Genomic DNA, 144,179 nt, shown 5'->3' on the forward strand with positions numbered 1-144,179 from the left:
ATTTGCAACAAGTTGGTTCAGATCTGGAGACAGGTGGCCTCTTGCTGTGCTCTATACCTGGTCTTGTGAGCACTGCATGGTGGGAAGGACATCTGGGAAATGTCTGTGATGACCTGCTGAGGGGGTGATATACCCACCTAGTCCAGCTTTCTCAGGCTGAGGGTAGAGAAGCCCAGTTACTGCTTTCCATGGGCTGATCTGCATTCACTGGGCTACCATGTGCAAGGCAAACACTTCTCATGTGTCCCTGAAAGAGTGAGCATTTGGTTCTTGCCTGCTGGGACCAGTCCAGGCGTAGAGAAGAGGAGCTCCAGTGTTAAGAGAGGAGTGAGGTGTCCTAGCTCCACTTGGGTCTCTACATTATCACATTCTTTGATTAGGCAGTCCCTGAACCACTGTCCTTACCACATTCTTGCTGTCACAGAAATCAAAGGTCCTGAGCCCCACCTGACCACCCCTTAATCTCTTTTATTTTAGCTAGGAACACCTACAGCATGCCTTTCTTTTGTGGTATTGTCTCACTTCATGCCTTGCAGATTGTTCCCTCTCCTTCCCTGACTTTCTACTTCTTTCTGGTCTTTGTCCCCCTTTCAGATAGAGGACAACAGCACCTCGTTTTTCTGCAAATAACAAGAATATTTCAATCATTAAAACATTACCTGGACTGTGAATCTACTAGGGCTGATTTAAGAAATGAATGAGAGGAAAAGGGGCTCTAAAAGTGAGATTTCTTTCATTCTGCAAACTGTTGTGTGATTATGCAAAGCTCTTCCCTTCTGTTTTCTGCCAGACAAAATATGTAGATGCTTTTTTTTGCCTTTGAGAGGGGAAATGCTGTGCATGTGCATAAATGCTTTGTCTCTTCCTTGAATTTAAATGAGACCTTACATAGCTGGTAAATTGCACATTGCCGGGGTGAGCAGCTCAGAACTGAGCCTGATTTCACAGCACATTGCTTGTCTCAGCAACGAGGTATCCCGGAACGGGCTTGCTCTGGTTTTCGGTCTGCAATGCATTGTGTAAATGCCAGCCAAATTAAAGCAAAGCAGATGGGACAAGCCATTTGAAGATTAATGAAGCTAAAAAGTAACTTCAGATATGTATTTTAATGAAGAGGCTCCTGTCTACTTCATAATAGCTGGTCAAAAGAAAAGGATCAAGCAGTGAAAATGGCTGAAGCTTAGGTGAATACACCTACAAAGAATTATTAGACTGATTATCTTTTAACAGACTTAATTCCTGTTAAACTGGATTACTGAGTCAAAGACTTAATTTCTTTCTCAGGGACCTTCAGTGCTTTGTGAATGCTACCATTTTTCCTAAAATGTAGAAGTAAAGCAAGCAGCCTGGGAAATTCTTTATGAGTAATTCACAGTGCAGTCTAACATGCTGAAGAGTTTTCATTCTGCTGTGGCATCTTCTGTTGTCATCAAAACTTTCAAAAGTTCTGCTGAACAGTGAAATTTTCCTTTGTACAACTAGCTATAATTCACTTGAAAGGGACATTATTATAAGGAATCAGAAATTCTTTTGGTTTAGCACTGCAAAAATGCAGCTGAACGTTAAAGATGCTCTGAAAGATGCCCCCCTTGTTCCAAAGAATCTCCAAAACTTTATTCAAAAGCCATGCCAATCACAAAGTATAATTGTAAAATATTTCCAGTACTGCCTTTAGCTCTGAGCTCATCAAGTCTGTCAGACTGCATAACTCATCCACAGGAGGAAAGCCAGGCTTGTCTCTCACATGCTACTGGACTGGTTCCTGAAGCTGCTCCTGCTCTTGCAAGACCTCAGCAATGATTAGATACTAAGCCTGTTGACAGCCTTTGAAATGTAGAGAATGGAATAAACTTTGCATTTGGTTCATGAGTTGGAGGTACTTAAGGTGTGAGGGAATCACAAAAACATGAAAAAGAAAATCTTGCTGGAATATTTGGAAACCAGTCCTGTAAGAAGCATACGACCTTCTGCCAGATAAAGACATTTCTGAACTGTTGAAGTACCCCACCCTCTTCATCTATGTGCAGATGGTTCTTGTCATACTCTTCCTCAGAAGTAAGACTTGGCATTTCAGGGGAGATGCATACAACTCCTCAAGTTGTGAAGCAACTAAAGATAAATGTTTAGAGGTCGATAGAGTTATCTGTGCTGGTTTTTTATATACTGAGTTCTTCCATGAAGAAAAGTAAAGGCTTTGTACATGACAAACTGTGCAGACTTTCTTAGGGATGATTTTCTGTAACACGTCAGAAGGAAACTGTTCAACCCCTGTTCCCACTCCCCCAGATCCAAACCTTGTCTTCTGTGATTTGAAGCAACTAAATACCTGGTAAAGGATGCCTTGATGTAGCCATTTCTCTACTGCATCTCCAGCAGGACTGCCATCTTACAAGATCAAGCAATCATGTTGTGATTCAGAAAAGCCTTCCCTTTCTACTCTGTTCTGTAAAGGGTTCGACCCCAGGTTTCAGTTCTTTGCCAAAGTCCTTTACTGAATCAGAAAGCACAAAATTTTATGCCCCTGCTGAATCTGGCTCTGAATGGCCAAGCTGAGCATAAGCAGGAATGATGATTATCCAAATCCCTGAGCTTTTATTACGTGAAACCTTAAGAAAATATGAATGGTAGGCGCAATATGGCATATTTCTGAAATGTACAATCTGTAAGACCAAAATTGTAACAGTTTCTTCCACTGAATATAGGCGGTAAATTCCTTTGATAAAAAGGCTGTTTAAGTGTGATGTAAAATGATGATGCTAAAAGCCATCTTACTCCTAAAGGGTGAAAGAATAGAAGTACTTTATCTATGTGAATGCACAATTTCACTATTGGACAACTTGGTCTAAAAACTGGAGGCAACTTTCTCATCAGTTAAAACACAACACATAGTTTTGCCTGTTTGCTTTTCTTAAATTGCTAAACATTATGGCATCTTAAATATTGCAAGGGGCTGTTTTGAAACAGTTACATTTTGGTTTAGTTTTTGAAACATTTCCCCACTAACTTAGCCTGTACAGTACCGCACCATGTAAAAGCTGTTGCGTTGATGTAAAATTGATACATATGACATTTAATCTTTCACCCCTTTCCAGGTCAATGCATGTAATTTCTTTGACACAATAAAAAATAAAAGGCTTTTTCTCTCCTAGGCTTCATTATGGGGTAAGTGCATGTTTTCCTTTTCTGGAATATGCACAGGGATTTAATAAAACTGCTGCTGAGCTTCTCTTAAAACATTACATACTCCAAAGTACATATAGTTAAACAGTGTGACTCCTTCATCATATCTGTGCTGTTGAAATGACAAATGAGCCAACAGAGACATTCACAAAGCACAGAGCAGATTCTGATGATGCCACATTACTCTGTAAATTAAGGAAATTACGAAACTGAAAATTGTGTATAAAATTAGAACCGGATTTGATAATGTAGATTTGAGTACACTGTGTATGAGTTTAAATCGGTTTACAGCTCATTACATGTGAGGATGGGTTGTGATCATGAAGCTTATTAGTTGAATTTTTGACATTTAGATGTCAATGATGCTGACTTGGGGAACTGGATTGAGTTTTACAACAGAATGTCATTGCAGCACTTGCAGGGACACCAAGAACAGAACTTCAGCTTGATCTTCCTCTACAGAAGCTCATTAGAGATTCACATAAGAAGACAACCAACACGTGCTATTGCCATGGAAACAAGATGGAATATTATGAAGCAGAATAGCCCATATTCCAAAACAGAGGACAAAGAGCAATTATAGCACAAGACCGACAGGCTTTTTATTTGCAGCCTGTATGGGTCAAAGCAAATCTTAGCTTGTGCTCTTTGAAAATAAAATCACCGGTTCAGTTTAAGGACTCTAGTTTATATTCCCCCTTCCCTCCCTCCCAAAGATGAAAACTCAAGGCAGCTACTTTAGTCTACGTTGTATGGGAGGATGGAGGCTGAATGGAGGCAGAGGCGCCACAGCAGGTGAGTAGGTGTGATGATGTACAAAGAACAGACATTAGAGAACTGATAGATGAGTGAGTCAAGTTCAGGGCAAGTAGCAAGGTACTGATAAAACAGGTGAGTAAAACCAGAAGAAGCTGCATACCTGGTATGTCATTAGGATCCAGAAGAAAGGCCAGTTTGAAATGCAACTGCTAGCCAGCACTAGTGGCCAGAATGCAAAGAATAACATTTCTTGTTATTTGTATCAAAGTGGAAAGGCTCATGTTTTTTCATGCTGCCTAGATAATGAAATGCTTTTGGACATCCTGGACATCCTGTATGTATGGAATACGAACGTAAACAATATGTGGCAGTCCAACTTCCCGAGCTCCTGCTTGCGACTACACACACAGAAAGTTCTGTAAACTATTTACAACTGCTCTCTCTGATCTAGAGAGTTCTCACCATTGCAAGAGCTTTGACCATCATCTCTGAGTACAGTGATAGCCAGTGAGTATGAATGCAGAATTTTTTTGCATATGATGACAATTCCAAACGTATTAGGAATTCTGTGCAAATGGAAGCAAGAGCTTAGAGGAAACATTTTACCCTTCCTGGAGAAAGCCTGTAATTGCCAGTTCATTCACACACCGATTCTTCCTTCAAGGAACATTTAAAAATTCCAGCCAAAAGTTTAAGAAGAAAATGTTTATAGTAATCACTATAAGCAATGCCAACGTGGGCAAAAACACAGCTTCGGAAAGATAAAGAGAGTAATGGGGTTTCAAGGAGTATTCAGCAAGACTTGGAATGTTGTGCCACGGATTTGCTACTAGAGAGAATTTCTGTGAGCTTCAAAACCACCGAAGAGAATGATGAAAAAGAAAAAATACTACAGCACACGGAAAACCTGTGAGTGCCTATTGAAGCAGACTTTGGGAAGCTTTCCAAAGCTTGCATATAAGAAGTGCAGTGTGCCACTATTTCATTGTTATGAACTCCACAAACTGTCATCCACGTAAGGAACTCATGTTTCTGCCAAGTTAAATGACTTCAAAACTGATAGGTTACATTCACTGTTTCAACTCTGATTCATTCTTGACTGCTTCTGTTTTGACTGGAAAAAGAGAACAAAAGACATTGTGACACTGTGAGAGAAGAATCTAAATGGAAAATGAATTTTTCTTGCAAAATTTGGTTCTAGTAAAACATACAAACTTTAATAGTAGAGAGTACCTTTATAAGAAACAAAATAGCAAACAGGTTAACAAGAAGAATATCAGATCAATTTTTCAGGCAGAGATAAAATGTGATATGGTTGACCAAAATACTGAAAAATAAAATTCTTTCTTTTCCCTGCATAAAAGCTTTATTTCCCAAAGTGTTAAATGCAGTAGTGTTGAAGTGCTAAATACAGGAGTGCTAGTAACTACTATTTTTTCCCTTTTCCGTTCTTTTTTTTTAGTGCATTTGAGTTTTTCTTCTCTTGCTCTCCTTGCAAACTTGCTTCAAGAGCTGCCAGCTCTTCTTCTTTCCTGCTCTCAGCCTCTAGCAGCTCATTTCTGTACGCTTCCCGCATGCTGTGAACTCTGCCTCGTTTTTCATCTAAGGATGCCTGGGCAAAAAGAAACAGCAATAACCCCCAGCACATGAATCTTGATTTCATCACAAGCAGCTGCATACTTCCTGTTATGTTTCACTTCATGACTCTGCAAGTAGAGTGTATAGTATTTCTCCTTTTCTTTTTACATGCATTTTTATTGATTTGTCACTGTGATACATCTATATGTCAGTCTTTTCACCATGAAGAAGAAGAGAAAGTTCAAGAAAATACCTTTAAAATTTGTTGCATAGAAGGAGGACAGGCTTATATACAAGAAATCCATCTGTGTCTAATTCCTACTCAGTTGCTTTGTTGTCTTAACTGAGTCCCCTAAAACCTACTTTTCAGTAGTGCTGAAATGCCTTACTAAGTTTTCATCTTTTTAGAGACTAACAGAGCCTCAATCACATTCACTTTCTGTGAGCCTTACAGCAAGCAGGACTTAGACACTTCCAAAAACTTTGTCCTTTACATTTCCATCCTGGGAAATGGGGACACCTGGATACTTTTATATAGTTCTCTGTGCTCTACAGATGAAAAAAAAAATGTAGACGTGCTTATCAGCACAGTATGAATATTCTTAAGTAAATCTCATTTTAAATTATTACTGTGAACACCTTTAATGGATATACTTTCTAGAAAATAAAAAAAATTGCCTTTCTAATATATACTAGGCACCCAAAACCATAGCAACATCTCAAAACATGAGGATGGATTCTTATTGGGGATCAATCAGTCACTGGTAGGGAACTATGGCTCCTTTCAGACTTGTAGCTAAGTAATATAAATCAGGCTGTCTGGAAACCTGTTAAGGAGATGTTTTCAAGTGCTTTCTGTAAATAGGTTGGCTTCAGAGCTCTGAATAGCCACCGGCTGATACAAGTAGTTATTTTATCACCACCATGTAACAAAACATTTTGTTCCCAATGACCCTTGGGAACATTTAACTCAAGGGTTAAACCCATTTTGTTAAGGTATTTGTACCAATTTTATGTGCAATGCATTGGCTGGGCTAATCCCAACAACGGATCCTACGCTAATCCTAACAAATTTATTACTTATATATTATATATTATATATTTTTTTTAAGATTAATGATTAATATTTTGTGTTTGTTGACATAATGCATATTCCAGGAAAACTGTGTTCTCCAACTCTGCTGTAAGACTCAGAAGCAATTCACCTTTCTACATAAATAACCTTGTTTTTTTATTACTAGTCAAAAAGCCCTTCACTATTCTATAACAAAAAAAATTGGTCAAACCAGAAATGTTTTATCTAATATGCATCTGGTCACAGATATCAATGTAACATTTATTTTCACTTTTAACTATCCTTTTATGGTGATATTCCTAAAACAGTGTTTTTCACAGAATCATAGAATGTCAGATTGGAAGGAACCTCAAAGGATCATATGGTTCAACCTTTCTAATATTATTCTTTATATAATGTCTCAGCAACTGAGACTTAAAAGCTGAGACAAGCTTAACAAAAGCTTAACAAGCTGAGACTTAAAACTATTCAAAGTGAGGGACTCCACCACTTCCCCTGGCAGAACATTCCGATGTCTGACTGTCCACTTTTTGCAAAATGTTGCATCAAGAAAGTCCAAAGAATATCAAGTTAAGGATGTTGTGTAGTAATATTTTTCCCCTAAAATCCTCAGTTTTAACCTTTGCCCAAGTCAAATTTTAGGCCTGATGACTTCTTCAAGATATTTGTTCTGAATACAAAAACCTTGGTAGTGGTTGATCAAGATGTTCACATTAGTGGTGGGTATCACAGTAGCAGTTACTGAAAAGTAATACTGAAAACCTACCTGCAGATTCTCATACATTTCAAGTATATTTTCCTTCAATAAAGCTCTGGCATTTTTTTCTTTTTCCCTTTCTTTCAAGGCCAGCTCTCGAAGTTCCCTAAATTGGTTGATTTTTGCTTCTTTACTTATAGCTTGCTCTTGAATGATAGACTCACTTCTTATCATAGACTCAGGCATCGTTTTTCTAAAGGTAACAAAAAGATATTTCTCTCATTTCAAATACAGTTTTGTGTGGTTTATATTTTGCTGAACACCCAGATGCATATATTTTCCTTACATACTGCTATGTCACCATCATATGGTCAGACATGATTAGATATGGCAAAGGAGTCCTGTTCCCTCTGCTTACATATCAACTTGATGAAAAAGTACATTTCTCACAGCAGGTCTTCTTATATATGAGTGTCTACTTTAAAGTGTTTTGTAAAATCATGCTAATCTTTGAGCATATGAAAAACTCCTACATATAACACTTACTTGTAACTGCAAGAAATATCACATTTCTTTAAGTTTTTGATATTATAATTCAGCATTGAGACAAATGTAATTTTTTTTTCTTTTTTGCAATTAGCATAATGTTTAAGTACATGATATATTTTTATAATTTGACTTCAATGACTAGTGTAAAACTCAAGGAATTGAAGACAAATTAAATGCTTACAAGATTCAAGCCTGTAAAAGACATTTTACTTTATTTTCTACTCTTTTGATGTTACTCACTTCAATGTAACACCAGTTTCCCTTTCAATTTAAAATTAAATTTCAGGATTTTTGCAGCAAGTTCTAGGGTCCTTTGAAAATCAGTAAGCTGCTTGCACAGCAAATATGCAGGTGCATGAATATTAGCTAGATAGGTTCATTTCAACACATGAATGTAGCTCTTTTGAATAAAAAGCATCATAATATAACTATTTCAGCTGTTAACTGCTATTATTAACCAAACTGCATTTTTAAAGCATATTACCTGAATCTAACATCACATACATCCAGACACACTTCAAATACACTTCTTTCAAGATGACCACTGAATTAAATATATTTTCCTGCATATGCATTTTCTTCAGGTTTTTATGTCACATTCTCTTTGCATTCAGTGCAGGGGTTCTGCTCCTTTGACGTATTGTAGTAGGGTAAGGACAGAAATGAGAAATGGATGTAGGAAAGCACAGATTTTAAAACAAATCCACGCTAAGAAAATCAAAGATGAAAACTGTATCTTGATGCCATATACACTTCTGTGTTCCCAACTGAGTGATTTTATGTACACAATATAAAGCACAGATAAAACATTGCCCAGGATTCTCATGGACTCTTTAACATGCATGTGGCAGAATTGTAGCTTACTTCACTGACATATGAAGGATAAAGTCTAAATTCACATATACTGCATCCATGTACAGATAGGCATAAAAATAGGCATTAAAATATATGTGAAAATCATTAACCAGCCTTTCATTGTGGTTCTTCACTGGGACTTAATTGTTCTTGCTGCAGTTTACCTCATGTAAGGAGTAAGGTCGATAGGCTCCCATTTTTTATTTTGCATTTGTAAGCTTGTATCAATAGCTGTTTGTGATTCTTTCTTTTCTGCGGTAAGAGAATCTGGGAAAGAACAGATTAAACTGGTTATCATAACTTCTGTAGTGGTTAAGCTACATTCTTATATAGTTTCTTTCCTCTTTTGGCTCAGCAACAGACATTATTAAATGAGAATATGTGTTGTCCCAAACCAGGATAGAGAGGACATAGTATTTCTGCCCTTTTGTTTCCAACACTCATGGTAGAAACAAAAATGCTGCAAAATCTCCAGATAGAGTGAAATTAATATATGTATTTTAGCTAAACCCTCAGTACTCAAGAAGCTTTGTAAATCTAAGCAAGAGCATTCAATTTAAGGTGCATAAATAATATAAGAACAACATCTAATAAGCAAGGAACGGCATTCTATTATTTTTTTTCCTTAAAAAAAATCACCAAACAATATAAATCTGATCGTTCAGTTGTGGCTGTAATAACTTTAAAAAAAATTATCCACTTTTAGGAAAAGATTTAGTGTGGGATATACAAGTTCAAAGAAAAAGAACTCCCATGACAGCTTAAAATTTTGATTTTGAAGCCTTACATATATTTTTTTAACCATGTAGATAGTAACAATGTTATGCTTTGATGTAGCATCCTCACAATACAATTACACATCTGATATTAAGCATGACACTAGGCTGAGTTTATGTGATTATTACAGCACTTCCTTCTTTCTTTTCATCTGGGTGTGTGGGAAATGCCTGTGAATTTTGAAGACCTTGAACAATAACTGCCACAGTTTACTTCCATAACAACTTTCTTATTGAGTTACTTATTGTAATAATGAATTAAATATTTTTTTTAAATATTACTGGAATTTTCTCAACAAAAATAGGAAAGAAGGTTGAGCATAAAAAAAAAAAAATTACTGTCTATATATTTACTGTCTATACATAAATATTTAGCATTCTCTTTTGGTCTAGAAGGGTGACCTGGACTGTAGAAGTGCCTCAGACACTGCCCACTAGAAAAGTACTCTCCAGAACATAAAAAATCTCATTAACATACCAAACACCACAGAAATGTTCAAGCACATTATTCCCTACTGCAGCACTCTATGGAATCAACCCAGAACAGCTTAAAGTCAGTGGCATAACACCTCTTCATGAGACCATCTATGTATTAGACTCCAGATGCTTAGTTTAGAACAAAGCTCTTGGAAGACAACCATTATTTTTAAGTCCTTATCCAATAACTGAAAGGAAATAATGTGTTTTCAAGCTCCTTTGGAATGCAAGAAGTAACTAATGATGTCTTTGTTTACAGCATAAGATGAGGACTACTTCTGCTTGAAGTTCTGAAACATTCCCATGAAGATTACTTACGTGAATGGAAAAATATTTTTCTTCACAAGTTATGTACCAGTCACAGGTTCTAGTTTCATGCACATGAGCCATAAAGAAATAATGTCATGATAAGACTGGGTATTATTTTTCTGTTTTGGCCCAATTTCATCATTATTCTCAAAAAAAAAAAAAAAAAGCAAAACAACAAAACAAACAAACAAAAAAAACCCCGAAACAACAAACACCCTCACAGCTTTGCCCCCAGTTCAAGTTTTCAAACTCATGTTAACTGTCAGGGAATACAAATGAGGACTCCATTGAATCTGCAACCACACTAAATACAATTAGGCAACTCCTATGGAAGCTGCCAGGAAGCTGATGCTATTCACCATGCTCATTTTGACACCTCACTCCCAGACCACTGTCCGTGAACAGTTTACATGAACGTTAGCATAAAGAAAATGCACAGTAGATGTATGAGTGTCTTAATGACATGCTGTGTCAGGTGATGAACAATTTGCCAATATTTCTATGCTAATGACCTCTGCTACTCGACCTGGAATTTGAGGGAGCTAGCATTTTCTACTGAACTTCCAAATAATTCAAGTTAATTAAGTGTAAGAATTCTAGTACAGGAGGCCTGTTTAAAGTTGGCTTAAGGGTAGCTTGGCAGCCTCCAAGAGCCATGAGGCTCTATCTGTGTCTGAAAATAGAGTAATATCACAATTAAAACAAAAGAAGATAGAGAATTTAGTGGCTAAACATGTCATTGTGTGCTTGGAAACCCTTATTGTGGCTGTTCTATCCATTTACTACCAGTATTTAATGCAGCAATCTTTTCTAAGGAGCTGAACACGATGAATATGATAAATAGATTATATGCTTGACAGAAAGCTATACCCTTACCTCTTTCTCCTGAGCTAGGTGTTAAAACATCAGTCTCACTCCCAGATCTGGACTCCTCTGAATCGCACACCGCATACTTATTAATAAACCGCACGCGTTCCTGAAAAGCCTAGAGATCAAAGTTTCAACCCAAGTAAGGAAACTTCTACTGCATATTTTAAATCCCAAAGAACTTTCAAAACCAGGAATCTGTAAGTGGTCAATAAGACAATCAATTTTCAAATCCAGTGCATGTGAGGTATGATGCTACTTTATATTACCGGTGAGTATATTTCACTGGTTTGATGAAAACATCACTTCTGACAACATGAATACCATTAGTGAGCCACTGGGGAGAAAAAAAGAGAATCATAAGAGGACCACATTTCATGTCAGTCATATTCAAGCCATCTCTCCAATAGATTTTTTTCCCCAAAGTAATAACCAGTCAATACTAAATAGCCATTTAATTTTATCCATCAATTATTTTGGAACCTTTATATGTGTAGTTTTAATGGGCTGTGGAGAGGAGAAATATATTACCAGTAGTACTTAGATTTAATCTCCAATTTATATCAAGTGTGCTTTTGGTATATGAATAAGAACCCCTAAATAAACCTCTGTGAGGTGGTAGTTCAGTAAAATGAAAAGCAGGGAGTACATTCTGAAGGGTTTCTCTCCACTCCATGCAAGCTGGCTATATTTAGTACATATCCTAAATGAGAGAATGATGCTCTCAATAAGAAACTTAGCACCAGTGTACTCTGCAACTCTGCCAAGGCAGAATCAGAAAGGTTGCTAGGGTTCTCATTGTATTGTCCTGAGATGCTGAATCCTTACACTAAAAATCATCATGCAATGAAATACTCAAAAATCACTGATCTCTGGGCAGCTAAAAATAGTATTTGGATTTTAAAACAATAAACAACCCCCTGTAAAGCAAGGTCTGTTGCCTCATAGCTGAACGTGTGGTCAGAACACATCTAGCTACTGCAGCTAATTAGGGAAATCATTCTTCCTCCTCCTAGGAGCTCCTATAGCCTGGTGATTTGACTTCCTCCTAAGAAGCTATGGGTGCTGTGGGTGCAAAATTTTTCAGACTCTGATGCCAAAACCAGGTATCTGCTTCTGCTTGTCTTTTCAGAAGGTGACTTGGGCTAACTGGACTTTCTCTTAAGAGGTCCCAATAGACTGAGAAGCCAAAAGTGAAGCCTGGAATCAGGCATCCAATTCCTGATGTCATAGGACATGTGACTTCTGGAAAAGGCAGATGTTGGGGCAGGATGATCAAGAAGAAAGGAGAAGGGAAGCTACTCAGTCTGGGTATCAGACCCTTCCAAATTAGACCTTTTTTTTAGTGTATTACATATATTTGCTGCAATTTTCTTAAAGATGACTGTTTTAAAAAAATGTCACAGACCCAAGGGGCTATTAAAATAGAACATTTAGCTGCAATTCTGTTGACTTTCTGATAAAAATAGGTAACAGTGAGAGAACCAGCATTCTGAAAAGACTCTTTACAAAGGGGATACATTTCCAGCTATTCTTTAGAACATTGTACTTGCATTTTTAGTCTCAGTAGAGCAAATCAAAGCTGCAGTGAAATGCATCACTCCTTACATCAAAATTTAATAAAGTAGTTTCAGAAAAATTTTTAAGCTTTTGATATACGAAACAGAACAGAATAGGAAAAATCTGAAAGTGTAACTGGGCAGACCTCTGTCTGAGGTTCATTTTGAAAAGGCAACAAAAAAAAAAAGCAAAATGCTTCTGAGCTGGGGTTTCTGGCTGAATATCCCTCAAAAGTGGTGGTGGAGAGCGAAGTATGACTGTTGGATAAATTTTAAGACTGCATTTTGTTCTTTTTTGCTTTGTTTTGTTTTTTGTTTTTATTTTTCTATTTTTATGCCTCCAATTGCTATTTAGCAATTTATGTTTTTGCTTTGCTAGAAAGAACTTGTATTATTTTTCCATCTTTAACAGACATTGTGTCAAAAGAGCCCATCTGCACCTGATGTGTGAATTAGTATTGCTTCTCCAAAACAGTGAATTCATAGAGCAGCATATGCAGGCTCATGGGTAATCTGCAACTCAGAATGAAGTTGAGAATCCTGGCTGCAGGGACAACTTGAGTGATGATACACACAGCCAGGTGCCAGTTCTTCAAGAGAAATCCTTTTGTCATGTTTATAACAGTGTATTTCTCACTAGGATATGTTCACAATAAACATTAAACTTACCACAAGTAGCAGCTTTGCAACTGTGCAGACTTAGTTGGATTTCTAAGGAGAAACTTTTCTCTTTTGAAATGTCATATCTAAAGTCTCACTGATCTACAGAAGTCTAAAGAAATGCTTTGGATTCCTGCCCAGAATTCATGAACATAATCACTTTGATTCTTTAATGTGTAAAATTTCCTGTCTTCCACAGAATGGTGATGAGAACAGCCATATGAAATCAACTCTCTGTTGTGGCAACTGCCCTACCATCACAGAAGCTCCTGGAACATGTGAAATAACATTACTGCAAAGATTTCACTTTGGTGTCACCTTGATAGCTCTGCCGGGCTCTGCAGACTCCCATGCTTGTTTCATGGCTTTGATCTCATCTGCTCGCTGGGTGTCTTTCTTCACCTCCAGGGTGTCTGCCTCTCTCTGCTCACTGATGAGGCGTAAAATCCAGTATGGTTGGTCTGAAGCAGCTTGCTGGAAGTGAAATATCATAAACATGATATATCCATTGGTATACACCTACTACCACTACCTAGGATAAAGTGATGTTTGTGTACCCTGGTAATTCTGGCTAACGTACAATATTCACTGATAGACTTAGACTTGCACTACTGCAGAGTGGCTGCCAAAGGAAAAAAAAATGACTTTGCAATGTCTTGAAGGTCTCTGAGGTACCTGATGTGCTTCCTCTACCTCCCATAAGAGCTCCACACTCCCAGTTCTTCTCAGCAGTCTGTCTGAACAGGATCGAATATTTGGTGTCTTATATTCCTGTCAATCTCCTTGCCTTTCCTTCCTTTCACAAGCTTTATTACTACAAGTCTTCTGACATTTAACTAGGCTTTTTGTGTAGAAATACTATGTCTTATGAAGCATCTGGTTCTTTCCAATAGTTTTCCAAATTCTCTAAATCACCTTAAGACATGGATTCTCAGAACCATAGAATACACGTGGTATCTTTTAGGTCACTATTCTGCTGTCTGATTGATGAATGAGATTATTGTATTGCATATATTTCCGGAAACCATACCATCTAGAGAACCTTTAAGCACAAGGTTTAGGAGTAAAGATACAAGTTCATATTTTATTGGAAACTAAAGGCAGACTTCTTCTTTATCTGCAGGCAGTTCCACCTTGAAACTTGCATTGGTTTTAGTGGCAGACCAAAGAAATCTCAGGAGCTATCACCCCAGCAGCCCCAGCATAGGAGCTGAAGGCATATATCTGACAGCTGGGAGCTGCATTGCATCTCTGTGACCAATAATTTCAATTGCAGCCACTCAGACTGCTCTGAAAGAAGGGTTAAGGCACTATTCTGGAACTTAAGTGTGGATGTGAATCATAGGAACAACATTCTAGTCAACAACAAAATTCAGTAGAGATTTCTTTAATGAAAAAATCTGTGGAGCTGCCTTCCCCTTGAACCACCCTGCCATGGGACAGCTAAATCCCAAGCAAAAGCAATACTATTAAAGAAGGAGATGTCAGTTTCTTCTTTTTCTTCCATTAATCTCTTTGGAATCTATAAAGACCATAGCCTTTTGGTCAACCTCAGACACTCAGATTATCCCACAAAAGATGAGAAGAATTTGCAAGCAGACAACTAGGTACCAATTCTATGATTCTATAGCAGAAAGACCTTTTCCTTCTCCCTGGGAACCCATGAAAACTAGTCCAATAAGGGACTAATAGGACACAAGTATGGAGAATTTATGAAATTTAATAAGCCTTCAGAAGAGACAGAAACTAGACCTCCAAAAAGAACAGCCAGTAGTTGCTTTATGTATAAACAAAGAAATGAGCACATGACATCTCTAAATGCAGGATGCATGTCTGTTGCATGTGTTATTCAATCTCAAGTGTAAAGCTAAAAAGGTGGCAAAGCAGAGCATAGAGAAGTGCAAGGGATATGCTAGAAGTGCTACTCATACTGATCTGTGACCTGAAAATACCTTTATACTTGGTAAAATTATGGCACATTCAACAAAACCAGTTTCTAAGATTTGTACTCACCTGAGATTCAAAAGATGCAAGAGATATAAGTGATTCTCTTCTTCTAGTGGATTTCTCTTTTTCTGACTTCTCAGATGCTTTATCTTTTGGTTTTTTGTTTGTTTAGGAATATTTGCAGACTTTTGCCCTTCATAATTTACTGAGCCCTGAGGAAAGGCGTCGCTCCTCAAGCTTCTGCTCATTTTCTATTGGGATGTATGTTACCATACATGATGAATTAGAAGATACCATTGTCATCCATAAATACATTCCCCATGTAATATCCAGGGTGGAATAACAGCACAAAATAGCACATAGAAAGATAAGAAACTCAGTTAACTAGTTGACACTTTCTGGTATTACACTAACATTTAATGTTGAACAAAGAAAGAATTAGGGGGACAAAGCAACCTTTAAAAAAAAGACTTAACAAGGTGGACATACTGTTACAGCCTTATATGGCCTAAAGGAGTACTTTACTCAGGACTTAACTTTGGGATTGATCATGATCTGACTCTCATCTCTCTACATAGTCTCAATACAGTCTCATCAGTGTGTATGCACCAGGCAGGTAACAAGCTCAGAATAGGTAAAGTCAATTTTCTCCCGGCTCATGTTCTTGGAAGCTTGAAAGTGTTAAAAGCAGAAGGGAAGATATGCCCACGAAAATTGCAAGGATATTAAGGCAAAGAAACATATGCAAGATTTGATGCATGTTAAAGAAATTCAAAATTATTATTCTCAGAAATATCTCAAGACATTTTGGGTTAATTATTTTATCAGAACATGTGTGTGCTATATGTATGCTATATTTTAAATCAAAGATGTGTAACATGTTCTGATCTGGTTTTGGTAGGATCTCTTAACACGAATTTTGCTTGTCTATTTCTCATCAAAGTAAATAATTAAATAAATAAATTGAAGCCTGTAATAGTATAGAGCTTTAAGACCATAAGGAACATGTCAATTGAAACAACTTAGAATGGACTCACAATACTATAAGAAAGATTAAAAATATAAGGTATGAACTCCCTGTTTCTCTCCACCTTCATACTGCTAGAAATGTAACAAATGCTGAAAACCTAGTCAGTACAATAAATGGGATTTCTCTTAAAAAAAAAAAAAAAAAAAAAAAAAGGAAAGTAATGACTGTTATACAACCTGACAATAATAACAAGGTACCTTTCACTGATTGTTATGAGGACAAATGACTGTGCTGCATGATTTGATCCAAAGTCCACTGAAGATATTTCTTTGCCTTTAAGGACGCTTTGGATCAGACATGCAATGAGGTGGTTGAGGTTATATGAATGTATAAAACTGTAAATATTAAATATATGGAAACATAATGCACATATAACTACACATACAAATATATATGTGTATTACATCATACAGTATACTTGTGTTTATGTATAATATCTCCTCATGCTACTTAAAATAATGCTCAATAGCACCAAAGTGGTAATCATAAATTGATTCAGTGCTACCAAAGCACACATTACAGAATGAAAGCAAACCTGAAGTGTTCTCCACATATTTTGAAGATACCAAAACAATTCCAGAGGAAATGCAAAACTCAAAATAAATAGTGATGACGGCATTTGAAGTTAACAGTACCATTATATAAATGGCTTTCCATTTCATTGCACATTATTATGACATATTATCACCATAAATCAGGCTGGTGTACATGCATTATAAGTGAATTATTAATTTGAAAGATCAATTATTTATTGTTTATACAAACACCAAGAGACACTCAGAGTAATTAGATAAATAATACCAGACAAAGACTTTCTCTGTCATGGACACCACAAGCTATGTCTGGCTTCTATAAATTACACATATGAATTTTAAGATTTTGTTGCTCTGGATGTACTGCATACACAGGGAGAAAAACAGGCATATGAAACACTGGGTTAAAACGAGGTCTTGTGCTTTAATTCCTGATACAGAAGCTCAGTAGAGGATTCAGTTGTATTCTCCTAGCTAGAGTTTCACTGCAGTGCCCAGTTCCCTAACCCTCCTCCTTCCCTCTACGGTGTGGGCAGTCGCCCCAATTTCAGGATCACGCACAGGGGCACTGTAGGGCACTGGCTGCAGTTTGGCAATGCAGGATGCAGCCCACTCTGACTCTAAGGTATATGTGAGGGGTTCTTTGGGGCTTTTCCTAAGGCCAAAGCCAAAAAATGCTTCTCCACATGTAAAATACAGAAGAATGAAGAAATATTTGTAATATAAAACTAACTCTAGATGGCACTGTTGTCTTACATGAAAAAGTGATACCTGAAATGGTGAAAATCTGCTGCAGAAATTTTCCACCTGGCTTACTTGCAGTTTCTTAAAAATCATATGGTGAGAGACGCCTTTTGGTTTACGTGCCAAAACTGCTAATATTTAAACTGTATGTTTGACAGCTGGTGTTGGCAGCTTTAAACCACAAAGCCCAGCTTTCAAATTGCTTTAAGACTGGTTCACAATCAGAAAAGATTCAAAGATTAAATGTTTTTTTCAAAATTTGTCCTTATAGTAAGGCCTCCAGATAAATACTGCTGTTAATAAATAAATGCTAAGTAAAAAATATAGAAATTGTTGGTGTTTCAAATGTATAATATATGCTGGTTTTACACTGTTGCTGTCCTCGGCAATCTGTTGGTATTCCTGTATAAACAGAAACACTCAGCTAATATGAACTGTGAAATGGATTTGGGTTACTTTGACAGGCACAAATGATTAAAGGACATAGAAATCAAACATTTGAAAAGAATCCTAAAAGAAAAGCACTCATTATCACTGACTGTAGCTTGAGACTGGTAGGCTGGAAATGAGCCACAGCATTTGGTTAATAAGGAGAGGTGAAGCTATGAACTGGAATATTGCAATCTTGAACTAAACATGAGACTACTCATGATGTAGACAAGCTTCAGTAGTTACAGCTGAGAATTAGTGAAGAAATTTAGAGATCAAGTGACCTCCTTTGACCTGCAGTTTTACAGACCATGGCTATAGCCATAGAATGAAACATTACACACCAGGAGCATGACTGGTGTGCTAAATGCACACTGTTACTATGTAGATGACCCATAAGGAAGGATAAGACAATCTAATATGATGTCTATGGAGAGTAGTAGTCTTTCATTAAAGAGAAAATGAGAAGAATAAATCGAGTCAGCTGGGAAGAAGAGATGATTTTGTGAAGAATGCAACAAACTAAGTGGACTAATCAAAAAACAGTGTACAGACCTTTACAGCTAAATGGCATAGTTCCTCAAATATTACTAAAAGTGACTAAGGACTATAGTAAGCCAACAAGTTTTATCTTTGTAAAGTTCTGTAACAGTTGCTGAAAAAGGCTACAAAAATCTCAAATGTTGCACTCATCTTAAAAACAAGAAATGTTCAGTTGAGGGTAATAGAAATGAAAAAAAGAAAATCAAACAACCAATCATTTAAAAAGAAAATATGTAACCAGAGTAAGTGAGATACACTGCTGGATAATTTAAAGATAAAATATTCTAAAAAAATTTAAGGGTATTCAGTAAATGTATCTATCTGAGGAAGGATAACACAAAAAGTCCCTTGTCTCATTTTAAAAAATTGAGTTATAGAACTTCAATATTAATGATATGCATAATTTACTGAATGGTGGAAGCAATATTTTATGTTCTGCAGAAATCTAGAGGCAAAGAGCACAAGAGAATCAGCTGCATCTGTGGTGTGTGTGATAGACTGCACCAGCAGCTGGTGTAGGTCTTGCAGCCTCAGGAGCTCATATGGGATCCATGGGTCAGTACTGGGCATATGTGGTGTCCACATTCAGCTGCTGGAAGGATCCATCCTGTATCTATTTATCTATCTATCTATCTATCTATCTATCTATCTATCTATCTATCTATCTATCTATTTTACATATACAGTCTCCTTAGTGAGCTTCCATTCTGTCCAGCCAGAGAAAAGGGGAAAAGATGAGGTGCTGTTTGTGTGGAGTGCACTGAGTGTCTGCCTGTGATCTGTGTGGATGGCAATGTGTATATGTATATGAGTTCTGTGGACATGTGTTCTGTGTACATGTGCCTGCTAAGGCTACACTCCAGCCTTGCCAGTGGCTGGACCTGGGGAAGTGGAGTGGCAGCAGCCTTGCTTCTCAGGCTGTTGGATCGAGCATGGTAATTTTCCTTCAACATCTTTAATAATCTGTGTCATTCTGTGTCAGCCACAGTGGTAAATGAAGAAGCAATACAAGACTTTTCTCTAAGATACTGACTAGTATTCTAACTGCTCTTAGTAGGAGTTGGTTTGTGGTTTGGTTTTTTTTTCATTAACAAGGAATGCTAAAAGAATCTGTAAAAAACAACAAGTTTCTGCAATTTCTCTGTCCTCTTCCTGGCTAGAATACACAGGCTGTCCTTGGGGCCCTTCCCAGCCTTGCCTCCTTCTTAAATTCTTCTCCCAGCAGTATAGAATTAATACATACCCCAGAACAGGCCTTTTTCCATGTCTTGGCACTGAATTTTCTTAATTATAAGCAGGCATATTTCTCTAGTTTCACAAGAAACTTCAATGTTTGGACATAATTTGTCAGGCACTGTGCCTCTGTATTGCACTTCATTGGTCTCAGCCTGCAGAAGTACTCATAATTCTACAACTGTTTCAGATCCTACCTAATTAGAGTTGAGCTCTACAAAGCTCAGGTGAGTTTTGCAGAGTATTCTATGATTTCTTTATAATTTGTGAACTGATCATGCAATCAAACTTTAGTTCTGTGAACCACAGAAGAATGAGTGGTTAATAATTTCACCTAGGCAGGTTGCTTAATAATTTCACTCAGGCAGTGACTAAAAGAAAAATGTCATATTGTCTTGGCTTGTAGCACTGTAACATTTTGTTAAAAATCAGTAATATTAGCATTTGACTAAATACATATTTAAATCAAACCTACCTTTGATTTTAATTTTTCTCCATTTCTTCCAGGTGCCTGAACAAACAGAGACTGACTCTCAGTAAGTGGCCAACTATCAAATAGCACCAAAGCTTGTATGATATACTTGTGAGACTGTGAAAGAAAATGCAATACATTAACACATTAACATGCTGAAAATACAGGCAATTATATCAACATTCAAAAGTTTTGTAGGTAAGTAAACTGCTTACTGAACTCAGCACACAAAGCATATAATTAACTTACAAGCTTGCACATTACAGTATGCACAAGAAGCTTAAATTAGTGTTAATCCCATAGAATTTAATTCCTGTGAAATTAAACAATTGCTCATGTTCATCAAGTGGCACTAAACTGAGATACAATAAGGAGCTACATGCCTTTAAGATTCCATGTAAACTTTCCTGTGTATGCCATGTGCTAAAACACTTTTTTTTTTATTGTAAGGCCTACAACAGGGCCTTTAGCACTAATACTAGCACTTGATACTGACTCACTTTCAGATGAAGGTGACAGGATGAGATAATTGTAAATTTTCTACACTGAACAGGAAATTATTCCAAAACACTTTGAAAAAATTTTCTAAATTCTAAAGCCAGTTATTAGTTAAGGAACAATGCTGGAATTTATTTTTTCTGGTTTATTTACTGTTTTTATCCTTCGGAGTATTTTGTTGGCAAACTGAACTCAATTATCAGGAAAGATCACAGCAGTGAGGCATCCGGAGACAGAGAAACATGCACTGCTTTAGAAAGTAATATAAAACAAATAATACTAGGTGAAGTTAAGAAAAATTTATGATTTTGACATTTCTGAGAAACTCAGCTAAAGTAGCAGCTGCAATGTGTGTGATTTAGTGAAGCTTTCAGCTGACTGGCAGAGGTGTTTATAAAATTATTAAAGATGACCTTCTCTAACATTATATTTCAAAGACAACTCACATTGAAGCATCTGAAGTTTACTTTCATTACCAGTAACTTTTGGCCCTAAGCTGAAAGTTACATTTTTAATTGGACATGGAAAATACATGCACATTTATTTTTTCTCCATAGCCTCATTCAGAAGCTAACAACAATCTCAATTTTGGAACTTTGGATTCCATGTTCAATTATCAATAACCATTTGTTCTGGGTTTTATTTTTTTTTCTATTCCCCACTCCTCTCCTTCCCCCCCCCTCCTTCCCTAAGTCCCACTGATTTGGAATCTCTTACTTCTTGTGGACTTTTGATCATTATTTTGAGAGTTTTCCAGGAGAAAGATTCATCTAATATAGGTGGACTTCTTCTAAAAGTACTGGCTTCAAAGAAACTTTGTTATCCTTTGAAAAACTAACAACACTTTTTTTCTGGATCCTCCAGGCTCTGAATCCTTCTTTGTGCTACGTTGATTAATTTGGGTTTTGCTTGCTGGCAAGATTGATAAGAAATGTCAGTATTAATTTCCAGAAATGCTATGAGTTATTGGTATGAGCTAAACAGATGCCCCCAGAAACTACAGAAAGAAGAAATTAGCATAGTCAGTTTATCATGCTGTATTATGCCCACAAGTACCAATTAAAATTAAGCTTATTCCAAGTATTATCCTAATTTCATTCTGCATCCAAATCACAAATCCCCTCAAAGTAAATAATGAGAAATTTGAAACACTGTATATATAACTGTTGTTGTGTCTATAAAGTGCATAATTTTTCCCCCTAAACCTCACATCTCTCTTGCACTGACCACCACAGCAACATGCTATACAGTACATAACACAGACAGCCTTGCAGTCAGGGTGATGGGATCACTATGGAGCAAGCCTCACTCAATAAATTGTATGCACTTTGGAAGGGGAGAGAGGTGTGCTGGCCACAGTTCTGGCATCTCCTACCCTTACAGAAGTCTCTTATGTCAACCTGACACAAAGATCATAGTTGACTGAAGTTTAAAGAAATTAAAAGTTTGAAGAAATCTTGCAAAGAGCTATAAAGGCATACTTCATTTCTGTCATTTACAACATCATTTCATTGTTTTCAAGGAAGGAATTAATGTGAAACCAGGCATGTACTAAAGAAGAGCTGTAGCAGAAGTAATTAACCCAGAAAACTTGCATTAGTTTCTAAGTGCCATCAACACCTATGATATTATCTTGCCTGAACATCTACAGAGAAAGGAAAGTGTTCTAAAAAGGAGTATGTCCTACAAGATTGAATTAAGGGCAGAAATGATGCCTCTGAAGAGGCAGCTTCACCTGTGTTACACTAACAGCACTTGTACTTATCAGTCTGGGAAAGAGATCTTTTAGACTTCACTGAGGACAGAACACTTTAATCTTCCCAAGGCTCATTGTAGAAGCAAAGGATGACACTATCATTGAAACACTTTCAAAATAAAAATGTACAGTTTCATGTGTGATGATGACAAAATATCCAGGGAAGTTTAGAAGAGCTGACAGAACTATTAGACCAGATATAGCAAATCTTAGAGCTGATGTGTCTGTGTATAAAAGCCAAATAAAAGGTTAAGTGTCCCACTAGAAACTCAAAGGGAGCCAGGAATACTGTTTCTTATGGAAGTCAAAGGCCAAGGAACACTCACTATCCCATCTTTCCTCTTCATTAGAGAGTGTATTCCTTTTTCCTAAGAAAATCAGTAAAAGTCAGGAAATTAAACCAAGACATTGCAGAGCTGGTTTCTTCAAGCATGTCTCAAACTCCTAGTGACAAGCTCTTCTGCATGGCATTCAGAATCTTTAGCACCTGAGCTATCCCTGTTGCTGTCTCTGTGACAAGGAAGAGTCGTGAAAGAGATTAGAAACGAAGATAATACTTGGCTTCTTCTAACACTTTTTTTTTTTTTTTTTTTGAGTGATGCAAGTCCGTGTTGATTTTTATAAGATTACCCTAGACAAGCATTTATCTGTGGAATAGTTTCTCAACTCAAACAGAGGCTGCTGAGCTTTCCAGGTATCAATTAAGCTGTGAAGGTGAAAGACATAACTCACAGCAGTTACATTATGTCTTTTCATCAGAAGGAACCAAAATCATGAGGCTTTTACTCAGCCATTTGGAAAAAACATTACCCAGAGATCAGAGTCTGGCATGCTCTTTACATCTTGTGGTGTAAACCTGCTGCGGAGAAACAATTTAGAGTTTCAAACAGAATAATGCATACAGATATTTCCAATTGGGTAACTTACATTTAGGGAAGTATTTGCAATATTTCCATGAGAGTTTCTAGTCAAGATCATCTTCTATGCCTGTCTGAACACTGTAGTTCAACTAATTTCAAAAAGAAATTTTGTATCAGTGAGACCAACCAAATGTGCTCCTTCCTGTAGTTCTCAAACAGGTGATCTCCTCTCCAGGAGGTCTGGTTTCTGAGCTCTAGGAGCTGGGCACTGCCCTTGAAGGAATTCACCTCTGCCTATCAAGGTAGGTATGTTTTAAATGCAGGTTGTGGAGTTTTAGGCTATAATAAGCTTTCATGAATGCCTCATTATCCTCCTCTTATTTCTCTCCTAAATCTGAGAGGATAAATATGAAAGAATTCTACAAAGGACCAGAGGGATGATCATGACATGAAGATAACTCAGAACAGAATGGTGGAATCCTCCAGAAGACTCATTCTGGCTCTGTCCAGAATGATGACTTGGAAAACGTCACAAAATAGACACACAACCAAAATAATAGTTCTAGAAATAGACACCAGGTGGAGCTGTGACACCAATTCTCACTGCAGATACAAACAGAGCAAAGACTGAAGGAACTTGTACCTATTTTGGCTCCAGATTGAAACAAAAATCTAAATTATTATTTTGGTACTGTGAGACTGGATGTATCGACCACTACTACAAAAGATAAAAGGATTATGGGCATTCAGTTGTCCATCTCTACTACAGGACGCTGTGCTTGTATAAACAAAAGAATTTGTGCTTGCACCATGGCAATATATAACTCCTTTATTGGGGAGTGTTCAAGGTCCAAGTCATTGCTACATCTCAGAATAGGTAAATATGTTTTAAAAAAAAAATTTCATATAGCTTGTGAGCTATAAAATACATCTATAAAAACAGCTCGACTGGATATAAATTAACAGATTGTGAGTGGGAACAGGGCATAATGTTTTTATTGGTGATGCTCGCACAACAAGTTCATTTAAGAACACTTCTGTCAACACAGGGGATCAATTCTATGTGAGGCAGAACTTGCACGATACTTAATAAGTCTCAAATGTGAAGACTGCATCCTGCTTAAACAACAAGTTTGGTGGGGATGTTATATCATTGGTTGTCTGATTATTCCTACTCTGTGAAAACAGAATTTTTCAGAGAACAACTAGATGCTGACAGTATGAATCTTGTCTTGAATGTTGAACAAATCCCTACCTGAGCTTGTCATCAGTCTTCATGGGTGTTCCTATATTGTTATTGTACACGCCACAATTCTCTAATAGTTTTGACAGCAGGAAAAAAACCATGCTTTGACAATGCTATAAATTGCACCTAGACACTCAGAAGGTTGGGTCGTAAGATATTCTCATATTGGTTACACTGAGTACATTTCATAGTCTTTCATTAATTTGATACTCTTAAAGATTGGAATACTTTCACAAAATGTCTGTGATATACAGGATGAATACAAAGAGAAAAAGAACTTCAATGCTAAGGCCACCTAGCCTAGTATTGTAAAAATAATAGTTAAAAACAAAAAAAAGTGACAGCTTCAGAGTCATTCCTTCCAAATGAGAGCTCTATACAATTGGACACACTTAAATGGCATTAGAGTAGCCATTTCACCTTGGAATATGGTCTAAAATCGTAACACATCTTTTACAGTCAGTTTGCCACTTCTAGAAACTTTTTTTAATTCCTTTTGAAAGGAAGTGCCTTTCATGACTGCTTTTTTTCAGATAGAATTCCTTGGCTCCACCACTCAGTAAAGATCTAGGAGGACAGCCCTCCTATTTTCTGTCATGCTAATATAACAGATACTTCATTGAATGATTCACAATGGATCAAAATAATTTTGAAGTAGTAAAATGTATCACAGCACATAAGAGTCAAGAGTCTAATGTGTGTGTGTGAGAGACTTCTGGGGATATTTTGAAAAGTTCTCATCTGTGCCCACTGTTACTTTGGTGAAGACAAAATGTTTCAGCCATTCTGCCCCATCCCCTCCCTTCCAGCTGCTGCTGGAACCCATTTCATTTCTCTTTCACCTGACTGTTCTGTTTCATTTATTTCAGTCTTCAGACTATGATCTTTGCCAACAAGACAGTTTCCTGAAAGAAAGTTTCTTCTTCACTTTTCTGAGGGTAACATGGCAACTTATTTCAAGGATTTGTGACACTTGCTCTAATCTGAGCTATCCTATAGCTGTTCTACTATTTCCTCCAGTTTACTGTATTTACTAATCCATTCCCACATTCCAAAAAGAGTAGCCAAAAATAACTACTGATTATGTTGGCAACTCAGAGAATCATGACAGCTTCTCCGTTGCCTCCTTTAAAATCATAACATTGTCAACTGATGAATTACACTTGAAGAGCACGCTCTCTGTACTCATTTTACATTTATGGTAATAACAAGGTGCAGCTGAGACAAAAATCAAAATGTTTCATAAACATGATTAAATTAGCTGTTTTTCCTACACAGCATTGGAAGTTTAGATAAAACATTTTTCTACAGGATCATGCTAGAAAAATACACAGTAAAATAAAGTGCAGGTGAGCCCATGAAGTAAGATGCCATTTTGGGCCTTACCAACGTCATAATCCAGTATCTGGACAATTTGTCTTTTTCTCAGGTCCTGAATATGCTCAATAGGAAAAGGTTGATTGACTGAATTACAGAAGATTTATTGTTTTAAAGTCTCCATAAAAGGACCAAAGACTTAAATATCTTACAATATTGATCTATAGCAGTGTCCATGGAAAGCAAAGTAGCTTGACTTATTTGCTTTATAACAGCTGTTTTATTTATGCAAAATTGGTAATGCCTATGAAAAATATACATTTTCAAAATGAAACCCACATATATAATGAAAAATCCAAAATGGCATATAATCTTACAAAATAAAACACAAATAGTTCAATTAAAACTGAAGTGTATAGAAAAAAGGAGGACAATTTAAAGATTGTGGAAGAAGATGGCACCGCAGCATCATGTAAAACATATTACATGTAAGAAGTGCAATGGAAGTAATTAAAGGTACTTCATTTTTATTAAAAATGACCTGACCACTACAGTGACAAACTGTGAAAAATACGCCTTAGACTTATGTACTTCATTATACTGTAGTTATTTCTTCTGAACAGTAAATCAGCACCACTTCAAAGTCAAATATCAATAAACTGGCTGAGAGTAATTTTCAGATGACAAATTTCTCAATTTCTTTTTTTCTTTCAGCTTCTTTAGCAGCCTATCTGTAGTATTTTCAGAAAAACAAACAAAAAAAGGCCTGTAGGCAAACAGCTGACGTCCTGACAGCAGCTCTGAGAACTGAGTTTGGCAGAACTCTTAACTTTTTGAGAAGCCTGGAAGTAAAGCCAGAAGAGGATGCCTGGGATAACCTAACTCTGCCCTCCAGAAGGTGCAGGGAGTATCTCACTACAGCAGCAGGGGGATGATCACAGAGCTTTGGCCACAATCCCAAGCTGAAGGCTATTAAGTCTGGTTTTTAAATGAATACTTTTAGTTGGACAGCACATCGAAGGCAAACTGGAATATTCATGTATCATTAAGAAAAAACCTCCCAACAACAAGTTTTAACTAACTGATTTCACAGGATGACAGGAGGCTGAGTGTCCTGGCAGAAGCTGGAACAGCTGCAGAAGAAATCACCTCTGGAGATTCATTTTAGTTCAGCCCCACTGCTGAAAGGAGGGTTAGTTAGGACAGGTTGCTCATAGTCATGGCCAGTTGGGTTTTGATTTATGTCCAAGGTGAAAACTTCAAAACCTCTCTGGGCAGCCTGTTCTGATGTTTGATGCTCATAAGAGTAAATATTAAAAAAGCCCAAACCAAATCAAACACAAAGTTTACAATCACCAAATCCAAATCACCCTTTTACTAAGGCTTATATTTATTTCTTTGCTTGAGTTTGTGCCCATTGCCATTGTGTCTTGTAAACTGGGGCACCACTGAGAAGAGTTTTGGCTTCATTTCCCTTTCCTCCCTTGCCCTTCCCCACATCATTTATATGCTTCCAGCTTGGGTAGACAGTTGATTCAGAAACAGAGAGACAGTTTTAACTGATGCCAGCTGGATAGGTACAATCACTAGTTTCAAAGTAATTTGACAAAAAAACCCACATTAATTTTACCATACTTACAAAAGGTGACTTTTCAACACACCCTGTAATTCACCTTTAAAAAGAGCTGAGCTGACAAGACTGAAAGTAATGCATGGCAATAAGACTTACAAAAGAAAAAAAAAAGAATTTACAGCAAATAAGCTCAGATTCCACGTTCAGCCAAAAAACCCCCCAAAAACCCGAGTAAGGTATTTGCTGAACTTTCAAATAAAAACAGTCTAAAAAAAATCAGTTTTGTTTAAAATTCACATATTCTGAATAAAGGATATTTCTTTTTTCAATATTTCAATTGTTATAAAAGAATTTAGGGATAGCAAAATAGGCATTTATGAGCTTTGCAAGTCTGGGGCAAGTAGCTCTTCCTCCAATGTATTCTATATCCATGAATATCATTGTGAAGCTGTAGTAGAGGCAAAGCCAAAAATACGGAGGCTTTTCTTTATGGCTAAATACTGTATCATTTATCCCTGAGTCTTTTGCCTTGAGCACTGGGGCTGTTATAACAGGTGAGAAGCCAATAAACCATGTTCTTCTACTAAAAGGACTGATACTCAAGATGGTACATTAAACCATTAGGCTCTGTGTAATCTGTAAATTAACTACCATGTCCTTACAATCTATACGTCAGTTTCCTACCAGTCAAATTTTTTTGACCTTTAAGATCCAACAACTAAAGGCAAGATCCTGAAAATAAAACATTTCACTTTTCAAGGACAAGGCAAGCATATGAATAGGATTTTCGGAACTAAGAAGCTATTTCAAATATCCACAAAATCTTCTACTCAGTTACAAAACAAAACCAAAAAGCAGATGAGAAAAAGTAAGGCTGGACACCTTATTTCAATCAGTCCTTTTAGGTACCTTTCCTCATTGCTGAGGTCTCCTGTTCGTTACTCAAAAATATAACTGATTTCATTCAAGCACAAAGCAGTTACAGATACATGGAAAAGTAGGAAAAATATTTGCTATGACTACCTGAAGTTACTGTAAGAATGCATGCTGTTCAATGAACAAATTCTTAAATACAGAATACAATACTTACACTGGGCACTCAAAAATGGTTCATTACTCAGGAAGTTAAAGGCAGGGATGAGTGCATGGCCCTTTCCAGTGACACTCACAACTTCTTCGTTATTATCTAGGATTTGTAGTTTAATGAACACATCTGATTTAGAGGTCTGTACCTGCACTGTAGCAACATGTGGCACTGTGACTTTCACAGAATACCTAGAGGAAAAAAAAAAAACAAAACAAAATAACCAACTATGCCAGATCTTTTTTTTTAGGAAAACATCTAAGTGCTGTGCTGACCTGTAAGTGAACACTTAAAATTGAGTTTGTAGTCAACAGTTCTGCTGCAAGCTAATGAGCAACTCTTCCCATAGTAAAGTTTAGTGCAGTGAATCTATGATCAAGGTAAGTGCTGGTGCAGAAGAAGGGGTGGTCTTGTGCCAGTTTCAGCCAATAATTGGGTGCCAGACACTCCCTGTTGTGGTCCCACTACTCTCCCAGGGGAAAATAAAAAGAGCAATAAGGGAGGAAGACTTTAAGGTTTGAAATAAACTAGCACAGGCTTAATGAATTAATGTAAATAACGATGAATTGCTTACAAATAAAGATAAAAAGAGCAATAAGGGAGGAAGACTTAAGGTTGAAATAAACTAGAACAGACTTAATGAATTAATGTAAATAATGATGAATCGCTTACAAATAAAGACAGATATGTAAATACATAACCCATGCAATAATTGGTAATTATTTCCCAACCAGAACGGCCCCAAATGGAACTTCTAAGAATCCAAGCTTAGGGTCCCAGTGACAATCTGCAAGAGCCTTGAAGCAGCCAAGCCGATCCTACTTGGGGAGACAGGGGGCGGTAACCCCATTTCAGGGAACGATACCCTTCTCCAGCGTGACGGAGGAAAGGGAGCAAGAACAAACAGACCCCAAGCCCCCAGCACCCATTCCCAGGGGTCACTCCCAGCTCCCTGTGGAGCCATTTCACACCAGCCCCAGGGCCGGGAGCGCTGTGATTGGTCCATGGGGTCACCTGACCCACCCACCCCTCCATGGTCACTGCACGGACACCGCCGGGCGGGACCGGGCGGTACCGAGGCGGGTTTATCCTGCTCTTCCGAACCCGGGACACCTTGCTGTTTATTTGGGTTTTTCATTGCCTTATCAAATATCCATATTTACGTTTTCCCTCCATCTTTACTAGAATGTGCTGGAAAGCATGACTGGCCAGGTGAGGGAGCTGTTGCAATTTAAAACAAGGGGGAAAAAAAAAATAAATTGCTTTCTAAAGTTCAGAATTCTCTTTTGATAGCAGCTGGTACACTAATGAACCTAAAATACTGCGGGAAAAGATTGCAGATTTGGAATCTCAGGATGAAATTTAAATAACACTTTTGCTGCGAACCATACTCTTATATATTATTTGCTTTTTGTCTATAAATCCTTTATTTATTTTTTTTTTAAATATTGTCAACATCGGACTGAGAAAAAAACCACAACCTAGAAACTCAAGAGTTTATAGAACTTGAGTGTGTTTCTGATATTTCCTTTACATGCTTTCTTCGTTTAGACTGAATCTCTTACCTCTTCTTGAATGGACCTCTATTCTGAGAATAATCAGGTGATTTAAAATGTTGATACAAATTGTCAGGAATCAAGGTAAAATATTTCAGAACTAACTTTCAATATATAAACAAAATCAGCTCGAAGCACAGGTCAAGTTTTGGTGCACTGTGTAGTCCTTTGCATGAAAATTTAGGCATATTGATTTAGTCAGGGTCAGTTCTCAACCCAAGACTCAACTAGAATGAACTCATTTTACTGAAGTTTAATACATTAAAAAAAGGTTAAAAAAACTAAATGATCACATTTTTCTTAATTTTTTTCTCCTAAAGGAACCCTCGTGTTAAAATACAGTGGATATAAACTTTTCTGTAAACGCTGTGAGATGGAAAATGGTTTGACACATCAGAAAAGAAAGTGTTGTATTTCTGGATCTTATTGAAAGTTGTATCTGAATAAGGTAAAACTGTAACAAACCTTGGCTTCTCCCAACCAGCAAAATCTCAGTTTTAATACATATTTACCCTCCCAATTTCAATAACTGACATAGAGAGAAGACTTTTTTTCTTTAAGCAGTGTCACTGGTATTGCATATTGACAGCCCATAAAATTCATATATTTGCTCTAATACCTTACTCCTTGTAAGAAAGGGGAAATAAGGTATTTTTCTGTCAGGCATGGTCCATATAAAAAAAGCAGACTTTTATCATCTTTCTGTCAACATTTACCTGAACATTACATTCTTGTCATTGGGTATATAATACTCTTTAATTTCTCTAGCAGAATATGCATCATTTACAGCCTCACGAGAGAGCAAGGGGAGTGGTCTGTGAGAACCGATGAGCCGGAGCTTCCACCTTCCAGCTGCCACGGGCTGATCCCCAGTAGATGCTTCAGCCATAAATGTGTATCCTTTCTGAAAGAAGAAAACAAGTAATTTTCACCTGGAAATAATACTGCTCAAAATGCACTCTATCATTACACACGACACACTTTTTGTCCGTGTTATACTTAGTAATAAGGTGTTTGTTATAAGCAAAAAGGACTATATACTCCTATTACTAGAGAACTATGGAGTTCTGTTATAGTCTAAGTTATGATTCCTGCATCCAGCCAGTTGCATTTTTTTGCAATTTATTGCAAAAGATAAGAAAAGAAAAAAAAAATCTGCATAATGCAGAGCAAGTAGCTTGTTGCTATCCAGCTCGTTATGTCTACAGAAAGAACACAGACATTATTGCAGATTTCATCCTTATTGTCAGTCATTCTGAAATGAACAATAATGTGTAACGTGAGTGTTTTTCAAGCAGACTAACAGAATGTGTTGACAGAATTTCTTTCCAGCTCTTTGGTAAATTGCTGATTCGTATTTTGAAGCAGAATAACTAATTCCTAGGCTTGTGCTAAAAAACCCACCACCAGCAGCAACAACAACAACAACAACAAACATGGAGGAAAAAGACTTTTTCTGCATTAATATTTACATTAAGGAATTCATGCATACTGTATAATTTCTTGCTCAATTTATTACATCATTGGCTGTTTTTTACAAAATACTGTTAAAAAGGAGGGTAACATAAAAAACCACACTGTGTTTCATAATAATTGCATAATGTCTTGTCAGAACATCAATAGATCTTTCAAAAGCTTTTGAAGGTCACGGAAACATTATTGATCCATTTACAAATTGGAAGAAAACAGGCTAAATTCTTCTGAAGAAGGGCTCTGCGAGCCCTTATAGCCTACATACTTGAAGAGGTGCTACAGGAAAGCTAGGGAGGAACTTTTTACAAAAGCATGTATTGACAGGACAAGGGGCATGGCTTTAAACTGGAAGAGGGCAGATTTAGTTGGACATAAGGAAGAAATTCTTATATGAGGGCGGTGAGACACTGGCACAGGTTGTAGATGCCTCATCCCTGGAAATGTTCAAGCCAGGTTGAATGGGGCTTTGAGAAACCTCGTCTGGTGGGAGGTGTCCCTGCCCATGCAGGGGGCTGGAACTGGATGATCTTTGGGGTCCCTTCCAACCCAAACCATTCTCTATGATCCTTCAAAGCCTAAGGAAATGCTGTTAGAATGAGGAAATTAGGGGGCTGTTTGAACTATCACATCCATAAAGCACATATTCATTAGTCTTGGAAGACCAGGATGAAATCAGTGAGATTTCCAAGATCTAACCAGAATCTGATTCTTTTAGGTACTTTTATTAGTCATGTGGATGGTAGAATGGAGAGCTTATATCTTTAGTTATGTGGTACCACAAACTAAGAAGGGTTGGAAATTCAGAGGAAGAGAAAATAAGAATTCAAGATTATTTTAAGCTAGGGAAATAGTCTGAAAATAGCATTAAAATCAATAGTGAAAGATGCTTTATTTAGTCACGAATAATAAGCTACAGGATTCAGTTCTTCTGTCTTCTTTAGTCTAAAGGTAGAAAGGCTGGAGGAGGGGAAGCTGTAAAACTATTTAACAAGGTAGTTATTTTTTTAGAAGCAATTTACACTAATGCCTCTTAGATAACATAGGCTTTGTGAAGGAACATATCTAAAGCTGTATTTGGCATCAATACTCCAATTATCATTAGCAGTTGAAGATGCATATTAATTTAAATATTGTAAGAATGACATATTATCAAAAGGCTGTTCAAAACTTATCTTTAGTTTGGCCCTTGATTCTTGAAGATTATTTGGTCAGATGGATACCATAAGCAAGCAACCACAGTGCCACTGAGTAGCACATCACATTGTGCCATTTATCAATAGTAAAAAAAAATAAAAGAAAATGACAGCTATTCCTTCACTATAAAAAGATTTATCACATAAGAAGATCAGTGACAGTCTCTGTTCAAGCTTGTTAGTAAATAAGGTCGCACTTCTAAGTAGAGTGGTATGACAAAACCAAAAACATCCACAGAGTTTGGGCAACTGTTACTGATTTAAACATTGTACTTTCCCAACAACTCTTTGCATTTACCTTATTTTTGAGGTAAACACGAGGTGCCACTTTGAAAAACACATGTGGCATTTCTTCCAGTGTGTCATTGTCAACAACATGAAGTCTACAGGAAGGTATAGTGGTGTACACCTTTGGCACTACAAGCATGTCTTGTGAAACAAGAAATACTTCTCTAAAAAAGAAAAATTAAAAATTATATTAAAATTCTTGTGTAACATGAAGCAAACATTAGGATTTAAGAAAATTAGACTCAGATAAATTTTTTTTGAAGCAGGTTTGTAAAATCCAGTGTATCAATACTACTTTTCCCTATAACAGTTATACAGGGCTGTATTAAACTCACCTAAAAACCACAAACCACACATTTGGTGGCTGATCAGCATAAGTAACAGAATAGTCATCAAAACAGACCTTACAATGTTCATCTTCATAACAAGGGAACATTTCAATAGATTTACAGTTTCTTTTAAACATTTCTCTGCAAAGAAGAAAAGATAAATATTTAATTCTAATCAGGTACATATATCTTGACTTTAACTTGTGCTAACCATGAACACTGCTGCATGTGTGAATGTAAAACAAGGTTATAAAATGTGTTGCTCATGTTTCTCTAGTAGCTCCTCACTCTCAAATAAATAAATAATAAATAAATAATGTTATAGGTTTTACAAAAAAATTACTTTTTCTTTCTTTTATTTTTTAAATAAATATAATTTATTGTGACTTGTATTTCTTTTATCTTAATCTATCATCTCAAAGCTGGTGCAAATTAACAAAATTTCTGCATGTTACTTTAATAGACAAGGTGCTAACCTTGTATTAAATGCAAATATGTCATCTGCTAGAAAGATTAAAATCACATTAGCATAATTTTACCAATCAAATGTATTCCCTGGGACAATCCCTAGGAATCAGTCCCACGAGTTTTAAAAGCGTGAAGGCAGGGTAACAACTGCTTCTCATCTTGGCTGATTTAGAGATGCTGCTAACCTAGTACTGAGATCTAACACTTGGAACAAGGCTGGGATTGCAAAATCCCCATCTCATCAACACACCAAGGTTTTATAGGATTAGAAACACTGGAAGCTAAATAAAATTATACTTCATACGTGTTCCTCAAACTGCTGGTTTTAAAGATTTATACCTTCACCTAGTAATTATTGCCACTTCTCACCCCTGGCAGAATTGACCTACTGCTTGATCAGTTGCTTGCACACTCACAGAGAGATTTTTGAAGGAGTTAATGAAAATAAATATGTGATTCCCAAAGGGTGTCATGCTTGAAAAGGACTTAAGGAACACTTGAAATTAGAGTAGATACCTTTGCAAAAGCTGCAATTAAATCATAGGGAAAGACTATACCAAGAAATACATATACTTTCCTTCAAGAGCTACAAACAAATCCTCTGATGATATAAACTGGTATAAAATACATTTAAATAGCATAGCTATCACCTTCCTAATATCAACTGGGATCCTTTAAGAGCCAGCATGTATCAAAATGCTTCTTTAAATCAGCTGGCTAGATGTTTAACTAAGGAATCGGTATGGTTTATATTATGTAACAGCCTACAGAATATTAAAAAAATAAATACCAAAGAAAGGTAATGTTCTAGCTCAAGCTGTAAGAAAAACCTGTAACACAGACACCTAAATTCAGATTTGCTGTAGTTTTACTCATGTCAGGAGTACACAACAAAGAACAGAATATCTGCCCTTCCTAAGAACACCTCATGCTTTGCAACGGAGTTTTGTAATTTTAAAACTAGTAATTCTTTCACCATATTTCTTTTGTGAAACAGCAATTCATGGCAATTCTGTGGTGCTGGCAGCAATAAAAAACTAATTTATTACATGATTACCTTAACAGTGTTACAGCACAGTATTCAAAATCTAACTCAATCACAGTCCACAATTTTTGCAAGGTTTCTTTGACATCAGTGTTTTCTTTAGTACCTGGAAATAATAAAATAAGTTAGAAAATATGAAATCTTTTCTATTGTTCTAAATATATGCCTGCCAAATACTTAAGAAAAATGCTACTCAGACAAATAAATTGTCTTACGAATCACTAGGGATTTTTTTTAATTTTAAAGAAGTCTCACTGAGCTGAAAATTAATTTCTTCTTTGACAAAGGAAATTCCTTTCATGATCACCTTTGTACTTTCTGCACTCCTGCAACATCAAAAATGCTGTGATCAGTATTTTTTCTGATTTACAGGTTTTTTACTATAACATTTTGTAGGCTATGAGCTGATCTCTGTCCTTGAAGAATACATTGATTGCCTCTCAGCAGCTTTTCCTTTCAGGTACTATGAATGAGTAGGTATGTGCCTAGGCAACCTCTGTGGCTAAAAAGTACCAGGCAGCTCCAGCGGGTAGTAGTTCATCTCACCCATGGTTGAAGGACATGCTGTCATCTCAAGGTGTCTACTTCTAGCCATAAAATACAGATGAAGACTTAGGGAACTAGTTTAGACCTGTTGTCTAACTTTTCAAGACTAAAGTTAGGTGAAATTCTTTACTGCATAAGCAATTAGTGACAGAAATGGAGAGGGGAAACATGAAAAAAGCAATGGAGGGGAGGGGAGTAATAACACTTACTATAATGACAAGTTAGATAGAAAAAAATATAGCTAATAGGGTAAAGGAGGAGGAGAACATTATGATTGAAAAAAAACCCAAAGCCACAGTAAAGCATGGTAAAGAAAATACTAGCCTTAAAGGTAGAAGTGTATTGATAAATCAGAAGATGAGAAAGACATTGTATACTGGAAGAAAAGAATTGAAATACTCACATAAAGCTCAAATGACAAAAATATGAAATCTAAATGTCAAAAGACCAGATTCTGAGTTCTGAGACTTGTAAAGGACACACCTGGTTTTCTGCTGTTCACTATTTTCCTAACATAAGTCCCTCTCCAGAAGGCTTGAAGTTTAAGAGCTGCTGCTTCTTCTTCAGAAGTTGGAGTTCGGTTCTGCCAGCTACTACAGGAACTCTTCTCAAAACTCTCTGAAAGAAGAGAAAGAGGATGGAGCAAATCATTGAATATATACTTCTTGTTACAAGTACCTATAGCACTGCATTTTAAACATCAAGTGTCCTAGTGTAATATCAAAACAGTGTTCCAAACATAAACCAACATGATTTCATAACATTAAAGCCTGACTGAATACAGCTTAAAAGATCTTCACAAGATTTTAATTGCTTCTGTTTTAACTTCATCAGCTTATTAAGTAATAATTGAAGCACCAGTGTTGCTCAAAGCATTATATTCAACCTTTGTAAAGGAGCCATGGAATAAGGATAAGATCTATGATAAAGCGGGGGTTTATTTATCTAACTGAGACTTTCTGTTACCAAGGAGTTCTGGAGTGAAACAAAAATTAGTAGGTTCTGACAGGTTAGTAATGAGCTCTTTGAAGGCATCCTTGCCTAGAATTAGCATCCTGGAGCTATCAGTACCAAGGTTAGGGGGAGGGTGTGGGGGTCTGCACTACAAGAAGGCAGTGGCAGTTTGGAAACCACAAGGTTAAGGAAATGAGAGCAGTGAGACAGCATGAGAATAAATAGTGCTCCAAAAGCAAGTAACAACAACCAAAAAGGAGGAGAAAAGAGGTAGAGTCACTTGAAAAACAGAACAAACTAGCTTAAGAAAATATTGCTGTCACACATTTCAGTGTAATCACTTAAATTCTGGTACATGTGGGTCTGTTCCCAAACCATCATTTCTCATTATTCTCTAACTTCCAAACCACAGAAAACCTTTTTAATATTTAGTGACTCCGAAAGGTTGTACAAGCACACTTCAACAGATCAGAACTCAACAATATGAATGGCACAACCACTTTCAGAAAATACAAGCATATAATCACAGAGTAATATAAAGTGGAATGACCAATTATGGCCATCTAGTCTAATCCCAGATGCAAATCACAATCAAGTCACTGCAGGTTGCTTATGGTCTTGAGCAAATTTCCAGTCCATTTTTGATATCTTAAACAAGCATAAAAACAGGCAAGTAAGCAATAAAAACACAAATACCCCTTCAAAACAAAAACGAACCCCATCCCATCACCAAGAAACTGCTGAACTTGTAATGAAGTTACTAATTTGCATCATTTAAGGTCTTTTCAGCTGGTAATTTGAAGAAAAGCCATGATCGGCAGTACATTAGAGAAAAAAAAAGGATGAAGGATATCTTCATAAATCTTGTAAATTAACAAAACATGAACAGAATTTTTTGGAACAAAGAAAAAGATCATTTGTGCTCTGAAAATGAATTTCAGACATGCTGTGTACAGTAGAATGCTTAGGCATCTCATAAGAAATAAGTCATGCTTACTGAGGCAAGAAAACACAAAATTAGTGAAGGATTGGCTTCCTTGAAAATAATATATATATGATATATATGAAGCTATTAGCAACACCAGTACAGTACCTGAAGAAAAATTGTCATCGTTAAAAAGCTCAGTGTCTTTAAAATCCAAAGTGAGGGACCTGAAGGCAAATCTGTAGCTGTGAAGAGCTGCACTGCCCGATACGTATTTGATCAAATACCAAAATGCACTTTTGAAAACCTAAAAAAAAAAAAAAAAAAAAAAAGATGACAAGTATTCAAAGAATGGACAATTTTTAAAAGCTGATTTATATTGCTTCTCATAATTGTCTCAAAAACTGCTTAGTTCATTTTTTCACCTAAAAATGAAGTCTTTAAGAAATATAGAAACTGAAAATTATCTCAAATAGTAGGACTACAACCAGGAGAAAACCTCTGATGCCTGGTTATTAAATATAAGACTGATTCTACAGCTTACGTTTTTATCGCCTGAAACTGCCTTAGTTTATGTGAAGTGAACCAATGGTCTCATATCAGTGAACAGAGAGCACATTATAATCACCATAATGACAACTGGCATTCTAGTTAGAGGTTTTGTAACAGAGATGAATGATGTAATGGACATGCTTACTGAATTAGGAAGTGGTGCCACCAGAAAAAGTAGGAATGTATTGATGGGAAAGTGGAGAATATTTGGTGTCCTACTTATATGACTAAATTGATGGCCTAAGTTTTATCCTCAACACAGTGATTCTCTTTAAAAAGGAGAAATCCAGTCTCCTTCCTTCTTCCAGAAAAGGGAAATTTTAGTGTGTTTTTAAGAGCTTATTTCACAATTTGAATTAATTAACACAGTAATAACTTACTGAAAACCAGATAATTTTTATTTCATTTTCTTTATTTTCAGATTTTTCTGCTTCTAGAAACATTTTATCATAAGTCACATACGTTGTAATAGTAATAAAACCTTATTTTTTAAACAGTTAAGATTGATGGAGAAAGACTATGAGATACAGGCTTATGCTCAGAATATTTTTTCATTGTTTGTATTAAAGATAGATCATTTCCACACTCTCATTCTTGAGTCACTGCTGGCTCAGTGGTTTTCATTTATCTCATTTCTAGTTTTCTGTTCATTTACAACTATAAACTGGTCTTGAAAGGAGAAAGAGATATGTATGTTCACACCTACTGATTTTTTCTTAAAGTCCCGAAGTTTTACACCTGTTTAATGTGAAAATATAAACTTAAAATTTGGGTTTCCCATTCCAGAGAGGTCAAACTAATTTTTAATGTTGAACTTGGCATGAAAGTGCCAAGTTCATTAGCGGTACACCTGGAATTTTCTTAATTTTGGTGTTTTGAGCCTGTTGTCAGGCTTAGGCGTTCTACTTTTTAATATCAGCTATTATAAAAATGTTAATCCCTTTCTTCTGTTCTGTCTTCTTAAATACATACTCTAAACTTCATAAGCTTTCTAGTATTTTGATCCAAGTAAGTCAGTCTGGGACATAAAAAGTATTCACTCTAGACAAATCAAGTAATAGCAGTATTATCAAAGTTTCCATACACATAAAAAATTGAAGTAGTTTTCTTGTAGTTTTCTTACAGTATTGAAAAGTTACTCTACAGAGAACTACAGTAAAGTGTAACTTTATCATCATGTATCTAAATAACTTTTAAAGAACAAATGAACAAGCAAGAAAAACAACTCAGAAATACTCTGAGTGACAAAAACCATCATGACTGTCTTCAGAAATATAAGGTGTAATAATGTTTTCCTGTGTCATCAGCATTAGGCACATAAAGGGACCATTCTGGCTTTTCTATACTAAAGGTAGTGTTTTTTAAAGTCAAAATTAAGTCATAAAATAAAAAAGACAATGCTTTCTGCCCCAAAGCATGCTAAACAAAATTGGAAAAATTAAGAGACTCAAATTTGGAATGTGCATATTTTAAAAAAATCACATTAAAAGAAGACAAAAGTAGTACACAGTTGCAAGTTATGCCATTTGGGCTTACATTTAATAATGAATGTCACATTTGAAGCACTCAGGAGATCCATTTTATAAACACAGCCATTCATTTGAAGAGGATAATGATAACGTTAAGCTGTTATCCAGCTTCTGTAGCCTTTAGATACGTGCTTATTAAAGTTATTTGTTCACCTTGAAGTGTTCTGCAGCCATTTCAGTACCATGGAGGCCAGGAGGACAGTGTGCTAACTCCAACTCCTTCAAGGCTTTAGAAAGTTCAGGCTTACTGCTGAAATTATTTATCACATTGCCAATAGCTTCCAGGATAGCTGTAGCCTGTTTTATAAACCGGTGGCTCTCCTAGAGAGAGAGAAGAAAAACAATGATTGTTAGAAAGATTGCTTTAAGATTTTCTTTTGTTTTCTTTCTAGGCTGTGACAACATAAAAGCATTCTTTTCTGTGCTGAAGACAATACTTTTCTTAAGCCAAGCAATTTTTATTAATTATATAAACTGTAAAATCAGTTAGGTCTCTGGTATTCAAAAGCATACAAAAATGGCACTGATTTTAGCTACTGAAATAAAAAGCTTACAACAATACAAACAAAACATATGTCTCTTAAGGATAATTAGTCCTAGAATATTTAATGAAAAATAAGATTCACATTGAGACCTCCTAGTGCAGTGATAGAAAGGCTTCCATTAGCTGAAAGGCACAGCATCCCTGCTATTATAAAGAGAGGGACAAGTATCTGTATCTTGATGAAAAAAACATCAAATACATGCTGCCTAAAGCATCATTAATCTTCATCAGAAATTCTGTGCAAGAATAGGGGTACTTTCCTGCAAATGACACTCTGCAGAGAAATTGTTGTCTTCAAAAAACAGGTGGTGCAGAGAAAACCCCAGGATATAATTTGCTTTATTTTCTTCATGAGGAACAACATTCCACCCACAATCTTAAAACAAGGGGATAGGAAAGCCACAAGACATTTTTAATGGTCCAGCTTCTTATATTTAAACTTCTTTGCTACAATAAATATAAAAACTTGCATAAGCTGCTTTACTGTCCTATTATTAGGACCCAGAGTCTACACTTCAATATAAATTTGCTGTTACACTCACCTTCCAAAATATTTTGGCACAACTCTGCTGCTATACTTCCTCCCCAAAGTACCCATGGCAAGTATTTGAGCCTAGAGCTTGCCAAAGAAACCTTGAAAACATGGATGGAAGTGCTATCTGTCTGGATTGTAGGCAACAAAGAACAAAAGCTGTAGTAATTACTCCCCTGGGCCTCTTAGCTATGAAAAGTTGTCTGAAGCAATTGTTCATTTTAGGTATAAAAGCTGCTCTGGGACCCAGTGAGTAGTCTGTGATCTCATGAGACAAAACAAACTTTACTTTACTGATATGACAGTTTATTTTACTTGGCGTGTATGATTTAATAATAATTAATATCCATATATGTATTCTATCACTTGTGTCATATGCCTCAAAAAGAGAGCTTATACACTACTTCTGACATAAGCATTTCAACAACAGCATTTTTAACATTCTATTTTACACTACTGTTCTTTGTAAACCAAAATTCTACCCATTGTTTACTTACATAATTATGCAAGAAAATTATTGCAATATCCATCTCAGTGCCTGCTGTGCTGTAAAACACATTTCTTCTCTATAGCCATCCATAATATTGAAACTAATAGCATACCATTTAATATAACAACTCTAAGGATCCAGCAGCACTTAAAATAGTCAGAAACACTTTTATCACAATAACTAGTTCTGGTTATGCATACCTGTTCAAGACCTGGCATCACAGCATCCTCTTCTCCAAAGACACATGGCACCATGCTGCACAGATGAATATGGTGTCCTATGGGAGAATTTACTGTGAAGAGCAATATGTTTCGCCTACATACAAGAAAAAAAAATTAACAAATGGCATTGTCATTCTTTTACAGTTACACTAAAAATACTGATTCTTTATTTTTTCTTGGTCCTCAATGAAAAAGATCTCTTTAATTAGAAACATTTTTTAAGGAAGAATTTGTGATTTCATTTATTTTTTAGAAGACTAGTGTGATTTCTATGCTAAATGTTCTTAAATAATAGAATTAAAAATCTTTATAAATGTTTTGGCAATCATTTTAAATTCATAGCAATTCTGCAGTCCTACCTAACTCCAGCTATCAGCCAGTTTGATTTACCACAATCTGAAGCCTCAGACATACCCAACAGGAAGATGTAACACAGTAGCTTTGGTGGCAGCTGTATGCATCTTTAGGACAGGTTTTCCACGAGTCAAACATTTCCAAGAAAAATGTTCAACAATTAGCACACCTTTTGAAATACTAGTGCATTCTTGTTTATCTAGGAAAAGAAAGTAAAAATTGGGGAAGGAATAACAGTAACGTTGAGACAAATGCACTTATGCAGAATCTGTATCTACTTCCCAGTCATTAAAGTCTTCATGTAGGTTTGAACATTTCAGAGGAAAAAGATTGTCATTTAAAATGTATAGGTAGTACAGGATATAGTTTCATTGTACTATTCACTAGAAAATTATAGTTAAAAGAATGTATTAGGAGGATGTATAAATCAGAAATCTTCTAAGTTGCTCAAGGCTGTTCTATAACCCCATAAAAATCCACTCTGTCCGCAGACAAAGGAATCAAGCAGCCACACAAAGCTTATCTTTATGTTATAGTTTAATCATTTCAATGGGATGGTCAGTTTCATTTTTTAATCTTTCTTCTTGTTCGATCTGCTCCACTCTAGATGCACTAGAAGTATCCAATGCCTAAATATCTGCTTAACTTAAGCTGATTGTCATAACATGCATTAGCTTATCTGAATGCCACTCTATGACTTCCCTAAAATACAACTGATTTTTATTTAAACCATTGAAGCCATTGGATCTTGAAATATGCCAGTTATAAATCTACTTAAGAGCTTACAGTGCACGAGTTTAAAAATCACTTCAAAAACAAACTGGTCATATTGCTGATTTTACTGCATTTCAATCAGCTAAGGCATAAAGTAGCTTGCAAGAGTGGAATTCATAGGAAAAAATCCCTAAAAAAATGAGGAAAATCATACCAGAAATATACTGATGAAATGCTTGCAGTAAATTGTAATAAAGAGTAAAAGGAGGAATCCTTCCAAGAAGGTATTTATCATCAGTGTAAAATAACAAGAAAGTGTCACTTGACTACTTTTGTGTATACCCTAGAATCAATGTGACATTTTAATGCTAAATTCTCAAAGTGTGCCAAAACATACACCCCAGACCAGCACAGCAGCACAGGCATGTTCAAGTATGGGAAAATACAACATTAATATATACTTTTTTTTGTGGTCCTTACCTCCATTAGTGTTCCACTGTACCAATGCAGAAAAGCTAACCAGGATTTCAATGGGCATCAGACTGTCCACAGATAAATAATAGAAGGCTCGGTCATCAGTAGACTAAAAAGAATAACAGAAATTTTTTCATCTTTCATTTTCACTGAATGCCATCCACTTGGTCTTTTATAAAGTATGATTAAGATTTTTGATATAGTATGACTAAGATTTTTGATATTGCAACCCTAGACTTTGTACGGGAAGTAAGTAATGAACTGTGACTACTTCCAATATTCAGACATGTCATTTAACCCAGAGCCTCATATTGTATGTATAAACCATAATGTTCAGTTAAGAAATGAAAAGAAACAGTAAAGTTTCTTGAATGAGAATATATCTGCTTTTATATTGTGTTCTTTATATGCACCTCAATTTAGTAGTTCTAATCTCCAAATAACATTCAATGAAAGACCATAAATTTTGTTTTGTGCTGCTACTTTCTGATTCAAATTAATTACAGTAAGCTTTAAAGATATAAAAAAAAATTTAATTTGTAAGACATGATGGATACTGCCTCATTATGCTGGGATTTTTTTCCACAAAAAGCAGCATTTTCCACACTCAACTCTAACACATAATTCCTGTGCCAGTATTAGAAACTATAGAAAGATTCTACTATTCCTAGAAATTCTTCAAAATCTGAAGATGAATGAGTTTCTTGGGTTCAGAATTGTTTTAATACGTCTTCATACATTCTTCAGAGTCATATCAATACTTTTTTTTGTTGTTGTTGTAACCTGTAATATCAGTACTATTATCTTAATAGCGTAATAGAAAAGTCTTCTTTCATACTTTTGTTACAGAATTTACCTAATAATTTAAATGCCTTGCTTGTATCAATGTAAAAAAACCATAGAATGGTTTTGCAGCAAAAGGTTAGTTTTTCAGCACAGTATTACACAGGCTCACATACAGTCTTGATGCTGATTATGGTTTGCAGAAGTATGTCATGCAGTGACTGGGAATATTTTTTGTTATGTGATTACAGAGAGGTGTGAAATGGTGGGAATACCACAATTATGAAGCATAATTCATGTAGTTGACCTTCTCAGTACAGGATTTTATATAAAGTTCATGCCTGGAGTATACATTTCAGTAATCTACAATTACACTTTGGTTGCAATGTAAAACTAGGGCTGGAACAGGATATTCAGTCATATTGAGTAACATATTGATAACACAAATTAATGGTAGCTTTAAAGAAATACTGCAATTTCAGTGTATTTCAAGGGGTATTTCCAATCCCTGCAACAGACTTGCAAGTTGCTAAAGGACTTAGCATATAATAAGGAAATGTAGGGTTATGCTACACAGACTATTGATTTGAGTTCTGGATAATTGCTAGAATATCTTCTTAATTCGACTGTAGTCATTGTAAGGCATTATTTTTTAAGTAATAGCACTTCTTTGTGATATACCAATATCAGTTAGGTTATCTATGTATTATCTAACTATGTAAGACTTTGATGAAGATTTTTAAAAAGCACATAAAAATCTCAATACAGTAATATACCTTAAAATACGTCTTCTGATAATTATAAGCATATGTGTGTGGCTTGTGGAAAACATACAAGCTCCTATGGAGAAAATAAAATAAAAATAAAAATAAAAATACATGTGGGAAAATAGTATAAATTATATATTTCAGGTAAATCTATTTCAAAGCATAAGATACTACTTTACCATCATAAGTAAGAAGTCCGAGCTATTTCTCAAAAATCATTCAACATTTTCAGTTTAATAAAAAGTTAATTCAATTCATGTTAAGGGAAAGCAGCTGTCATTACTTTCTAATTCTGCTGCACTTCCACAGTTTTCCACTGGAGGTTCAGTCTCTAATTTGTCCAATGTGAGTCTATAGATGTTAATAAGCTAATATTACTCTAAAACTTCCATGCTCACCTGAAAATTACTATAATAATTATCTAGAGAGTATCACTGTAAGGAAGATTATTTTGTATATTCTATTAATCTGTTTTTTAATTTCTCTGGTGTTTGCACACCTCCAGAAGTGTACTCAGTTCCTGACAGCAATTTTGTCTGACCTTGATTTAACCAAGGGCAATATTAATTACTTCAGCTTTAACTGAGGAAGTTACTTTTCTTGTGGTTCTTTTTTCTGAAGGCTGTATCTTCCTGGACTAAGGGATTGCTAAAATCAGTCAGCCAAACTTTAACAAGATATAAAGTCATCTGTGATCTTTTATTCCTGAAGTTCCTGTAGTACTGCTTGGTATGGAAGTTACACATTCTCCCTCAGTGAAGGAGCAGTCTATTACCTGTTCATTTATTAAATGAAAATTATTTATGAAAATAAACCTTAGGTGAATTTTCTCTGATACAATCCCACACACCCCCTGCAATGACAGATTCTCTAAAGGATCTGTATTGTATCAGACTTCTGAAAGACAGAAACTCAAGATACAACAATACAATTACACTAGCTTATTTATGCTTGAAGAGGTAAAAATGCCTTGGATTTATACTGAAAAGGAAGGTAAATAAAGCATCCAGCTGACCAAGCAGAGCTATGCTGACACCAATGGAAAATTTCAACATTTTTTGCTTTTGCCTTAGGGTTGTGTCATTCAGATACATACTTTCTGACCAGGGGCTGATGGGCTGTGAGCACCTTCCTGGCCGTGTGCCCCATGACCTACCATCTTCCACCCACCTTTCAGTCTGACACACTCTTTATGAAGCTGGTGGTTGTGTTCTCTATGCTGGAGGACATACCCAAGAGACAGTGTGGGGATGCACCTACAGACTCTCTGTCAACAGGGACAGTACTAAGTCTGGTCTAAAAAGTGGCCTTGGGACAACCCTGAAAGGCAGGATATTTATACAGTATTTATAGTCACATTTCACATTTTAACACTGTTCTACTGTATATTTTATGGAGCAAAACCCAAACCCTCTGTTCCTTACTGGAAACAAACACAGAAGTCTTCAAAGCTAATCCAGGTTTCCCTGGAAACAGCAGCTCTTTCTGACTGTATTTCTTCCTTTGATTTATCCCTTGTCTGGGGGTTCATAGCATTATCATCTGTTTCTGCCACTTGTTTTGCATCAAAATTGATGGTCTCATGTAATTCTTCTGCAGAGATAAGAAGACACATAGATTCAATACAGTGACAATATGCAAATTAAAGGAGTATCATTCTTATATAACAAATTTTTCCCAAATGTATATAGATATTTGTTGCTAACATCTGCAGCTGCTTAAGTATTCTGCCTCAATATACTATAACATACTGAACTGTTCACTAGAAGCTTTAATGTAAGCATGTCAGGTGAACGTACATATGAATTCTGCAAACCTAAAATACTGTATAAAAGAAAATTATCTAAAGCTCCTTTTAAATAAAAAGCTTACAGGGTAGCATGATTAATTTTTCATAATTGCCATTATATTGTTTGCAACCAGTACAATAACCCACAGATGATAAAAACCCCACATAGTTGCTGAGGATACCAAGACCTATCCTTGGCTCTGGTACTTCCACAGTACCCCCTGTGATGCTGCTCACATACACATCAGTCTAACTACTTGCAAACAGAAATAGATTTGAACCACATTACATGACTTTTCTTGTAGGAAAATCAGAACGACTGGACGATTCATACCAAAACATCAACACAGAAATGTCATGTAGCCCTATTTGACAATCATTTAGTAACTTTTTAACTTGTGTTGTAATGTTACCTTCTATGCCTTTACTCTGTGATCTGTGAGGAGCTATTAATTCAGAATGTTTGCTGAGGACAAAGAGGAGGTAATATTCAAACAGGCAAGGTATAACATTTGAGAAAGCAAATTAGAAAAATACATTGTTTATATTAAAATGTCCCTTGTAATACTTTGTAATCAGCAAGATATCTAGTGATGTGCTGAAAGACTGATGAATTTGTAAGATGAAGGTGGCTCTAAACCATTTTGCAATTATTTTTTCACAAACTAACAGAAATGTAATCTAAAGAAAAGTACCGAAGGCCTTTTTTCTCTTCCTGGCACTATGGAAAACCTACCTGAAAGCTGTAAAATGTAGGCTTTGTGTTAGATTTATGTTAACATAGGTTTAGGCCTCCAGTGAAATAACCACAGTGTTTGCTCTACAAATGTGCATATCACACAGAGAATGAACATGGGGTCCCGAAAGCAGACCTATATAGTGAAATGAGGCAACCAGGTGCCACTAATTGCCAGGGAGTGGCATGAGCTTGTGTTAAACCCACCTGTGCCTGATTAGGGCAGGCCCTAACTGTGCATGACCAGGATTAGGAGGCCAATGAAAGATGAGGCTTGAAGCACAGGCTCAGCTCAGTCCTGAGCACGCCTGCAGAGAGGTCAGTTGCTTCTCTCAGCACTGCACTACCTTCGTTGCGCCGCTAGGGTGAGGCTTGAGTGGCGCAGCCAGTTAACACGTAGTTATACAGACAACCCCGAACAATACTGAGGCCGCGGGTTCAAGACTCAGAGCCTCACCCTAACGGTGATGAGCTCTAGTGGCGCAACGAAGGTAGCGCAGTGCTGAGAGAAGCAACTGACCTCTCTGCAGGCATGATCAGGAATGAGCTGAGCCTGTGCTTCGAGACTCACCTTTTATTGGCCCCCTGATCCTGCTCATGCGCAGTTGGGGCCTGCCTTAATCAGGCACAGGTGGGCTTAACACAAGCTCATGCCCACTACCTGGTAATTAGTGGCACCTGGTTGCCTCATTTCACTACAGACCTATGCCCCACGTCATATTCCTGTGACTCCTGTTCTTTGTTCATTCCAAACACGATTACTGCAGTACTATCAATAAACCTTCTTCAGGATCAAGAAGGCCAGGAGATTTTTGCAGACTTCACATAAAAGCCATGTTTCAGGTATTTAAAAGCTATCACAGAAACCTTTGTGTTGATTGATTGATGCAGACTGAGGGCACAGGGAAGGCAGCTATTCCAGTGCAGCTGAAGGAGAGCAAGAGCAGTGCCAACAAAATGGCTTAAGTTTCCCCACTTCTCTTTGAAGAACTAATGAGGAGCTTGTGAGAATATAATTTAAAACTATACTTTATCCTTTTCGCTCTATGGAGTCCTAAGACAGGGCTGCTCAGAGCTCCCTGATACAGTTATAAGAAAAAAAGCAAATCTAACTAACTACCAACTTCTGCCTGCAAGAAGTGCCACTTCAATCTATAAGAAAGTGCAAACTATGAGTGAGATAATTAAATTATAATTTATGGAATAAAATTACAAAAATATTTAAAGTAATTCCTAAGAGATGTTCACTATCAACAGGTATTTTAAAACTGGCATAGGGAAGATAATAGTCTGTAATTATCAAATTGAACAAATGCACATAATAATCAAATACAAAGGGATACAATTTGAAGTTATTATATAGTTAAACACTGCAGAGAGCTTCAGAAAAGGGAAGAACATATTTGAATTCAAGAACTTTATACTGCTTTGGACTAAGGCAACAAAGAGTAATGTCACAAACTAGCCCAAGAGAAAAAAAGTATCTTGATGAATAAGGGAAAACATTGAAGAACAGAAGTAATAAAACCCCATGCATTGTAACAACAAATAGAAGACAAAAAAACCCACATCAATAACTAAGAGCACAGTGACATAGAAACTAGAATAATTAATGCAAAAGAAGAAACAGTAGCAAAGGACAGAAATAGCAGAGTTTACCAGAAAAATCCATGTTCATATGGTAAAAAAATATTATACTGCATGAAAACCCCCAAATTATTAGGATACTTAGAACATTCTCAAGAAAGTGAGAAGACATATTTTAAGACAATTTAGCAACAAATGCTATCATTGCTTTTGGTAAGTGCTTATCATTTGCCAAGCACTGGATCTTTACTGATGCTTAATGGAAATCAGGCTCTTCATCAAACTGACTACCATTTTGGGTGCTAACATACATTGAGTACCTGGACACTTTAAATTTGGCTTTTTATGATCATGACCTAGAGAAAATAATAACAAATGAAAACTTTTGGTAGCCAAGTAAATGAAAAAGCACAAGAAAATACTACCTTGTAAAGAATATGTACACAGTGGTTCAAAAGTGAAATTAATTCCCTACCTCAGTTTTAAGTAAGAAGGGATAGACAGCCTGGCTGACTGGATTAGAGGTACAAACCCTGAAATTTCCTATTTGCAGCAGAAACTGCAAGAACTTAACACACTGAATATTTCCATAGCAGAGCACAGAGATAATAAAGCAGAGAAATCTCAAATCCACAAAGTGGTACTTAAGGGATCTTTAAATGTAGGTATTCTGCAAGGAGTCTAGAGATTAGTGAATGTTTTAAAGGAAATACAAAATGTGACCTAACCCACTACGGATTATTTAGTCAAATGCCAATAAAAGAAATTTCAAATGCAGGCAATTGAGTAGATTAACTTAAAAGCAAAATAACTTACCTAGGTAGAATACAACAGTGGTTTTAGAGTTTGGGCTTTTGGGAGTGTTTTGGGGTTGGTTGGTTTTTGGGGTTTTTTTTGTGGTTTTATTGTGGTTTTTTTGAGGGGTGGGGGAAAGGAAGGCTTTTTTGACAATGTCAGATTCTAGCTACTTTCATGGGAAATATAAACATTGCCCACATGATCAATGAACTTTTCCACATTACTGTGTACTACTTCAATATACCCTGTATACACTGTACACTGGTGTCATATGTAGTGAAATGAGGCAACCAGGTGCCACTAATTGCCAGGGAGTGAGCATGAGCTTGTGTCAAGCCCACTTGTGCCTAGTTAGGGTGGGCCCCCAATGCACATGAGCAGGACCAGGGGGCCAATAAAAGGGAGGGTGAGGCTCTGGTGGCGCAGCTGGCTAAGACCCAGTACTGCAATACCGAGGCCCCGGGTTCGAAACTCCTCAGAGCCTCACCCTGCAGGCGATGAGCGCTGGTGGCACAATGAAGGTAATACAGTGCTCCAAGAGCCACTGACCTCTCTGCTGGCTTGCTCAGGACTGAGCTGAGCCTATGCCTCAGGACTCATCTTCTTTGGCCCCCTGGTCCTGCTCATGCACAGTGGGGGCCCACCCTAATTAGGCACAGGTGGGCTTGACACAAGCTCATGCTCACTCCCTGGCAAGTAGTGGCACCTGGTTACCTCATTTCACTACAGTCATACTTATTTCTAGTGTGCTTATTTGAAATTTCACTTTTTGTTTTTGCTATTTCCAGGCTTTATTTAGTCTTTATTATTATTTATTTATTATTTATTTATTATTTATTATTTATTATTTATTATTTATTATTTATTATTTATTTATTATGTCTTCGGACAGATGCTGCCAACAGCAAGATTCCTGTGAGACAACAGATAATCATGTCAATAAAATTATATTACCAATCACTTCCATCAGATCTGGTATCTGCATCAGAAGTCACTGGCAGTCACAGAAAAAATCATCTAGAGAATGTAACTGCTTTATTGTGACAACACCACAAACTGAGGAAGTGTAAATATGACTTTTCATTTACAACATAGCACGACTAAGATCAATGATACATTTTAGGATAAAGAGTAGATTTGCAAAGCTATGATTTCCATCTCTGAGGATATTCTAGACAAAGACAGTGATGTACTATACTTTTACAAAAAAATGTCATTGCATTTGGTGAAACTTAATAGCACAAAATTTCAAGAGACTTTATAAGTAGTTTAATAAGAATATTTTAAAATTCTCTTTTAAATCCCACAAAACACCAAACACAAAAGAACAGGGATTCCTACCTAAACCAAAAGTTTTACATTTGAAAAGCAATTATTTATCCAGAAAAGGGTTTGTTTATATTTGTTAGCTTGTAAAATATCATTGCTCTCAATAGGAATGTGTTTTAAATCTGCTTCAAGTGAACAGAAAGAAATTTCTTGACATTAAACTATTAATGTATTTAACTCTCTGATGACCTGCAATCAAATTCTGAAGAAATTAAGTTACTGAATTCTCATTCACATACTTTGCAAAATCTGAGCAATTTTTAGCCATGTTAAAAAGAATATTAAAACCCCCATACTCATAAATAAAACATTTTTACAAGATTTCTCTGTTTTTCTCATTAGTGGTTCATGATTCATACTCCCAGATATTCTGTGGATTGCAAAGCAGCTGAATTGTTTTGAAGTAATAGTAATATGAAATAACTCTCATAACTTATAGTACATGACACAATGAAAAGCATTGAAGCAAGATATATTACTAAGCCTAAGCCTTCTTTCCCAATGATTTTTTTTCTTTAAAAAATAATTTTTCAAAGATGGCTGTAGTTAATAGTTAAGACACTAAAAGGAAGAGTATTCTGTAAAGAAAAGCAATCATACCTGTAACACCTAATAGGAGCATAGAGCTCCAGTTTTCAAATCCTGTAATGATTAGCAGTATTTTCTATGACAAGTTGGAATAAAGGATTTTGCAGAGAGAAATGACAGCATGGGTAGAGATGGCCTAGAGATTGTGAAGAGAACCTGATTACAAGGGATTTTGTAGCAGTAGTAATGTGAATTATTAGTATTATAGGCCAGAGAATGGAAACCTGTCCATTTTGTCCTTGTGCTGTGGAAGTGTTACTTTGGTGGGCAGTTCTTTAGTAGACTTTTGAGAAAACAGAAAAGGCAGCAATCTGGCTATTGAGATACACCAACTTCAGAGTCAATTAGTACTGACAGCTACAAAAACAATCTAAAATTCCAACATATTCATAGAAGGCTTAATGAGTCACAAACTGCAACGATATTTCTATTAGGCCTTGGCATTCAGCTGTGCAAGAATAATGGAAAGATATATTTCCAGCTCACTACATTGCAGCATTTTGATAAAATGAAATTCTTCTGCTTTGCTCTTTTTTTTTTTTTTTTCCCTAGTGGAATGCTATGAATAAGAAATAAAAGTTCATAAAAAAAGACATTCATGCACCAGTTCTTATCCTCAAAATTTTACCACTTGCCCATATTGTACAGATACTTTTCAAATTTGTTGCAAACTATTTAATACTATAGACTTGGGAGAAGTATAATTTACATTTGTTTCAAGATACTTAAAAATTCATTCTTCATTGTACTTTTAGTATAAGCTAAGTTACTAGAGATGGTTGATAGGTTGTATATTTTTCCAGAATGGAGAGAATGAGATATTTAAATCCAAAAATATCTAAACATTTTGGGTAAAATTGCTGGGTTTATATACTGTAGAAGTTAGGAGGCTGTGCACATGCTTTAACTGGGAGGAAATTTATTGAATTTCTCAGTTATTGTAAGAGAGGTTCACAGATATTACACCGAGAACAAAATAAAAGAATAAGTTTTAAAGCACAGTATTTTACGTCTTTTCATCCCCTAGAACCAACCTTCAGAAATGCCTAAAAAGCAAAAGTGCATTGCATAGGCTTCTGCATGGACTGAGAGTTGAAAAGCAAAACAAAGATGAGTACCACATGAGCAAGTCATGGTGTAAATAAAGCATAAGTCCTGTTCACAAGTTTCCTGTGTTCTTCTGCTCTGAGATTCACTTTCAAAACACTGGAAAAAGGAAATGTGTTTCCTAGCATTCAGTTTTAGGAGAGATTCACTCTGCTGCAAGCACTTTTAAAAAGGTAGCTCTTACTAAATTCTCCTGGCAAAATCCTTAAAGCATTCACTTTTTACTTAAAGAAGCACTAATTTGGAAAAAATGGCTCAGTCTAAATACACTTCAAATACTGATTAAAAAAAAACACTGTCAGAGTAACAGCTATTAAAATAGATGTTGTCCTTTTTTTCTTGATTTCTCTTTCAGAAAGAAAAAGCATAATTCACATAAAAATTCTCTGTGCAAAATTGCAGAATGTTTAACTAGAAGGTATCTTATCAGAAATGTTATTTTTTCAAAATATATTCTACAAATTAGGGATTTTTTAATACGAGTTTGAAGATGATACTCTCTGTAATTTTTAATGCTATTACCCGTTCTTCAAAATCTTTTCTTATAAAACCAACAACCAATAATATGAGTGGTTTTATTTGTAAATTAGCTTTAACACTGAGGCCAATCAATAACAGAATGACAGGAGTCTGAACATAAACTTGATACACAATTACCTGTACTGTGGGCCTCTTCATTTTCCTGGCAAATGGAGATGATCTCCTATAAAGTGAAAAAAACCCAAAACCCACAGTGGTGATTATAATATGCATTATTTGCTTAAAGAAAATATTTAGTTTTGTGGCAGTCCTTTCTGAGATAGAGAAACAGACAAGAAGTTATTATAGTAGTAGAATATTAAAAACAAGCAAACAACAAAAAAACAACAACCAAACCACAACAAATAAATACAAAACACCATAACACCTACCTGTCCATCACCAATAGACAGACCAATGTTTTTCTAGGGAAGTACCTGTGATCTGGAATCTAATTTATCACCTATAATGTTTTATAGCCATTAACATATAATTTAAAAAACAATGGTAATGCAGAATTTATAACTATCTTGATACTTTTAAGGATTCACTTGTACTGTTCAGCCTCCTAACTTTACCTATGTTGTTACTTTATTCAAATCCACCAAATAATGTGTTTTAAGATTTGTTTGTTTGTTTGTTTGTTTGTTTGTTTGTTTTAAAGCAGCATCATTTTCTACTGTAGATGCATGGAAATATTTCCAAAGTGCTTTATCTGTAAAAATCACCAGTCTTCTTCCAAAGAAAAGTTCTCTGGATATAATTGCAAATGAAGAAATAAAGCTTCAAATACATAATTTTTAATGTTAAAAATGCATTTAAATCTACCTCCAAAGTGACAAAGACAAAAATATTTCTAACAATTCAACACTGTATTAAATTCCTAGGTTTGATGTTGCCCTGAGAATTGTATCAACAAGGGTTTTGCATCTAGAGAAACATCTGGATTCATTCTTTTCTTGCCTACTCCTGAGTCACTGTTGTCACTAACTGGAATATCAGTTCTTGTTTTAGCTGTGATGCGGGAGAAGGTAACAGAGGTGGCTTTTGAAGAATGGTAGTGGTGGAAAAGAACAAACAGCTGCAAAACTGTGCACAGACCAAGGAATAGCTTAAGGACACTGGATTACAGGCACCTTTTCTCTTTTATTCTCCAATTTTGGGACAGTTGGAGTTGCCCCAAACTGTGTTAGCAAATAGATATTTGCAGCCCTATCAGAACGATTCTCAATACCACAAGTGCCTAAGCTGAGAGCACGTCCCTCTCCTAATTCATTTTCCTCATATATCAGGTCTCCTTTTTTTCCTGAAAAAATAAGCAGGGAATTTTCATTTTGTGCAGATTGAAGTAATTTTGAGAACTATAAAATTTGTAGAAAATAGATTTTTTTGTTTTCCACCCATCTGTCACCGATTCACTGGGCTTGTGAAATATGTCATAAGAAGCCTTACAGTAAGGATGAAAGTGAGCCTCTTCATTAAATAACCAGGTCCTATTTTATGGAGTTTTTACTCAAAAAAATTCACAAAATGTATTTTCTTTGTAACAGGATGATTCAAGATCAATTAAATGACCAAAAATAGATTTAAAAAAAAATTTTTTTTTCACTGTAAAATTGAAGGGAATGGGAAAATTAGGGGAAAAAAAGAACTTTGAAAAAAATCAATAACAAGGCATTTGTTCTTTGGCATGAGTACTTTGAGGACACCAGGGGTAATGCCATGTCTTTCAATTTGATATTCCTCAAAGGAGGTACATCCAGCTACTAAAATTTTATCTTTCATTTATCAGTAGACTGTTTCTGTGACAACAGACCTTAGGAACAGTGAATCAGATATTCAGTGATATAACTTCATAAAGTTAACATTGGAGTGAATATGCCAGTTTAAACTTGCTGATGATCTGGCACAGCAACGGACTGAATTTTAGTCAGCTTAAAACAATACAGCTCCATCCTAGAAGTTTAAGAAATCTGTAGCAAAGGTTTCAAAGGAGACACCTCCTGAATAGCAGTTGCACAGTTTAAAATGGAGACAAAGCAAATCACACTCCATATACTACAAAATCCTACAAACTAGCAATAACTTAGTGACTTGGGGATATTTAAGTTTCACTGCCAGTTTTTGCTTTTATAAACACTATTTGATTTTTTAAAAAGAAAAGTATAAATGTCTATTGTTAACCATATGGAAAGAAAGTCCTCCCAGAATTAATATCTCAGAGCTATCCACATAATTTTTTTTATTAAATGATTTAATATGTAAAATAATTTTTTTCTGCAAGTTAAAAATCCTTATTTTCTTTTGCAATCTGTTCAAATGCATTCCAACTTACATACCACATATGTAGAGCATTTTTCAGATGAGATTTAAATCAAGGCAAAACTAAGGTTCAAGTACAAGTCAATGAGCTGCACTTGACTTCTTACATTTAATATCTGAATTTGGTTGCCCTGAGACTAAGTCATACTCATGTCTTTTTCAAACCATTCCAGTTTTATCAGTGTCTCTCTCTCTTGTTATTTCTCCTTGACTGGATGTTCTGCTGTGACAGATCAGCTTTCTACAGTCACAGGGTTTGTAGACTCTTGAACCAGAGGAAGAATCAAAGTGACATTCCAAATTACTTTTATGCTTCTAGCACATAAATGTCTATTAATTTATAATTAACTAAATCTATATTTGTACAGCTAGAGAGACTGAAGTCATGCAAGCAATAGTTACAGACTGTTAGGCACTACTTACAGGTTCTTTTTATTCTGCTGGTTTTGTACAGATTTTTGTAAGTCGTAATTACTAAAAAGGCTTTAAAATGGTCATTAAGTAGTAATTGAACTGTTGTTTATATACACGTTCTCCTCTCTTCAACAAAGAAGATTTAAACATTACAGTGAGCATTTTCTTAAAGGTTTCTCTAAAAGCAGACTTCGGTAGCACATGTACGTTCCAATTTTAAAAGAGAAACAAAAACAAGAAAAAAAACCCAAAACCACCACAGAGTAGCTCAAACTGCCCAAAGTCATCCTTGTAATTTTTTACTTAACTTTGGTAAGATTAATCTTATCTACCCTGGAAAATTACAGTGGAGTAACTAGTAGCTGCTTGGCTAGCTTAGGGAACCTGTGTTCAGTGTGCTACATCTCATGAACCTGTTTGGAGGAATGCCACCCTCTCACTGCATTGTTCAGGTGGCAAAGGATTCCCTTTAGAAGGCAAACCTTCTGAAATTTAAGAGTAGACAATTTCAGCATTGGATCTTTAACTCTGTTTCTAGATCTAGATTGAAGTCGTCAAGTTGAGAACCAAATGAGGAATCCATTTTAAGGCATGTGTTCATAAATTTTACATTTTTCAAGTATTTATGTACTTTTAACATGCTTCACTGCAGATAAAATATATAATTGTAACATTAATCAATGAAATAATGTTTATTTATAATGACCTCTGACTATCTTAGGATTGTCCTGTCAAACTTACTCTAAAAAGCAAAACCAAAATATCTTGTAGTGTTAGCAACAGGACTTCCAGAATCTGAGGAATAAATAGTAAAAGTATAGGGTTAAACCAAAAAGTATAAGGCATTATTACTCAGTACACATCAACATACTTCTAAAGGGGAAAAGGTAGGGAAGTTACTTGAATAACAGGGAAAAAAAAAACCAACTTACTGAGAAGTCTTTAAAAACCTATATTTAAGTTTTCTGTTTCTATTTTCTATTTTAACTTTCACTCTCATTTGGAATACAAAATGAGGTCAACTTAAAAAAATTAAGGAAATATTACCTGTAAAGAACCTTCTGCATTTGAGTTTCTCCCATCATGACTTATATCCACATTACTGTCACTTTCACTTTCATCTTCATCACTTCCAGTAACAGATGAGAGAGAAGATACGAAATGAAGTCCCTTTTTGATAGAAGAACATTGAACGTGTCTAAATAAAAAAAGTCAAACACTGTAACCCATACATTTACTTTTGAATTACATCTTCATAACAACTATTCATAAAATTTTGTGCCCCCCCCCTTTATTATGATATCTTAAAAGGGCATCAGAGAATACACCTATGGATAATTCCTTATCGTTACCGGCTTGGCACTACCCACATATCTATGTTCAAAAGACCTGAACTGTTGCCCTCCTACCTGGTCCTCAAGAAATCAAACCCCAAGTCAGCTGAGGAAAACTAGATAAGGAAGCCACAACTGAATAAATCTCTATGTTATGTAGAGAAGAAAAAAAATTGTAATGTGTACTACTTAAACGAAGGTAGGGCAAAAAAAAGTGTTTTGTGTCAGAATAGTTTTTGTCTTTTTCCTCAAAATGGGTCTCCATAGCTACCAGACAGCTAAAAGACATGATAACCAAGGAAACCTGTGCAAGGCCTATTCTGGTTGGAGTAAAATAAAACTCTGTTGCTGACTTCAGTGGAAGCAGAAGTAATAACTGATGGAAATATAAATAACTCCTTGCTTCTTAAGTGAACTAGGAGAACAAGACCAAACCAATGGTGCACACATGTCAATTAGACTTAAATTCCATGTTGCTACTGCAGCAATAAAGAACAGAGAAAAGTACAAGCATGTGTTTTATCTTGCCTCTTTCTTAAGGACTGAGATAATGAGATATCAAGATCATCAGCAGCAACAAAGTAACAATTATCTTGCCTTTGCAAGCTTCAAAATATTTTAATAGAATAAAAGTAAGGGATTAAAACTGTTTCAGTCTCAATTGTGTATCAAAGTCCCTTATCTTATTTAGGTAGTTAATTAAATCATAAGAGATTAAATTAGCTGATTGTCATGGACACTTAGCACATTAAATAAACTGTCCTCGACCAAATGGAGTAAGTTGACCATGAAGCACTCTATTAAATATGAAAAAAACCCAATATAAAATATGTCAACATGCAAATATTGCAACATCTTAATTATTATTCTCTTATTCTTTAATAATAACCTTTTAATGAATATTGCCTAGAGCATTGCTGTATCTTTTTACTCCTTTTATTTAAAAACAAGAAATAAGTAATGTATTTTTATATAATAAAATGCAACTGTATAAGCAAAAAAAAAATACTCCCAGAATACTCCAAGGTTATTTTCATGTACAAATGCTGTTGCAGAACCTGCCAAGTATGTAATTTATTCAGTTCACTTACAGATGTACATAGCAAAAGGTGTACACACATTAAAAAAATATAAACACCTCCATCAATTTACAAATTGTTATTGGACTCCATCTCAAGAAAAGAAATATACCGCAGAATAACAAACTTTTTGGTGCTCACGTGGTATGTGATACATTCAATATTTCCTCAGTCAGGAGTTCAGTCAGAATAAAAAAAAAACATCAGTAATTCTAGCAGTTGTCTACCAAATGACCACATCATAAGCTGAAGCCTGACAGAAATGTATTATGCAATGGATTGTAGGGAAAAAAAACCAAGGCCCTGATACATTTTATTTTCTTTTAGTGAACAAGTATTGTGCTGAATACTGAATATCGACTAAGCCATCCATACATCTGAAACTTCTTCTCTAAGATAGCCTGTATACCTTGGTTTCTGAGGCTGTATGGGAATTCCAAATAGTCTTTAACACAAGACATTTATATAGGTAGGTTTTGAGCATGAGATTCTTCACCTGCACTCTCAGCTTCTTGTACAAACTATAATGAACAGAGAACAGCCTGCTGTATTAATAAACATTGACATTAATTATTCCAGGCTAAATATTTGACACCCAGAAAAATACTGACTGGCCCACCAACGACTTCCTTGTCATCTTCAAGAACTGAAAAAGACCAGTGATTGGAAGAAAAGTTTGAAAGACATCAAAGAATATTCCTGGTGGAAGGGATCTATTGAATATTCCTCCTCTTTGGAGCAGAGAAACTGGCAAAGTGGGTTTGCCTGACAGAGCTCCCAGCCCTTCCATGTCAGATGCCCTGAGCACTGTGCATCCACCTAGGGGACTGTCTGTACAGGGTGTGTGGGACAAGTAGGAACCCACCCCTCAGCTGTGTGCACTCACACCTCCTGGTTGGCTTTCTCACAAGCATGTGTATTATTAGCAGATGGTAAGGGGCACCATATAAAGTTTAGAGCACCCTAACTTGCACCTCCACTGGGAGGTGTGTGCAAGTAGAACTTCCAGAGCAGAAGCTGTGCTTGGAATTCTCAATGCCAGGAGGGCACATATAATTGCATGCATACGTGTGATAAGAAATTCTTGCAATTAGTTACAGAAAGGTGTTTGGAAGCTTGTAGGTGTTTATTAAAATGTTCTAAATGTCTAATACAGTGGTTTATCTGTTGTATTGCTGATATTGATCCTAAACATACAGTTCATTGATTTCTAATTAATTAGGTGACATAAATAAATCAGTATAGTGGTCTGACCCTGATGTACTATAAACTACAAGACCTGTGCAGTTTTTTCCCGTGACACAAGTGAACATAAGCCATTGTGCTTTCACAATGACTCAGACTAACAATAGGATGGTAATGCTGAAACTACATTGAATACTTACATGTCTGTGGGTATTGTGATAAGATTCAATTTGTAATTAAGAAATAAGCTAGCAATCTCAACATGTTCTTCAGGTTTTTCTACCACAGGCTCTGGAAAAAAGCAACTTGTTAATTATATATTCATAAGAATTACTTAATACTATAATTTTGATAAATAATTTATGTAGAGGATTCATCACCCCTAAATAATTCTCCAAGTATCACTGTATACACTTGAATGGAAGAGAATAACTGGGGATGGCTTTAGGTGATGTATCATGGAAAAAAAAAGTGCTAAACATTCTGATCCTAAATATCCAAGGTATTAAAAGTGTGCTTAACATTTATCATGGAATCAGAGAATGCCTGGGGTTGGAAAGGGGCCTTAAAGATCATCTGTTTCCAATCTCCCATGCTATGGACAGGGCCACCTCCCACTAGACCACGTTGCTCCAAGCCCTATCCAATCTCTCCCTGAATACTTTCAGGGATGAGGCATCCACAACTTCCCTGGGCAACCTCTGCCAGTATCTTACCACCCTCTTACTAAATAAATTTTTCCTAATGTCTAACCTAAATTTACCATTTCACAGTTTAAAACCATTCCCCCTTGTCCTATCACTCCATGCCCTTGTGAAAAGTCCCCCCTCAGCTTTTGTAGGCCCTCTTTAGGTACTGGAAGACCCCTGTAAGGTCTTCCTGGAGCTTTCTCTTCTCCAGGCTGAACAACCTCAACTTTCCTAGCCTATCTTCATAGGAGAGATTCTCCACCCCTCTGATCACCTTTGGGGCCCTCCTCTGGACTCACTCCAGTAGCTTAATGTGCTTTTTTGGTTGGGGGATGCAGAACTGGACACAGTACTGCAGGTGGGGTCTCATGAGAGAGCAGTAGCTCTATCCACAGTAGTTCAAAACAGCTATGGCTGCAGATTTTGCCTTTGCTAACTTCCTCTGTTTCATATTTCAGTATATTTTGCTGACATGCCTGTAACGTTTTCATGTTCAAGCTATTTATTTTCATGCATTTAACCCCATTATGCAGTACAGACAAATCCTAGAACAAGTTTACCTCTAAGCTATGAGTTGTTGTAGCAGGACTAGTCACCTACTTTAAACGTTTATAAGATGTTCAGAAGCTTTCATGGCTCTGCATAAGAGACCTCTGCATTACTTTGATGATACTCTTTTATTTTCTCCATTAGTGTGTTTTTTTTTAGAGATAAAGTAAGAAACTTCTTAAAGCATTTAAGAAATAATAGGGCTAGGAGAAAGTAATTTAAAATTGCCAAAAAAAAAAAAAAAAAAAAAAGTAACCTTAGGGAAATTCCACCGAAATTAAACTAGTCAGGTAAGTATAGCTCTGACAATATGTATAACAATTAAAATACAATTAAAAAATTATTTTGGAGGTTTGAGAAGACAAACCTTGGGGTTCAGATGTCACAATAGTTTCCTTTTTCAGACGGAAAAGTTTCCAGTGAGGAACTGGTGGTGGCTCTGGTGGTGCTACTAAAGGACAGGACCTAGTTCTAGTGATCAGGACAGGATGGCTAAATATGTGGGAAAGTCCATACTGCCTCAACTTTTCTGAAGAATCAGCCTAGGAAACATGGAAAGATAATCTGTCAGATCTCCTTTCTCATTATCTCTCACAAAAAGAACAGTATGCACACAAAAGTATCTCATGGCTTGGATAATGAAGAAAAAAATAGTTCATCTTACAAGGCTATCTAAAAATATTCTAATTAGAATTTGATATGCAGCAGAAAAAGTATAATTGAATACTTAGGAGTCTTTACATATATTTTACTATTTATAATAGATTCACACATTCTTTCAATTTATTTATAGAACCATGTTCTTTTAGGTGCTACAGAAAGTAGTGAAGTAGAATGAAGCTGTAAGAAAACAACGGTAGCAACATTTTGGTTTAAATAAAAATACTTTTGCCACGGTAGAATGTCCTTACTTCACTCTGGATTTATAAAGCAGCACAATTCTAAAAGTAAGTGGTCTATTAGTTAACTTGTGAAACCTCCATAATGCAATGTGACTTTGAACCAGTGTATCACTAAAGTTAAGTTTTTAATCTGCTGGTTTATTTATAAATCTGCTGGCTTATTTATAAAACACAGTTAAGGCAGTGCAGTTGACCCATACACCGAAGACCTTTGCCACAGGCGTAAGAGCAGTTTTAGATGTGGACATTAAGTGGTGCTCTTCCCATTACAATAGTAATGGTCCAGTACTTAATGTTTTCACTACTGAAAGTTCTGTTACAAGATTTGTAAATTCTTTTTCTTTTAAAAATACACCTTCTTTTACTTGCTGAATAAATCACACATAACTTTTTTCTTTAACATGCTCAAGAACAACTCTTTGATTGCTCCTGCTCATTGTCAAATGCTCCTGAAGTTCTGTAGCTACAAACTGCAAAGAATACAGTTGTGGTTTTCAGAGTTATTGGAAGGGAGATCATATCAAACACAGTAAGCTACACAAGCAATATATCAGCCACCTTTAATCCATGAATTTTTAAAGATATATTCATAAGTGGTATCTTGATCCACACAATTTCAATGTAACCTAAAAATGCAAGCTAAAACATCCAAGATGAGAAAAGGTTCTGAAGAAGACCAGCTAAGTGCCATAAAGGAGAACTTGTGAGCTGCTGAGTAGAAGACAGATTTGAATGACTCAAATATTGATCTTTTTCTTTTATTTGAGCAAACTTAAGACAACTAAATTCAAGCCATATCAACCCAAGGACACATGCACTAGAAAGCAAAGCTAAAAGTGATACTGCAAAAATTCTGGAAGGAAATTCTGACACAATGCAGTCAATAAGAAAATTTTCTCCAAATTTAGGGGGGAACTCTTACCCAAATGAATCCATTCTTCCAAACTTCACTTATTTCTATCAGTGTAGTATGTCTCAAGCTTGAAAATAGGCTTTTTTAACCCCCATAAAAATCTCTACATCTAATTTATGTCAACTTCCATTTTTCTATCAGTCTTTACTAAAATACTGGTTCACATATAAAGATTAGTTTGTCTCATCCTATTTGGTCTGCCATGCCTCTTTTTTCTGTAATCTTCATACCTTAACAGTCTGAAGCCAAGTTTGAGACTCAAAGCCTTATGTAGCAGCAGGAAATACATAACTCTATCACACTGTTTCCAGTTTACTTTTTGATGAGTAATATCATTTATTATTTGCAAGAAGACAATATTTTCAGAGACCTTAAATGAAAATAAAATCCCAGAGAACAAGCTAGTCTTCTAAACAATATAAAATATTGTTCTAAAAAGAAAATAGTGCAGGAGTTATGCACAGTAAAGTCTAACACCTGCAAGCCATTTCTGGAAACTGATTTTATGCAGCCTATCAGTTTCCTGAGAACACAGTTTAAACTTTAGTATCCTAATTACAATAAATATTATTAAAATGTACAAAAAAATAAATCTAATTAATAATCAACTCAAGCCTGCTCTGGAATTATAAATAGCTTTCTGTAGAGTGTAAGTGATTAAATGGGAATTTAAATATTGTTTTCACCCCAGCTGCATGAATTGCTACACTCCAGCTGCTTTCACCAGTTACAACACTAATGAAAGAAGTGGATATAAACATGTTATTTTTTTCTAGAAGAACATATCAGATAATGTATATCAGAGAATCCATCAACTCTAGTCTTAAAAGAACCTAAAATTCATGTTTTTCAAGTAGCCCTTAAAATCACGAATCTTTTTATTCAGTAGTATCTCATCATAATGCATTCTCTACTCCACATCTAGTCTCTCCCACAAGACTTCAGCTTGTGGGATCCAAGGGAAAGTGAAGTAGAACTGAAAAAATGAGCAAGCTTTGGCAGGAAAATGCATGTTCAGAAAACAGAAGTAGGGAAATGTTAATTTAACTGATGCTCATTACCTGGCTTCACTACACTGATTTAATTATTTTTGTAATAACATAGCTGGTAGAAAATGAAACTCCCTGATAACTAAGTTATGCTTTCCTGTCCTGAGAGCACAAAATCTTACCATCTTCCCTAATGAAAAAATATCCTCTTCAAATAAATGCAGTGGTATGCAGACAGCATACATGACCATTTCTGGCTGGGGTATCACAGAAGATTCTACAGAGAAAATATCAACAGGTTTTAGAACAAAGAGTAAATAAATGAATATTAGTGTTATTCTGCTATCTTTGTCTTATTTTAATTATTTTTTTTCTTTGTCTGACTCTTATTTCATTCAAAACAAGAGCTCATTGTAAAGTACTCAGAAGGGAAGCTACGGATTTAAAAAACACATTGTTTTAATCCTTATCAATTTTTCTATTTAGACCATCAGCAACATCTGCATATTATATGTCTTTTACAACAGAAACTACAACTTCAAAATGCTCCAGAAAGTGTGAGGGGGTGACTTTATAGCTCCTATACCACACACCTTATGAAGCTTGTGTCCCTGTACTTTTGCCACAGACAAGGCATTAAGTGCAGAAGCTCCCTCATTTTGTTACCCCTAGAAATCTGCTGTACTGGCCAACCACACAATCTACTCATATCTGTGTCTGTGAAAGAAACCACTGCTAATTCTCACATGATTAATAGAAACCAAGGCTGGCTGTACCTTGACCTAAAAGAGCTTAAAGAAGGTTTCTCTAAGAATAGGCATTTTCTGTCATACAAAATAAAAGCAAAGCTGTCTGCATACAAATTTAAAAAAAAATGGGAAAGAAAGGAAACAGATAAGCAGATGGCTGGAAAATGAAGTTTATCAGACTTTAAATCCTTTTTATGGAGAAGGTATGCAACACTTCTTTCTTAAACCAGTATGATATCTCTGCATCTTTAATATTCTTCAAGAAATTCAATTACTTGATTAAATATAAGGTGATGGTAAGTCAGAATTACTTTCCAGTAGATTCTTAATATTCCTCACTGCATGCTTGCCATTCCCATGTTAACTACAGCTCTAATGTTAGCAGTGGGCTCAAACTTATTCAAAAGCAAGGCTAAAATCTAGGTTTAATCTAAGACTCTAATGACATATCTGATCTTATAAAATACAGCAGTAGTAGCTACGATATCCTACACATTGCAGAACAGTATGTGCCACAAAGCACATGGATCTCATTGCTTTTAAAAAGTGCTTCTCAAATAAAAGTATTTAAGCAAATACTAGGTGGAATGTAAAGCTATCATACTCAGTCTAGATAGGCTGTGAAATAAAATGTCTGCAGGGCAGTCAAGAAACAGCAATAAACAAATCATTAGGGCAGCAAATAATTAACCAAGAACACCATATTCACTTAAATAATAGTATTACAATATTAGAAAGATTTGGTACCTTTGTATTTTGTCAGTAGCTTTTAAAAATAATACATTATTTGACCCTTTTTCACTTCACAAAAAATGAGGAGGATGTATGCAAACTATTTGCCAAGGATACTATTGATTAGAGTGAATTCACCATCTGGGGAAACTAGTTGAAAACAATAGCCTTGAGAAAACTGTATTATTAGATGAAAAATATTATACAGTACAACAAAACAGACTCAGCAAAGCCTATTATTTATATCCATCAGTGTGGATTTAAGAATTTTGCAGTGCTTTCTTAAAAATTTCTGAATCCTTGTAGCTGTTCATGTTTCACAGTTGCAGCTTTGCAAATTCATTTATAGGGAATGAGTAGTACACAACCTGAACAAAAACTTGAGTCCCTGGGAGAAGGGAAAGTATCATTTGAATATCCAGTCACTGAAAAATAAAGGCTGTGAATGAAAATTGTTGGGTTTGATAGTTGTTTACTGGCTTTGAAGACTTGTAAAGAATTTTCTCACTGTATCTTAATGTCTTCCTTAAATATTTTTTGTCAAATGAGAGCAGATGGTAAGTTTTAACTTTCCAAAACACTTCAGTTGAATTAAATATCATTAGGTGTGCTCATATGTAAACTCTGCTGCTGTGCTCCATATGGACTGGCTTTGCCTATTGAAGGGTATTTTTTTAAATCCTCAGGAAAACAGCTGTTCTGGGTTGATGCAATGCCATTTTTGGTAGCAGGGCAGGGGTCCCCTACCCCAAGAATGGCTCTTGCAAGTAGCTGGAATAGCTCTCCCTGCTCCAAGATGCCTGGCCCATCCTTAGGCTATCATGAACAGAAAGATTTTCTCCTCTGCCATTAACATGTTCAAGAAAAGGAGATACATGGTAGTTAGGAGCAGCACAGAGGAGAAGGGGGAGGTGAGAAAAAGCAACAAGTGGAGAGAAAGAACAACACCAGAAGAGAGATCAGCACCAGAGGAGAACAGTTCTAAAGCAGAGTGACCAAGGCTTGTGAGGAAGGAGAAGCAGAAGGCACCTGAAGAGATTTTCTTTACATCCCATGGTGAGAACAGGCATCCCGTGGTGCCTGTCTCCTCCACTCATGGAGGAGCCTGGGGGAGCAGAACCTGAAGGAACACGGTGGTGCTGGTGTTGTGGACCTGCCGCCCATGTGGAATCCTGGTGGAGCAGCTGTGGACCTGCAGCCTCGGGAAGATCACGTGGCAGATGCTGGGAACCTGCAGCCATGGAGGGGACTGTTCCCAAAATAGCCTATGGCTCTGTGGGCCACCCACAATGGAGCAGTTTGATCACAAAGAACTGTGTCTGGTGGGAGGGACTCGCATTAGGGGGGTTCACTAAGGAGTTTCTCCCGGGGAAGGGACTCCACGATGGAGTAGGGAAAGACTGCGAGGAATCCTTTTCCCTGAAGAGGAAGAAGTGGCAGAGAACAACCTGTGATGAACAGACCTTAAACCCCACTTCCTGTCCCCCTGTGCTGCTTGGGGGAGGAGGTGGAGATATTGAGAACAAAGTCATTTGGCCTTGGGAAGAAGATAGGGGTGGGGGAAAAGTATTTAAGCTCTGATTTGTATTTTCTCTCTGTCCTGTTTTGATTTGATTAATGATAAATTAAATTGATTTTTCCATGAGTCTATTCTGCTCGTGAGCATAATCGGTGAGTGAAAACCTCACAGCCCTTGTCTTGACCCACTATGTTCTGGGTGGCTTTCCTCCTCACCATCCCATAATGGGAAAAGGGGAATCACATGGGAGTCACGTGGTTGTTTCATCACTGGCCAGGCTCAAACCGTGACAACAGCCTCTGTGCTTTTCAGAATTGGTATAAATGTTGCAGAATAATATGCATTTGAAAACGCAGAACAAAATATTAGGCTCCAGTCTCTACTTATAAGTGAAAACCCTTTTGATCAAGCAAATGGAAAATGAAAAGGACTTAAGAGTTACATGTTATGTATCTTATTGACTCTCATGGTTAACATTACATATCCACTTCCATGATTTCAAAAATCTAAAAACATAATAATAATAATATCTTAACAGTTTTGTGACATAGAAAATATTCTTTACTCTCATTACGATACTGGTATCAAGACGCAATGAGACATAGAAGAAATAAATGTCTCGTTTGTACAACAAACTCCCAAATTCTCCAGTGCATTCTCTGGTGGAATAACAGTCCATCAATTCAGAAATTATTAGGAAAACCATTAAACTAGAAACATAAATGGAAATCAGAGCAGTGGCTCTTTATAGGAACAAAGACCCTAAGCAGCTCATACTGTATTATTATAAAAAATATTTATGGAAGGAATGGACTGCCCAGGGAAGTTGTGGAGTCAGGATCCCTGGAAGTATTTAAGGAAAGGCTGATGTGGCACTCAGTGCCATGGACAAGCTGATGTGGTAGTGTTAGGTCATAGATTGGACTTGATGATCTCAGAGGTCTTTTCCAGCCCCAATAATTCTGTGGTTCTGTGACTCCTAGGTAGGAAAGGAGTTATAGTTACTAGAAGAAAAGGCTGATGAGAAATGCAGATTGAATGCTAAAACTGGTCCATAGGAACATACAAATTGTCTGCAAAGGCTTCCCAAGAACTGTCTGGCTGACAAGCCACAGGACCAAAGAGCTCGTTGCTCTCAAGAAGAGCCCTGATGCATCAGGTGAAGGGCTTGCTTTTCTGCTGAGTCCACGCAATAGGATGAACAGAGGTTCAATGCTTCAAGGATCCCACAATTCCTACTGTATTGGGTCTGTCTGGGACAAAGCTAAATTTCTTCAGAGCAGCCCATATGGTGCTGTGTCTCAGATATGTGACAAAAACAGTGCAATGTGTCTGGCACCTATTGCTGATTAGAGCTTATAAAGCACTAAATCCTTCTGATTCTCACTCTGCTTCCCCAAGGAGTACACTGGGTGAGGAAGAGGTTCAGTCTTTGTGATTGCTTCCTCCATCCTGCTGGTGGGGAGTGAGTAAACGAGTGGGGGCTTAGCTGCCAAACAGTGTCAGCCAACCACATTATAACCCACACAAAATCAAAAGCTTGTAGGAGAAGTTTCTGCATACTTTGAAGTAACAGATATGTCTCTGTGTATGTACTACAGACGGTAAAGGTACACAATGAAAACAAAAAAGCCTTTCCATTTTAGAGATAAAATATAAGCAATTACAAGAGTTGCTAAATACCTCTTTAGAAATAATTCCTGTTTATCACAGAAAGAAGAACAATTCCCTAAAGTACTCACAATAGGCAGAGTGAAAACTTGCAGTAGGGCAATAATGCACTTTTATGGTTCTGGGAAGGAAATATTTTTCAAGCCACTTACACTGGAAGAGGAAGAGGAAGAGGAAGAGGAAGAGGAAGAGGAAGAGGAAGAGGAAGAGGAAGAGGAAGAGGAAGAGGAAGAGGAAGAGGAAGAGGAAGAGGAAGAGGAAGAGGAAGAGGAAGAGGAAGAGGAAGAGGAAGAGGAAGAGGAAGAGGAAGAGGAGAGGAAGGTTTTTTGTGGGTTTTGTTGTTGGTTTTTTGGGTTCTTTTCTTCAGTACAGAAAGACAGTTTACCACTAGGACAAATCTTGGTCCAATATGACTGGCCATAAACTGCCAAACATTCACATAGGTTTACTTCACCTTTTGAAATCAAACACAAGCTACTGCAGTACTATTCTTAATATGATAGAGGATTTTAGTAGGTTAAAACCTGCAATTTTTAAACAATTTTTCAAAACCAAAGCCCTTTGCTTTACATGTCTCTCCTGCTTGCATTTTTAGATTCAAAAGGACAGTACTTACTTTTACGTAAGGTCTGAGAATGTGGGCCCTCTGCCAATACTTGCAAAGAGTGATGTGCTTCCTTGTTCTTTTCTTTTTCTCCATCTTTGGTTTTCTTCTTTCCTGTTTCTTTATGCTCTGTTTTATCTATTGAGCAAAATAAAGATTAAATATTTTTCTTTTTCAGATACAAACTTTCAGTCATGAATTCTCATACTGTGTAAATGTATTACTAGCATTTCAGATAAATTTTTAAAAAACTCAACCACAAACTGTTTCAGAGGAGTTGGGAAAGAATTAAGAACTAATGTAATTCAATTCAAAATAAAAATTAAAAAATCTGAAGATGAAAATGCAGAATTATTGAGAGGGGCTAGGAAGGTTTAGGTCTCACCTTCTGGTTAATACACAACTCTCTACTCCTTACTCTAATGTTTGGAATTCTGAAATTGCTGGCATCATGCCAAATATTTTCTTCCTGTCCTTGCACCAGAAATTTCTGAAAAGATCTAACACAGATGAGGCAGAGGTTCCAAAAGACATGCAAGAAGAAAGTCTCGCACAGGCAGAACCTACTTTCAAGCCTTAGAATTCACATAATATGAAAATACAATTCTAATGAAAAAAAAACATCTCAGACATTACTACAGCATCTGAGTAGAGCCTCAGAGTTGGAGGCTGAAGTTTTAGGCAGGATTAAATTTACAAAGTTTTCTAGGAATAAATTACAGCACCCTGTAAATAATAAATTACAGCACTGCTGTTTCCAGTGGCTGTTTGCTTGTGTAGGGTAGGTCATAAAATGCTAGCAAGAATTTCTAAGAGGGGAGAATAATCCTGCAGCCAGGTCTCTTCTAATATTTTCCTAACAATTTTGATAATTAGGACTTAGCATTTGGGATTCAAAGTGAGGAAGGCAGGCATTTTTCTGAAAATCTAGGAAGAAACAGAAATTTTAGTGTATTAATTGTACCTTCCAAAGACTGCAGAAATGTAGAGAAATTGCATCCAAACCTTCAAGTTAAATCAGCAACTAAGAAAACTCAGTCTCAAATATAAATGCTCAAGAGTAACATACTAGAACAGGTAAGTTTCTTAAATCTAATTTTTTTGCATTTCAATGTTAATAGGATTAGCAGCTCTTGAAGAAAATTAGTAACTATACCTAGCAGTGTAAACAGAAAAATTGCTATCAATAGAAATGCAGGTAAACATTGGAATGCATTTGTCAGAAGCCCATGTAGGTAATCATGCTTTTAACACACATTATGAAATTAATAATTTAATGGTGGTCAAAGTAGCATTGCCTTTGGGAAAACTGTAACCTCTCGGATTGTTTTCCCTCTGCAAGGAAACAGTCTGTAGAAAAATGGTTGTGCCACAGAGATGAACAAATCTCTGCCAGAAAATGAAGCTGTTTGCATAACAGAGACTGGTACTGCTTCTGATGAGATCTCTAGTTAAAACTTGTTAGAATCTACAAGCATTGCAACATGGTCAGTGAAACAACAGCAAACCCACAGAGTTGCATGTAAAGAAATACAATTTAAAAGCCAGAGGTTATGCTAACTTGATTTATGCTAGGCTTACAAAGATAACACTGTCTAAAATTACAGACCTTTCACAAGTTTATCAGATTTCTCTGCTTTCTCAGCTTTATGTGAATGCTTATTCACAGATGCAACTTCATTTTTTTGGTCTGAGACTTCGGTCTCTTTAGGGTTTGTATCTGACTCAGTAACATCGATTTCTGGAGTTTTCCTACTTGGCAACTTGAATTCTGGCACAGTCTTTTTCAAAAAGCCCCAGACTTTGTCCAAGTATCCAGGCCTTTAAAAAAACCCACACATATATGTCAATGATAATGATATTTGCAATGAGAAAAGGAAGCATTATATTAATTTAGGCAACACTATATTACAAATGACAGTACAACTCATAGAAAAGTTATTGGATAATTTTATTCTTATTTATTAAAACAGATTTTGTATATCAGTTAAGAGACAGATTATGAACAGATCCATAAGAGCTGGTGCTTAGAGCAGCACACAAATAAAGCATCCTTTCTATAGTTTTTTAGTAGACAAAAAGTTACAGCAAGGAAATTTGCAGACCACTTTCCTAGTATACACCACACTGCAAAATAACTTGATTCTGACTCTGTACATCAAAAGCCTTCTCAGAAGTACTTCCAAACCAGGTTTTCCCAATTGTTTCAGCACAGGTAATTCCACACCTCTCCCACTGATTCCACAAGTAACAACAGGTTTTTGATATGATGTGACAGCTGCAGCCCTACTTTTTCTCCATAGAAACTCAATGATTCCAAAATAACTAAAACTGATTGATTCTTTTCAGAGCCATAAATAAGCTTCATGCAAGCTAATGCCATGCAACCTTTAAAAAAAAATAAAAAATTACTTGTCCAATGAGTTAAAGCCATCTTACACTATCATTAAAAAAAATCTGTCCTATTCACATTTCCTTATTCCTTACTGTATCTGCAGTAAGTGCCTGAGTCATGAATACTGGTTTTGCTTTTGCAGTTGTACAACTTACTACATAGAGAAACAAAATGTAGGTTACTTAGATTTCTAAGTCCATGGGCTACATATACCCTACTGTAAGACACTAGTACATCAAAAATGTAAATTGCAGGCAAAGCCTGGGACATAAAAATTGCAGAAATAAAGGTTAAAATAGCCTTTACAGAATTACACCTAAATAAATCGTACACATATCTAAACAATTTGTTATCAAGGTATTCATCAGAAAGTGTACATCGAAAGGGAAAAATGTGTAATTAAAAAAAAGTCTAAATATCTGGTGCCTGCATTCAAGTCATTAATTCTGTAAAAAGTATGTCAAGCTGGAAAATTATGTCTGTTCTCAAAACCACAAAGTAGAAATGATGTATACTGGATACCTGAAAAATGTTCCTATAGGTTGGAAGTACTATTTTGGCTTGGAAATAAAAATATATCAACTGTTCTGATCTAAAAGGTGAAAACACCACACTAGCTGAATTTGATTACTTCCAAATTCATGACATATCCTTTCTTTAGTACATTCAGATACAAGGTTATTATTACTGGCAGACTTTTCTTTTCTGCTATATTCTATATATTAGACGGAACAGATTTCTCTAATCTCTGTTTCACCACAGTGGTTAATATTAGTTAAATATAATTAATTTTATAAAGTACAGATATACTTTTTATAAAGTACAGACAAATAGCTTTAGAAGCAACTGTATGACCTACCGCAATAAAACTGCATTCCCTGAGGGCTCATTTATCAAGTGCCAGAATGAAAAAACATAGATTTCCCAAAGTTGATGCTGAAGCACTTTTAGGGGTCAGTTTTATTTTTTATAATGCCTTATAGAATTAATTATTGAACAACCAATATGCAAATTATTTAATGGAGGAACTTACTGGAGAGGGATAACTTCTGGTATCCACCCAGTCAATGCATGTAGAATTGTGAATTCCTCCAGCTCTCTTTTTCCAGTTGCAAGTATACTATGAGACAAAAGCAGACATTATCCAAACTTATAATGTACTATAATATAATCAGCTCACAGTAAACTCTACTCTACATAGCTTTCTGTAGGAGCAGGTCCATACACAAACAGAATAGCTTGCTGAAAAATAAGTCATTACTCGTGGTATTAGGAGTTTTCCAAACCACTGCCTGATTTGTTTTAATGCTTTTGCATCAAGCCCATTAGTTTAGTGTTCCCTCTAGTACAACAACATAGTTTCAAAACTGTTAGCAAGCACACTAGGTATACTAGCACAATGTAAAGCCTCTTTTTGAAGGGGTAGAGAATGTGGATTTGAAGTCCTTCACACTAGAAGGGGATATGAATCTAGAACTTCCATTTCCTGAGCAGCTGTTCTAAATCCCAGGTTACTATGCAAAAGCTGGATGTATTTCCACTGTACAGAACACTCCTTCAAATCAATAGTGTCTCCTACTCTCTGGAGAGATTTCCATCTGTACCTCCTGAGAGGACCAAGACTAAGGATACTAGTTCTTAGCCAAGACTTACCCTTGTGCTCTGACAAAAGGCAGTATTTCAAACATGTTCCTGCAAACAGTTTTCTTGTGGGCAGCTCTAGGCAACTTCCTAGCCTGTGCAGAAGTACTTTATTTAGATCACTCTTCCAACAAAGATAACTTGATATTGACCAGAGCAGGGAAATCTGACTATCCAGTTCAGTGTGTTTTGAATTATTTTCTGAAGCTTAGTCATTTAAACACTTGGTGTTTATTGCTCATCTCATAGAACCTGTGCCCATAATTGTCAATCACTGCACCATGGGCCACTCCCTGCTTTCCAGGTCAGTTTTGGGGAAATGGGTCACCAGACAGGCCACAACAGCAGAACTGTAGCAAAAGCAGCAAAAGCAGCTTACAACACCCCATTTACAATAATAGTTAAGACTAGTTAAGGCTGACAATTAAAGCTCCATTAAGACTTCTGGACATTTCCATTTGGCAGAAAACCACATGTGAAAGTTTTTAGGAATAATAACAAGCAGATAAAGCAAAGAGGGAAAAATATTTTCTCAAAGTTTTCTGTGCGCAAGTTTACAAACACACCCAAAAAGAAAACACTCCAACTTCATAGCTACAGAGGATTTTGCTTTACTGATTTACAGTGTCAGCCTTCAGAGAAGTGTATAGTTGTCATTAGAAACCTTTTTACAGAATCCTTTTCGACATTCCTGGAGGTGTTTAAGAAGCTTTTAGATGTGGTACTTTAAGACATGACTTGCTGGTTGTAGTAACTGGATTACGTTTGGACTTGATGTACTTGAATGTTTTGTCCAACCTTAACGATCCTATCATTATAATTCTATGAAAATGTGTTTCCCATATATACTAAAACAACTTTTTGAAAATTCCACATGCCTTCACAAAACAAATCGAAAGTGAGATGAGTAATTGTACCTGGTATTTGCCAGTTTAATGATGGCTTTGGAGAGCAACATTGGCCAAAGTTCAATTTCACAAGTAGTAGCTGGTAGTAACAAATTATCCTCTTCATTGAAAGGCATTGTGTCATCAATAATGATCTTTCTCCAGCACCCCTATGACAGAGGGAGGGGAAGGAAAGAAAAAAGAAGACACCAAGTTTGTGGGCTGGAAACAACCTGTATGTAAGAGAGCTTTGAACATTTTAACAAGAACCCAATTCTACTGTGATTTGATTTACATTACTTTAAAAGAAGTTCTCATATAATATCTGAGAAGCATGGAAACAGTATCCATAGCATTTTATTACTGCTTTGACTCACTTATTTCAGACATCATTCTAATTGCAGCTGTTTCCAAATATATTTCCTCTTTCATATGTGTAACACATCATGTGTGTGCAGTCATTGCTGTTTCACCAGCTGCCATGACAGACATCTGAGAAACTGTGATGATTAAAAAAAGGCTCAACTAAGATACCAGTTCTGCAAATGCCTCTTTAAGACCTTAGTCTGGAAAATAATTGTTACATAAGCAAGTCCTGCTTGCTTCCCATAACAACCTGGAGACATCGGCTGCAGTAGTGAGTCTCCTGGAAACCATTATGATTGTACCTTACAAAACACTGCAGGAAACAACAGGAAATGACCAAATATAACAGATTTCCAGGATAAGGAAAAAACAGGTAAGACAAGACACTGATGTCTCCAACACCAGATGTTTCATCAGTAAACTGAGCTGGCATCAGAGTGGGCAAAATTACTGCTCTCTGCTTCTAACTTAGCTGTGGCTTCAAGCTGGAATCCCAATCAATTGGCTCTATATGACTTCTATAGGTTTCCAAGGAAAACAGATGTCGGCCATATAGCAAAGATACCCATGAAGTATAAAAAATGCTAATATTTTTTAGGATAAAAACTATTCCCTGACAGTCAAAACTAAATTTGTAAGACTTCTCAGGTTTTAAATGGGTCTAGTAAGTGAAATGATCACATATTCACCTCCTCTTTCACTAATTGCCAAAGTGTAGTGGAGAGCAGTACAAGCTGAATAGTAAAGGAAAAGATTGAAGAGATATTTGGTTATCTCAGGACACTTCTAAATAGTAGTAATTCTGTGCATGTAATTCTTCAAAGGCAGTGTATTTTTGCATATGCAGCACCATTATTTTTTTTTATTTCCTCATTAATTATTCTCCTTTAAGACTTAATAAATAATAGAATTCTTATCAATTATTTTGCATCACTGATGACCTGCTTATAGCATTTCAGCATTAACTTTAAAAACAATTATGCTGATTAAGGGAGATAAGACACCAAGAGAAGAAAAGTATGGGGGCAGAAAGTTTATTGAATTTTTTTTAAAATAAAGACACACATTCAATAAACTCAGGAATGCAAAGTGAAAACAGGATGTGGGGTAGAACCTAAAGAATATTGTGTGTGAAAAATTAATATCCATATGTTTGATCTGGTGTATGACAATCCCCTCAGGACTCAATGCAGCATTTTACTAAAACCAGTTCATTATTCTTCCATTGTGCTTTCTCTCCCTTTTCATTTAATTTTTCACTTTCTCCTGTAAAATGTTTCACCTCTGTCTCTGCTGATATTTGCTTTTTCTCATTTGCACATTTTCTTTAATCTTCCACCATTTGACCCTCATTTTTCCCCCTGTGTTTCTTTTTGTGAAATACATCTGTACAACTGGAGGAAAATAATTTAAATAAGCCCAAAGGCCTGAAACAAAACAAAACCAAGAGTGACAAAGAAACTAAAACACCCTGATAACTTTTATAGACACTTTAAAATTCAGTCATTTCTCACGTGAATGCACAACCTTTGCAGCACTATATTCACAAATAGAATATAATGTCCTCTGCTGAGGAACCTGGGTAACATAATTTCTGTCCTTTCAGACTAATGCTACTATGATTCCTCATATCTTGAGCAGTAGTAAGGGATGAGTAAAGTGCAGGCATGTATATCAGATAAACGTTCCCCCTTACAAGAAAGTTAAGACATTGCTCCAGTTTGAAATTGATTCCTGTTTCTTCCTCAGTGCTGACTAGCTGGCATGTATAGCTGGCAAAATTCATGAAGTTTGCATCTTTCAAAAGGTCATATTTGATCTATACTACATCAGAACAGAAGGTTTTCTTCATAGAAACACATGGTGGAAGATTATTTAAAAATAAAATAAGCTCAGGGTTTTATTCCCTCTGAAGAGATGCGTATCAAACAACATGTAGAAGGGCAGCCATTCAAAAGCTCTCCCCAGCTTTGCATTATGTTCCTTTCAAAAGATGGACAGATTTATAAACAATTTAACAGAGTGTGGGAGAAGTAAAAGAAATCCCTAATACAAACCTCCAGAAAAAGCACCAGAAACTCTGAATGTTCATTAGACTAATTTTGATAGCTCCTCACTCAGTATGTGAGATGACTTTATCACCCTTGTAAAAAAACCTACATCTGTCCCCATCAACACTAACTGACCACTTCACCACCTACATTAATCTACTTAAATCTGCTGTTGGAGAGAGTTGCTGTCATGATGCCTAAAGCAGGAATCCCAAGCAGACAGTCTGAATATATCCATAGCTTAGCTGGATCCACTGATATGAAAATGATAGGAAAATGTTTAATTTGAGGAGTTGAAGCCTCTAAACCTGATTTGTTAGAGATGCCAAGTGCCAAGGAAGAAATACATCTCTTTATGCCTTCCAGTACAAAGAAGAAATACTAATTGAATAAATGCTTTTAAAGCTTTTTTCTTAACCGTGCTCCTTCTGATTTCATTATCAGTAAGTTGGAGATAGTCTGCTTTTCAGTACTGTATATTGATACTATAATCAAATTAAATCTCATTAGTACCTTTGGCCTGATCAGCTGCCTGCATTGTCTGAGCTGTACACTTGTATTCGTGAGCATTGATTTCTGATTTTTAAAAATAAAAAGGCTTAACATTCTTTTTTAGGTTTTGCTTCCTCTTTAAAGTATAGCTTTCTGTTTTCATGAATTCTTTTTCAGAAGTCTAATGGGATGCCTTTGAGTTTTTATTAACACTCCCAACTTTATGTTTCCAACTGAGTGTCAAAAATATTTCCAAGGTTGGTCTGCTGGTCAGTTAATAGTCAATTATATATCTTAGTGTTTTGTGACATACTCTGTTTTCAAAAGACAGATGTAACCAGAATACCAACATTAATAACTTTTAATGTTTAGATCAGTGATTAGTACTTTGCTTGTTAGCATGAGGTTTAATATGAAACTATTTGTTCTCTGTCAACTGTAAACTGCATTAAGAATTTTTTGTCTGTTTAGAAACTCCATGGGATGTTTTGGTTTTGCTAGTACATACTCAGTCCTCACACTCTAAGTCTTTAATCACCTTTAAATACAATTAGATACAAATAGGTCTGCAGAGTCAGCCAACTGAGTTACTATTAACAGTAAAAACCATTCTTAATTCCAGTACACCAGAGGTGTGGCCCATTTGTCTGACTCTACTAAATATTTCCATTAAACTTCCTTATTCTATCATTTACTGCAGAGGAATAGAAATTTTAAAATATTATTTCAAAATAATTAATGCATGCCCACACATACGCACACAAAAAACCCAAACCAAACCAACAAACCAAAACCCAAAACAAAACAGTAGATAAAATTAAGACTGAAACATAAAAGAAGGGCCGGAAGGAAGACCCGGGAAACTCCAGGCCCGTCAGCCTGACCTCAGTGCCTGGCAGGGTTATGGAACAGATCATCCTCGGGGCAATCACACAGCACCTGCAGGATGGACAGGGGATCAGACCCAGCCAGCATGGCTTTAGAAAGGGCAGGTCCTGCCTGACCAACCTGATCTCCTTTTATGATCAGGTGACCTGCCTGGTGGATGAGGGGAAGGCGGTGGATGTGGTCTGCCTGGACTTCAGCAAGGCCTTCGACACCGTCTCCCACAGCATCCTCTTGAGAAAGCTGGCTGCCCACAGCTTGGACAAGCGTACTCTGCACTGGGTTAAGAATTGGCTGGAGGGCCGGGCCCAGAGAGTGGTACTGAATGGGGCTGCTTCCAGTTGGCGGCTGGTCACCAGCGGTGTCCCCCAGGGATCAGTGCTGGGCCCAGTCCTGTTCAATATCTTCATTGATGACTTGGATGAGGGGATTAAGTCCATCATCAGCAAGTTTGCTGATGACACCAAGCTGGGGAGAAGTGTTGATCAGCTGGAAGGCAGGAGGATTCTGCAGAGGGACCTGGACAGACTGGAGAGATGGGCTGACTCCAATGGGATGAGCTCCAACAAGTGCCGGGTCCTGCACTTTGGCCACAACAACAGCGCTACAGACTGGGGACAGAGTGGCTGGAGAACAACCAGGCAGAAAGGGACCTGGGAGTCTGGATTGACAGGAAGCTGAACATGAGCCAGCAGTGTGCCCAGGTGGCCAAGAAGGCCAATGGCATCCTGGCCTGTATCAGGAACAGCGTCACCAGCAGGTCCAAGGAGGTGATTCTGCCCCTATACTCAGCCCTGGTAAGGCCACACCTTGAGTACTGTGTCCAGTTCTGGGCCCCTCAGTTCAAGAAGGATATTGAGGTCCTCGAACAGGTCCAAAGGAGGGCAACCAAGCTGGTGAAGGGACTCGAACACAGATCCTATGAGGAGAGGCTGAGGGAGCTGGGGCTGTTCAGCCTGAAGAAGAGGAGGCTCAGGGGAGACCTCATTGCTCTCTACAACTCCCTGAAAGGAGGATCTTAAATTGTGCCGGGGGAAGTTCACATTGGATATTAGAAAGAATTTTTTCACGGAAAGGGTGATCAGACATTGGAACGGGCTGCCTGGGGAGGTGGTGGACTCTTCGTCCCTGGAGACATTTAAAAAGCGACTCGATATGGCACTCAGTGCCATGGTCTAGTGACTGTGGCGGTAGTTGATCAAGGGTTGGACTCGATGATCTCTGAGGTCCCTTCCAACCCAGCCTATTCTATGATTCTATGATTCTATATAAAAGTTACTAAGAATTTAAATCATACAGTTTATAGTCCAGTGCAAACCTCACAATGAGTCTTCATGTTTTTCTCTCTAGCAAAAATGAAATTTTCATGAAAATGAAAAAAAAACCAAAAACCAACAAAAAAACATCAAAAAACCCCTTCTCAAAATATCCACAAGTGATTTCATAGAAGAAAAAAAGTGTTCAAGAAAGAGAGAAAAATTCTGTAGATCTGCCTGAACCAGTTTACATTGGACTACCAGAGGACATGTGATTTAGAAATGAAACCCTATAAAATATAAAGCCTAACATGCAGCTCAGAGAAATTACAAATCATGAAAATCAATTGCTTCTGATATCAACATTACTTTAATCACTCACTACATGCTACAGAATAAAGCAACTATTTTCTGTTAAATATATTTAATTTGTGCGTTGGGCTGCTGTTTGACACAAAAATATGTCAAAAGTATCAGCAAAGTTATTTCAGTTGATAGCTTTAATACATGCAAGATTAGCAACTGCCATTATTAGGTCCTCTTTCTCAAATCCAATAAAAAAATTAAGTCAAAGGTAGTATCTTGTTAAAGTGCCCAGAGGGAGAAAACCTCTCCTAACAATCAGCAAATTTCTCCATAATCTACAAAAAAGGAATACTGCATTTTCAAATGATAACTGTTTTATCAAGGCCTAAGTCACATAAACTGTACAAGGCATTTTTATTAACATGCATCAAGAATTTCTCAACACTTCTACTCCTCCAAATTCATACCTTGGCAATAATAATAATAATAAATACTTACTCTGTTAAAATTTGCCATGCTAGCTGTATAATATTGGAGGGAATTACTCACCATCCAATAAAGTTTCACTACATATTTTCCATAGTTATTGTACAGAGGCATGTGTCCATTCGTAGCTTTACATAAGGCATAAATGTGTTCCCATGGTTTCCAAAAAAAAATGGATGTTTCACTAGGTACATCCTTCTCATTATGTATCCTCCAAACTGCATAAATTTCACTTATAATCCATCTCATCAGCTGAAAGCAGAAAAAAAACAAACAAAAAAATTTAAAATTGCATCTTTTTATAAAACTGGAATCAAGAATAAGAAGAATAAAAAAGAGTGTGTTTTCCACGAAGAAGTGACACAAAAGTATAGTTATGTTTTCACTGTGAAACTTTTCTGGAAATCATCATCATATCTAATTAAAATTCCACAAAAATGCATGAAACCAAGTAACAGCACAGTACAATTATGCTGTTAATCATTTAACAAAAAAAAAGAGGATATATGATTTCAAAATAACTCATGTTCCAGGACTTATGAACTTTCACTTGTTCAGTTGCTTGTGACTAAGCACTGGCTTTATTACTTGTTTTGTACTCAGTAAAAATTCCTAAATTATGAAAAGTGTTTATTAATTTTTAAAGTTTAAAATAGCAGCTTTAACTAATAATGCTTATTCCATGTGTTTTTCCAACATGCAGATTTCTGATGTGTTCTATAGTTCCACAAGTACTACCAGACTCTAAGAGTGATATATATATAGATATAAAAGAATGACAACAAGATTTTGCTACAAGTAAGTTGCCCTAAAATAAATTAGTGGTTCTGTGGACAGCAAAATGTATATAATTTCCTTTCTGGTGGCTTCCTCCCATGCAACTTTTTTGGTGCTGAGCTTTGTATTTGCACTGAGACATCAAATGAAATAGAAATTATGAACCAATATTGTAGCGGAATGGTCCTTTCTTGCTCCTGAGGCTCGACGAGCTGCTGGCCTCTCCATTGCCTCACACCAGAGTGAGCTCCCTCCTTGTGGGTGTGTGTCCCACCTTTATTGGCCCCCTGGTCTTGCTCATGCCCAATAGGGGCCTGTCCTAATCAGGCACAGGTGGACTCACACCCACTCACTGGCAATTCGAGGCACCTGGTTTATCTTGTTTCTCTACACAATATTATATTCAGTATTCTCAGATGCCTTGAGTCTGCCTGCTTTTTCTTTTCCCTTGATCTGCAGAAATTCAGTAAACATTTATTTAACCCTGGAGGGAACAAAAAAATAGGCTGGGTGGCAGAGATTTTTACATATATGCAGGCAAACTAAGAACATGACTTTGGGAAAACTTGCATGAAAAGATATGAACAATTTCTAATAATTTTAATTTGCTCTTCTGTTTTGAGAACATTGCCCAGTGATACTCTTTGTGCTTCAAAAGATTTTTAAAAAACTTTGAAAAATCTCTTACAGTCACTGATTTAACTTCCCAAATTCTAAAAAAAGGTAAACACTGATTATACAAATCTAGATGATTTCTTGCCATTTTATTCCCATCATCCTTTTTTCCCTTACAAAAGCTTGTCACAATTTATTTGTTCGTGGTAGAAATTTGCATTGAAATCTGAAAAGTTTAAGAGGTGCAGAAGAATGAAAATATTTTTTAAAGGGACATTAATGTATTTACACCTACCTCACTACAAAATAAATGCTCATTTGCTGAAAAGAGGTCAAATGAAGTTTCATTTTTGACAACCACAGGAATCTAGGAGAAAGTAAATTAGTTAAGTCCACTAGCTTAATTTTCTGGAAAAACTTAAATGAACACAAATATCTAACACTAGTGGCATACAAATGTTAGACATTAAAGACATTCATTAGTCATAAACTGAAGGCCACAATTTTGCAAATCTTGCAGCTGCTTTGGTACTTACTTATAAAAAATTATTTTTTTTAATCAGGAGAGAGTATGAAATGGAATAATTACATAAGTAAATAGAAATTCCTTCAATTTATTAATAATATTTGCCCTTCATCATCTAAATCATGATCATATTTCACTGCCTCATATTTCAAGATTTCTTTGATGCCCCATGAAGATTCAAAAGAATTTGTTTCCTCATGGTCAGTTAGGTGGTGGTATTGTCAGTATGAACACTGACTTTATCAAACCTTTGACTGTACTACATAGTTTTGAGGACTAGTACTCATTTATATAGTACTTCTGTAAGCAGTTTAGAAATAAAATACTAGGATTTTAGCTTATTGAATCAATTATACCTGTGTCTTGCTTCACTCACTGGTGATGATTTCTTCCTCTAGTTAGATTAGGCAGCATCATGTATCATTTTAATAGCCTTTCAACACTTGACATTTACACTGATTTTAACTTATAAAATTTATAGTAATTATAGCTTCTTGATTCAAAATACATTGGACCAAAGCAAGCATCAAAGTTTTCATCCAGTCTTAAAGAAAACAAATGTTTTCTTCATAGTGATCTAAAGATAGATTTTTAAAGCTATTTTTAATACAGATACATGACTCCATGGCTTTCTGTGCTGCCATCTCTCTTGCTTTCATCTTTCAGATACTTCTACTCAGCTTATGCATTTTGGCAGCGTCTCTCATCCAATCTTTTGGTCTTTTCAATTACTTCCCTGACCTTCCCTTCCTTTTCCTCCATTAAAAATTAAACTCAGAGCTTGTTTAGAGTCTAGTTAATGAAAAATGGAACTGACAAGCTGACAAAAGGAAAACTGACAAGCCTGAAAATGTTGGAAGTCTGGTCAAGAGTGTTAAAACTTCAACATTTCATCTAAATCAGAAGTGCTTTGAAACTTTGATTAGCAATAGCACCAGAGAATACAAACCTTTAAAATGGTAGGCAATTTATTTCTGTGCAAGTAGTTTTTAAAATAAACTGAGTAAACGATTTGCATGATTTTAACATTATATGGTTACCTTCCAGGCAAGCAGTGTCAAAGACACAGACTAAAGAAATACAGTAGTTGAAGTAAGAAAAATTACTGTATTTCTGATTAAGCTAATTAAAGGGTTTGGGATAGATATTTACTTTAACTATCTGACCAAGGGAAGCCCTAGTTGGAACAAACAGAATTTGTTTTGCCATGACACTGAATTTTAAGCGTGAAAACAAGAACATTAAGAAATACAGGAAGGCATCTCTCTATCCAGGCATCTGCTAAATGAATGTGGAGTCCAAAAACAGAGCAGACTTCAGAGGATACACTACAATGATGGTTTTTGCACCAGAAGGTGCTGGTCCATTGTGACCCAAGTAAGAAAGGCAATCAGACTCACACTTTACAGAATAAGAGTTATTAAAATGCTATTATCAGACCTAACTATAAGGAAAGGGATTAGTATAGATGAGGTTATATACTTTTAAACACTGGGAAACACAACCTGTGCAGCACCAAACAGGCTTTTGATCCATGTGCAGCATTCTGTGCATTGAAAGGGTTATCCCATTTGTCTAATTTTTGACCCATTACAGGATTTTTTAATGAGAAAACAAACCTCTTCATCATTTCTACTGTAAAGCAGAAAGGATATTCACATAAAGAATTTCCTGCTGTAGTTAGATAAAGGCAGGAGATGTAGGTGGTATAATTACTGGTAAAAAGGGAGAGCTGCCTGCAGGCTGCTCCACTAAAATGTGCTGGAGGACTTGATCCAGTGGTCGGGGATCACACCCAGCACCATGCAGGCCTGAAGGATAAACCCTCTGTGCAGCACAGGTTAATTGCTACATTTTTGCTGACTCTACAAGTGTCTCCCAGACAGGATGACTACACTTGGTCAAGAGGGTTTTATCTGTTGAAATGATTTTCTCTATGATTTTTCCTCCACTTAAGACACAGCTAGGTGAGAAGCATTTCTTCATTATGACCTTGCTTGTTTCTTACCATATCTGTTAAAAACTCATGTGGACGTTTCCATGAGTGTATTTTTAAGGAGGCTGGCAATTCTATTTTCCCTTCAGGATCATCGAAGACCTGCTACACAAAATATACATGAACAAACATGAGACATTTTTTATTAATTACAGTATTGTACCTTCCACAAGATTTTAAATAAGTTTTCGTTCACGCAATAAATCACTTAAGGGGAAAAATATCATAAAATGAAACCAATGCTGTCTGTGTCTTTGAACTAAATAAGTGCAAAGTCCAAACTGAAGATTCAGCACAAAAGCCACTTATATTGTTCAGAGAAGGTTATGTGGCCTACACTGTCTAAATAGGTCCTTGTGAAATATTTCCTTTCTTTTCCACCATTCAAAAAAACTTCCCAAAAACTTGTTAACCTTTATTTCAGGCACTCTTCTATCAAGATGATCCTAAGTACTTATTCTACCTGATTTAATTCTAAAGCTTTTTAAATTGAAGACTCAAAGTACATACTAAAAGCAATTTTTAGACAGAAACAAAGCAGGTTCCATGCATTTAAAACTGCTGCAGAAACTAAGGAGAGATATAATTACACAGCATCGTGAATTAGAGATTATCACATATAGAGTCTCATATAATTTTCAAACTTCCATTTCCAAAATGATATTTATTCTCCGTATGAACAGAAAGTACCAGGATAAGTAGTACCTGTTTACTTAACAGCAGAATGTAGGATGAGGAGATGGATACCTCTGATACTGCTCATGCTGAGAAATTAATCAGTTACATGGTCATTGCTGTCTGTGTTTAGAATTTTGAAAAGCTTTTAGGCATATTATACATTTCTCTGTGTTTCACAGGCCATGATGTACACTATTTTCTACAGACCAACCAAGAAGAGAAAGAGTTTCCAGCAAAGAAAAACTATAATGCTTTAAGCACTTACCAACTGAAGGAAAGCAAATGAAAATATATTACAAAAGTAACAGCTCCCCACAGTTTTTTCTTGTTTGCTTGTCTGGGTTTTTTGTTTATAGTATAATAATAATAATAACATCAACAATAATAATAACAATAATAACAATTTCAATGGATAGCTCTGAGGATGACTGAGCATCACTTGAGCATCTCTGATGTGAAGAAAGACTGAAAGAACTGGGTCTGTTTAGCCTTGAGAAGACTAAAAGGGGATCTTGCTAATGTCTATGAATATCTGAGGGGTGTGTGTAAAGAGGATAAGGCCAATCTCTTTTCAGTGGTGCCCAGTAATGGGTCAAGGAATAATTGGTTTAAACTAGAACATAGGAAGTTCCACCTCAACATGAGGAGAATCTTCTTTATTGTGAGGGCATTGTATGATTATTAAAGTTTTTTCAGCATACCAATTGGCAAAAAATTATTTAAAGTACCTGAAAGAAGCGCAGTAAGCTTGGAGGAAATAAACCTTTTATTAGGAACACTTATTTTTCTGAAAGCTCAAAGGAAGCCTTGTAGCCTGGTAACCATACAAACTGTATCAAGAGAGTCTGTATTGCACTTTCAGAAACATCAAGCCCTGACTATATGGTGTAACAGGAAGGATTACCACTAAAATAATAAATAAAACAGAAAATGGATGCAGGTGAGAATGAAATAACACTATACAAAGAAATACAAGAAAATACTGAGATTCAACTTTCTTTAGCTTACAGATGCAAAGATACTTTGAAGAACATTGTAGGTTGAGCTAAACATGGATGAAAAACACAGGTATAACTTTTACTGAAGGGGGATATAAGAGACAACTGCTAGGTTTGATGAGTTCATGCCTTAAGAGAAGCCTCAGCCTCAAGTTCTACAGGAAGGTCAAGCAAGAAAAAGGACATCAGAAACAGCCAAGCTGAAACGCACAATCAGAGCAGCACTCTGAGCTGCCCTCAAAGAAATGATTATGTAGCGGTGCTTGATAAAAGAGTTCTAGTGTTACAAGGAAAGAGCTCACTTCTGATTCCTTTTCCCACAGAAGAAACTAGGATTTGTTTATATTACTGTTTCAAGTGTACTCAAAGGTACTGGATGCCATCATTAATTCTGTTTCTAACTGAAAAACCCAATACAATGTTGAATCCTGGCTAGCTGCTTGGATCAAAATAGGTCACATTAGAAAATTCTTTAGATCTCTGAATTCATCTGTTCTGACCAACATTTTTAACAAATCCTTTAAACATGTAAAAAGAACAAAGTTAAATATAGTTTGCGGATGAAGAACTGAATGGTCCAGTAACCATCCCCAAATGCCTCTTGTGCTAAAAAAGAAGAAATTTTTTCAGTTACAATTATTTAAAAATTGCATCTATTATATTAATGTCTGGCAGACCTAACAGATTGGTGCCAGATAAATGTTTAGAGTACTGCTCAAAGACACCAAATGCATTAATAGAAACAAAGAAATAAAGGAATATCATTCACCTGTCAATTAATGGCAACATAGAGAATAAAGCCTAGAACTTCTTCAAAAGTGTACTTTGGCATGACAGGGCTACAGTATATTTAAACTTGAGATAAGAAAAAAATATTTACAAACATATGCTAACATATACACAAAGAATAGATACAGAAGAAACATAAGAACAATGCAGATTTTGCATGTAAAATAGATGATTGAACATGGTATTAAATGGATTTCAGTTATCACTTAGTAATGCTAAGTTTAAGAAACTCCTTGAGAAATAATTTTCCTGCTACTCTGTATAAAACACACAATACATTTTTTTCAAGCTAACCAGTCTGAAGGAGTAAAAGTCTAGTGAAAATCATCCCAAAGTTCCAAAGATTGAGGAATTTCTGTGCATCTGGTAGCTGCTTAATTCCTATATTACCTCAGACCAGTCTCCACATGCTAGAACTTCAGATGGTTCTTCTCACATGTCAAGAAACTGAGGTGTGCAAAACAAGGGATTTAAAGCTGCAGTTCCCCATAATAAAACACAGGTGCATTTAAACTTTTGAGGCTAGAGAAATTGCAGTGCTCAGAGAAGGGACTGCTCTGACAGTTTGACTTGTCCCATGTCATCTGTTCTAATTATGTTATGAAATAGATTTTGGGGTTGCAGGGTTTTTTAAGCACTATTGTGAACATGTTAATGCACGTGTGTGTTAACAGTTCATTTTGAAAAGTAACAAATACAAAATACACAATACTTATGGCTTATTATTTTATTTTAGTTGGGAACTATACAAACTTTTTGAAGACATAAGGTTGACAATAATATGTTTGATAGCAACAAATTATTTTGATGTTGGCACAAGTAGTCTATTAAAAAGGGGTAAAAAGATTAAATGGGAAAAATATATTTGTGTCACATAACTTACTGTAACAGGGCTTTTTCTAGCTTTTTCTTTCTCTTTTCCAACTTTTCCAGCATCCCATTTTTCTGCATTAATATCTGCTTCATTCCATTCTGGCCAAATAGGAAATCTCCATTTCTCATTGAAAGCACCTCCAGTTGCCCTGGGAAACAGGCATGAATAAAAACAAACAGACAATATTATTTCCCCAATGTACCATAATAAAAAATGTAGTGTAACTCCAATAACTTTTTTTCACTAAGATAACTAAGCCTATAGAAGAGCTAGATGGCATTATTAGATATAATCAAACCAAATATTTAAATTCATTTATGTGAGGAATGCAACAGCTGAAGAATAAAAGCAGAAACCTAGGGTGCACTTTTCTCCCTCTTCTTTCTCCCTTGTTTCACAGCACTTGGTTCTGCTTCCCTTCCTGTGCCAGTCCTAGCATTCATGATGCAATTTAACTCATTTGTCCAATCCAAGGCTTTCTCTTTCTTGTTACTCTTTTTTTTTTTCTGAATTATTTCCTTTAAACATCCAAAAGGAGCTTGCTATGGATAAAAGACATATTGAGGAATACTACTCCCCCTTCTAGGCACCTGTGAGGTACTAGACAACCCACTACAGTCTCCAGTTAGCTTCATTCTCAGGGATTCTTGTGCTACCAGTATACTCACTCAGCCTCTTCTTGCTCTTCTTGGAATTTATAACTCTAGTAAAAAGTTTGATGAGACTGCAGGGATTTTCACCAAGACTAATGCACAAAGTGTGCATAGCTACCAATTAGCACTAGTAATACCTGTGCAAATCATTCTTTTATTGCATACAAAGGGCTGAAAAACTGAATTAGCTAGAATGCAAATATAGCCATTTTTTCCCCCTTGGCTACCAAACCTAGAGGCAGACCCATTTTATTTATATTCTCCCCAACACACTGGAAATAAACTGTAAATGCTTTCCACTCAAGATAACAAAGAAAAGAGGTTGCAGGTATCTGAAATGGAACTTGGAACTAAAACTGAGAAATAGAGTTGCAATAAAATTTATAGCAGAAAAAACATTAGGACTTCAATTAGTTGGGAAAAAACCTTAAGGTCACAGTTTCTTCTTTGATATTCAGAAGTGTTCTTGAGCAGAAATACAATATTAGACAGAGACTTTTTCACTTACTGAAGCCTTAACAATATTCTTTCATGGCAATTCTTTTTCATGTACAAGAGCTATAAAAGCTAAAGATATTGTGATTTTCTCTTTTCTTATACCACATACATTCTCTTTACTTTCTTTTTAAACTTTTATTTTATGAGAAACAGACAAATATCTACACATGGACCCAGGAGATCAAGAATATAAGCTGGAGGGCTGTTTTTACAAACTGGTGCCAAGAAATACTTATTTTAAAAATACAAGCTTAGTATCTTTCAAAACTGATATCTGCTGGAAATTTGAAATGGAAATCTTGTGTTTTGTATTGGAGAATAGCTTTTTTTTTTTTTTTTTTTTTTAAGTCCTGGCCATATATTGTGTAACATAGTGTGGATATTTACCATTATATATAAATCATTAGTGATATTATATAAAACCATACTCACATTTTAAATTTCCAAATTATAGCCTCCCTCTTGAGATTTTGGTGACTCCACAGAAAAAAAAAAAAATTAACCCTGATTATGATTTACAGCATTACTCAAACTCAGCAAGGTATTTGACATTTCAGATAAAATGGTCACAGTGTTGTAGTTCACACATGCTCTTTTTAGTTGTTGTACATAGTATTCATTTATTGTTCCTACAGATGTGCAACCCTAATTATGCCTACATTCTAAGGATGAACACAGACTGCATAAACTAGTGGTCCAGCTAAGGAAAAAGACTCTGTAGCAAGTGACACCTGAAAATACTACTGAACTCCTGTTTCCCAGAAGGTGGAAGAAGCCTGTTGGGGAAACAGACACTGCCCAAATGTTGTGCAATGCAATCATGAAAGCAAAAGCTCACCTAGGGTCAAATAATCAAAGGACACTAAGGGCAAGGAATAAAGTTTCTGTAAGTACCCTGACAGCAACAGGAAGACTAAGGAAAGTGCAAGTCCAATGCTTAATGGGGCAGGGCACCTAGTGACAAAAGACATAGAAAAGGCCAAGGTACTCACTGCCTTTTCATGCCTTGGATTTTCTTGGCAAAGTAGGATCCCAGGACTCTCAGTCCATGAGCCTAATGAAGCTTTATCTATAGCAGAGGAAGGCAGTCAGGAGGCACCTGTGCCAACATGCCCAGGTCCATGGGACTACTTGCGAAGCCACCAAAGGTACTGAGGGGACTGGAATGGAGTCACTTCAAGGCTCCTGTCAATCATATTCAAAACACCACTGGCAATTAAGCAAATTTTCTGATAACTTAAAAAAGGCAAATACCACACTCACCTTCAAAAATGGTAATAAGGAGGATCTGGGGAACTAGCCTGCTTGGAGATACTTGAAAGTGAGATAGACAAGGACCTATGCAGCTTGACATACAGTGACCCTGCTTTGAGCAAAGGTTGGAGTAGGTGACCTCCAGAGGCACCTTTCAGTCAAAATCTTTCTCTGATTTCATAATACTTTGTTGTTAGCAATAAGAAGGACAAAGGCAAAGGGAAAATTGAACATTTCTCACTGTCTTCACAGTAACTACATTCATCTACACTAATTCTTATTGGAAAACAGCTGTGAAAATTCAATACCATCTGTGCCTCCTGCAGTACATATAAGAAAAATAGCTTCTACCACTCTAACTGGAAGGAAGATGTATTCTCTGGAGTGATACCTCACTTTGCTTTCCCACCTTTCTCATCTACAGCATCTATTATGTTGGATCTTTCATTAATGGTATCATTTTTTCTACAGCATTAAATGATGCTTCGTTCTATATTCAGTAATACTTAACAAGCAATTTAAAAGCCTGAAGCATTTACCAGTTTCTTTGGATTACTACAAATGCCTGCATCACTTCCAGTCAGTTCAAAGAATCAGCTCTGTCTGCGTTCATGGCCTGGATGACAAACAATGAAAAACAGGAAGGCAACTGTACCAACACCTTCAGCACTTGTGACATTTTGAAAATTTGTCCCTTTCAACATTGATTCAAATGCAATTCCTTCTTACAGATACTTATGAGAAAAAAAATAACTAGTTGAAATTCTGACTTTTCCTACTGTTTCCTTACCTCAGTTGAAACAGGTATGAGGTACCTAAGCAAATTTAAATATTTAAGGATTATTTCTAACTTTTTGTATCTGTGTCTCCTCCTTTTAATATTTACAGAGAAGCATGCAAGTTCTTTATGATGATGATGATGATGATACAGATGTTCTGAAATCATTCCCAAAACCAACTAAATTATAAATGCAGTAATTGCTATGAGATTTCTGACTGCTTTGGGACAATAATGGAACAATAACAAAGCATATTTAAAAAACAAACAAAAAACAAAAAAGAAAAAAAAGAAACAGCAATGAGATATGAAAACACTTGCTTAGGTTACTATCATACTAAAACAATTTCTTTTACAATACACTTTGACATAATAGAACACCCTCAAAACTGACGATGTGGAAGACATAGAAAAAGTACTGTTACTGAGATGTCTAAGCTTCTCAAAACAGATGATGCAACAAGATTTTGTAGAAAGTCATAAAGACTACAATTTAATTGAGCTGCAAGCAGAAATTAATAAGTGAGAAAAGAGATTAATTTATTAAAGTACTGTATTTGAGTAAAGCTATTTAGATGTTCCTTTACTACAAGAATTGAATAATATAATTCATTGAGAATTCTTTGAAACAAACTAAAAAACACAAGGACAATGGGAAGTATTGCTGGTGTTTTACATTCAAGCTGGATGGCTTCCCTGTGCAACAGTATTTTAAACACCAACTTTCTGGCAGATTTCTTTTTAATTCTGTGCTAAACTTAAAGGAGAAAAAGAAAGATTAATTTGCCAGGTGAGGGAAAGACTATGAACTCAGTGTTAATTCACCTCTGACCCTCTAAGCAGTTTCTCCAAGATTATTGGTATAATTGAGACAGTGCCAACAGGGCAATAGGGAACAGGAGGATAGACAAACACAACAGGAAAAAAAAGCAGACACATCAGGAGCAAAGTTTTTCAGACTTCAGATTTAATAGATGAACAGGAAACTGGCCCATAAGATACTGGAAGTGTGCTCTCTCAAGTTAAACATAGTCATTTAGTCTGTAGACATAAAGAGATGAGCTTCTCATTCACCCTGTAAGCAAAGAAGATGTTGTCAGCATGGTGAATAGAACCTAGGGAGCAAATATTTTCTTCTCAAAGTACATAAATATACCTGTAAACTATATATTACCATTCCTCACAGAACGAATATTGAATGGAGTCTTCTCAAGAGAATTACAGAAAAAAAAGTATCGGTATTTAGCTTCAGAACATCATGGCTACTACACCTTCCTATCCCAGCACTCACAACCTAGTGGATCACCAAAAAATAATAATTTTATGACACATGAAAATAACCAATACATTGTGCAATGCAGGGTGGTTTGTTTTTGGTTTTTTTTTATAGTTCAGGAAGACACCATTCATTCTATTTCATTCTTTTCTCCAGATAAAGATTTGATGCTCTTCCTAACCTCCTGCAAAAGATAGATGCACTTTTAACTTGAGAATTTTAATGCAGTCACTTTCCTTAACATTAACCAAAACAAAAACACACAAAGCAAGGAAAGAAAAATAAATAGCTTTTCACTTTTGCTTACATGAGCATACCTAAAGATAGAAATGGGATATCTTGTTGCAGCAATTTTGATTGGGAGTATATGAAAAATTTAAAATTGTATAACATACTTAGCTAACTTCAACTGTGGAAGCAATTTTTTTTCTCTCACACTTTTTTGAGAATCAAAAGACTGAGTTGCTGTAACAGCAACTGCTAAAACAAACCAGCCATTTTACTTGCAGTCTGATACATTTAGGTGGCATGGTATGATTAGGTATTTATATGATAGCCTTTTTGTAGATGCAATGATTATGAGTTTGGTCTTCATTTGATTCACTCTATTAAGAATTTGTTTCTCTCCACATCAGGACATTTGTTGCTAAGCAACTGCCAACCGGCCATCACTTCATCCCATCTTAGTGCTTCTTGTCAGTGTTCAGAACAGTCATCAACAATACCCATAGCATGCTTTAAAGATTAAAAATTACACTGTGAATTTTATGATAACAATACCTCAACAGAACAAAAAAATCTATTTGATGCTCATGATTTCAACCTTACTCCTAGGAGACTTGCAAAACTTTAATCTTTCACTAAATAGTTTCTATTCTTTCCATGAAATGTCTGCAACCATTACACTGTAAGCTTAGTTTCATTTGACCCCCAGAAAACACATTATTAACACATCTCTGATGTCACACTGATTACATTTCTTAAGATGATCAATACTGAATGGAAAAGATTAAGTAATAGAATATGATATTCAGGTAACTGCCAGGTCAGTGAATGAGGCTCAGAACTGAAACTTGCATTCTTTCCTCCTTCCACTGCCCTGGATGCTCTGAACTCCTCTACACGTTCAGGTGTAAGAGCAATCTGAAGGAAGAGATGGCAGGGAGGAATCTTGCAACTTATATTCCCCATTGGATACCTATGTTGGGACACAAGGAGATGAGAATTTGGATCTTTTCCACTGACCAGGAAGAAACATAAAGGAAAATAATTCTCTTCCTTTGGACTGTTTCAGCAGTTAGAAGAAACAATTTCTGGCCCCAGTAAACACTTTGTATTAGGAAAAAAAGAGGACAGAGAACTAACAGATGGTTCAGCTCCTCCTCCAGATGTGTCCTGGGGGGAGCTACTTAACTTTTTCCCTCATCTCTTCAGAACTCAGACAAAAGCTCTTTGTAGACCTTATTTACAGCAGAAAGTTCTTTTAAACTGTAATCATTAAAATAGCTTTTAAAAAGTAGCATCTGAGTATCTTAGAAACCCACAGCGGAAACCATGGCAACATTCAATTTCAGAAGAATCTAGAAAAGATATGAGAATATCTCACCAAGTAGAAGTGTTACAAAATGATTTGCTCTTTTTCTCCATACCTTGTGCTATTCTTCAGAAGAGAAATTAAGAGAATGAGTCATGATACGACGATCTAATAAGCAGTTAAAGCAATGCAGTCTTCTCTATATTATTAATACAGCAAAATATGTATGTGCCATTTACAGTAACTTACATTACACTTATCTCAGACACTGGAGCCAAAACTTAAATGACTTCAGAAGAAAACTACACTTATCTAAATGCTCAGAGTTCATGTCTGTGGAGAGACTCAAGCCATGGATGTAGTGTAAGACACAACAAAGAATTTTGAAGTATCTACACTACAATGGCAGCTGCTTGCAAAGCCTGTGACAAGAGGTTTTGTTGTCATTTCACTTCTGTGTAGATTTATTCCTCAAGTGTAAGATTTATTCCTCAAAAAGCACAGCCTGCTTTCTGCATGAAGCAAGATCAAACCATGGAGAATTAAAGAGATGATAGAAAGAAAAGATAAATACAGGATTAGAACTCCTTATAACCATATAATTTTTAAATTACTCTGTAATCATTAGAATGGCTTGGGTTGAAAAAGGTGCTTAAGATCATCAAATGCAACCAGTAACCCAGCACACTGCCAAGTCCAACACTGAACTATCCCTCTTAAACAGCAGGGATGGTGACTCAACCACTTCCCTCGACAGCCTCTTCCAGCGTCTGACAATTCTTTCCATGAAGAAATTTTTCCTCTTATCCAGTGTAAGCCTCCCCTGGCACAACTTGAGGCCAGTTCCTCTCGTCCTATCACTTATTACTTGGGAGAAGATTCCAATACCCACTTCTCTACAACCTCCCTTCAGTTAATTGAGGGCAACAGGGTCTCCCCTCATCCTCCTTTTCTCCAGCCCAAACAACCCCAGTCCCCTCAGATGTTCCTCATAAGACTTTTGCTCTAGACCCTTCACCAGCTTCCTTGCCCTTCTGTGGACACACTCCAGAACCTCTGTCCTTTGTGTAGTGAGGAACCCAGAAATGAATGCAGTATTCCATACTGTATTTCCATGTGTCATATACTAATTTCTAAATATAGCTGACATCTTTTTAGGTGGCAGAAGAACTACTAATAGACTACCATAACTTGCCAAGAATGAGCCTGTTTCTTATTCATTCTTATTCATGTCTGCTAAGAGAGAATAGTCAGTGAGACTCATACTCGCCTTGCCAGATAGAAGTCCATGTGTTTTTCTGCTTTATTTGCCTGCATATTAATGGACAGTGAGATGTTCATTGTTTTCCCAGTGATAAAAAGGGGTGGGAGGAAGCTACATGCATAATCCCTTGGCCAAATTGTATACAATGGTGTTTTCAGGACATTATTTGAAGGAAAAAATAATGGAAAGTAGTGACCTAGAAGTATTGTGGGGTTTAAAACACTAGGGATATTTTCCCAGTTTGCTATCCTTTTCTTTAGGCTGCTATCAATATTGTCTGAATTTTGGTGTTTATAATTCAAAAGTTCCAGCTACATTTGAGTATCAGTTGGAAACATTTGATCAGCTGGATCAGTTCTTATCAACATAATTTATACCTTTGCTATTTTGATCCATTTATACCAGCTGTACCTTTTTGCTATATAAAAATTTGAACTGACAAAAAAGTCAAAAATTGAACATAAAAGGCAGAACAGAGTACTTGACAGGTGCCACATGTTAGAGAAAAATATGAAATCATTCAAAAAACTTATGATAGATACAGTGATAAGGAATCTGAATACTTAATATACATCAAAATAGATTTTTTATATATCTTTTGGGACTATATCTTAGCATAGGTAAAGCAGGAATAAATTTTTTTGATGTATTTTGGAGGAATTCATGTGACATAAAACCTTAAGGCTCACAGTAAGCTCGTGTACAGTGTCAGAATTTTTAAACTCTTTTACCTTTTGATTTTAATTCAAGGAGGAAGGTTGGATTTTATTTCATAAGTTATTATTAATAAATGGCTCAATGAAAGAAGAACAATCAGGTGAAGTTACAAACTTCAGAAATAATAGTGTGGACACTGATGTACTCAACAGCAGCACAAGTCAAGACTTACAAGCCTGTGAGAGCCATGCTAGAAAATCTCACCTTGTCATTTTCAGTGGCAAGAATCAGCTGTAGGAAAAATTATCTGCTCCTGATTTCATGGAACCAAAGGACTGCTGTCAAAAAGCTTTCAATATGGAATAGAAAAAAAATACTATTTTACATATTTGAAAAACACTCTTGATACTGGAAGGTATCATATGGCCTGGAAGTTATTAATTTGTCAGCCTTTCATATTCTACCACACTGGAGGTCACTTAAACTTCTAAAAGACTTCCTTCCATAAACTTTTTTGTTTTTTTAATTTACATTCCCAACAGTGGAACTCTGAAGAGTAATCCCAGGAGATGCCTGCCTGTAGTGAAATGAGGCAACCAGGTGCCACTAATTGCCAGGGAGTGAGCATGAGCTTGTGTCAAGCCCACCTGTGCCTGATTAGGGTGGGCCCCCACTGTGCATGAGCAGGACCGGGGGCCAATAAAAGGTAAGGCCCTTGACACAAGCTCATGCTCATTCCCTGGCAATCAGTGGCACCTGGTTGCCTCATTTCACTCCACCTGCCTAAGTAGAAACCTTTGTAATATCTATCTCCTAAGTGAGCAATTTTACTTTGTAGAAACAAAAATAATTTACAGAGTTTCATATTCAGTTTTATGGGTGGAAACATGATAGATATACCAAAACCTAGCTAGAGTGATAGCAAGACTCTGTAAAGAGGAGTGCCTTTTCTGGTGATTCTCAAGTGTCAGTATCAGATTTTTCCAAGGTGCTTGAGTGGGTTTTGCTCCAGGTGGGACTCTGGTCAGATGGCCTAAATTCCTTACTTTTACCTAGTTTCAAAAAGTGGAGGTGACAGGCCAAGCAAATGTAGCGCCTCATAACACAGGAACCAAGAGGTGCCAGCTCCATCTTTGCAGTTTTTCTGTAAACCACAGGTTTATTTGCAGGTACCATCTACCTCCAGTTTGGAGGCCAAATTCGCATTGATCTGTCCTTCCATCTAGGAGCAACTGGCTACGGGCAACACAGTTCTCAGTTAATGATAACACTTCAACATCAGGAGCTGCCTGTCTTCATTACAGGTCGATAAAGATATGTGTTCAAGTACAGTCAAGGAAAGAAAACACTATTTCCCACTAGAAGCAGGATGGACAATATGCACAGTAAGTACAATTGCACTCAGCACAACATAATGTAAAATACAGCAAGTTTACTACCAATAAAAGGAAACAAATAAAAGGAAACACCTGACCACTCAGCACATAATTAGCCAACAGAACTCCTTTACATCAGATGTGAATCAGGTGAGAATAATGATCTATAACTACTGGAAGAGCCTGCCTCAAGCAGCACATACCTCTGTCAAACTCACAACAACAAAAAAAAGAAAAAAAATTGGCAGCAATTAAATTATTTCCACACTAGAGTTCAGTACCCAAGCATCTTTTAAGAATGCATCTTGTGCTTTGATTCTTTCTTTAGTACTGCTTCCATCTCAGCTTCTATAAAATTATTTTGTGCCTTCTGTGTGGCACCTGAGTAATTAAGAATTAAAAGTCTCTGCATGGCAGAGCACCCCAGTACTTTTGTGGATTTAAGTCAACTTATTTACAAAGCACTTAGTGCACATTGGTAAGAAAACCAGGAAATCCCATTTCTTCAGTGGTGGTTAAAAAGAGTCTCAGAAGAAGCTAAAGACCATTCTGCTTAGGTAGAAAAATAATCCATGCCAAACAGAGTGTCTAACATATCATTTTATGAATTCTCTCTAGTTAGCAAGCACAATAATTATTATTTTTCTTTTGACGGCACTTTTTCTGCTACATAGTTCTACTGCTTTTCTTTATGATGTTGTTTATTGCAACACAAGTCGAGATTCCTGTTGTGCAGTCTGGTTGCAGAATCATAAATCAACAGCTCACAGTGTTTGCCTGTGAGCTATCCCAATATTGCCTTGAATATTACAGGGAAAGGAAAACCTAAAAACTAAGGCCAGTACGGAGCAGAGTATTTAGTGTGATAATGTCATTGGTATATTACTTAGTGTTTTCATGCCCATGAGTCCATGAAGTTGTAAATCTACAGATCAGGGTAAGCTGAGCTCTCAGGGGTTCATTGTTTTAATTAGAATTAACTAGAAAACTAATTTGAGTACATAATTTCCTAATTAAAATGTAATCTAGTTAATAAAAAAATCAACTTACTGTTTGGCTTATATGCTATTTTAATATGTTTATCATATTTACTTGGGAAAAAAACCTATTGTCTTACCACAAAGCGTGAAATTAAAAAGTAATTAAAGGTATAAAAAGAGGGGAAAAATTGCTAAAAAATTGACTATATAAAGTTGTACTGCTGCTACAGCGTAAACTGCTTCAGTTTTACACACTGAAACATTTCAGTGCATGAAAGCACAGGTGCTGAAAGCAAGTTCATCTTTCTGAGGAGAAAATGCTGCCACTAACAACTTTAGGTGTGTTTAAACTTTATTTCTAAGACCAAAAAAAAAAACCCAAAACTGGCCTTGGAAATATGGGTTATGTACAAAATAAATAGACAATAAATTAAAAGCAGCTATTTATGCTTTGGCAGAACAATGCAAACTCTCCAGGAATGTCAATTCAGGTATTAGTACAATAGCACAGTAAAAGAGTTTGCAGATGCACATTGATATATAAAATAATGTTCTATAAAGAACAATTATTAATAACAAAATTTCACTCAAATTGAACCTAAGATAATAACAAATTTATCCTCTATCATTACAGTGTCTGGGGAAAGTACTCACATGCATGATGATACCATTTGTCGAGATGGGTTAAATTTTAAACTACATAGATAGTTTTTCATTCAATTCTGCAGCTGGATGTCCTGAAATCCTGGGCCATTATAGATTTATGTTGATTTTGAATGTCATTCTGAATGACGCTAACATGCTTTGAATTCAAGCTCCGTTTTCTCATAACCACAACCTCAAAACTATTTTTAAAGGCAGTTTCCAATAAATAGGGCAGAATTAACAAAAAAATTGATTTGCCTAAACAAAAAATTGTGAATTTAGGGCATCAGCAATAATTAGGACTCTACCCTCAATTCTTTTTGTCCAAAATCTCAACTTCATTTCAAGCCTCTAGCAGAACTTATTCAGCAGAACTCTGACCAAAGCTCATGGAAAGTCAGAAATAATGAATAAGCATCTACGTACAAATCTAATAAGCTTTCACAATAATATACCAACCCCTTCTTCCAATAATACATATTTTGCAACACAAAGATACAGCCTTTTTGGCCTCAAACATAAGACTGGAAGTACTGAGTCAGAGCAAGGGTGAACTATATAGCTTAACATTTATTTCAAACAATACTTGAAATTGAAAGCCTTTGAAGAGCATAAAGGCTTATCGCATGTATTTCTCTGATACTTAGCCTCCAATCATTTTTAGCTCAAGCATGTCCTGAGCTACATGTGGTTGCTATTTATTTACATAATCTTCAATGGATTTCTTTCCCAGAGACTTTTTCCATGACCCTGTGTAAATCTGCAGTGCCCATAAAAATTTAAACTAACGAGCACAAGTGCTCCAGCACAACACTAAAAGCAGAGTCAAGTTCAACTTGACTTTATCCACAAGACATTAGTTCTAGCCATTCCCAAAACTAAGTTGATCTAGAAAGCCCACCCAAAACATTAAAAACAAATTTAAAAATCTGTTCAGTCTATATTCTCTAAACTACTTCTACAGCCTAAACTTTAATAATAATTATCTAAGGAACATATGCTGGCAGTAAAACATCAATCACAAGCCTTGGCTTACTCCTTATCCTAGGCATATGGGAATTTCAAGTATAAATTAGTAATGCTGATATTTTTTCTGTTCTTACTGTCCCAGCCTTTAATATTAACAGCAAACATTAGTTAATCATAGGCTTTGGTGAAGGAACCTACTGTGCAAGTGCAGTGCAGCAACCTGCTCCTCATTGCAATCAGTCAGGGACACAGATGAACTTATACCATTACTGAAGCCAGTCCAGGCTTCACCCTGTCTCTGCAGGTCCTTAAGGACCCATCAGTAGTAAATATTACTCTCAGTTACTGCTCTCCCTAATAAGAACTCCAGCACCACTCTGACCTTACTTACCCTAAACATCAGTGAATTACTCCTAACCACTTGGTTTTCTTGGCACTGACCATTAACTTCTCACTTTTATCCCTAATAACCCAAGCTCTAATTTTACTTTATGCTGGCAGATGCTGATGGCTCAAGCTTAATTCAGAAGATTGGGCTTGATGACACAGATTTTCATCAAGTTCATTTGAAAAGCTTATTAATTCATCATCTATTCTTACTACCCAGAATCTCTCAGTGCCTACAAAGACATCAATTCCTAATCACTACAACTGTTGAAACCTGAGATAGATCAGATTCTCAGTAGCCTCTAATGGTGCAATTAAGAAAACCTACAAGGACAGCAGTTCTTTTGAGTTCTTCAGCCTGTCATCTCTAACAACTGCCTAGCTCCTGAAGGCAACAGCTACCTAATTAGGAAGCAGTAATGAATACAGACCCAGTGGAGCATCCTGCAGAGACCCACGTGAAGTCTGGCTCAGTGAGTCCTCAAGGATTTTCCTGCCTTCTCCATATGCTTCTGAGATCCCACTCCAGCACCACATTACATCCACTCGTAACCCCCACTGATTTTCCACAATGCAGATGTCCTGTGCTGACTCTTGCAAGTATTTATGAAGGAAAAAGAAGCCTGATCTCATTAGAAATCTAGCAAAGTAATTTTCAGGTCATCACAGTATCTTTTCCAGCTGTTTGTATCTGTTAAAGAGCTTCTGCATTAATGCTATCCACAAGATTTGAAATGATAACACTGTAATTTTTTGTGAGTTCCAGTACAATTAGTTGATAATTGCAAATTGTGAGATAAATCATGTCTCCTGTCTTCTTGGTCTAACATGAGTTTTCAAACTTAACACAAGCATATCCCCCAGACTGCATTTCAGATGACTCTCCAAAAAAAGATGTTGCTTAATTTAATGGCAATGTTAAAAAAATTCTCACACTGTAAGAATGTGTATTGGGGGACAAAACCTGAAAAAGTGGACAAAATCTTTTGAATGACAGCCCATTAATTTTCACACGCACTGGAAAATAAGAAAATACATCTTCTTTCTCTAGCAGTGCTAAAAAATAAGTGTCTCTGACAGCTCAGATATCATCAGCAAAAAAATGATGAACTGCTTGAAAGAGTAAATATGAGGGCCTGCATGGCTACAGCCAAAACAAACAAAAAGTTAAGAACCAAGTGGATGTAGTGAGGAGAAAGGAAGAATTAGAAATACTGCCTGACTGCATCAAGAGCAAAGTTACCAAAGTGGGAATCAACATGTGAAATAAAAAACAGAAATAGGAAACTATCAGGTAAGAACCTACTTTGCAGCAGAGGCTGGCTAACTGGATGTGAAATGGATGTGGTGTTTCAAAATTTATTTCAAGAGATAAATAAATGATACAACTGAAACTTTTGTTTAGGGCATGAGCACATATAGGAGACATCTTCTTCATATGAGCCCTGCCAGTGCCATGTGTGCAGGCTTACATACTTTAGGATGAGAAAGATGCTCAAAACTTAGAAATAGAACTTATATACACATTCACACATTTGCTAAGTACCTAGCAAATAGTGAGTCGTTTTAAAATATCTTCAAGAGATGCTACTTACATATAAATATTTAAGAAACAAATGGAAATAATATTTGGTGGTTTGTTTTATACCTAATGTCTTCAAAATTCATTAAAACAGAAAGCAAACACACAAGGCACTGGGAATTATGTTTCCCTTCTGCAAATGAAAGTGATGTGCTACAAGAGTCATAAACCATTTTGCCTTGAAAACTCCTGCTAGCTTGGTTCCTCTACCTGATGAAAATGGAGGGTGTGTATTCTGAAAATTATAGCCCAAGCTCACAGTTTCAAGATTCTTTTTAATCCAAATTTTTTTCATGAGTGTGTAGTGAGACAATAAGGGGAAATGATTTAAAACTTGAAGAGGGGAGATTTTGGTTAGACACTAGGAAAAAATTCTTTCCTGTGAGGGTGGTGAGACACTGGCACAGGACGGCCAAGGAAGTTGCGGATGCCCCCTCCCTGGAGGGGTTCAAGGCCGGGTTGGATGGAGCCTTGAGCAACCTGATCTAATGGGAGGTGTCCCTGCCCATGCAGAGGGGTTGGAACTAGATGCTATTTAAAGTCCCTTCCAACCCTGAAAATTCTATGATATGAAGATTTCAGTGAATGCTTAACTTCTGTCTGCTCAGCACTGTGAGTCGAGTGCTTCATACCATGAGCTGTGGCCAACAGCCCCCCAGCAAAGCCACCCACCTGCATACCACCTGTGCTGTGATCTTCTCCTTCCCACTGCTCCCTGAGGTATCCCCTCTGTTGGGCCATGTTCGGTACAAGACACACACACAAAATCATTTTGATGGGATGATGCTACTGGAGAAGTGTGCAGGATGTAACACAGGAAGAATCAAGTACAACTTCCACGCCCAGTTAGGCCTCCAGCTCAAACAAACGAAAGAATCAGCAGTAACAAACAAACCCCACCTCGGCTACTGAAACCACTTTTAATTAGGCAGCTGCTAACTGTGACAGCATAAATTACTTCCAAGCACAGGACTGCGGGCAATGAACCACCTCCTCCACGCCCAGTGCCGGGGGCGACGAGGCGGCGGCACGGTGTCGGTAGGGTACCCCGTATGGCTTTAGGGGCCACCATGCCCCATCCCACCGCTCCCGGTCCGTAACGACCCCCGCCGGGGAAGTTTCCAGACAGCGGCGGGGGCGGCCGCAACAGCCCCGCCCGGGCACCGCGCCGTGTCTCCCGGCCCGCCCGTTTCGCATCCCGCGGCTACCGGGGGCAACCCTTCCGCCGCGCCTGTCTGCCCTCCCTCCTGCGGCTCTTACTCTTTGCCAGAGGCGCCCGTGAATCCAGGGCTGGTCACCTCCTTCTTCTTACTCCCCTTGGAGGCCATGGCCGTAGGTCCCGCCGCGTCCCAGCCGTTGCCTGGCGACCTGGCCTGGCGGAGGGAGCGGTTCCAGCGCCGCCCCGCGGCCCTTCCGCTGCCGCCGTTCCTATGCCGGTTCCCCGCAGGAGGAAGGCCCCGACTGGTGCCACCGCCACAGGGGGTTGCGGGGCAAGCGGAGGTGTGGGGGGCAGGAGGCTGCCGCTGCCACCGCCACCTCAGGGTAAGGGCTGAGAGGGGAGGACCGTCGCCGCCCGGGCCCCCAACCGGCCCCCGAACCGGGCCCCGGGCATAGGAAGCGGAGACACGAACCTCGCCCCCCGTCTTCATGTTCAAGGAACCAAAAATCTGATGCGTTCTAGTTGTAAAAATTCTAATGGCGTGACTTACCTTTGGAATGAGTATGTAAAGCGCGGGTGTAAAAAGTGATGGTTTTAAATGGTAGCAATTTCTTGCCCCCTTTTACACAAAGAAGTAAAAAATTCGTAGTCCTGGAGCCCGGAGAGATTATATGGCTAGAAAATACTTACTTTCTTTTGTTTGTTTGTGGCTTTTTTGTTATTTGATTGTTTGTTGTTTTGTTGGGGGCTTTTTGTTTGTTTTGGTTTGGTTTTTTTTTCATTTCAAAATGACAAAACATTCCTGACACAAAACCTCTGATCACCAAGGTAAATGGAGTTCCCCCACGGTCAGGTAAACTTAGTATTCATCACCCACATTTGAAATCAGCAGATGGTTGACTTTAACTTAAGGAAGCAGACTTTTTCAGGTATGTTGCAGGGATTACATTAATGCAGCAGCTCCTATTTCTCTCTCTTAAGCTATGTGCTGTTTCCCAGCTGTAGTGCATGATTAAAAATCCGTAAGTCAACAGAATAGACTTGACCACTTAGTCAAGCTAAGTCTTTTTGAAAGAAAAAAGATCAAGGAAAATCTGTCAAGGTGCAGAGGTCATTATTAGATAAAAGAAACAAGGAAAAAAATATGCAGATGTTGCTACATCTAGAGGCTTATTTTAGACAAATGTCAGATCTTGATTTATATCAAGATGTCAGGAGGCCAGATACATATTTATAAATTTCAAAGCAGAAAATTCTTCCACATCTTTGCATTTCCTCCAGCATTACACCCAAAAGCATCCATTTTTAAATGAGGTAACTTGGGACACTTCTCACTCTAGAATCAAGTAAACATTTTAGGTTTAGTTCTTACTCTTCAAACCGAGCAGCTGGTCTCTTCAGACAATTATGCAACCAAATATTGATCAGGACATGCAGGTGTGTAATGGCAGAGACAAAGGTGAGTTCAAGCATCTGACTACTGCTTAAATACCAGTGCAGGGCTGTTAATCACCACACCTGGCTGAATGCTAATGCAAACTTGGATCCTGAGGCTGTAAATTACAGGGCTAAGACCATGACCCAAAACACAAATAAAACCAACTCAGACAATCTCTGGTTTCTGTCTATTCCTCTGAATTCCCTTTTACAGAATCACAGAACTCTCAGAGTTGGAAAGGACCTCTAGAGATCATCTAGTCCAACTTTTCCACTAAAAAAGCCTCATCACCTGGAGCACACTACACAGGACTGCATCCAGGCAGGTTTTGAGTGGCTCCGGATAAGGGGACTCCACAGCCTCCCTAGGAAGCCTGTTCAGTGCCTTGTCACCCTCAGAGTAAAGTTTTTTCTCATATTTAAATGGAACTTCCCATGTTCCAGCTTGTACCCATTGCCCCTTGTCCTGTCACTGAAAACCACCGAGAGTCTGGCTCCATACTACATGCACTCACCCTCTAGATACTTGTAGACATTACTGAAGTCTCTCCTCAGCCTTCTCCAGGCTAAAGAGCTTCAGCTCTCAGCTTTTCCTCATAGGAGAAATGCTCCAATCCTATACTCACCAGGCAGAGAAACTGCTATGGAAAAGTAACTCTTAGAGGCACCTGTGAAATCTCTCCTATTGGGAAAATTTCTTTGTCGCATTGGAGATGACCAGTGAGGTTTGCAGCACCCTAAAAAATTTAAATTTTTAATACAATTATGTGAAAAATAGCAAAAAAATAATGGAAATCTGAGGGCACGTGTCTAAACCTTTTTGGTCGGTGAAGGAAGACCACCAGAAGCCATCAGAAGAGAATGTACAGAAGCTAAAGAACCCTTCACTCTTTGCTCTGATTGCTGCTATACATGAAGTTTAAAATGCACCTTTTACCATAAAATTCTACAACATATTTTTTTCAATTATGGCATTGAAAGCAAATATCCAGGTGTTTTGCACATTAAAAAAAAAAAGCATCTCAAGTGTTGTATCCATCGAGTCACATCTTTTTATTTATCCAAGAACTTAATTTAGAAATGATACAGGGCAGCTTGTTTAGAAAGAGAAGTTAATTTGGATTTTAAAAAAGCTAGGTTTCAAACTGGCAAGGATCTGTAAGGTCAAATCATCTGTTTCACTGGTCTAATGTCTAAAGCTATGAAGTGTATACAACAGACACTCCCTGAAGGGAAAAATTGCTTGGGTAAAGGCAGCCTTATAGCTAGAAAATGAGAAATAAATACATAGGACAATATAGGAAAAGCTATGCAGCTCCATATAAGAAACCTTTGTGATGTAGCTAGATACTAACGTAACAGTTACTGGTTACCAACAGATGGGTGGCATTCTGGTTGATATTCTTCTATGATACCATTTGAAAACCTGGCTTTTTCCTTTTTTTTTTTTTTCCCCTTAAACCATTATATCACCAACCACAATAGCACACAAAATCTACTTGGAGGAAAAAAGCTTTTAAGTCCTAAATACTCTGCACTTTTTTGTAACTACAAATACCAGTTGGAGAGAATGAGAAAACACCGTGAGCATGAGCACTATCAAAGCTCCTCTCAGGGGTCTTGGAACTCAAAATGCTCAGACTTAACTCTCCTCTGATTTTACATGAGGATTCCAACCCAAGACAGGAAAAAGAGAAGGCCTGGGAGTGTGTCAGGGAGTCTGAAGACACTGATTCTTCTGAAAGGTGCCCAGTGCCAGGATTAGAGACAATGTGAAAAATTAAAAACAGGAAAAACCACTTTGAAAATAAGCTTAATTATTTTTATTTTTCTAATTATAGCAAGGATGGTTAAGCACTGGAAAAAGTTCACCCGCAAGACTGAGGAGTATCTATCAAACTGTGTATGACAATGTGCAGCCTACTCAGGCTGACTCTGCTTTGAGCTGGGCAGTTGGATTAGATTATCTCCGAAGGCTTCTTTCCAATCTTACCCCTTCTATGATTCCAAGAAATACTCCATGGAAAAAAAAAAAAAAGTTCAAGTTAGACACAAAATTTTGTGTAATAACAGATGCTGTATCACCAAATGTGAGATTACTACAAAGGCAGGGGATGAAGGGGAGACAGAATGGATTTTGATTTTCTTGCATTTTGGCAGGCTTTTTTTTTTTTTTTTTTTTTGGCATTTCTTTTTTCAAGGAGTAAGAAAACTTAGGTTTTGAAATGAATTCACTAGGCAGCATGTGAGCAGAGATTGGCAATGCCAGAGAAGAAGGAAACCTTGTAGTGTGTGATGAAGCTGTGAAAGAGCAGCCTCTTGAGTTATGAACAGTCATGAAGAAGCTCCTAAAGGGACTAACAAGGAACCTATAAAGGTTGAACCTATAAAGGACTTAGAATCCTTTAGTACTGAAATGCCATATAACATGCAGCCTTTTACTTCCACTTCAAAGCTAAAGACAATAAGGCCAGGATTCCTGCATATTTTAATTTCATTTTAAGTTCAGACCAAATGACAATTTACCAATGATAAAATAATAAAAAAATATTATACTCACCTCTTATTATCTTTGCAAAAGGATTAAAGGCCCATGTTTGAGATGCTGACTCTCTACCTATATGCCTCTCAGATCAAATACATTTGAAACACCATCCCTACCTAAAAAAAAAAAAAAAAGCTTTTCTTAATGTACTCAGGGCAGGAAGCATTTTGTACATTCACAGACTGAAATGATACCATCTAGCAGAATTTCTTCATAAAGTTTCTAAGCCATATACAATTCCCAAGCTATAAATTTTGACTGAATGAACACTCTAAGTGGTGATAAAAGAATCTATAATCGTGTTCAAAAATGTACCAAGTACTTTTTTTTTTTCCTGTTTAGACACAAGTTGAAACTGACACGATTTGAATACAGGCACAATTTCATTCAAATCTTCACTGTGTTGCCAGACCTGATGCTCCTTGTTTTCAATATTATTCTGCTGCAGGACAAAGAGCTCTGAAGTGACCTTTCCCGTACAGCCAAGTGAATTATGTATTTCTATTCATAATTATTATCTCAACTGGCATTTTAATTTTTTTTTTTTTTTACTCCTTAAAGTATATTGCTGCCCCCATTTTTTAAATTCTTTAGTAATTCATAACATGAAGGACAAAGGCACACACCTAAAGAACTGTGTTTCTGTGCCAAATAACGTGATCTGTAAAGGAGGAAAGAGATAACCAGCTCTTTGTTTTGGAAGCAAGGTCACAAGCAATATGTTACGATTAGAAAGATAAGGGAGCAACAGTTTTTAAGAGCAAAATCTTTCACCATTCAATACCATAGTTTTTTCCTGCATATTTATTGCATAACCATTTCCTCCTATCATCACATACCAAATGATTACTCAGGCACTGAGTCTGTAAGAATGATTCAAATCATTCCCCAGTGATTAATCACTGCAGATGAACAAGAATTGGATTGATTTACAAGAAGTGAGTATTATAACTGAACAGCTCTGACACAAAGTATAAAGAAACAAAACTCCGGACCTTAGAACAGCTTATATTTTTCTACTACTGCAGGTAAGATACACCTAGAAAAATGCCATAATGAAAGGTCACTAATTGTTCTCACTCCTTTCTAGCTTTCTCAGCAATTGTAATATTCATTAAGCTTTTTAATTAGAGGCTGACTTTGCATTAACTGCACAGACATATTGCACAACAATAATCCAGGAAGACTACATGCTACTTCCAGTCTTTACAAAATCAGTTGATAGAAAATAGCCAGGAAGGACATTTTACTGAAGGACTGATTTAATTTTTACTGAAGTTTTTTTTTCTCAAAACTATGCCTTAAGCATAGGGACTAGAAAGTCATGTACTTGCTCATTTATGACTGACATATTTCAGATAGCAAGATATCATTAAAAACCAGCATGGGGCCTCTGTTCATCTGATTGAGATCATAACTATATATCCTGTAAATGTAAAATTATGTTTGACACTGTTTGCTTACTTATAAGCCTGAAATTAAACTGGGTCTGTCTAAACTTCCACATTTCTTTCCAAATCAAAGTCCTTGAGTTAATTAGGACAGGGTTCCATGATTAGTTTAATTTACCTAAACACTTCTCTACAACCTACAGTCTCATCCTCCTCTACCAAGGAGATGCTTCCATTGAACTTCCTTAGGCTAAACCACGAGTCTTTTCATACAGTTTTCACTTTCTAGCTAAATCAGATTTCCTGATCAACCCCACCAGCATAGTAGTGCTGCTTACATAGCAAGGAACAGGAGAGAAAATGCAGTTCGTATCATGATGAAAGACAAGACATGAATGCTCAATGGTTTTTTTTCTTCAGAACGGTGGAGAAGAAAAAAAAAATCATCACACAGGTAGAAGTGAAATAGGATTTTATACTATTAGGCTTAGGAAATATGTCTGCTCTGTAATAGAATCTGCATAGCCACTTTAAACCTTTTGGGTTTTATTTTTTGTAGATGGTAGTTTCTGAACCTCACCCTTTCTCAACCTCTCCAACTAGTGACAACCCATATCAAAACCAGTATACTCCTCCTGAGTGTGAGAATCATGGCCATTGTACATCCATGTAGTGATTTAGAAGAACAGAAGCTACATATGGGACAAGGAAAATTCTTAAACACAGCAACAACTCTTCAAAGCAGAAATCTAGACATTCTTGAAACAAAGATGTATAGGATTACATTGTCACTGACAGGACCCAGATGAGATTCATTCAGGTTAGAGTTCCAAAGCTTCAGAGTTTAGTTTTCATTCTGCTATTCATTCAATCTGAAAACAAAACAAGGGAAAAAAAACAAACCAAAACAAAAAACCCAATAAGGCCAGGAATCCTGCATATTCTAATTTCATTTTAAGTTCAGGCCAAATGACAATTTACCAATGGTAAAATAATAATTAAAAAATATTATACTCACCTCTCACTATCTTTGCAAAAGGATTAAAGGCCCTCCAGTAGCTGTTTGGAAAAGGAAAAATCTGCTTCCACTGGCAGCTTCCCAACTTAAGTAGGTACTTAAGGAAAAGGAACTAGCATTTGAATGTATACCACCTCCTGTATACCTTTTCTATACAAGACTCAAGAATTGGCCATTTTTGCCCACTACTGACAAACTTCATGCTATACTCGGTAGTCTCAGTAACCTTACACCCGAATCCAAGTGAACATGAAATTACATCTTTGGTCATCATTTCTCATGTTTTGATCTAGTCAAGAATCATCTAATAAATAGGCTATTCACACCTTCCACTGGTTAATTACTGGTTTTGTGCAGCTATCATTACAGTTTAGAAAAAAGCAGCACACTGGAGATTGAGTAATTTATTAGAAGTGAGTTTACAGTCTGCAAATGTTTATTAAGTGAGTTTACAATCTGGAAAAGTGACAAGGAAGATTATGATAATTCCAGGTTAGTTAGAAAGGTTAACAATTCAAATGAATTGGCAAGGAACATTGATAGGATGTAGCTTCCTTTCTTGAAACTAGCAACTTTCTTGAAACACTTGAAGTGCTATAGGAATTCAGAAAAAAACTTTAAAATAGCAGTCAAGCCTTAGTGTCCAATAAACCTGCACAAACCTGACAGATGTAAGAGTATGAGAGACCATGAACATAAACTGAAGTTAAAAAGGTTCAGATGATAAACTCAAGGGTCAGTCAGGCATTGAAACAACTTTCCCAGGGCCACACAGTTCCCATTGATAAAGGTTTAAACCAGACAACATCAAAGCCTAAGCACCAAGGTATGATCTTGAGTGGAAAAGGATGTTGGCTTAGAAGACTTCCTCAATCTTTTTATTTTAATTATGTTATGATCCCAAGCCAACTGAATTTTAGTTTACACCAAGCCTTACTGTGGTAATTTAAAGTAAGCCTTTAAGATAGCAGCTACTAGAAGATGAATTTGTTTTCAAATGACAGTTAAAGCATTGTTTTTATAGGGTGAAACATATGATATGAACTTGTGTTCTCAAAAGCATACACCAAAAACATATATACGATGCTCAAATATATTTATTTGTCTCTTAAAAAGTACATTACTCTTTAGATTTAAAAAAAAAGACAGCCTAGGAAATCTCAATACACATTTAAGTATATCCAATCTGGCACATACTTCATGCTGATGTTTAAATACACAAGCAACACAAGACGTAAGTCAGTAGCAATGAGGTACAAGGACAGAAGAACACCTTAAAATGAAGGGAAGCTTCAAAGACTTTCAGCCAAGTAGAGACAGACTTCCAATCTCTCTAATCCTTTTGATCATCATTTGCTGCCAAAAATATATTAATTGTAACAAGGGCACAAAAGCATCTCAGTATACAGTTACAGAATTAGGTAAGCCAGTTCACCAGCTCTGAGTAGTCAGAAGAGTGCAGCACTGTTCTAAAATTGAAAAAGATAGAGCTTGGGTTGGTTTGGGGTTTTTTTGATAGGCTAGCAAGAACCAGTTAAGCTATTTCCTTCAAGACATCTCCCCTCCCTCATGGGATTCAGAACCATCTGAAGACAGAAGGAAAAAGAAAGTTAATCATCACAGGACAGTAGACAGAAAAGATACTTTTTGCACTCCTGGTAAAGTTTCCAGTGTTAGCACATGAAAAAGTAACTGCATGTTTTATTTCTGGCTGTGCATAGGGGTGAGGTTACCATAACTATGTGCCAGCAGTACAATGGCATTCATTAATGTCTCTCATATGTAAAGCTGAATATATTCTACCTTAAATGACTGGAGATGCATTTTTCCTAGTTTATAACTATACATTTCCCCTGTTAAGAACAAGTGTTTACCCATCTTATTTTTAGTGGTAAAAGCCATCTACTTCACTTAGACCCAGTAAACACAAAGACAGGCCCATCTGTCATTGGCCCCTTCAAGATTTCTGGATCGAGACAGATCCTCATGGTGGGCAGGTCATTATAGGGACAAGTGTGTAGGCAAAAGGGTAGGACATTACTGGTGAGAAAAGTTGACTTTAAAGGTGAAAGTGTCTATTTAGCTAAAACCATGATAAGTGAGTCCTATTTGGAATGTAGCATATGTCCTAGAAGCAAGCTAGACGCTGAATGTTGTCTTTGTTCCTGTTTAGGAGTGTAAACACTACCTTATGTTCTCAAGTAAGAAGACACTAATCAGACATAGATGCAGCCACTCAAACAAGTGGAGTGATAAGCCATAAGATACTCAGTTTCATGTTAAACAAGAATATGTAAACACCCACAAGAATCACTTATTCAGATAATACCAGATAGTACCCCATATGGATTGTCACAACGCAGCACCATAGCAGCAGTTTAAGGAACAGTCTTGCTGCTCATCCCATCACATTTACTGAACATTGGTAGCATTAGCAGCACTGTGATTTACTCTCTGCTTTCAATGGGTCTAGGTCCAGTTTTGGTTTCCCCACATCATTCTCTTCATTAGGAAAGGCTTTGTAGTTGGCAAGGATGTTTTCCACCAAGAATCGAGCAGCTTCGTCTATGTTGATGTTGTCCTAAAAATGTTGAAACCAAAGAAGTCAGTCTGTTTTTGAAACAACCTCCCATTCCCAGTAGAAGCTGGCTAAATACAAAAGCTCTTCTACAGTCTCATGAACATGACACAAATAGCTTTGATGCATCAGGTTACTGCTCATCCACTTCCATTTTGAAAAAGGTTACCAGAAAGGTTTGAAACAGTTATTCACCCATAATAAAAATAGGGTACTACAACTATAATATAGCATGCAGCTGGGGGGTAAAGTGTCTTCAGTTTGGAAGAATCAAATGCTGAAGTGCATATTCTACAAAGATAAGCAATTACAACCAAGCACTCAACTTTTTGGTTGTTTTTGTTTTGTTTTTAATTTTTTCTTTTGTTTGTTTGGGTTTTGTTTGTTTTTCCTGCTTCAGCTGCAGCTTGGATACACCTGTTAGATAAGATTTTTTTCTATTAGTTTATTTTTCTGTTAGTCTAAAATGCCCATCTAAATCATGGTGCTTCATCTAGCCACTCCACATTTGCTTGTGCATGCTTTGAAAAGTCCCTTCACATACCCTCATTCAAAGGTGTGCGTGCCTGATACCCTGATGAAATACATCTCTGGACATCTCACTGAGGGGCCAAACTGGCCAGTGCCAAGGGACCTCAGGCCACAGCTTTGACCTGCTCACCACAGGGCTGCCAAGTTTGGAATTGTTCCTTTTTGTTTTGAAAGGAAATACCACCTCAGTACTCTCTCCTGTCTCCATAAATGTAGATCTAAATTCATTTAAATAAGTATGGTTAGATCATGACAGCATTTGACTTATGACTACTACACTTCCAGTGTGGAAGGAGGATTCTCTTTATTTTAGCATAAGGACATCCACAAGATATTTCAGTGAAGGTTTATAGTCTGTAGTTCTTTTACCTTTAATATTCTCCCTGTTCCATAGGGAGTGGGATCTTTATTACTGATGGCTAGACTGAAATATCAGTTCCAAATACAAGGCAGAGGCAGAATACCAGGATATTTAAGTGGGCAGCATGTAAAGTCAAACTGATTCGTTTTGGTTAGGAAACAAGAACACTGTCCAGAATTTTTGCTAAGCTATTTTAACTACACCTCTTCAAAGTCCTAAAAAAAAAAAACCCAGTTCATAACTGCACTGGGACTAGTATTGTCTGATTATCCTCTGCACCAAGAGCCTTTAGTGTTGCGTCCTAAATGTCACCTGAAATGAAAGCTGTCACTACACTTCCATGCTAAGTTTTATTCCAATGTTAGTTGCATTTTTTTTGACTCATGATGAAGTTGATATACATACAGTGTTATGGGCAAGTGAAGCTTCAGAAAAGACACAACCCAAAGCCAACTCTTCTTATTCTTTTTTACTATAAGGAGTCATAAAATTTGAATTTTAGGAACAGATGAGTGGGTTTGGAAATTATTTGTTCAAACACAAACAAATTATTAGCTAACTTAACTCATTCCTGTGACTGCATACGCTTCTTCCCTATTTAAAGGTGACCAGTGAAAGGCTTGTAACTTTATCTTGTATTACTCAAATAGACTTCCTTTTAAAGGAGTTGTCTAAACATATTTTAGTACCAGTTCATCAGCAGCAGTTAAAGGAAACCGGCAAGCCAAGGCAAAAGAAGGACCTTGAGGTTTAGCTTACCATGTAAAGGAATTATCAGCCATATCAGTATTTTTTCCTGTCAGCCTCACTGTTTTCATCTAAAGGAAGCTTTCATTTTAACATTTCATTTTAAGCAACTGTTTGATTTCAATTAAGCCACCACAAGCTTATCTGTGCCTTGACCACATCCATCGACTACAAGTGTACAATATATGAAGTTACTCAAAAGTTACCCATTTGAGTAAAGCTGCTATCTAGCTTAGCTTAACTTACTATACAAAATGATGTTTTTCTCCAATTCAGTCTTGTCACTGCCTGATAAAAATAACTCTGTGACATTATCACCTGATTAGCCAGTAACAAGCAAATAAGAAAACAGCTTGTTCACTTCCAGCATCTTACCACATCCTACAGTGAAGACAAAAGCTACAGTTTAAAAACCAGCACCTAAAGATTGTTTCTATCCTTTGGGTAGTTTGGTCAGCATTAGTACTATTAACATCTGAAGAATGACTCTGATCCTGATGCATGCAAGATAACTCAGCTAATTAAGGTTTCCAGTTATTTTTAAGGTTCTCTGAGTTTAAGATGCAGTTCTAATCTAAACCACGTATGCTGCAAGTCTTCCTCAGGAGTCAGCTAGCCTCCACACCACTTCCAACCACTGCTGAACACTGGAAACTTCACTGTCACTTCTTATACTTGATAATTCTATTCTCCACATGGCTATATTAATCCTTTCTTATGCCAGTACTTAAGAGTTTCTTCTTTATGCTCACCTTGGCAGATGTTTCAAACCACCCAACAAAGCCACTTTCTCTGCAAAACTGGTCCATTTGAGAGGGATTCTGGTTGCCATCTTTCTTCTGGTCACACTTGTTTGCAAGAAGAACAGCAGGGATGGGGCTGCCATTGGGAAGTAGTACTTTACTGTCCAAATCATGCTTCCATTTTGAAACAGCCTCAAAAGTGGAGCCTCTTGTGACATCAAAGACCACAAAAGCACCAACTGCCTCTTTGTAATATACTCTGGTCATATTTCCAAAGCGCTCCTGGCCTGAAAGAGAAGACAGTAACAGAGTAAATTTATATTTAAGCATGAACAAGTCAGTGTCAATGCAATTCTGTCCCAGGCAAATACATCTAAGTCTGGCATTCAGGACTACTCACCTAGTTCATACAACATTGCCTCTTCTATTCTATGTAAGCTTATTGTAATGACTTTTATGCATATAACACATAACAAGTCAGATGTTAAAAGCCATTTGCAATTCCAGCTAACACTATGATATTTTTTAACTTACTTTTTCAATGTTAAGTAATGCCTAAAAACACTACCAGCACAGCTATAAGCAAACCTTTATTTCATATATAAAAGCTTATGCAAGATTTAGATATAAATCTATTTACCTCAACTAGAGACACAAGCAAACTCAGAGGCTTTTTCTGAAGGGTGAGCAGCAAGGATTTCTACAAGCTCTAAGGCTAACAGCCTTCAAAGCATCTTCTGAAAATGTTGCCTGTATTATAGATTTTTTTTCCTTAGGGACAAGCTCAAAAGGAGCTGGTTTAATAGTTCTACCTAAATCTGTTATCTTTGACTTCCTCTTTTAACTCTAAGACTTTCACTGGAATAACTGCCAACTATAGGAGTTCCACAGCAATCCCAGGGTTTGAAACAAGATTAGCAGAATAGGTTAAGTACAAAACCAAAACAAAACACAAACCCAGGAGAAAAACAGTGGCCAAGGAGAAAACTAAAAACCCCTTTCTTGTTAAGTATAACTATTGCAGTCAGTATACTTGAAACGTTAGTCCCAGTTCAGTTTTTTTTTCTTTTCATTTGGAAGTTCAAACCAACAAGCTGTGTTTATACATGAGTGGGCATAGCATTGTCAAGTGCTAGCACATTGGCTTGGGAAATTCAGGCTGCTAACATATTGCTTTTGTTTAGAAGTCTTCACTGAGAAGAGCAGTCCTTACATTTTATAATTTAGTTTTACAGTGTGTCATCACTTCAGCTTTTAGCATTTAATGCATGTTGGTTTAGGATACATAAAGAATTTCAATTGGAAACAATTGTCCTCTGTTGATAAACACTGCAGTCAGCCTTTGATTAGCAAGGACAAACTGTTAAAAGAAGAACTGGGTATTATCATGTCTTCAGAAAAGCCAAAAATTCATTAAGTGAAAGAACTTGACAAGGAAAAAAGGATGCTTTTCTAGCTCAATTGCCTCATTTTAATGTCAGTACTTCAGTGTACTGATTAGTTCATTCCCAATAGACGTTTTCAGAAAAGGTTGACTAAGCAGCTGTTAGAACTGTCTGAAAGCTGCAGCAGCTACAGTGAAGCTGCAGAGAACCATAAAGCAGACTTTATTTCTGGCTGTTCAAAAAGTATGATGCTGCATAAAGCAGCATCACTAGCCAGTATATTCTGAGAAGCTGAAACTGAATTTGAGTTTCGTCACTACCAGAGCTCATTATTCTGTGTGAGAACAAGGAGCATGCAAGAGCAAAGTTCTTCTCTTCATATTCAAAGCTCAGGTTTTGAAGCACTATTTATACGTCATGGATTCTAAGGCCAACAAGCCAGGCATCAAGCCTTCATCTCAGTGATTATTTCATGGGAAGAGACAGAACTGATCCAAATCCCCTGAACAGTGTACACAGAACTTGCATAGAAGTAATTCACATTGACTCCCCAGGCAAGATTCTTATGCCTAAAAGGTGTTTTTGGCACAGCCTTACTGCAAGTGGCTGTACCACATGCCCACTGTTTCCATGGACCAAATACCATTAGGGAAGAGTTTGGACAGAAGGCTTTTACTACTTCTGCAAATCAGTTGTTACATCTAAAGAAGCTTTATCTTCCAATTGTGTGAATTTTATTCTTTAAATGGAGCTGTCAATTTTAGTTACATGAAGCCACTTACTGCATACAACACCACACAAGCTATGAGGAACTCCTTCCCTATCTCCCTAGTCACCACTCTTGCCTCTGATTCCTGTAACATGGGAATGCCCCTATGTTAAAGCACCAAATCTTCTGTTCCATTCAGACAGCCCATCCCCTTCCCACCACACAACAGAACCACAAAACAAACTGTAATCTCAGAGTCTACAGTGCTCTGTACCAACCTCAGTCTTCTACAGAATGATTACTTCAGTTTGTCCCTGAAATGGTCTCACAATGGACACCACTTGCTGCCATGCACATATTACTGCACATGAATCTGAAGCAACAAGGGCAAGACTCCCATTATTCCTCCCCATTCAGTTGTTACAGAAGTCTTTCAGTCTTCTTAATTAAGGATGTAAGTTTTTTTTTTTCTAAAAGCTTATGGGCATTTTCATAAGAAAATTAAGTTTTATGGATTAGTTGCAGAAGGGGTTTGACTGGCTGGTACCAAGAAGAGGTAGCATAATCATCACATGAAAACTGAATTATTTTGAAGTTGCAAAAAAGGTCATCAGGTAGTCACTGTTTCTCAGATACCTGTGCATGTGTAGTTAAAGATAGCTATTATCAGTTACCACACTGAAGGACATGACCATTGACTGAATCCCTTCCTGCCTACTGCTCTCCCATCCTAAAAAACTTCAGAGAACATTTAGCAAGAACACCATACTAGCCTGCTATAGCAATAACCCTTGCTGTAATCCTGGACAACTCAGTGTACATACAAGGAAAAAAAGAGACTGAACTAGTAGTGCATCACACCAGTTTACCATAGCCAGCCTTTCCCACCCATCTGGTCCAGTGCCAGTATATACAGTGAGCTGGAGAGCTGCAGTGAGTGCTCACCAACCAAGACTGCCTGGAAGCTGGTGGTTCCTTGCCAGTTTTCATGCCAGTATCCCCCAGCCTACATGAAGCTTTAATGCTATGCAGCCTCCTGACAGAGAGAAAGGCAACAAGAGTCTTGTAGCAGAGCAGCAGAGTAGCTGAATCCCCTCAAAGGGTTCTGACCAGGAGGTGCCACTTCAAGTGGAGTTGTGCTAACTGGCAGGTTCAGGAGCAATGCAGAAGCCAAGGTTAGCTTTGTCCAGGAGCTTCTCCCCTTGTCTGAGAAGACAGCCCTCCTGGTAGGAACTGCACCAAATTGTACTTGATTTTTTTTCCTCTACAGCACACGCTTAGAAAGCATGGGCTTCAGCTGTCCAGAACAATCATTTAAGTATTATTACTAACTGGATTTATTAATAAAAGTAAAAAACCATTTTGCTCTTATAATACAAGTTTTAGATATGGATAAGATAAATACAATTTAAATTTGGGTGAAAGCAGACAAATGATGTGCGTACCAGCATAAAAGCTTTTCTCTTCTTAGGTTTAAGCTTTACATTAGAAGGATTTGATACCCCTCACCCCTAAAAACACAACTTCAACATCACTGTAGTTATAGAGACTGCCTTTTAGTAGGTCAAATACACTCCAGTATGATTGCTACCTTTTTCTAAAGTAGCTCAAACTCCAAAACAGTTTGATACTGAGCTGCTTTCACCTCTAGAATTCACATCCACTAACAATAAACCTGACTTGCATACTAGCTTATTATGAGTGTTCTTCTGACCTGTCTGAAGGCCTACTGAGGATGGATTTATTATTTTTACTTCACAGAAAGAAGACTGAGGCAAAAAACACATTGAGGCAAGAGTTTTGCTGTGGTAAAAGATATGTCATGAGGTAAGAAGATAATTCAGAATAAACTCAGTAAACTTTCTTTACAGCCCTGTTAATACTGACAATGCACATGCTGAACTTCTGGTAGGGGGTATAGAGCATTCTAGACAGCCTTTTGAAAATTTAGCAGGATGTTCAGGCAAAGCTTTTGCAAGTGCAAAAAAAAGAAACCGCAGAACACAAAACTCCTCCAAAGTCTGGTGTCTAAAGGAGAATTATTCTCTGTTATTAAAACTAGATGGCTCATTTTTACCATGCTCAGTTCAACCAGGGATTTATCATTCTCTATTCTGTGTCCAGCAGAAATTTTGTTGTAGCCATTTGCCCATGTGCAAGAAGAGTTCTGAACACTACAAAAAGTGGATCATACCCCCAGAGGGGAAAAATGCTAAAAGTGATCAGATGAAACTAGATTTTAAATCTCCAGTATGTATAACAACATAGGGAAAAGGTAATACTTGCTTACTACAGCAGTTGGGAAAGGACAACATAAGACTAATCATCCTGGGAAGTCTAGTGCCTTGATGTGAACCTGTTGGTACCACCAAGGTACACCTTCTCTTTGCTTTAGGAGTTTAGGGGTAGATGAGCTAAACTACAGGACAGGATGGGGATCAGAGGTTTTGTTTGGGGGTATGGAAGTGGCTCCATGCAATGCAGTTTCCTAACCACAAAGTTTTCACATCTAAATGACTCTACACATACTATCACCACATTTTCCAGGAATTGCAACATCATTAAGTGAAATACTTGCATAATGTCAAGCATCAAGAACTAATATTTCCCAACAGAAGCATCACAGAAATTAAGTTTAGTTTCAAACTCTATGGGAGCTTGAGTTATTTTTGCTTCCCAATTTACATTGTAACAGGGTAAACTGTAAGCTAATAAAAACAAACACAAAACCAAAACAAAATCTTGCAAATAAAAAAGCTACAAAAAACCCCAAACTGTAAGCAGGTCTGATACTATAAGCTTTATCTTTGTCCTTTACCTCACTGCACAAGATAAGTTATCATTTTAAGATTCACATAGTGTCAATCTTGCCTTAAAGAATTTGTATAGCAATCTTCCCCAGTTTAAGGAATAAACTAAGCCCTTTTTATCACAGCAGTGTGACTTTGGAGGTTCTTGCTTTTAGTTAGCAGGAGATATCCTACACTGCTACTATTATTTCTTAACTGCTCCTACATGATGGGAACTGAGGCTAGAAAAAGCAAGTTAAACATACAAATGGCTGCTGGATATGCATGACACTGAATTTGTCAGAGATCCTTTCCACAATCTCAAGGAGAGTAAAATGCCCTATCTAGAAAAAGCTTCCCAGCTATGGAATTTTGCTGCGAAGGTCAATTTTGGTTTAACTCTATCAATACCAAGAGTATAGTACAAATTCCCCTACCTTGTAAAAATGTAAGCTTACCCTTATCTCAAGCAACAACCCAGAAACCAGAATTGCATTATCTGCATTTAAACTATTAACATCCTATCAGGAGTACTGATGGACAACTGGAGAAAGTTCTTCAAAGCCCTTCTGTTTCAGGTGAGACTAACAGCTCAGGCATCATCAACAAGTAAGAGAAAAATGACCATGGGTTATAAAAGCCTGACAACTAAAAGAATGATGGAACAAATAGTTTGTTTCATTGAAGTAATCTAGTTCAAGTTCTCTCTGACAGGCTGATCAGCTTAATGGGTGTCCAAAAGCTAAAAATTTAATTTTAACAAGTTTGGCAGTTCTACATCAAATAATCCTAAACTACAGATGTATAGTCTACACTATAGTCACCCAAACGTCAGTGTACAGCTAGCTAAAGAGTTTTATTCCAAAGTTGTTTGCTGGAACTGGAAGATATTGCATTGAAGCTTTTCAGATTTGGGTTTTTTGGTTGTTTTGTTGGGTTTTTTTGTGGTTTTGTTTGTTTGGTTTGTTTTTTGGGGTGGTTTTTATAGTTTTTCTGCTATACCAAATAAAACAGAGTTGTCAGGAATCTGATAAACAGCAAAAGCTGATAGTTTACAAATGGCAACAAGTTCTTGCCAACATTGTCTTTCAGAATACTTAAATTCAGAGTTCAGTTACATTAAAAGGAAGTTTAACTTAAACAGAAAGAATACATCACGTAGAAGTTTAATTTAACCCAAGACAAAACAGCTATGCAGCAACACTGCATTAGTGAAGAAAATTATCAATAAACTTTGTAAATCAAATAAAGTTCAAAATACATAAAAGTAGAATCCTGCTAGTATTTTTCAGTTATTCTGCTTATTTATCAACAGGTACTACACACTGTAGGGAACCTGGGCATCACAAGACCCTTAGTAAGTTATAGTAAATAGTTTTAATAAATCCCTTTTAGTCTGGGAATATTTGAACATTCTCCTTCCATTATGTGAAGCGTTCTCAGATTAACTACTTACCATGACCACTAATAGACAATTAGTCATGCCAAAATTCAAGAAGGGTCATTAGTGACAGCCAGACTAACTAATTTAGCTGCCAAAACCACAGAATGACAAAGTCTTTGGTTGAAAGAGACCTTCAAGACCATCCAGTCCATGGCTCTTAGGTCCTTGCTTATATTCTAACCTTATTGGCCACAGTGTGCAAGCACAGTGCCACAATTTAGGCTTCTGTACCAAGCTGTACACAATTCAGTTATTTCAGACATTTTCCAGGACCACAAACTATGTATGCTTTTATAGACAGGAAAAAGCAGTTCAAGAGTGAGTGAAATCCCCTTCCAGTTTTCCTTCTGCCAAGGGAAGGCACTCTCCTTCCTGCTCTAGTTGAGCTGTTTTATAAAAGCTGTTTCTCCAGCTTCCTAGATTTCTAGGGTCAGGCTTTCTTTCACACACTAAAACCAAGAAACACCTGAGTGGCAGCTCCTTATCTACAATCCCAGATCTCAGTAAAGTTTGTCATTCAGTGTGGTAGATACAAGCTAAAGCACTATCCAAAATGGCTGGGCATGCAGCCCAATCCAAGTTCCACCGTGGCTTTCAGAAGTCACTAAGTCCTTTGGGATACAGAGGCAAATGCAAACTTAAGTTTAGGTGCCTGTTGGCTTTACAGCTGGATGTTTGGCACAATAGAGCCAATATTCAGAAATACCATGAGGATGCATCTCTTGGATCTCCAGATGGCTCATGGAATTTTAGCACTACCAGGGTCAGATGTGAGCTGAGTCAGCTTTTTAGCCAGATATAACATTTCTCAACCCATTACTGGCAAGCTACCACAGCTGATTGCATTCCCTCCTTCTCCCCAAACCAGCACAGCTTGTCCCTGAATTATCTACCCAATTAGACTGAATCTGTTACTCTACAAGATGCAGGTTAACTAAACCATTATTAATATTACAGGACATGCTCAAGTGCATCTACCTGCTTTTTCACATGGGTAGTCACCATAGGTTGAGAGCAGACAGACAGTACTAGATGACTCTCCACTTCTCAGTCACCTCTTTAAATTGTTAGCCCAAAGTTGCCACAGATTTAAATCAGAGGTGCAGAAGCTCTAGCACATGTTAGAAACCCGTAAGAGTTTATAAAAGAATGACTTTTACATTTCATCAGTGTGGAAATAGTACTTGGTATTTGTGGTTGTGATGACAAACACCTAGAGGTTAAAAAACAAGAATAGTGTATCTTCCTGTATTAGACCATATTAAACAGTTTCACTGACTGCACCTTTTAGTTTCTAATAGAAAACAAGCAGCCTCAGATTATTTTAAGTAAATTGCTTGTGTACCTTATTATAAATAAGGAGGTAGTGGGCTGACTGCTTCCCAACAATAACTGTCCCAAAGCATTCAGAAGAATGGTCTTCAGGGGAAAAGTGATCAACTGACTCCCACTTTGCTACCACCTCTGGTTGTGCCTACATTAGAATGTTGTTTTGTTGAATGATACAGTGCCAGAGACCTGACATCCACAATGTAAAAAGTATGAATGAGAGACTCTGTAGTCATTGAAAAGTTATTGAAGAGTATCAGTTCAGCTGCAGCAGTATTTTTATTGTTTAGATCGTAAATGTTAGAAAGATTTCTCTAAAGTTTTATTGCACAGCACAGCCAGCTTCTAACCTAATACTAACCTGGATTTTCAAAATGAGGGACTAGCCTTTCCCTTCACCATTTGCTGTTGTTACACTTTATTCTAACACAAGACAATCTTGACTGCTGCCAGTGAAACAGCAACAGCACTGAGGTGCAAGTGCTCAGAAGTCCAGGCACCCCATTTTCATCAGATTGCTGACCACATCTATCATCTTAATAGATGGGAGAAGCACACCATTCTCTTTCTCAAAGAAAGTGAGCCTTCCTCAAGCAATTGCATTGCAATCTCAGTGAATTTTGCAATAAGACTGATAAACTTCTAGTTAGTGCCTGTAGCCTTGGGCCAACCTGGTGATTTAAGATTGTCCAAATGGACTTTAAGTGCTTACTGTCTCGTCTTTAAGTATTGAGGCACTTATTGTTAAGCTTGCTCTGTCTATCACCAAATCCATTATAGGAATATGGCTGTCTTTATGCAAGTTTTGTTTGTCAATTTACTGTTTAGCAAAGACACAAGAGGGGAAATCCCCGACTAAGCATCCATCCCCAGAAAAGTATCATTCAGCCAAACTAAATGAAAACTGGCTGCCAAGTGCAGCATGTATGGAAAAACTTTGCATTAGTACTTAGAAAAAGTTGACACAGTCCAACCAGTGCCAGCAACAGCATGAATTAGTACTTCCTACCTTGCTTTAGCTAGACTTATTCAAGCAAGTCATCTGCCAGAGTTAAGCTATTTCATACCCAACACCCTATAATCCATCTCCTTTGGTGTGCTGCCATGCAGCCAGAGCTACAGTGATGCTGCACTGCACTACAGCATTTCACAGCACACAGGAGAGCAGTTCTAAAGTCAGTTTGTCTCAAGAACAACTTCATCACAAGACTGAAAAAATGTTAATCTCTAAAATGGTCAATGTGTCATGGCACATTGTGTGTCGTTGGAATTTTGCATCAAATAGCTGCCACTTTGCTCTACCCAGCACTCTAGCCATTTAAAGAACAAGTTCCCATAAGTCATCTGCAGTGACAGAGGCTACTTTTTAGTCCATTATTTGAAAAGAAGCTAAATTTCACACAATAAGGAATACAGGTTTTCATTTTCTGCTAATCCAGAAGCCACTGCTACTTAAAGACTTTTACGCTTTTGATAGACATAATTAAGATATTTATTTCTAAACAAGCTTGATAAACCCGTAAAATCTCATCATTTTCCAAAACAATCTTACCAGCCCATATACCTTTGTTCTGTGCCTCCATACTCAGAGAACTTTGAGTGTCTAATGTTCTACACAGGTGGCTTGAGAAGCACACTGTGCTTGCTGTCACTGCTTACTGCTGATCATGCCAACTTTAACACTCGTAAGAGTTTCACAACAATATTCCCATGCTTTCACACAAAACCAAATAGAAATTCCCTTACTGCAAATCACTTCCTTCTGACATGGCATACCACATGTCAGAACTTCTGAAGTGAGCATTCCAGGAGAAAGAGTTTACAAGACAGAGAGGAAGGCAATGGTTACCACTGGAGTTCAAGGAAGGTGTTTCCCACAGCTAAGAGACTGAATCCCAGTTGCCTTGCTCAGTACTGAAGGGAAGAATCTTGTTTTATACAGCATGCTGGAGCCTTTTTTAGGATCAGGCAGCTATGATTATCTCTTATAAAATGCAAGAAAGAAAATAATCAGTTGAGAACAACCCCTTTAGAGCACTTGCCAACTCAAACTGTACATGCGCACATGCACTTCAGTGACACCATGGCCTAGCATGCACAGAAAGAAAACCAAACTGGTAAGAGGCCAAGCAGAGACATAAACAAGGTGAAGACACCAGGAGTTTGAAGCTGCAACACTGATGCAAGGAGAGTTGATAAAGGTTGGTTTACTCCATATGTGAAAAGTGTACCCCGAACATTGTCTACACCAGTTTGTCTATGAAGGTTAATGCAATTGACTTGCCAAACCAGCTTAATTTCTAACTGATTCAGTATTAAATAGAGAAAGAATTTAAGCTTTTTTTGAGGGAAGTATTGGTGGTATAAATGTAAGTTAATGATTTTTGCCAGGTTTTCAAGTTTTATACTCACACCCAAAAATTTGTCATGTTGTGTGATAAACAGACATGGAATCAGGGAATTGGCTGGGTTGGAAGGGACCTCAGAGATCATCAAGTCCAACCCTTGATCCACTACTGCTGCAGTTACCAGACCATGGCACTGAGTGCCACATCCAGTCTCTTTTTAAGTATCTCCAGGGATGGAGAATCCACTACTTCCCGGGGCAGCCTTGCAATGAGTCTAGAGGAGGGCTACAAAGATGATCAGAGAGCTGGAGCACCCCTCCTATGAAGAGAAGCTGAAAGAAACTGGGTTGTTCTGCCTAGAGAAGTGAAGGCTTCGGGGAGGCATGAGAGCAGCCTTTTAGAACCTGGCAGGGGCCTACAGGAAAGCTGGGGAAGGACTCTGCACAAGGGCATGCAGTAATACAACAAGGTGTAGCAGTTTTAAACTGGAAGGGGATAGATTAATGAAGTGTAGACATTAGGAATAAATTCTTTAGTGTGAGGGTACCAAGAGACTACAACAGGTTACCCAGAGAGTTTGTTCCCATTGCTGGAAGTGTTCAAGCAACCTAGTCTAGCGAAAGGTGCCCCTGCCCACATCGGGGAGTTGGAACCAGATGACAGTAAAGGTCTCTTCCAACTCAAACCATTCTATGACTCTATAATATATACCATTTTTTCTCCAGTTTATTGTATTGCACATAAGAAGTCAGGTATCAGTTCCTTGTAAAGTAGCTTTCCCACTGTCTTTTTGATGAGTATCCATCTTTTATTCTCTGTATCAGTGTTAGGGAGGCATTTTTATTGTCATCTTTTGGAAAGCATAAGGCTTCCGAGCAACTGCTATATATGACATGAACCTGATCTGTTTGAAACCAAGGCTGAGGCTCCATCTATTCCATAGTGATTAGAAGCTCAAGTACTAAGTACATTTACATTGCTGACAGAAATTGAGAGTACCTTATAGATCAGAGCACAACAGAGCAAACTTTCTTTTAAACTTGCACTAGACCAGGTGGTCTTCAGATCATATTTTTAATCCTTTTTTCTTATAGAATACCTAGAAAAGCCTATGGATAAACTCTAACCTTATTTTCAAGACACTCAAAAAGTATCTGTCTCAATACTACCATTTAACTGAAAAGTAACTGAATGGTCCTGCCTTGCATAATCAAAACTGACATACTAAACTGCCTTACAACATTAATTTCAAGACAGTAACATTTTCCGTATGCTTATGGAATTCCACCAGCACACAGGCTTTAAGAAGTGTAGGCATATGGAAAATACCAGAAGAATATCAGAACCAGCAGTTATCATAAGATAACAAATACAATACTTCAAGTAGATATACAGTAGAGTACTAAGCACAAGAACCTTGACCACTATGTATGGTTCAGTATTCCACTGGTAAGATAAGGAAATTGTTTAATCAGCAAGACCAGTAAACATACTTTGCTTCATAACATTTAATAAAAAATTACTTAAACAAGAATTCCGGAAGAGAAAACACTTTGACATCCAGAGTCTGTATTCAGAGATGTCTGAAGGCTGGAGACACAGAAAAAAAACAAGTTTAACATGTTCAGTACTTATTTGGATACTTAAATGTAGAGCTCCAAGCATAACAAATGCTCAACTGAAAGCTCCAACTCTAGTTCAGCTGTTCCAGAAGAGTCACAAGAAAGGACACCCACACAGTATTTCCCACAGAGGGGTGGTTTCTAGAAGGAAACCTACTGTACACCTTCGGTTCTATTTCTTGCCTCTACAGTACTTAAAACCTTTCAACATGAGCATGCCTTCTACTTTCCCCTCCTCAAACTTGATCTCCTAGTCTTGCATATTTCCAAACACCACCCTTAAGTAATTTTGCTCACATGGGATTTACACTCAGACATGTGTGAGCAGGAAGCACTGAGAGATAAGTCACAGGTCTTTCAAATCTTTTCCATCAGTCTGGAGATTTAATCACATCAATAATTCTCTACCCTTAACTGGGAGTTTTCTGACCTGCATTAGCTCTAAGCAAAACAATACTGCTACCATCACCATATGAAGCCAGCTGCTGGTGGAGCCTCCATCACAATATAAACTGGGAAATAACCACTGACAACTTAGCAGTTTCTGGAAAAGTTCTGAGCTCCAAGTTCTGCATCCATTTCCAATACAATTATTTAAGTGCACAATTTCATTTATCAGGTATCTTTATAATAGCAGGGGGAAAAAAAATAAAAAAAATCAGAGCTGGGGGAAGGTTAAACCTGGATCGTCTTGCCTCTACCCTATGCTCACTTATACAGGGCACACTGCACATGGCTAAGCAGGTTTTTCCATGGTTTCTTCGGAGGAGTTGCCATTTTAATGCCTACATTGAGCTTCAAGATGTGTTGTGGGTAAGGACAAGTTGTTACAAGAATACCTTGACTATATTTAGAGGCTACTACCTCCAAGATCTCCATACTTCGGAGAGGCTCCCCTGAGAATCAATTGAAGAGCATGCCTCTGTGGCACAGAGCTATGTATCTATAGGAAAAGGAGGAATTTTTATAGTTGCCCCCAGTAGACTTCCAGGGATGCATTAACTTTGCTTAAGGTTAGCTTTAAACCTTATTTTAGAAAAAATAAAATCAGTCCATAATGCAAGAAACAAGGTAACGACTTGGGACTTAAAAGCAACTTGTCAGTCTTTTGACAAGTCAGTAGCACAAATGCAGACTGAAAAAAATCAAACTATACAGCTGCTTGAAACAGTAAGGTTTTTTCCATGGAACTACACTAACTCACATACTGGAACAGCCTGAATGCCTTTGAAATGCAGCCACCAAAATACACAACAGTACACTGTGTACGTAGTAGTGTACTAGGTGTTACACACCTAGGTTCCACAGAAGGTGCACAACTACCAAGCACTCCACCTTTCCAGAGCACGCAACATTTTCCGAACATTTTCTGTCGCAGTGGAATAAGATCTCTGTGGTGCAGCATCACTTTTGCTTATCTAAGTGAGAAGGCTTGTATTTCATTATTTGATTTGCAAGTGCTGGTTTCTGTTTTAAGTCTTCTTCCCCACCGTGAAGTAAGTTTTAGAATATCCTTTCTTCTCCCACATCCATGGTTTCCTGCACTCACTTTTCTATTTCTCAAGGCTCCCTACAGATGCGACCAAATTAACTTCCAAAGTAAGTTCTCAAAACTTTCACACTTCGTCACATACCTAAGACCATTTTTTCTTCAAAGAAAAGATAGGCTATTCTAGCTCTTCCTTAACTTAGTATTGGAGTAAAATACTGCATCTGATTTGTCCATTCTCTTGGGGACTGGTATACACTTCCAACAAGTTAGAGTTCAGGTCTTTTCAAGGAGACAGACAGGAGTTTAGTAACAGACTTTAATGCTACAAGCCTTATCATTCAACTCCTGAAAGCTTGTGTAGACAGTGTTTAGAATACTGAAGCACAATCACTCTTCTAATTTTGGCCAATTTCATAGCCATGCTATGAAATTCCAGTTAAAGCATTACTTCAGTTTTAGTACTGGAAAAGTGCTTCTATTACACAAAAGTAATGCAGAATTGCTCAGATTTAAAAACAAATTTGTCAAACACTTGTCATTAGTGACTTTCTTCAGGAGAAGCCCATCTCAAGTGGTCCTCTATGACTTTAACCACCCCCATCCTCCAGCAAGCAGCATGTTCCTACAGGCTGATGTGAGTGACAGTGACAGTCAAACTCATCAAAAAGCAGTAGCTAATACTCCTCACTTGGTCTTATTAGATCAGATCAAAATATTTTGTTATACAGAAAATCCTTAAAGTGTACTTTTGGTCAGAGCATGCTTGTCACACAGGAATCTCTAGTGTATTGAAATTGACTTAAAAGCACTTCCCCCATCATTAGGATTCCTTTTTTTCTGTCTCTTTAGCACCATGACTCATTCTTATCTGCTATTTATTTCACAGGTTATGTCCTTTGATTACGGATGTTAACCTGTTTCCAATACTTTCAAAATTTATCCAGGAAGAGATATTTATCATAACTCTGTATGTCAACATAAAAAACATGAGTCATGCTTAAGGGCAGCTAGGGTCTAGATGCTCTGCTCTTGTAACCTGCTCAGCTTCTTTCAGAATATTCTGTTCTGCAACCAAGACAATATGACAGTGACTGCTAAGTCTTATTCCCAAGCTTTTTTATCTCCATTATTCATGGAGCCACAACGTGTGGCTATAAACTAAAATGGCCGAGTATTTCTGGAGTAGATAAGTCTTGACATAACAGTTCTCTTCTTCCTCCTTCACTATTTCACCTCCCCTCCCCTTTGATTCTGCTGCAGGAATTTGCATGACTTTGTACCTTACAACTAGGCAGCTATTTTCACCAAAAAAAAAAAAAGGATAGGCAGCGTAACACTCATGCTGTTTGACAGAATTATCTAATCACTAAGAAAAAACCTCAGCTAGCACAAGAAATTGAAATCACTCAGAAACCTGCTGAATTGCAATACAGAGCTCAGCATTCATCATTTTGGCTATGATCACACCAGCAGCCAGCACAGTATCTGTATCACGATTTTTTCCTGGTGACTGACCCACATAGTTAGTTTCTCTCACTGATTTCAGTACAGAACCTGAGACTGCAACACCCAGCTCTTTGAGGAAAGTTTTTTTATGATGCACTGTGAAGTATAATCTTTGATCTACAGAAAAATAATGTCTTGCTGTGCTTAAGGGTTAGACTTGATTGAGAAGCCTTTCTAAATGCATCAAAATCAATTCAGAATGCCAGCACCATATTGCTTGCAGGGAAGTCACATGTAACATTACTTACCAGAAGACTTAGATCTTTTCAAGAGATCTAAAGCTGTTCTGTCTGCACACACCAGCAGACAAAACCTACATGCACTGTTGAAAGCCAGAGGACAGTTGGGCTAATGAGTAAAAGGAAATGACTATCACATGCTCAGATACTTCATTACACACTTTCTTAAAGCGCTTTAGGGAATATCCATTATGACCATATAGAAGCCTGGTTCTCCAATAATTTCTATAGAAACCTTTTAACATCCTCAGGCATTTCAAAACATTCCTGTGTACCAATGCAGACAGCTGCAGAACACAGCCACAGGTTGAGGCCTTTAGCATTTTTAAAGCCATGGATCAACCCCTATGGATACTAAAATCCCACTTATTTTAATGTTTAAGGCATAAATGAGATGTCAACTTCTACAGGAGCCTGTAATGTTAGTTTTCCAATGGCTTGGTGTGGTTTTGTTTTGTTTTGTTTTTTTATTGGGGATGGACCTCTTAGAAACAGAAAACCTGAAGTACCAGAACAGCAATAAGAGTTTGGAGTGTAAATTCCAAAACTTGTATTTTCCTATGGAAGGACTAGTCAGGAGTTTCACACAAAACTACGCATCACATTGTAAAACAGGAAAAATATTCCCCACTCACTTTGTTAGAGCATCATTTCCAATAGGTCTAGAAGTATTATGAATAGTATATAGACATTTCAGTGACAGGAAAATTTTTAGTCAATCTATCAGCAATATTAGCAGAAGCCTCCACAGAATTATCAGTAGCTTTTAATTCAATATGCACCAAGATACATTAATGAAAACAAGAAAGAGTGAAAATTCTGTATCATGAAATTAATGCATGGTCATAGTGACAGGACTTCCATTAATACAGTTTCTGTCCAAACTTAAAAGTTACAGCTACCTCTTTGCCTAGCCTTTTGAAACAGAGTGCTTTACCAAAGCACACAGAAACCAAAGGCTGAGAAATGAAAACACAAGTGTTGTGGCCTGCCAAACTCCAGGATAGTCTCCCCTCTTTAATCTTTGGCACCCCAGACTTGTTCAAATACATCCATAGTGCTGTGGCAGCTTGCACAGATGCTGCCAATTGATTTAAAGAAAGTTAAAACTTATCCATGAAAGGAAAACACCACAGAAGAAAGCTTGCCAGCATTTTACTTGTTATCCAACAGAGCTATTAGAAAATATTCTAGTTTGCCCTACAGGCCAGAAGCAGAAGTATCTATGACACATGTCAGCACACGGCAGTAAGAAGGAGGCTTTTTAGTTTGAGGAACCATATAATCATATTTGAAGTGTTTTAAGATAATATTTGGAGCATAAAAACCAGAAACTGGCATTCAGCTGGTCAGTCACAGGGTAACTGCAGACACATGTTGCACTTCCTCTTTTCTGAACTTCCACTTTATCAATACAGCGGCCATGGAAACAGTAATGACCAGTTGTTATCCATCCTAGTATCTTCCAATAGTGTAAGTATTTGAAATAAAGTCTACTTTTCCATGTCCACAGAGGTACTCTGATTGTGACAGAGAGAGAAAACCAGAGCTGCAGGTTAATGCCCAGGCTGCACGCCAACACAGAAGAAACTCAAGAGTAACTTGAGATGATTAAGGTGTTGAGGACACTGTCTTCTTACAGGAACACAGCAAAACAGGGTTTATTCTGTGGCATTTAGCATTTCAATATAAGCAAAGTTAACCATGACAGATAAGACACAGGTGTTAACAGATTTAAATAACACATAGGACAGGAATGTCATGCAGTTTGGGCAAGTGAACAGGGCTTTTTTTCTTCAGGACGATGAAGTATATTATGAGACACAAACTCATGTAGAACTCACATAACACAAGTTTCATTCCTTCACTCCACTTTGCAAGGAGACAAGTTACTTTTAAATTAATTGACTCCAGATATGCAGAGTTTGAGCATATGTCCTTTGAGGAAAATTTTAGCTGTTTGAGCTAAACCTGTAAAACCTGTAAGTGTGCTTTGTAAACGTAACCTGCTTGGCAAATATATTTGTTTCATCTAGAGGCGTTATGGAGCCATAACCACGAATGAATTTAAGAAACAGTCATAAACAAGGCCACAAACACCTGTCAGGTGGGTCAGGAGGACCAAGAACCCTATAGGAGCCCTGAAACCTGAAAGCAGAACAGAGCTGAGCAGCTTTTTGAGGACTGTTGGAAACCTTGGGCCAAACCAAGAGACCCGCAACACCAGCAAAAAGGAGGACAGGCAGCCTGTGAAAAGGATAAAAAACTTTGCGCCCTCCCTCTACTTAGGCCTCAGAGGCTGACAAGAAGGGTTGCACGTAAGTAGGGGAAGGAATAAACCAGGCAGACAGTAGAAATACAGCCTCCTCGGCAGAGGCCGGGCCTCAGGACCCCGCAGACAGCCGGGCTCGCAGGCCTCTGCCCTCCGGGGGCCTGCCCTGCAGTGAGCCGCCCGCTCCCCGTCCTTACCTGCTATGTCCCAGAGCTGCAGCCGGACCAGGGTCCTGCTGTCCCAGTTGATGACTTTAAGCGCGAAATCCACCCCGATGGTTGCCCGGTAGTGCTGGGAGAAAAGCTGGTGCACGTAGCGCTTGATAATGCTGGTTTTACCCACGCCCAGCTCTCCGATCACCAGCACCTTAAAGAGATGCTCCCGGCACTCCGGAACGCCGGAGCCCGCTCCTTCCCCGCCGGCCATCCTCGGCCCTCCCGCGGAGCGCAGCGGGGCCCGGCGGAGGGAGGCCGGGCTGCCGGGGGCCCCGGCTCTCCCGCCTTTAAACTTTCTTCAGCCGGCAACTTTCTTCTAAACTTTCCCCTGCTGGCTCCCCACTGGGCCGGCGCACGCCGGGCGGGGAAGCGAGAAGGGGAAGACGGAACAGAACGGGACGGAGGAGAAGCCCGCAACCACCTGACTGCAGTCACAGGACGCGGAAACTCCGCGGCCTTATAAAAGCCCGAGGGGGCGGGAGGGGGGAGAGGAAGCGGGGAGGGGCAGGGGGAGGGACTCGTTCGGCCTCCCAGTCCCGGGATATCGGGGAGGTGAAGGGGCTTAATGGTGGGTCTGGGAATTCACCCTCAAGCTGCCTTGGCCCCTCACCGGGCGGGCTGGGGCTGGGGCGGTACTAGAGGTTGAGCGTCAAAAAGGGGCTCCCAGCGGGGAAGTGTTAAAGCCTTGCCGGTGGCATCCCCCCCACACCCCGCCCGCTGGTGTCTGCGGCAAAGTTTTCCCTCGGTGAAGTCTCGATAGAACCCCTTTTTCTGTCAAGCATTTTCCCTCGGTGAAGTCTAGGTAGAACCCCTTTTTCTGTCAAGCATTTTCCCTCGGTGAAGTCTCGGTAGAACCCCTTCTGTCAAGCATTCGCGTTTTCTCCCTTCTGTTGTGCGAAGTAGTTAGGGTGAACAGATTGGTAGGGAAAAAGAGGTGTTTAACAGGACACCTGAAGCCCCCCCAGTCCCACCCACAGTCACCTCCACCATTACTGTGCTGGTCACCCCACCATTACTTGGGTTTGCCCACCTAGAGCCAGGTTGGGGCGTTTGCACCCAGGCCGCCTCCCTGGACTTCCACACTGTTAAAAATGACGGAGACTCAATATTCTGTTAATGGTTTGATTTAATTAATAAAATTGCAATAAGCAAAACAGCGCTGGGTGCGTGTGAGTGGAGCGGAGACTCCATGACAGCTCGGTCATTGTTAACAACACCTTGGAACAAGGGCTGGAAATGCAGAGTGGGGAAGGGCGGTGCGGAGCTCACCCCGTGCAGACAGCTCGGGGCCAGGGCAAGAGCACTGAGGTAGCCCAGGCCATGGGTTAGAAGCCACCCTGAAATAAGTATCGTGTCCCTTGGCCCATCTGGTACCATGTGTGCAGTTTGTAAATGTTGGTGGGGGGAAAAAACCAAACCAACCTATCAACCAACCAAACAAAATAAAATTTAAAAACAAACAAAACAACACGAAAAAAAAACACACAAAAAAACCCCAACACACACACAAAATCCCACAAACAACCATAACAACAACAAAAAAAATACGAATAACCCCCCCCCCCCCAAAAAAAATACAAAAAAGTCCAAACCAACCAACCAACAAAAAACCCCATCTTTGCTACTATGCTCTCCAAATGAAAGACCACAACTCCAGGTGCCTGTCCTTGTGATGAGGGAATGGAGTTGTGTGGCTATGTGACACACTGTCTTAGTGCTGTAATGTTTAGCTATTGTGTAACCTCCTTACCAGAGTAATTTCGTGCCAGAAAGCAAAAAGGAGTGCTCTGACATGGAAATAGTATGTGACTGGGTGGTCAGTGTGAGCCCAAGTGAAGGTGGATCAGGAGTGAAGGGTTGGCTTCAGTGGGAAATAAAGCAATGGTTAAAACATCCAGTATGTGATCCAGCAAGCAAACATCACTCAGTCCTGATTTTATAGTGTTTTATTGCATTTACTAATTCCTTTGTTATGCTTTAAATTAGTAGCTTCAGTAAAATAATCCAGACTTTCTCAGTTGGTTTTGCACATGCTTACTTCCATGTCACAGAAAGGTAATGGATGTAATGTGGAGTGGGAGTGGGTGAAGAGAGTTGCTGAATGGCAAAGTGAGGCAAAAAAGCTAGACTTCTGGGAGAAAAGCTGTGTTTATAGATTTTGGGTTACATTTATTAATTTAAGCATTGGATAAATTGCTTTCCTTGCGCATATGAAGCAGAAATTTAAAGCATTTCCCACCATTTTCTACACCTGCCTACTCCCCTCTTTGTCACGTGTGCCATAGAAATCCATTACTCCTGTAACTTACTTTATTCCTCCTCATTTTGTAGGAGAATATACATCATATCAGACAAGTGAGAAACTATACCATTCTTAGTAAACTGAAGGACTTGAGTATACTTGAAATCAAGAGTACAAAAGAATCCTCTATGTTAATTTATTTCTCACATACTGATTTTGTGCAATTAGAACCAACACAAAAACCAAAGAAGTCTATAAAAGTCATGATCCGTTCACAGAAGAGCCACTAAGAGAAACAAGGACAAAATGTGACTGATAATTTTCTGTGATTAATAGTTTGATCAGTTTTAATTAGATTACAGCATGCCAAACATACAGCAGTGGATCTTGCCTGAACTAATAATTTTCCTTAATTTCATTATTATTAATTTTGTTCAAGCTGGCTGATGTCTGCATGGAACAGCTTGGCAAAATTCAGTCATTTGCAGTTCTGTTATTACTGTTCTGTCTCTCTGTGGTGCAGTATAATCAACCATGTATGAGGTTATAGAATAAAGTATAATCACCACCTGCCTAATGCTCCTTATACTGTGAGCTAAATTTTGGTGTCACTTGGTCTTTTGCATGTAATTCTACTTTTTAACTCACTCCTCTTTACCAGTTGAATGACAGCAAAAATCCTTTCTTGAACAAGGGTTGCTGGCACCGTGGTGCAGTAATTTGGATTACATTATTATATTTTACCTTCAGTTGCCTCTACTGGGGGACTGAGAAAGGGTTTTTATTGTGCCATTTTAACTAGCTTATCTGGTTGATTGCCTTTAAATAAGATACTTGCTTCGTATTTCAAATAGCAATTGTAAAGCTATTTGTTCTTTCCTTTCCCTGCACTGGAGATACTGTGAATGAGGAAAAGAAAAGATAAATCTTACAAAACAGGCTTTTGGCATCCTCTCAACTTGAAGGCTGGAGGCTTCTCTGAATGAAAACTGGCTATTTTTTTTTCACAGTTGCAGTTTGCTGATATTAGCCTGCCCATCCACTAGGGTCCTTTGCTAAATGATCAGTTTATCCATATTTTGGAACATTGGCTTTCAAAAGCAGCTGGGTTTGAGGAACTGGCTGTTCACTGGAAATGCTTCAGAAATTATAATAGCCTAATGATCATTACACAATGAATACTTGTAAAATAGCTTTGCTTGTAAGATGACATTATAGCTTCGTTTTTTTCCTGATCCTTAGTGTCTTTTTGTATCTCTCTTCCTTCAAGAATGTTTCTTCTAATCTTTCCCATGTTAGCCTGTCCTCCATTTCCTCTACAAATGTATCTCCCTTCTATTTTCATCATACCAACTGCAGTTCTTAATAACTTCCATTCTTTTTTTTTTGCTGTTTTTACTTCCTTTTCCCTTGAAAGTTTTTCATCATCTGGCCTCTCTTTAGGCATTTCATATTTTAATTTTTTTTTTTCTTTTTCATTATTTCTCCCTTTCATACCCACCTTCCCATTCTTCTGAGAGTATTCTTCTCTGCAGCAAATGTGGCATTCTTCATGTTTCTTCTTGTCAGGCTTTGGTGAGGAAGGGACAGTAACAGGTTCAGCCAGTTAGTCAAGTCAGGAAAGCTGCAGGATGCACATTATTGCCTGAAGCAGAGGGATTTATTTTTTTTTTTTTTTGTTTACTCTCCTCTGTAGTTGCAGTTAGCAGTTAATTTCATAGCTGAAGGGGTGTTGTGAGTAGCTAGAAATCTGGAAGAAGTACAGCACGTGGAAAATTTCTCCGTATCCAGTTGTGGAAGCACAACTGCTTGGACACTACGACTGAACAGATTTTCATGCTGTGTTGTCTGTCTCAATGAGCTTCCCTGCTCAGATGGAGGATGCACAGAACAATTCCTCTGCTCTTCATAGCATTTCCCAGTAGTCAAGGAGAAAAAAAAAAAAAGTGTGTTGTAAACCAGTATCATTATTACAGATTCTACTGCCTGGAGCAGTGTAGGTGACTGAATGCTTTCTTTGAACAGTGGTTTTCTAGGGAAATGTGCCAAAATACTACTTTTCCTGAAAGCAACATAGAAACAGTGAAAATCAAGGTAAGCAAGCAAGGCTGGGAAACTGTTGGAAAAACACTGCTGTCGCCAAGTAAAACCCTGGTCAACAAAGCCCATGCACTGAGGATTGAGATGGGTGGACAATGGAATGAGAAAAGTCCTGATGAGAAAGACTTGGAGGTGTTATTTGATAAGAAGTGCAACATGAGCCATCAATGAGCAAGTGCAGCCAAGAAAGCCAACCATATCCTGGGCTGTATCAAAAGAAGCATGTCCAGTGGGTCGAGGCAGGTGATTCTCCCCCTCTTCTCTGCTCTTGTGAGACCTCACCTGCAGTATTGGGTCCAGTTCTGGAGTCTCCAATGCAAGGACATAGAGCTGTTGGATCAAGTCTGGAAGAGGGCCACGGAGATGACCAGAGGGGTGGAGCACCTCTCCTATGAAGACAGACTGAGAGAGTTGGGGTTGTTCAGCCTGGAGAAGAGAAGACTCTTAGGAGACCTTCCAATAACTGAAGGAGGCCCACATGAAATCTGGGGAGGGACTTTTTACAAAGAAATGTAGTGATAGGAGAAGGGGGAATGTTTTTAACGTGGAAGGAGGTAGATTTAGATGAGACATTAGGAAGTTCTGTAGGTATATGGATAATGATTTTATAGCTGTTGCAGCACTCTTAATCATTAAAAATAAAAATAAATTGAAAAATAAGTGTCCTATCAGGTTCCATAGTGGCCTATTCTCCATCTAAGTATTCTTTCTTCTTTAAAGACCACCAGGCTTGATTTATCTACATAAGCAGAATATATAAAGTTTTGCTATTAGCATTTTTTTTCCAGTCAGCATTCCTTGAGGGAAAGTGTGGAAACAACGTACTTGGGATACTACTGTATTGTGTGACTACCATGATGGTGTGAAGCTGGATTTAATTCCCCAATTGCTTTATCTGTATTTGCAGACAAAACAGTCTTCAGGTTCATCATTCACTGAGAACAACACTTATTTTCTTGTTGATGGGTTTGGTTTTTGGTTTTTTTTTGGGGGGGTGGCGGTTTGTGTGTATGTTTGTGCAGGATTAGAGTGTCTTTGAAGCCATTATTCTTTGTTTAGTGTCTGCTTCAGTTCTTGACCTGCCCCTGGCTGCATGTGCCTTGTCTGCCAGATCCTTCCCGAGGAGCAGCATCACTCGGGCTGTAGAGAGCTGGCAGCCAGGGAACTGGGGCTGAGAGCTTTTGCCAGCTGGCTGATCAGCTGAGGGACAATGACAATAGCTTATCTCTCCTTGCTCTGGTCAGCTCCTAAGACGTTCTTATTCTCTAGACTGGCATGAGTCTTGGGTCAGTGCCGGTTTTCATCGTTGTGCTGCTGATCCATGTACAGTTTGCTCCTTCTCACTATAGATATTTATCATTTTTCCATAGTATATCTTTTATTTGTGGGGATCATCTGAAATGCTGCTGCCTATTTCCTGCATTGTTAGCAACAGAAAGCCAAGCATACGCTACTGTAAGCTTGGTATGCTTAAGGTGCAGCATTATACCCTCAGTCTCAGTGTATTCTATGGAGACCTCATTGTCTACACATCTCTAAACTATCTGAACATAAAAGAAAATAAAGAGCTCACTCTAGGCAGAAGTTCTGGCATCTGAGTATCTGTGTTTAATACTTATGATAGACTCCTCTAAAAGTCAGCTGCAGGGTGGTTTTTTTTCAAAAAATAATTGCACACATATCCATACCTAATATTTCAAAACCCCAGGTTCATTGTTTTTTGCTTGTTTGCTTTTTAAACTCATTGAGCTCTATAGCTAGTGAGAGGTGAACTAATTAAAAAAATTAATGAGCCCTAACCCATATCAGATCAAGATCTTCAGAAATCTTTTGCAAGCTGAATAACAATCAAGCTGAACATTAGCATGTACATGTTGTTAATTCTGTGAGCAGCAATGAGCAAGAAAAAGGGCATCTGGCTTATTGCCTGCTATCAAGTTATATTAGAGATTATTAATCGCTGATTATTATTTGCTAGTTTTCAAACTACAGCTGAGAGAGTGCATAAAGCTGCCACCGAGTCACATATTTAGGTCATAGGATTGTCTTCCAACTGGACAACTTGGAATGCAATTGTGATCTTTATCTTGCTTTCAATCTCATCACAGCAACACGAGTTACATAGCAAAGATCTTCATTTCCAGATACGTTTTGTGAACACACTCTGTTTATGTCAGATAATATTCTCAGGTTCATGCTTAATTCGCATGCAATTTTACACATAATCCACAAGCAAATAATTCAGCACAGACATCTGACAGCCCATTTGTGATGGTTCCCTAGTAGCCTAGGAAAAAGCTTTGATTTGCTGTAGGATTCCAAAAGACAAATGTCTCTAAGCTTTCCAGAACTGACTAATCCCTCTTGATGAGGGGACAGCCATTGCCTTCTAGTCTAGGACTCTGGAAGATGGCAAATGTTTTCCTAGGGTTCTTTGGATGAGGGGAGAAGCTTTCATCCTGATGTACTTCATCTTAGTGTAATTGATTTGTCTAGGGCAGCTTAAGGATGACAGTGAAATTTGAAATAGTGGCAAGCATGGCTCAAATTGGACCAAACAATGCTTCTATGAAATCTGGAAGAAATTCAATGACTGCCAATTTTCAAGAATTTCAAGAGAAGACAGTCAGGCAAAAGGGAGAAATAGGAAAGACAAAGTGTATGTTTTGTGGTTAATCTCAGAACCGTCAGTTTTAGAAAATCATAATGTAATGAAGAGAGCCCCAAAACACACAAATCCAGACACAGGCAATCTTAGTAGGTTCACAATGAAAATAGGAAGGCAACAAGAATTTTTTGCCACTCATTGAACTTCATCATAGATTCTTCAAAAAGAAAAAAAAACCCAAAACATTACCACAATGTTTGTCCTCAGTCCTAAATTGCCTCTCATTTCTGGGAAGGCATCCTGGTCTGAAATGTCAAACCAACATCCCAGAATTTTGGTTTCTTTTTTATTTCCAGACACTGCTAATATGCCACATAATGCTAGAAAATTAATTCACTCTTCATAGTTGCAATTCCCCATATACAAAATACAAATATTTATACTAATTTTGGGAAACTTGAGATGAAAATCTATTAATTAAAAATAATTTTATAATTATTAGTTTGATATGTGTCTGATGACCTGGAATCCTCGGGATCGTATCTAATGATGATAAATGAAAAGAAAATGCTATAGCCTAAAATGAAGTATTTCTACTGATTTTCTGTCAGTACCAATTTCTCTTTTGTCCATTCCTCTTTTTATTTTTTGTTTCTCCAAAGAAATTTAATTTCTGTAAATGCCTTTTTAAGATACTCTGTTAAGTTTACCAGTCAAGCACTACTAGTCTAAAGGTGTCTAATAACTTTTGCCATAGACATAGCTCTTAAATATTAACCCCCTCTCAAGAATCCACACAGTCAGTTCAGTGGGATAACATATTGTGGACCACAAAGCACAAACCTCATCCTTTCCATGCTGCTGCAGCTCTGTGTCTGTGACTTGTCTGTGTGATGGAGATACTGAGCTCTTCAAGCATAGCTTCCAGATGATGGACATTTTTTTTCCTAAGAAGCTGTTTGGTCATAGAAGTCAAGTATCAGCTCTTCTGAGCTACTTTTGCAGTTTCTTACTATAATACATGCAAGACACCATGGCAGAAAGAAACACATTTAAGGAACTGAGAGTTACAGGTTTCATAGTTAGAAGTTCCATTTAGAACTGAAGGTGTTTATTTAAAATATCCCAAAGCTAGGGTCAGCATTACTTTCATTTGCTGGACCTAGCAAACACTTTTTTACACATGCTTTTGTGTGTGATGCAGATCAGAGAGCTTTTTTTTCCACAACTGATTCTCAGATGTGTATGAATTTTAGCAGTCATAAACAGTCTTTTCAGATAGGAGCTATCCACATGACATGCCATAGACATCAACCAAGCTTTTTTTTCCTTTTTTTTTTCTTTTCCTCCTAAATGAAAACTTTTCTTCTGGTAGCCTCTTATGAACTACTTCAAAGAACTCTTCTCAAGTCCTTTTTTTTTTTCCAAGATGACCTACTATCATGCTTCTTCACTCCAGAAAATTACTCTGAAAATTACTACAGAAAATTACTTTAAAATTCAAGAAGTTTCACTTCATAGCAATTTTGATTTTTGAGAAAAAGAATGTATTAAGACTCCTGTATTTAGTTTCAAATATTCTTTAGTTTATCACTCTCAGCTACAGCAAAGATCTCTTTATAAAGGGGGGATGGCTGAAGCAAATTTAGTATTTTTTGAAAAAAGCAAATTGATAAAAAAAACAGTCACAAGGCAAGACAACATTTTGGGTATGCTTAGTGTTGAACATGTGAGTTGGAGAACATGTAAGTTGGAAAGCTTAGCTGATATTGAGTCTCATGCCTCAAAATAACATATTTAAGTGCTTTATTAAATGACTCATGAGAGAGCAAAGTCTACAGGTTACCTACAGGTTGGCTACATGCAACACTGAGAGTTTCTCACATGGCACTTATCTGCTGGAGTGCAGAAAAAAGTTTTCTGGTGATCTCTTAACCTCTTTGTTTATAAGCCACCAACTGCTGCCTTTTCTACATAGCACAGATTTTAGTCACAGGGTGTCACTTCAGTGGGCATTTTCCAGTGGGATTTTTGCACAATACAGGTGGCTGGAACCAAGTTTGTACTTAAGAAAAAAGTTCCTCTTGAAAAGCCAAGCATTCAAAGTTATGAAATGCCAGAAATTAGGTTGTCCATCCAACTTTATTTTGGCACCATGCATGTGTCAGTCCCTAATAACACAACCAAGTTCTCCTGTTCCCAGCTTCACTCAGTGTAGTAGAATATGCTTAGAGAATCCAACATCCATTCACAGTTTTTATTCTTGTTACTTAACTAGTGGTTACACCATGGAATGAATGCAAAATTATTCCTTTCCTCATGATTCTTTCTAGAGCATTCCTCACAACACTGCCCAAATGAATCGTAAGCTTTAATGATTGTATCACTGTTATAAGATCAAACACATCTTGCTATCTCCATTTACTGTCTATGGGAATGGAACAAAATCTGTGTCTGGAGAACATGGAGGGAAGCGGCATCACAACTAGAACTGGAATTTGGGGCCCAATCCAATTCTTGTTCTCCTGGATCAAGCCCCTTTTACTATGGGAACTGCCGAGCAGCCTCAGCCCTCTTTGACTTTGTAGTTTCAAGTATTCACAGTGCCTTTTCATATTCAAAGTACTAGTAATTTTTAAAAACTCAACCAGAAAGGAAAAGTCAAAAAAGCCACAAAAGTTTGGCCCCTGAAGCAACAAAAACAAAGACCTAAATTAAACAAGCTTTTCAATGAAATTATGAAACTAAATGAAGTTGCATGTTTTCATTTTCATAATGCTTCCTCCTTCTCACATCAAAAAAAATGCATTTTTAACTTGTGACTCCTGTGATTTATCTTCTGGGGAAGACACCACACATGCTAAGGATGGCACAGAGCTACACTTGGGACAACTGTCAGGCCAGAACTGGAGTGACCACTGATGGACTGGCACACTGCTGCCCAACTAAATGTGGGATGGATGAATTTGATTTGTTTTCCCTTGTGGGATTTGGACACATATCATAAATCCAGTTCCTGAGGTTTTTTGAAACTTTTCAGGGCTTACTTAAGTCTGTAAGCCTCTCATATGTGACTAGAATGAAGCACCTTGTTCAGCACTTAGTATGAGAAGAACTGATGTCCAACTCACCATGCATACTGTGTAAACACATAGGCCATCTTGGCAAACCAGGAGCAGTAACCTTTTCCTGAAAAAAAGTCCTCCAGAATGTTTCTAGTCTGAGAAGGCAAAAATATCTGCAGTTACATAAAGGGGTTTAGCTCTTTCAACCACCTTTACATGAATGCTGCTCAGATGGTAACAGAGAAAATGGCCGTATAAAATCTTTGCTCAGGAAAATTGAAGTAGGTCATCTCTCATGTTGTTAAACTGGACAATAGAGTGGTAATATTTTTTCAGACACAAAAAAATGCATAAATCAGTTTTTAAAAACATCTAGAAACTAAAAGCTCTCCCCTGTAATACCTATGCCTAGTGTCATGTCGTTTCTTTAGATTTTCTTCTAGACTATACCTGTTGTTTAATATAACTTAGTTTGGTTAAACTTGTTAAAGAATAAAGGTAAAATCTCTTATTATAAACTTTGTATGATAAATGCCTTCCTCAGTAAGTCTGGAGTGCATTTTTATCAAAGGAATTTCAGAAAATGGACCAATTTCCTGGGCTTGTTTGGAAGGTACATGCTCATGGCTTAACAGCTCATCCAGATAATCAGCAGATCCTTCCTCTTTTTGGAAACAGATACATGGGTTTGATGTGGTTTATGCCCCACAGATTTTTCAGGTGATACTTTGAAACTTAAAACCAGATCATATGTGCTTTGATTTGTGGGCATTTTGAGTAGCTACAGTGGTTGCATACAAGGAAACTCTGGCCTTTAGTGGAGACTTGCACCGCACTTGAGCACTTTTGTGAAAAAGACAGAACACCCAGTGGTCATGTGGGCCTTTTCCCAGTTCATCATTGACTAGCAGCTCCATTTGCTGTCTGCTTCATTCTCTTCTCACTGTTCTTCCAAATAGTTCACAATGATCAAATCATGCCATGAGATATCATAGATCTGGGCTCTGAATTTAAGTGCTTCTTGTGCCATTAGATATCGCCCAAAGTTTGGATGAGAATTCACCATCTCTACCAGCCTTAATCTACCACTGTGTTATACCTGTGTTTTCCATTTTATGTCTTCACGAGAACTTTGAATATCTCTGAATGCAAACAATCACTGCTTCTGGTATCTGCTACAATATTTTAGAGTGCCTCAAAATGAAATAAATTGTTGATTTTTAAGTTCACGAAGCTGTTATATAAAGACTGGAACTAGAGACTTGTAGCATATGTATGACATAAAATTAAACTTCTTTAATGACGCCCACAGAGCTCTCAGTGGAGAAGCACTTCACAGGGGTGGAAATATTTCCAGTTACAAGGGGAAATTACTGCCATTGGAACTGCAGAGAACTTGCAGCCTACTTGCACATAGTGGAGACACAAAGGAAGGCACTTCTCCTACGCTGTGAACTTCACAATATAAACAAGGCCAATGGACAAGTTGAGCAGACTTATTCAGTGATTCTAACATAAAGCACTTTGTCTACTAACCTATTGTGCTTTGGTTTGTATTTCACAAATGAATAAAAGCTCACTCCTTTAAGAGAGTTTGGCTCATGGATATAATATTAAAGAGGGAGTTTGAAAGATGAAATGTTCCCAAAGAATTTAAGGAGCATATTATGTGGAGAGAGATCTCATAATAGGCATGGAAGCATTTGAAAACATTTCCACACAGCGTGACATGCTGCTGGGTTGTTATTCCATAACAGCTCTCCCAATTTGCAGTGAAACAAATCCATTCCACAGTTAATGAACATGACATGGTTGTCCTTTCTTTTTGCCTCTCCTTTCTGCCAGGAAGGACTAGCAGGACTAGGAATTGCTTCTCTCATTGAATTATGGACTTTGCTTGACATATTCTTACTTGCATTACAATGAGTTTCTTGAATTGTAGGGTTGCTGTGAAATGTAATGAGCAGACTCCGTGGATATGAAACTTCATGCCAGAGGATCTAATTTCTTTATGTAATCATTCATTTCTACTCTGCAAGCCTTTGCTTGCACACCATGTTTCTGAGCTTTGTCACCCTTAAATTAAAAACAAGCCTGCAGGGACCTATTTCTATTTAGTAATGATCCGAGTAAGACAAGTCTCATAAGGTATAAGAAGTCTATAGAGAGTGTAGTTCTTTCTCACATTCCAGTTCTTTGTAAACTAATCACATTTTCTTATTTTACTTGTTAGAAGATGTAGTTATTTGAATGAATCAATTGTTCCCTCCTTTCTAAAAAGTGATTATCTTTGTTCCTAATTTAAAATTGCTTGCACTACAATTTCCAGCAAACAGCATGAGACAGTAAGGATAACATCTAATTGCAGAGGCACAAATCATTACTTTTACAGCTCAAGGCCTGTGTTCTCACAGGCTTTTTTTTCACCCCATCTGAAGTTTACTTCAAGATCAGGATATTCTAATTTTTCATTCTCAGTAACTGTTTTTTCCAGTAGTCTGGAGCTGACTTACATGAGACTGAAGCATCACTGACATATCAAGTTAACATGTTATTATAGCACCTTGTGATTTTATTACCTGCATTCAAAGTTTATATACATACATTGAAGTGTTGTAGTCTATAACCAGCTGGAGAGCCATAATATTGTTAATTATTTTCCATATTAGAACTGTCGGGCACTGATAATTTTTCAAATATATTAAAGAGACTAAAGCAAACTTATGCCTAAGCATTATGAAATGTAGGAAAATAGAATGTATTTTCATTCTAACAAGACTTACATACCTCCCGTTTCTGTGATCCTTTTCTTCACCAAGGACAAAATTATCTTCATGCAAGAAGTAATTGTAAGAGGAACAGCACAGGAATTTTCTCCCATATTTTCTTCTGAAAGTATTCTTTTTTTTTAGACTATTTTGAGATACTTTGAATTCAGAGTTCAGTTTCTTTTACCTATTTATTGACAAAGTACACAAAAGGGTATCCCTACCCACATTAAAAAAAAAACCAAACAAAACCCAAACCAAACCAAAGAAGCCAAAAAATAGGAAAAAGAAAAGAAAAAAAAAGAAGCCAAGACCTCCAGATAGGAGGAAGATTCTACTTTCATGATCAACTGTAGCAAGACCAACACAGTAACATAGCCACACATTTATAACTTCCTAATGTACATTTCAGACAGAGTGCTCTTTGTGCTTTGCTTTCTCACTGTCACTTCTATGACTTTATTTGCACGGCAGTATTGGTTTTAGAGAAAGGGAGGATGCCAACATTTCTGTTTATTAAATGTAAATTTTTCTGAACTATTACTCCTCACCCCTGACCTTGCTACCTTCTTTGCTACTGCCTAAAATTGGGCAAGGATCTGCTGATGTGATGTCAGCCTTTGCTCTGCTAAGCAGTTCTCGGTGTATAAGTATTTGAACAGAGAATTTGAATAAAACGTTTTACTTCTTAATGAGGTAAGTTCTGCTTTCACAGCAGTTAGGTCAAACACTTGCTGATTATTCTGAGAATGACTAATCAAAAATGGTTGTTGTTTTTACAGGCTGATTAACTCTTTTGCTGTGAACTACCAAGGTTAAAGACAGGGCTGAATCCCATGGGTGTCCATAGACTGAAGGTTGCTCCTTGGGAGGGCAGGTCTAGCATGAGCTCCACAGGGTAGCAGTGCCACTTGGGGCTGGGTAACACCATGCAACCAGGCCCCTTGGCAGATGCAACTGTACAGAAGGAGAACAACTTTTTTTCAGCTCCACTTATGTTGTTTGTGTAGCTGATGTAACCAGACCAGCAGGGAAGCTATTTGTATATGCTATTTTTCCACTTGGGGGCTTTGCAGAATTGTTCACAATTCAAAATTTTTGTTATTGCTTCTCCCATCAAAATCTGGGTGAGTGAAATAGTGAATGTCATATTCACAGAGTATTGTTTGTATACATCAAACCATCTGTTCTGATAAGCTTTTTCTGCCTGTATGTCAA

General features: G+C 37.3%; 2 protein-coding genes across 2 annotated transcripts; both read right to left on the bottom strand.

The window, feature by feature from the left end:
* Positions 1–5,368: 5,368 nt before the first annotated feature.
* ADGB (androglobin) lies at positions 5,369–101,515 on the bottom strand. The gene is given in 37 exon segments (XM_030447520.1): positions 5,369–5,551; positions 7,359–7,542; positions 8,858–8,960; positions 11,126–11,240; positions 13,660–13,815; positions 15,355–15,443; positions 15,446–15,493; positions 20,257–20,389; positions 21,615–21,682; positions 28,613–28,797; positions 30,879–31,066; positions 33,127–33,280; positions 33,452–33,586; positions 34,971–35,064; positions 35,988–36,122; positions 37,552–37,690; positions 39,618–39,785; positions 41,231–41,345; positions 41,666–41,804; positions 42,800–42,902; positions 44,353–44,416; positions 45,768–45,936; positions 46,351–46,361; positions 46,828–46,847; positions 56,580–56,730; positions 59,331–59,421; positions 60,736–60,910; positions 63,355–63,449; positions 68,460–68,585; positions 70,057–70,268; positions 71,876–71,962; positions 73,401–73,540; positions 79,276–79,464; positions 80,900–80,971; positions 83,139–83,231; positions 86,475–86,613; positions 101,277–101,515. Coding segments are annotated over 37 exon segments (4,707 nt in total).
* A 7,432-nt stretch (positions 101,516–108,947) lies between these two features.
* RAB32 (RAB32, member RAS oncogene family) lies at positions 108,948–130,593 on the bottom strand. Its single transcript, XM_030447494.1, has 3 exons — positions 130,161–130,593; positions 112,838–113,115; positions 108,948–110,449 (listed from the first exon to the last, which is right to left on the bottom strand). The coding sequence occupies exons 1-3, from the start codon at positions 130,387–130,389 to the stop codon at positions 110,300–110,302; spliced, it is 657 nt and encodes a 218-aa protein (XP_030303354.1). The 5' UTR covers positions 130,390–130,593; the 3' UTR covers positions 108,948–110,299.
* Positions 130,594–144,179: the final 13,586 nt, after the last annotated feature.

The sequence above is a fragment of the Calypte anna genome, chromosome 3, assembly GCF_003957555.1.
Source record: "Calypte anna isolate BGI_N300 chromosome 3, bCalAnn1_v1.p, whole genome shotgun sequence".
NCBI classification, from domain to species: domain Eukaryota; kingdom Metazoa; phylum Chordata; class Aves; order Apodiformes; family Trochilidae; genus Calypte; species Calypte anna.

Excerpts from the sequence above, each read along its gene's own strand:
- RAB32 (XM_030447494.1), bottom strand. The coding sequence starts at position 130,389 with ATGGCCGGCGGGGAAGGAGCGGGCTCCGGCGTTCCGGAGTGCCGGGAG. Across the intron at positions 113,116-130,160 it reads GCAGCTCTGGGACATAGCAG|GCCAGGAGCGCTTTGGAAAT; the intron begins GTAAGGACGGGG and ends CTTCTCTTTCAG. Across the intron at positions 110,450-112,837 it reads GGTTTGAAACATCTGCCAAG|GACAACATCAACATAGACGA; the intron begins GTGAGCATAAAG and ends CAACATTTTTAG.